At 45.6% G+C, this 121896-nt stretch overlaps 2 protein-coding genes and 1 long non-coding RNA gene across 6 annotated transcripts; 2 read left to right on the top strand and 1 right to left on the bottom strand.

Moving 5' to 3' along the window:
* Positions 1–12406: 12406 nt before the first annotated feature.
* exo1 (exonuclease 1) lies at positions 12407–80534 on the bottom strand. 4 transcript variants are annotated; one of them, XM_033025116.1, is made up of 15 exons: positions 80343–80534; positions 74880–75100; positions 71053–71172; positions 68745–68868; positions 50186–50323; positions 37509–37721; positions 36576–36763; positions 31900–31996; positions 27582–27813; positions 19238–19484; positions 17151–17715; positions 16945–17040; positions 14412–14593; positions 13897–14037; positions 12407–13366 (listed from the first exon to the last, which is right to left on the bottom strand). In XM_033025116.1, exons 2-15 carry the CDS (start codon positions 75038–75040, stop codon positions 13324–13326), a joined length of 2547 nt encoding a protein of 848 aa, XP_032881007.1. In that variant the 5' UTR covers positions 75041–75100; positions 80343–80534; the 3' UTR covers positions 12407–13323. The 4 variants fall into 4 exon arrangements, with proteins under 4 accessions (XP_032881007.1, XP_032881006.1, XP_032881008.1 ...); XM_033025115.1 differs by having other exon boundaries at positions 74880–75098; positions 80324–80534; XM_033025117.1 differs by lacking the exon at positions 80343–80534 and adding an exon at positions 79665–79737 and having other exon boundaries at positions 74880–75098.
* LOC116975851 lies at positions 26912–49783 on the top strand. The gene is made up of 2 exons (XR_004412794.1): positions 26912–26947; positions 49663–49783. It is a non-coding gene; the product is annotated as an uncharacterized LOC116975851 (long non-coding RNA).
* yipf4 (Yip1 domain family member 4) lies at positions 80521–117837 on the top strand. The gene is made up of 6 exons (XM_033025119.1): positions 80521–80743; positions 88218–88371; positions 112450–112621; positions 114788–114865; positions 114958–115071; positions 117063–117837. The coding sequence occupies exons 1-6, from the start codon at positions 80668–80670 to the stop codon at positions 117198–117200; spliced, it is 732 nt and encodes a 243-aa protein (XP_032881010.1). The 5' UTR covers positions 80521–80667; the 3' UTR covers positions 117201–117837.
* The last annotated feature ends 4059 nt before the right edge of the window (positions 117838–121896 follow it).

Genomic DNA, 121896 nt, shown 5'->3' on the forward strand with positions numbered 1-121896 from the left:
CCTTTTCACAATGGCGGGCAGTGACTAGTGGGGTACCGCAAGGCTCAGTGCTGGGACCCCAGCTATTTACAATATATATTAATGATCTGGATGAGGGAATTGAAGGCAATATCTCCAAGTTTGCGGATGACACTAAGCTGGGGGGCAGTGTTAGCTGTGAGGAGGATGCTAGGAGACTGCAAGGTGACTTGGATAGGCTGGGTGAGTGGGCAAATGTTTGGCAGATGCAGTATAATGTGGATAAATGTGAGGTTATCCACTTTGGTGGCAAAAACAGGAAAGCAGACTATTATCTAAATGGTGGCCGATTAGGAAAAGGGGAGATGCAGCGAGACCTGGGTGTCATGGTACACCAGTCATTGAAAGTAGGCATGCAGGTGCAGCAGGCAGTGAAGAAAGCGAATGGTATGTTAGCTTTCATAGCAAAAGGATTTGAGTATAGGAGCAGGGAGGTTCTACTGCAGTTGTACAGGGTCTTGGTGAGACCACACCTGGATGATTGCGTACAGTTTTGGTCTCCAAATCTGAGGAAGGACATTATTGCCATAGAGGGAGTGCAGAGAAGGTTCACCAGACTGATTCCTGGGATGTCAGGACTGTCTTATGAAGAAAGACTGGATAGACTTGGTTTATACTCTCTAGAATTTAGGAGATTGAGAGGGGATCTTATAGAAACTTACAAAATTCTTAAGGGGTTGGACAGGCTAGATGCAGGAAGCTTGTTCCCGATGTTGGGGAAGTCCAGGACCAGGGGTCACAGCTTAAGGATAAGGGGGAAATCCTTTAAAACCGAGATGAGAAAACCTTTTTCACACAGAGAGTGGTGAATCTCTGGAACTCTCTGCCACAGAGGGTAGTTGAGGCCAGTTCATTGGCTATATTTAAGAGGGAGTTAGATGTGGCCCTTGTGGCTAAAGGGATCAGAGGGTATGGAGAGAAGGCAGGTACGGGATACTGAGTTGGATGATCAGCCATGATCATATTGAATGGCGGTGCAGGCTCAAAGGGCCGAATGGCCTACTCCTGCACCTAGTTTCTATGTTTCTATGTCATTGGCACCTGGGCAACCACTAATTTCGAGCCCTGATCTCTGTAGAGAAGGAATGAGTGATGTTTTTTGTCGCTCCAGTTAAAGAATGAAATCCAAATGAACATTTCAGTGCTAAATTGCTGCACTATCAGAGCTGGCATCTTTTGGATAAGACATTGAACCAAAGTTCTATCTATTCTCTGTTTGGGCATGAATGATCTGATGAACAATCTTGAAGTTCACTCTTTCCATTTGTTCTGAAGGATGTTTATTCCTCCACAGATTTTCTTAAAACTATCTGGTTATTGTCTCATTCCCGTTTGTGAGATCATGTTGAATGCAAATTATACTATTGCATTCGGTGAATCATTAAAATGCTTAAGATAGATTAAAAAAAGCTGGAGTAACTGAGCGGATGTTTCAGGTTGAGACCCTCGACCTGAGACGTCACCTATTCCTTTTCTCCAGAGATACTGTCTGACCTGAGCTTTTTGTGTTTATCTTCAATCTAAACCAGCATCTGCAGTTCCTTCCTGCTCATTAAAATGCTTTCTCCTCTTTCCCTGATAATTACAGCCCTGACATTGTATCTCACCCAGATATCCACCTGCCTTGAAAAAAATTAGAACTAAACGACACTTGGACAGGTATATGAACAGGAAAAGATGCAGAGGGATATGGGCCAAACGCAGGCAAATGGGACGAGCGTAGATTGGACATCTTGGTCAGCATGGACGAGTTGGAGACAAGCCTTTCTCCATGTTGTATGACTATGAAGTTAACTATTATAACATATATGAGGGATAAGATTGGGTGAGTGCAGTCTTTTTCCCAGAATAGCAGAATCAATAACCAAATGACATAGGTTTAATGTGAGGGGAGGTGTACAAGATCATGAGAGGTATGGATAAAGTGAACTCTCACAAACTTTTTCGCAGAGGATTTTAAAACTAGAGGGCACAGGCTTAAGGTGAGAGGGGAGAAGTTCAATTGTGCTTTATTTATCACATCTGCAACTGCATGGTGAAATTAATTTTGCATATATTACATATGCAGGCGCCGCCATTTTTGACAAATTCCAATCGGCCTGCGCGCTCGATGTACTGGAGCAGCTCCCGCGAACCAACATCCCTCTCCTCGCCTGGCCATCTTTGTGTCCCGGGGACACCTCCTGCAGCTGACCTCTTAGAGCTGGACGCATTACCCCGGTTCACCCTCCTACTGGTCCTCGTCGGCCTGTCCCACGTAGGCAACCTTTTAGGTGACTGCAGGAGACTATGCAGTTGCCACATGGTCGCCACATGTTCGCGGTTGGTTGCCGGGGAGTCGCCTTCATGGTTGTGAGGAGTTCCCGCATTCTGGGAACTTGTCGTGGCCTGATTATGGTTGTCGCGAATTTTTCAACATGTTGAAAAATTTGCGGCGTCCAGAATGTAGCCACCATAGAGAGTAGCGAGAATTCTAGTGCCGTAGGTGCAGTGGTAGTGGGGTGCCAGGAGGTCAAAGGTTGTAGTATTGACCGGTGAATTTCATTGGCTCATTGGGAGAAAAAAATGTAAACAGTAGTTTTCAGAAACAAGGATAAAGTTAAATGTCCGCCGAGCTTCACAGCCGTGTATCTCTGGCTTCTTAAAAGTTGTCTCCACTCCTTCTCCCCCCCTCTCCTCCCCTTTTAAAGGACATACGTGACCCTTCCTGTACACTGCTTTCACCGTCTTAATTACAGCGCCAACCTTCCTGTTCATCGCGGTGTGTGTCTGTATCACATTGGCTTTGCACCGTGTGAATTTCACTCAGACAGCGCTCCCCCAGCTTGCCCTGTCCCCCGCCTGCATAACGGGCTGGTGAAGGAAGCAATGTGTGTGTGTGTGTGTGTTCCACTCTGACAGTTGCCTGAAAAATCGCCTAAGTGGGACAGGCCATCACTCCTCACGTCCAAGCTCAGGATCAACGTTTTCACACACAGAGTAATCTATATCTGGAATGAGCTGTCAGAGAAAGCTATAGAGACAGATGCAGTTACATTTCAATGACATCTGGACAGATATGTGGATGGGAAGTGTTTAGATGGATATAGCCTAGTATGCCAACTTGATGAGCATATACAAGATGGGCCGATGCATGGCCGTCCGAAGGAGGGTGCGCTGGGTGCGACCGCACACCCCTTTTTTCCCCCAGAGTAAGAAAAAATCACCAGAATTTATTTTTTAAATATCGGAGCACAATCAGCGTTTCCACTTTGTGGGAAATCGCCCGCAATTCTGGCTCCGGCCACTGGGGGAGAAAGAAATGCGCCCATCCGCGCCTGCGCAGTTGGGGAAGCGACGCAAAATGGCGCCGTCTATCCGCGCGAGCGCAGTGAGCCCTGGCGGTATCAGTGCCATTTGTGCTTCAGCCATTGAGCTCGATGCCTCGCGTCTACTCCAGGTAAGTAGTGGGGTGGGGGGTGCGTTGTCTGCCCGCCCGCCCGCCCCGGTCCAACGTTTCCATCCGCGGCGTCGGAGCCTCGCTATCGGTCAGGAGACCTTCCTCCCGTCGCCGGGCGGGAGCGGCTGTAACCTCAACAACAGACGCCGCTGTGGCGGGGCCCAAACCATCTTCCGCCCGCGCCATCCCGCTCATCCCCTCCCCCCCCCCGCTCATCCCCGCCACCCCCCTCCCGCTCATCCCCGCCAACCCCCCCGCTCATACACGCCACCCCCGCTCCAACCACCTCTCTCTCCCTCTCTCCCCCCCCCACCTCCCTCTCTCCCCCCCACCTTCCTCTCTCCCCCCCTCCACCTCTCTCCCCCCCCTCCTCTCTCCCCCCTCTCCTCTCCCCCCCTCCTCTCTCTTCCCCCCCTCCTCACTCCCCCCTCCTCTTTCTCCCCCCCTCCTCTCTCCCCCCTCCTCTCTCTCTCCCCCCTCTCCCCCACCTCTCTCTCTCCCCCCACCCCTCTCTTCCACCTCTCTCTCTCTCCCTCTCTCCTCCCCGTTCCTCCCCCCTTCCTGTCCCCCCCCCTCCATCCCTGTACCTCCCCCTCCTCCCCTTCTCTCTCTGCCCTCACTCTCTACCCCCCCCCCCCCCCTCTAGACACGCCTGTAAGTTGGTGGCTATGCGTCAGTAGATGGGGGCGGTTATGAGGTAATAGGAGCAAATTAATAAGATTAATATATTGACAAGGGGGTAGTTAGCCCGTGTGTGAGGGGGTAGTTAGTGTTTGGGGGTGGTTAATGTGTGTGACGCCGCATGACGCCCCCCCCCCCCGCAACCGCACGAAGGGGGAACAGACCCAATGGATCTGCACTGGGTCTAGCTCTCCTTAATTCTACCACAACCAATGATGAAGCTGCTAAAGCCAACCTCTCAGATGCTCAGAATCTGTACCTCATACAGGATCATTTTAAACTGGGTCCAACATACAAATATTGTGTCTTCTATAAGATTGGATGCTGGCGAAGATTTAACCCTGACCGGTTTCGAGCATACCCCTGGCTTGTATATAGCGACCATATGGATGGCGTATTTTGCCTACCTTGTACATTATCTTGTATATGTGAACAACAGGAAATCACTTGTCGTCAAGTCAAGGTAAGTCAAGTCTATTTGTCACATGCACATGCAAGATGTGCGGTAAAATGAAAGTGGCAATGCCTGCGGATTGTGCAAAACAACGGAACAGGTGCTCCTGAATGTATATTGCCATTTACCACTACTTCTACTAATGCAAGGGCATTCGCTGGCCTTGCCCTGTAAACCAACCCTGGTTCCGCAAATCCTGTCATGCCACCCCCCTTTTTGAAAAGCTTCGTACGGGCCTGATGTATAACCCTGAATATTAAGTTCCCAGGCCCGATCCTCCTGCAGCCACGTCTCAGTAATCCCCACAATGCCATATCTACCAACCTCTAACTGAGCCGCAAGCTCATCCATCTTACTTCTCATACCGTGCATTCATATACAGTACTTTTAATTCCTTATGCATCTCACCTTTCACATCGATCCCTATTACACTTGGCCATATTCTCCTATCCCCTTGTGAGCTTTCTTTCCCGCTAAGTCTAAGGTCATTAACTATCCCTTTACTCTCTTTCCCTTTAAGTCCTTGACTATCCCATTTGTCACCCCACCCCCCCATATTCAGTTTAAAACCACCCGTGTAGCAGTGGCAAACCTGTCTGCCAGAATGCTGGTCCCCCACCTGTTAAAGAGCAATCCGTCCCTTTTGTACAGTTCCCCCTACTCCAAAACAGATCCCAGTGGTCTAAGAATCCAAACCCCTGCCCCCTGCACAATCAACTTGCAAGGCACGACGGGACAGTCCACGCAGGAGGGGCACCCAAGTGCTCAAACCACCTGGGCAGGCCCAGCCTGGAGCTGGAGTGAGGGCCGAGCTCGGGGCTTGAGAAGGGGCCGTGACCAGCGCCGATAAAGAAGCCGCTGGTGGAACCAAGGACAGGCTGGCGTCAGGGACGAGTCCGGAGATGAAGTCGGGGCCTGGACTGGAGACCATGCGGCGGCCGGGTTGACGGCTGGAGTCTACTGCCAGGGCAAGGCCAAGTTCGAGAACCAGGCCGAGTTCGTTCCAGGCCTTGCGCTGCTCTATGACCTGGGTAGATGCTGCGGCAGGGAATGGGAGTGAGGAGAGGAGGTTGAGGGAAATGAGGACGGAGATGGGACGGGGTCTCTACTCCCCCTACCTCTCTGCCCCTTTCCCTGGATTGGGACCTATGGCTGAGTGGTGGAGTATTGCGTTCCAAGACCAGCCCTCACCTGACGCCACGTGCCCCCCCACCCCTCAATCTCTACCCACCTCCCCCTCCCTTCCCTCTCTACCCCCTCACTCTCTCTAGCCACACCTGTGCAGTTGGGGGCTATGGGTGAGTAGATAGGGCGGGGGATGGGGGAAAAGGAGCAAATGAATAATATTAATACTAGACTAAGTGGGGGACAGGAAGCCTGCTCCCCCCAACGAAACCCATACCCCAATGCAATATTCCACCACTCACCTGTTCCCCCCACGTAATCAGTTCCCCCAAAGCAATGTTCCAGCACTCTGGGGAGGTGGTGTGGGCATGGGGGAGGGGGGTGTGTGGTGTAGATGATGTGGGGGGGGGGGGGGGGAGGGATGTTAGGGAAGGGCTAGTGTGGGGAGGGGGTGTTTGGGAGAGGGGGCTGGTGTGAGGGAGGGTGGAGGGGGGTTTTGGGGGAGGGGGGATGTGGGGAGGGGGGTGCTGCAGACGGGCGGTGGGGTTTGGGAGAGGGGGGGCTGTGGGGGAGGGGGGGTGTGGGGGGAGGGGGAGCCTTCAAAACTTTCCTAACTTTTGTACTATTTCACCTATCGGAGCAAAACCTATTTGACTTGCAGCAGAGAATGGTGAGTTAGGTGGCGAAAAATCGTAGCGCTATGGGGGATCGTTTTTACGCAAATTTAATTACAACGCAGGCAGGAAGTGGTCAAGATGAGAGCTTTAGTAATTTATAGATATCAAGGAGGGGGGGATAAGTCTGTGTGTGTGTGGGGGGGGGGGGGGGGTTGGTTAGTGTATGTGCGTGTGTGAGGACAGGACCCAACAGGTCCCACTTGTTCTAGTCTATATTATTAAAAGTCTGATCTTGACTACTTCCTGTTCTGTATATTGATTTTAGAAGAAACGCTGCCACTTACGGCTGTGATTTTTGGTCATCTTACTCAGAGTCCCCCTCCACTGCGCAGGACGACGATTTTTCCCATTGATGAAAAATAAAAGAGTTATTATTGTTTAAAAAATGTTGAGATTCTCTCTCCTGAAGCTCAAGCCCCTTCCGGAGGGACCATAAAACCCGTAAGTGTTGAGTGCCTCAGTCAGTCTCTGCAACTTGGGGGAGCGAGAGGGTCATGTCTCTCAGTCTGAGCTGTGAATAACACTGAACACATGTCTACTAAACTGTGAGTGGTTTTACTGACCTGTCAGTGCCCTTAATGTGGTTTGAAAATATAGTTTGGAAATGCCAAAGGTGTGTTGCCTTTGGTTTGGAAATGCTAAAGCTGTGTTGCCTTTGGTTTGGAAATGTTAAAGCTGTGTTGCCTTTGGTTTGGAAATGCTAAAGTTGCCTTGCATAATTAAAGTTGCCTTGCCTAATTAAAGTTGCCTTGCCTAATTAAAGTTGCCTTGACTTCTATATAATTAAAAGTGTAATCTTGACCATTTCCTGTTTGCGCTTTATATTGATTTTAGAAAATACGTTACCACGTACGGCTGTGATTTTTGGCCATCTTACTCAGAGTCCCCCTCCGCTCATCAGGTGCCGAGGATTTTTCCCATCGATGAAAAAATAAAAGAGTTATTAGTGTTTAAAAAATGTTGAGATTCTCTCAATTCAATTCAACTTTAATGTCATTGCACAAATACTGAGTATCGGTACAACGAAATGCAGTTTTGCGTCAGTCCGTAGTAGTGCAATATAGAAATTTTAAAAAAGAGGATACAGAACAATAAAAAATGCAGAATAATTAAACAATGGGGACGGAGGGACCGGAGGAATCTATCGGCGGGACTCTGAGATTCTCTCTCCTGTGAACACGCCATGAAGGCCATGCCCCTTCCGGTGGGAGGGACTATAAAACCCAGAAGTGTGGGCGTGGCTCAGTCTCTGCAAGATGGAGGGAGAGGTCACGACTCGCTGTCTTTAGTGGCCTTGCACCCTGCTTGAAATGGTATGAAACTGCACTTGAATTTGGTGGCCTTGCACCTTGCTTGAAGTGGTAAGAAACCACTTGAATTTGGTGGCCTTGCACCCTGCTTGAAATGGAATTTCAAGGAATAGCCGTGAGTCAACTGCCAGCCCACCAGCCGTGAGTGAGTGAGCTGCCAGCACAACAGGCTTGAGTGACTGAGCCGCCAGCCCAATAATCCATTCAGCCCACAATGTCCATACTAGCCCTCTGGAAACCAGTCCCTTCAGCCCACAACACCCATACTAGAGCTCCAGAAAGCCCCCCCCCCGGCCACCAATATTGGAATTGGTGGAGAGTTGGAATATTGTATTGGGGGACCAGCCCTCCCGTGTGATGCTGGGACCCAACAGGTCCCACATGGTCTAGTAATATACTAAAACTCTTCCCTTTCTTCTTAATATTTGAAATGTCTGTGTGAGCCAGGGTTGTGTTGGCTTTATTTTAATCTCCTTAATTTGCACCTTCTTCCAAATGCTTGGCCACAGCCTTCCCATTTTCACATTCTACTCACAATTTCCCCCTCGACGTAGGTATGTTGCAAAGCCTACCTGAAGCGTCTTTGAAAATCTGCCGCTGCGGGTGTGCGCGATTTTGGCGCCGTTTAGAGGGGGCGGGTTTAAAACGCGATTTTCTCTAGGCTGTTCAAATCGAAGATGTTCAGCCTAGTTAATTATTAACGAAAAATCGCTGGAAGACCCCGTCGCAAAAGCTATTATTAGTTTTAAAGGCCTCGTATAATAGTTATAGTAGTTTAAAAATCAATCTCTAAACCCGCGACCGTCAGCAACCGCAGGGTCTCATAAAGCAAACCACAGAAGGTATGCTGTATATTTTTACATTAAAAAGGGCTTCTAAAGATCCCTTTATACAAAGTTTAATATTGCGAGTAGCTCATTTTCGGCCCATTATATCCCGCAGTATTTTTCTCGGCATTTGGGGCACAAATCTACCGCAATGTGAACGTTCTAAACCAGCGCGTTCCACAGGGACCCACTGGAAAGCTGATTTAAATGGGCATTTATTTACAGCAATTGAACACTGAATTCCTTCCATTTGGCCTATAAATTAATGTAAATGAGATTTAAAAATCATGTTTTATTGTGAATTATTTGTGAATATTATTTGGACATTTAGGCTATTTAAAAATGTTAATCATTTATTAAGAAATGGATAGATGTTTAGATCTTGTAATTGAAGTCTGAAATTAGCTACAATTAGGTAACTAACTAATTATATGCTTTAATTTCAGGTCATCCAAGTAAGATTATTGTATATTTGTTTCAGAATGCTTCAATCTATGATAACTGAAAATTTCATTCAGTTCTCTTAATTTTTAAGAAAGTTATGGGCTTTTGACTGTTCACGATCACAGCTTTTTTGTTATGTCCATAGAAAATCAATAGGGAACAAGATGCTCATTTCCGAGTATGAAAATGGCCATAACTTTTTAAATACTTGAGATATGAAAGTGAATTAGGTGTCAAATTAAACTTCTTTTTATGCTTTATCTGATGGGATAAATTACAGACTTGATTTTTAAAATCTCAACATTTTGTAACATTGCTACTCGACGGGATAGACATCTTCCCGTCGCATTCCAACCTATATTTCCAAAGTTTTTAAAGTTTTAATCGTTTATTTCAAAAAATGAATGGCTTTTCAGTGGGAGACTCTCGCAGCACTTTCCATTGATGATGTCACAGTGCCATCTCACAGAGGTCCAATCACAATGGATCTCATATGACATCACATTAGGACTGGGGCGGGAGATTGCAACCATCACGTGGTCCACCCTGTTTACACCAATGCACTCAACCTGGCGTGAACAATCAAATACAACATTGTCCTCCCCCTCCCTCTCTACCCCCACTCCCTAACTACTCCCCCTCACCCTCCCTCTCTACCCCTCTACCCCCCCACCCTCCCTCCCTCTCTACCACCCTTCCTCCATCTCTACCCCACTCCCTCCCTCTCTACCACCCCTCCCTACCCTCCCTCTACCCCCCTCCTTCTCTGCCCCCCTCCCCCTCCCTCTCTGCCCCCACTCCCTTTCTGCGCCCCCACCCCCCCTTTCTACCCTCCCTCTCTAGGGAGTGGTGAGTATTGGGACCTATGGGTGAGTGGTAGAATATTGCATTCGGGAACCAGCCCTCCCGTGATGCCGCGCCCCTCTCTGCTCCTCCCTCTCTCCCCCCTCCCTCTCTGCCCCCCTGCCCAGATCTTCAGCCGTGAGGGCACGGATGCGGACGATGTTATGTACATTAACTGGCTGACCATGGTGCGGGCACGAGTCTTGGGCTTGGAGTTCTACACCCCAGAGACCCAGACGTGGAGGCAGGCCCACATGCAGGCACGCTTTGTCATCCTGCGGATGCTGCTGGAAGCGGGCGAGGGTCTGGTGACTGTGCGATAGACCACCGGTGCCGACGGAAAACCCGACGCCATCATCACCCTGGACCGGAGAAGATCGGCACAGTCGGCAAGGCTGCCATCGAGGCCTTCCTCAGGAAGCTGCAGGTGTACAAGAGCATTGCGGACATTGAGTCGGGCAGGGCACTGTACTACAGCTACTCACAGGTGACGGACTGCGAGCCCAAGCTCTACCTCACGCTGCGCCACTCCGTACTGCTGTGCAAGGAGTCCCGCAAGATGTTTGTGCATGGATGGAGCTGGTGATGAAGCTACGGTTGTAGTGCAGCAGCATCTTGTCCACGTTGGGGGTGGAGGTGTGATCCTTGGCCTTCTCCAGATTCTCCATGACCTTCTTCATCAGCAGGGAGTAATCTCCTCAGGACACCTTGAACGTCACACCCTCAAACTCATAAACGCCACACTGGTACACAAAGATATCCAACATCCATTCTGTGATTCACCCCAATCTACCCAGAAACCAGAGACACCAACGGCAACACTCGGCCCGGCCGACCCTGCAATGCTGCCAGGACAACAGACCTTCATGATCAGGTCACGACGTCTGCACTTACAACTGGGACTTGGAAATGGTGTCAAATCGGCGACTCTGTATACTGACGTGTGCGGACGTGGCGCCGATGGACGAGAAGCCGAAGCAAAGAAGTGGAAGCCAAATAACCGAATGGAAAAGAAGCCGAAAGCATACGAAGCCGAAACGCCAACTAACCGAAAGGATGGGACGCCTAAATGCAAACTAAGTGAAAGGGCGGGACGCCTAAAAGCCAACTACCCGAAAGGCTGCGTCGCCTAAAAGCAAACTCGCCGAATGGCCGCTCTGCCGAAACACCACCTACCCGAAAGGCGGCGTCGCCTACACGCCAACGGACCAACTGCCACTCATCAGAAAAGTCAAATAACGGACATGACGTTGCAGGGGGGCGGGACTTGTCAGCGATTGGTCCAGACCCACGCATCCATCACATCACTGTGAAGGCATGAACATTGTCCCAAACCTCCGCTCCGCCCGCCACAGTGATGCCGAACGGGGAGACGAGGCGGAGGGTGCCGTGGGAGCTGTCCCGAGCGAAGCGCACCTTCGGCCGCTTACAACTCGCTGCTTGGGTTCAGATTGCCCAGTCACCTATGGCTTGTGTGGGAAAATGACCCCCACCCTCCCGCCGGTGGAGACCCAATGGTCATCCCTCCACAGTGTTCGTTGGCTTGTAGGCAACGCCGCCTTTCGGGTAGGTGGCGTTTCGGTAGAGCGACCATTCGGTAAGTTTACTTTGAGGCGACGCAGCTTTTCGGTTAGTTGGCTTTTAGGAGTCCCACCCTTTCGGTTATTGGGCGTTTCGGCTTTGTACGCTTTCGGTTATTGGGCGTTTCGGCTTTGTTTCCATTCGGTTATTTGGCTTCCACTTCTTTGCTTCGGCTTCTCATTTGTCGGCGCCACGTCCGGGTACCGTATACTGAAGATAGACACAGAAAGCTGGAGTAACTCAGCGGGACAGGCAGCATCTCTGGAGAGAAGGAATGGGCGACATTTTCGGTCGAGACCCTTCTTCAGACCCGAAACGCCACCCATTCCTTCTCTCCAGAGATGCTGCCTGTCCCGCTCAGTCTCCCTCTCTACCCCTCCCTCTTTACTCCCCTCCCTCTCTACCCCCTCCTCCCTCTCTACCCCCCTCCCTCTCTAGGGAGTGGTGAGTATTGGGACCTATGGGTGAGTGGTGGAATTTTGCGTTCGGGGATCAGCCCTCCCCTGTGACGCTGTGCACCCCCCCTACCCCTCACCCTCCACCCCCTCCCTCTCCCTTTCTACACCCCCCCTCCCTCTCTAGCCACGTCGCGCAATTCGGGGCTATGCATGAGTGGATAGAGTGGGGAAAAGGAGCGAATTAATAATATTAATATAATATCGGGGGGGGGGGGTTAGTGTATGTATAATGTATGGGGGAGGCCGCCACCCCTCCCGCAACCGTGCGTTGAGGGGATGGGACTTGGTCTAGTGATTACTTAAAAAGAAAAAATGTTGGGATAATCCCTGCCTCAACTACCTCCCCTGCCAGCATATACCAGCATCTGCATGCAGTTCCTTTCTACACATGACAAAATTAGATTTTTGTCACATTATCAATACAACATTCTGCAGCTAACACTTCTGTAAAAGTAGTAAATTAGTGACTATGTTTATCTTCAGTATTTACATTCTCATCTACATCCATGTGGATCCGAGATGTATGGAGAGCTGATATAATAGAAAACCTTGGTATTTCCAGGATTTTATTTCCACAATCTTTTACAAGGTGAGAACCAAAATAGATCTAATAGATTGATACCTTTGAACAGAAATACAAAATGAGCTTGCTGAAGATTACAAATAATTTGCAAATAAAATCTTTCTCTGTGCTGTGTGGATTAAAATGTTTTATATAGTCACTTCAACCAAGATCAATTAAACCTGCTTTGTCAGCTGATCATACATTGCCCCCAGAGGCAAAGTCCAACCACATCTGCCTCGGAGCAATTTGAGAACACTGGCAGCAATGGGGAATGTGCAAAATCCATGAATGTGTACCAGTTCAACCTGCCTCATCCTAAGAATTTGCTGCTTGCAGCCATCGGCCACATTCATTATCATAACTTGCTTATTAAGTGCTGGATGTCCTGCTCTGCATTTTTTTTTTTTTTTTTTGCATTGGGAGGGGGTTTTAATTATCATTTCATCTGTATGATGGCACCAAAGACTAGTGTAGTTTATGTTCCTCAGATGCAATTTGAACTCAAATCCTACTGAAAACAAAGTATCATTTAGCCACATCTAACATTACTATAGAACTGAGTTGATATAAATACAAGTTAGAATTACTTCTTTGTGACAAAATATAATCCCTTGTTAACGACGCCACTCCAACAAATCAATTCTCAATAGCTGTTGACTAATTCCAATGACCAAAACAATAAAAGTTGGGCCAGAACCACTACAGGGTGGATGATTAAAGGTAGGACTGGGGGGGAAATTGGGTAGGAAGGGGAAAAATACTAGAGGGTATTTCAAATGTCACAATTATTTCACGCATGAGAATAGAAATGAATGGGTGCAATGTTGAATTCACCTTCCTTGTTAATGCCACAAAACGATCAGCTTGACTTATTGGTGTCCACAATCCATGGCATTATATTTCAAAAGGAAAAGAATCGTCGCATGTCCTGTGAATTTTCGAGCCTGGTACATAAATACTTGGAGAATTTTATGATGAGGTATGTAAATGCAATTGTCAATATTTCTAAAATAATTTTATAAAAATAAGAAAATAAAACACTTGAGATATTGGTTATAACAGCAAGTGGATTTTCCTTTGTGGACAATTTGCAATGTTCAATTTTCTGCTTCACTGGTAAATGTAGCAGTATGACTCTCTTCTGCAGTAGAATTCCTTGATTTGGGAACACATGGGTTTTTTAATATTACTGTGAAGAAGACATTTTAACTGTCTCAACTTGAAGAAATAGCCAGAACTAATTTATGGAATCCACATTTCCTGATGTAAACCAAAGAAAACGAACTACATTTTTGTAACAAAATAAAATGTTGTTCTTGTCAAAATAGTTGCCATTTGAAAAAAAGTTTAATGCTAGTAGCTTGCAAGATGGATTGCATACAATATGTAAATTAATAACACTTTCCGGTGATAATTAATTTTGATCAGACATTAACAGTGACACGGAATAGTTTAAACCTCATGAATTTCTCACCATTGTATGGCTCTCTGTACAGAAATACATTCAGATCTTAATAAAATACTTTGATCAATCTCTGGCGTCAAGGGTTGCAAGTTGTCCTTGATAGGGGTCATTGGCTCAGGTATTTCAAACGATCGAACCAACTTGGATTTTCTGTGGAAAACAAAATCTTATTAATTGTTAAAACTGAAGTGTACATTCGGCCCTCTCATGTGAATTAATCTGCATCTTGAACATGTCTCAGTTTTAGATTGCTAAACAGGATTAGTGTAATTGCAAGATCTCAAAATCTATTGCAGTATAGAAAAAGCACACTGCACACACCAGAAACCCATTTTGAAATTATGTGCCTTTTTAATCCTTTTTTTCGCTCTCCTTCTTCCTTTATGGAGTCTTTCCTTCAAGTTTACAAAAAGGTTTCTAAAAGAAAGTTCAGTCATGAAGGTTTTTGGATCATAATCACGAAAACAGGCAGACCATAACCCTACAATAAGCACCATTGTAACGAGAGCTTTAATTGTACCTACCGCTTAAACTCAAATTTGTTCCACAAGTCATGGATGGTGGCCTGTAGCTCAGGCTTGTTCTCATTGTTTGGTGCAGATTTCAGTGAACTTTGGATTAATCCACTGGCTCTCGCCGATTCTGGAAGCTTCAGTTTTGTGATTTTTTTTGCAGATCCAGAGCCCAGTCTGGGTAATCCAAGAATCTAAACAATAAGGGCCTTAGATAATTCTACCAAATCTATTTATGTGTATAGTTTTACAATTAAAACAGTTAATATTGCTCAGAAGTAAAAATATTACAGTTTTCATTAAACATCAATCATTTCAGAAGAGAACAGCCTCTATACTTTGGACCCATCAAGCATATTTATCCATCCCAATGCAATTAGGTTGACTCTCAATTGCCCTGTGAAATACCTGAGAATAGTGTCAATGGTCACTATCACATTCTCATTAGACAAAAACAATGGGTAATAAATGCAATGGCCAACGCTTATTTTTGCCAAATCTCCTTTTCTAGAGGGGCTGATTTACGCTGCCCCAGAGATGCCAATGGTGACCATTGGAAGCCTGGAACGTCATTTAACTACTTGACTGTGAGAAGGAACATCAGCAGTACTATCAAAGTCAATCCCATTCTCACTAGTGTACATTAGCAGTTACAGTGCATTCAGAAAGTATTCAGACCCCTTCACTTTTTCCACATTTTGTTACATTACAGCCTTATTTTAAAATGGATTAAATTCATTTTTTAAATCCTCAATCTACACACAATACCCCAGAATGAAGGTGAAAACAGGTGTTTAGAAATGTTTGCAAAGTAATTAAAAATAAATGACTGAAATATCATATTTACATAACCATTTAGATTCTTTGCTAAGACACTTAAAATTGAGCTTAGCTTCATCCTGTTTCCATTGATTATCCTTGAGATGTTTCCACAACTTGGAGGCCACCAGTGCTAAATTAAATTGATTGTACATGATTTGGAAAGGCACACACCTGTCTATATAAGCCACGAAGATGAAGGAATTGTCCGTAGACTTCCGAGACAGGATTGTGTCGAGACACAGATCTGGGGAAGGGTATAAAACAAATTCTGAAGCATTACAGGTCCCGAAGAGCACAATGGCCTCCGTCATTCTTAAATGGAAGAACTTTGGAACCACCAGGACTCTTCATAGAGCTGGCCGCCCGGCCAAACTGAGCAATCGGGGGAGACTGGAGCTGCAGAGTTTCTCTGTGGAGATGGGAGAACCTCCAGAAGGACAACTATATCTGCAGCACTCCACCAGTCAGGCCTTTATGGTAGAGGCCAGATGGAAGCCACTCCTCAGTAAAAGGCACATGACAGCCCACTTGGAGTTTACCAAAAGGCATGAGAAACAAGATTCTCTGGTCTGATGAAACCAAGATTGAACTCATTAGCCTGAATGCCAAGCGTCACATCTGGAGGAAACCAGGCACCGCTCATCACCTGGCCAATACCATACCTACGGTGAAGCATGGTGGTGGCAGCATCATGCTGTGGGGATGTTTTTCAGCGGCAGGAACTGGAAGACTAGTCAGGATCAAGGGAAAGATGAACGGAGCAAAGTACAGAGAGATCCTTGATGAAAATCTGCTCCAGAGCGTTCTGGACCTCAGACTGGGGGGGAGGTTCACCTTCCAACATGACAATGAGCCTAAGCACACAGCCAAGACAATGCAGGAGTGGCTTCGTGACAAGTCTGTGAATGTCCTTGAGTGGCCCAGCCAGAGCCTGGACTTGAACCTGATCGAACATCTCTGGAGGGACCTGAAAATAGCTGTGCATTGACGCTCCCCATCCAACCTGACAGAGCTTGAGAGGATCTGCAGAGAAGAATGGGAGAAATGACCCAAATACAGGTGTGCCAAGCTTGTAGCGTCATACCCAAGAAGACTTGAGGCTGTAATCACTGCCAAAGGTGCCTCAACAATGTACTGAGTAAAGGGTCTGAATACTTATGTAAATCTGATATTTCAGTTATTTTAAATTACTTTGCAAAAAATTCTAAACGCCTGTTTTCGCTTTTTTATTATGGGGTATTGTGTGTAGATTGATGATTTAAAAAAAGGAATTTAATCCATTTTAGAATAAGGCTGTAACGTAAAAAAATGTGGAAAAAGTGATGGGGTCTGAATACTTTCTGAATGCACTGTAAGTGTTGTTAAATAAGTACGGTGGCATAGCGTCAGAAACCCGGGTTCGATCCTGACTACGGGTGCTGTCTGTCTGTTCGGTTTCCTCCCATACTCCAAAGATGTAATGGTTTGTAGGTCAATTGCCTTGGTGTATAAAAATGTAAACACGTGTAGGATAGTGTTAATGTGCAGGGATCACTGAATGGCGTGAACTCGGTGGGCCAAAGGGCCTGTTTCCATGCTGTGTCTCTAATCTAAACTAAAGTACCATCAAATTTTAACATTATGAAATGTAGCACTGTAGCTTGAAAGGTTGAATTAATTTGAAATCATGCCTCTACAGAAACTGAATATCTAATCAGGAAAAGCAACAAACATACAAACTCACCCGATGCTTTACAGTTCTATTAGTTGTCTCTGGTAAAGATGGCAAAGTGAGGGCACTGGAACATTGATCATGAGATGCTGCACGATCATTTGGTTCCTTTCATCAAAAATCAAAAGAATAAAGGAGTATGAATAAACAACCTGAAGCTATTTGCCCGTTTAGAAAATAATGTTGAAGCATTTCAACACCAACAGAAATCTACTTACAGCCAACTCAGAGCTTGTAGATGTTGACAAAGAACCAGAGGAGTTGAAACTGCCCAGAGCAGACCTAACACTGAGAAGTGAAGGTGAGGAGTTCAGCAGCTCACAGCTATCATCTTTGGATTCTTCAGATTGTTTTGGAAAGTTTGGTTGATACTGTGTTATATTCTGATCCAATTCTGTTATCGTTTTACCATCAGTACATTTAGATTGAGATGGGTGTGCTACCTTTCTGTGGAACTGCTGCAACACAGATAAACCGGCAGCAGGGCTCGAATTACCCGATTTTTCCCTCAGTCCTCCAGACCAACCGAAAGCACTCAAGTTTCTCCTGGCCTCCAAATGAACCCTTGCAGGAACCATATTTGTATTTGGATCAATGTTCAAACTCTCAAGTGGCTTTTCATCCTGTTCACCTTCATTGCTAAATATGCTCGTCAAAACATCATTCTTCTCGTTCTTACAAGAATGTGTTGGTCTTGGGTCCCTCAGTTCCTCTGTTGCATTAGTTACTAAACTGGATTCAATGTCTGAATCTGGAGCACCAGCTTTGGGCATGCAGAAGAACCTACAGAAGTAGAACAATTTACATCAATGCAGAAGAATAAACGCGTGGAAACGCATTTAACAGCTCAAATTACATTTTGTAAGCAATAAATGTTTTCTTCACAATAAAAACATTTCCTAAATGCTACTTAGGTTCTTAATAACGATTTTCCTCTGGTTTTCAGAGTTACAGTAACATTTAACTTATATCCTGGGAATGCTAATGTCATGTGATGAAAAACAGTTTTCACTTTTGGCATCAATGTCATGTTTGCCTCACGTTATTTGAGCCAAAGCACAAATACCAAGTTTCTACCTACAAAACATTTTACAGTTTTGCAAAGTCCACGCCCTGCCGAGCTTTCCCATAACCAAGTGGGTTGGCACAGAATTAAGCAAAATACTTTGCTAAATGTATTTTAAATACCCTTTTCACAAAATATCTTGAAGCAATTTCAATTCTCCTCATCTATGCTGGAGGCAAACCGCTGGAATTCATCCACATTAAAGTCCCAATACCATCAGCATTTGTTTTCCATTTAAGACTGTTCAAGGTGGACAAGACATGGATTAATGTAACAGATACAGGTAGATAGGGTGGTCAAAGAGGCTTTTGTCACATTGGCCTTCATCAGTGAAAGTATTGAGTATAGAAGTTGGGAGGTCATATTGCAGTTATACAAGACGTTGGTGTAGAGTATTGTGTTCAGTTCTGGGCACCATGTTATAGGAAAGATTTTGTCAAGTTGGAAAGGGTACAGAGAAGATTTATGAGGATATTGCAAGGACTCATGGTCCTGAGCTACAGGGAGAGGTTGAGCAGGCTAGGACTCTATTCATTGAAGCATAGGAGGATGAGGGGTGATCTTATAGAGGTGTACAAAATCATGAGAGGAACAGATCGGGTAGACACACAGAGTCTCTTGCCTAGAGAAGGGGAAACGAGAACCAGAGGACATAGGTTTAAAGTGAGGGGGGGGGAGATTTAATAGGAACCTGACGGGAAACTTTTTCACAGAGTGGTAGGTATATGGAACAAACTGCTGGAGAAGATAGTTGAGGCAGGGACAATCACAACGTTTAAGAAACATTTAGACAGGTACATGGATAGGACATGTTAAGAAGGATATGGGCCAAACGCTGGCAGGTGGACTAGTGTAGGTGGGACGTTCAGTCGAGGGGCCCGTTTCCATGCTGTACGGCAATAACATTATTATCCTTGTCTCTTTTTTACTTCTTGCCTCTGTCACTTTCGTCCATCTGCCAATCAAACCCTGCCCTGTATCCAGCCATCAATTGCCAGCCTCTGTTCCACCACCAACTCCTGTCCACCCACCCCAGTCTGAAGAAGAGCCCTGGCCTGCAACATTCAATGTCTATTCATTCCCTTGCCTAACCCACTGAGTTCCTGCAACCTTTGTGATTTGCATGCGATGTATTATATCTGGCCAGAAGAACATTGTCTTGTAATAGAGCTACTCCAGCATTCTGAATTAGAGTTACTTAGCACCAGTCCTTTAAAAACGTAACCAATTGCACTTTACCGGCTTCTGGTTCCAGGAACAACAACGGTGCCCGAATCTTCATTTCTTTTTGCTAAAAAAGTAGCAAATCGATTCCGCAACTTGCAATGTGGCCTTGGGCTATCCTCTGTGGTTGAACGGTCTGTTGATGATGAGGACACATCCAGTTCGGAGGGAGATTGTGGATGCAGGTCCTCAACGCCTCTTGTTCTTTTATTATTTGGAAATGTGTACTGCTGTATCAAATCTCTGTCTGAAAGACTTTCATCTGGTGGTTCAAAGCAACTCTTTAATCCAGTAGTATATGAATGAAAATGAAACATCATTTACACAATGTTTTAAAATATAAACAGAATGTATAATACATTCAATTAAAACATCAGTGTTTTAGTCATAGAACTAGGTGGTGCAGCGGTAGAGTTGCTGCCTTACAACGCCGCAGACTTGGGTTCGATCCAGACTACGGATGCTGTCTGTAGGGAGTTTGTACATTCTCCCCTTGACCACGTGGGTTTTCTCCGAGACTTTATAGCCCTAGTTCCTCCCACACTCCGAAGACGTACAGGTTTGTAGGTTAATTGGCTTGGGGTATGTGTAAATTGTCCTGTGTGTGTGTGTGTGTGTAAGATAGTGTTCGTGTGCGGGGATCGCTGGTCGGTGTGTACTCGATGGGCTGAAGGGCCTGTTTTTGCACTGTATTTCTGAACTAAACTATACACCATGGAAACTGGACCTTCCACTCAACTCATCCAAGTTGTAAACTGAGCTAGTATCTGGCCCAAAACCTTCCTGATTTTTCCTATTCATATATCTATCCATGTGTCATAATTGTACTTGTCCCTACCACATACACCCACAGTTAATCCCATTCCATATATGCACCACTGCCTGTGTAATACATTTTCCCCCATGGGTCCCTTTGAAATCTTGTTAAGTTTAGGTTTATTATTGTCACGTGTATAGCGGTACAGTGATGTATTGTTTTGTATAAACATAGAAAATAGGTGCAGGAGTAGGCCATTCGGCTCTTCGAGCCTGCACCGCCATTTAATATGATCATGGCTGATCATCCAACTCAGTATCCTGTACCTGCCTTCTCTCCATACCTCCTGATCCCATTAGCCACAAGGGCCACATCTAACTCCCTCTTAAATATAGCCAATGAACTGGCCTCAACTACCTTCTGTGGCAGAGAATTCCAGAGATTCACCACTCTGTGTGAAAAATGTTTTCCTCATCTCGGTCCTAAAAGATTTCCCCCTTATCCTTAAACTGTGACCCCTTGTTCTGGACTTCCCCAACATCGGGAACAATCTTCCTGCATCTAGCCTGTCCAACCTCTTAAGAATTTTGTAAGTTTCTATAAGATCCCCCCTCAATCTTCTAAATTCTAGCGAGTACAAGCCGAGTCTATCCAGTCTTTCTTCATATGAAAGTCCTGACATCCCAGGAATCAGTCTGGTGAACCTTCTCTGTACTCCCTCTATGGCAAGAATGTCTTTCCTCAGATTAGGAGACCAAAACTGTACGCAATACTCCAGGTGTGGTCTCACCAAGCCTGGAGTATTGCCAGGTATTACTGTACAGAAATACACTCAAGCCAACTGATGTACAACTGGTACAGCGAAGGGAAAAATAATATAGTTGTCAGCATAGTAGCACGACAGTTCCAGAGATAAAGCCCAATGTGTGCAATGAGGTAGAGGAGAATCAGATTGTACCCGAGCTTATGGAAGCCTGATAACAAAGAGGATGAATCTGTTTCTGAGTCTGGTGGTGTATTCTTTCAAGCTTCTCTACCTTCTGTCTGCAGGGATAAGGAATGAATGAAGTACAATTGTTTATGTTCCCTGTTTTCCTGACGCATTAGTGCACAAGTCAACAATGGGCCAGCAGGTGGTGGGGAATCTGGTCTGGGCTACATCCTCAACTCTCTGTACTTTCTTGCAGTCTTGGGCAGTGCTGTTCCCAAACCATCACATGATGCAAGAATGTGGATATTCCACAGGGTGGCACAGTGGTAGAGTTGCAGCCTTACAACACCAGAGACCCGGGATCAATCCTGACTACGGGTGCTGTGTGTACGGAGTTTGTACGTTCTCCCCCTGACCTGCGTATGTTTTTTCCAGGCACTCCGGTCTCCGTCAAGGGGAGAATGTACAAACTCCGTACTCCAAAGGTTAGTAGGCTAAATGGCTTGGTAAAAATTGTAGAAATGACCCTCATGCGTGTAGGATAGTGCAAGTGTACCGGGATTGCAGGTCGGTGCGGACTCGGTGGGCCGATGGGCCTATTTCCACATTGTACCTCTAAATAAAACAAAACATTCACCTTATTTATGCTCCTTATGATATTATAAACCCCTGCAAGATCACCCCTCAGCCTCCAACAAGCCAGGAAGAAATGTTCCAGCCTATGTCCCAGCCAGTCCACAGAGATGTAATGCTAAGGCTCTATAAGACGCTGGTCAGGCTGCATTTAGAGTACCGTGAGCAAATTTCAGAGGAAGAAAGAACTGCAGATGCTGGAAAAATCAAAGGTAGACAGAAATGCTGGAGAACCCGAAACGTCACCTATTCCTTCGCTCCATATATGCTGCCTCACCCGCTGGGTTTCACCAGCATTTTAGTCTACCTTGGAGAGGGTCCAGAGGAGGTTTACAAAAATGATTCCAGGAATGAGTGGGTTAGCATATGATGAAGCGGGAGAGAGAAAACAGGGAATGGCATTTCCTAACTTTGTTCTTGAAGGGTCCTAGCCAAGACTGAGGCGGTTGCCCCTTTTCCGGGGATACGTCCGTGCCCGGGTGGGGTTAGAAAGGGAATACGCCCTGTCCACGGGCACCCTGGGGGAGTTCCGGGACCGCTGGGCTCTGCAGGGTGTTGAATGCATCCTTGACAAGTAGTGTAAGATAACTGTATAGTAATTTATTAAGGATATTTGTTTGTATTGTATTATGGTGGTGGGTTCTGGTTTGTTTTATTGTAGTGTAATATTTATTATTTTTAATAATTGAATACATGTTTTGAAAAAAATGAGGCGGGACACTCTGGAGTTTAGAAGGATGAGAGGGTATCTTATTGAAACATATAAGATTGTTAAGGGTTTGGGCACGCTAGAGGCAGGAAACATGTTCCTGATGTTGGGAGAGTACAGAACCAGGGGCCACAGTTTAAGAATAAGGAGTAAGCTATTTAGAACGGAGTCAAGGAAACACTTTTCTCACAGAGAGTGATGAGTCTGTGAAATTCTCTGCCTCAGAGGGCGGTGGAGGCAGGTTCTCTGGATGCTTTCAAGAGAGAGCTAGATAGGGCTCTTAAAGATAGCGGAGTCAGGGGATATGGGGAGAAGGCAGGAACGGGGTACTGATTGGGGATGATCACATTGAATAGCGGTGCTGGCTCAAAGGGCCGAATGGCCTACTCCTGCACCTATTGTCTATTGACGCAAAATTTGTCCAGCCAGTAAATCTTTAATGTTAACTAACGATACACCTCCCTACTACTCAGATTCAAACTTTATTGTCATTGTGCAGTGTACAGTACGGAGACAACGAAATGCAGTTAGCATCTCCCTAGAAGAGCAACATAGAATATGAGCAATAAATAAATATATTTACGTGCATACAGTCATAGTAGTGCAATTATTTGTTTCCTGGTGGAAGGAGTGTCCGGGGGGGGGGGGGGGTGGGAGGGTGATTGGCAATCATCGAGGTACAGTGTTAAGTAATGTAACAGCCGCAGGGAAGAAGCTGTTCCTGGACCTGCTGGTCCGGCAACGGAGAGACCTGTAGCGCCTCCCGGATGATAGGAGGGTAAACAGACTGTGGTTCGGGTGAGAGCAGTCCTTGACGATGCTGAGCGCCCTTCGCAGACAACGCTTGCTTTGGACAGACTCAATGGAGGGGAGTGAGGAACCGGTGATGCGTTGGGCAATTTTCACCACCCTCTGCAGTGCTTTACGGTCGGAGACAGAGCAGTTGCCATACCATACTGTGATACAGTTGGTAAGGATGCTCTCGATGGTGCAGCGGTAGAAGTTCACCAGAATCTGAGGAGACAGATGGACCTTCTTTAGTCTCCTCTGGAACTCCCCCAGACACGGACATTCCCGACCTTAAATAAACCCCAGGGGAGCCCTGTGACCTGCACCTCCCATCACCAAGACACGTGACTCCACCCCTCCAGAGCTGAGGGTTTGCACTGCGCCTAGCTCACCACCAGGGGCCGCCACATGCCCCCACCCCCCAGAACCAGAGGCACCAAAATGGATGGGAAGCCGAACGAGGTGGCCAGAACTCGTATATACGTCCCCATGCACAGGGGACCCGCCTGGTATGGACGAATTTGGGGGAACCCGGGGCGGTGGACGCCCCCGACGGTGAGGCTGAACCACCTGTACTGGTTCGTTAAGGTCCAAATGGGCCAGCTTCAACCGAGCCACAGACACAGTCTCTTAGCCCCTATGTCTAACACTGGAGGGGTGGAGTCGAGGACCCTTGCCGCAGCACCCAAAAGGAACCCTCATATGGGCGCTGGAAGGGCAACCTGCGGGCATCACGGAACGGAGCCGCACCGAGACGCCGGGACACAGGACAGGTCGCCGATCCCCTCCCGCAAACGGACCAACACAGATGACGGCGGATTCCGGGACCCACCAGCGGCTGGAATAAATTCCCCGGGAACGGCGAGCGGGGCTCGGCTGACCAATTCAGCTGATGACGATGCCAAATCTTCCTTCGGGGCTGGTCCGAATCCCCAGCAAGACCCATAGCAACTCGTCCATCCATTCGGGACCCGCGAGGCAAGACTTCAAGACGTCCTTAAGATGGCGGTGGAACCGCTCCACCAACCCATTAGACTGGGGATAATATGCCGTCGAATGGTGGAGCTGTGTCCCCAACAGGCGTGCCATTGCGGTCCACAGTTCAGACGTGAACTGGGCACCCCGGTCGGATGAGATGTCCAGCGGCACCCCGAAACAGGCAATCCAATGGGCCACGAGGGCGCGAGCTCACAACAGAGCAGAAGTGTTCATGAGCAGGATGGCCTCCGGCCACCGTGTAAAACAGTCCACCACCGTCAGCAGGTTCGAGATACCCCGGGACGGAGGCAGCGGACCCACGATATCCACGTGTACATGGTCGAAGCACCGCAAACTCCTGAACTGGCGCCGGGACGTGCCGCTGCACCTTCGATGTTTGGCACGGAATGCACGCACGCTTCCGCAACCCATACCACATGAACCGCGCAGCAACCAACGCCACCGTCGCCCGGATAGACGGGTGGGTCAATCCATGAATAACATTGAAAATTCGACGGCACCAGGCCACCAGAACAATAGGCCGCGGCTGCCCCGTGGACACGTCGCAGAGGATGGTAACGCCGGAGGGGCCAACAGCACATCGTCGAGCACCAAACCCGAGATCACAGAGATACTGGCATCTCCTCGTCCGCCAGCTGCACGCAGCAAAGGCGGAATTGTCTATGCCAGGGGCCATGTCGAGAACGGCTGCAATAACTGGGCGGGACAAGGCGCCTGCGGCCAGGTTACATTTTCCAGCGATGTGGCGGCTGTCGATGTTAAATTCGGAAATGGACATCAGCTGGCAACGAAGGCGGGTGCAATGCTCTTGCCGCGAGCGACTAGCCACGTGGATGTCATCCATGTAGATGAACAGGAAGTCGAACCCCTGTCCACTGCCGCCACCTGGTTCTTGATTGGCGTTGCCCCGTCACGTCAACTAAGAGCGATTGCGCCCGCGGGAAATCTGGCCCAACAACAGCTAGGCCACGTCCGCAATGGTAAACGGCCAGGTGAAGTAGCACGCGCCAAAGATAAAGAGAACGGTACGAATGCCATAAGTTTGTATAGGACTACCGTTCGTGGTAGTCAACGAGGGCCCCCCGCTTACCAGAACGCGTGTCCATCCCGGACGGGGGGGAAAACACTGACTTCTGCCCCCGTGTCCACCAGGAATCTTTGACCTTTGACCCAAACATACAGGCAGTGAATCTGATTACCGGCGGCTGGCTCCAGCGTTTCGCGGAAACGAACAGGGCGGGCGGCATTGGTGGGCCGCCGAACCCCAGCGCTGGTGGTAGAAGCACCACATTCTTTTGCCGGCTTCTCCCGTAGCAAGAGGCTCAATGGAGCCTCCGGTGGACGTGGCCCTAGGCCGCTGTGCCTTCCAGGGCACTGTGGACACCCGATCCAGCGTGTCCACTTCCTGCCACCTGGCCAGCCACACCTCGCTCCACTAGCGCCAGGGAGGTAATCGAAACTCGCCCCTGAGAGGAGCAGGTGGATGTTGTCCGGCAACTGCTGCAGGAACGCGTACTTGAACAGCAAGCTGGGCCGGTGGCCGCATATGAGCGTGAGCATTTCGCTCATGAGGGCCGATGGCTTCCGGTCGCCGACCCCGCCCATGTTTAGGATCAGCTCTGCTCGCTCCAGGTGGCTGAGACCAAAGGTGCGGAGAAGCAGCGCCTTGAGGCCTTGGTATTTATTGGCCGCCTGCAGATCGTGCAGATAAGGCACCACACGACGGCCGTTTCCTGGTCGAGTGCGCTGACGATGTAGCAAAAACGGGTTTCGTCGACTGTGATCCCGCAGATATGAAATTGCGCCTCGGCCTGCTGGAACCATATCTGCGGCTGAGAGGTCCAGAAAGTCGGTAGCTTCAGGGCAACCGCGTTCAGTTGGGCCTGGTTGGGAGCAACGGCGGGTTGAGCCCTGGCGGCGTGCACGCTGTGCTCCAAAATGTCTATTTTGGGACGTCGGGGTCACCAATGAGGCGGGACTCGAAGCTATCCAGCCAAGAATGAGGCGGGACACAAAGTTTGTCCAGCCAGTAAATCTTTGTTAACTAACAATACAGTTCCCTACTACTCCCCCAGGCACAGGCGTTCCCGGCCTTAAATAATCCCCAGGGAGCCCCATTTTGGTGGCAAAAACAGGAAAGCAGACTATTATCTAAATGGTGGCCGACTAGGAAAAGGGGAGATGCAGCAAGACCTGGGTGTCATGGTACACCAGTCATTGAAAGTGGGCATGCAGGTGCAGCAGGCAGTGAAGAAAGCGAATGGTATGTTAGCTTTCATAGCAAAAGGATTTGAGTATAGGAGCAGGGAGGTTCTACTGCAGTTGTACAGGGTCTTGGTGAGACCACACCTGGAGTATTGCGTACAGTTTTGGTCTCCAAATCTGAGGAAGGACATTATTGCCATAGAGGGAGTGCAGAGAAGGTTCACCAGACTGATTCCTGGGATGTCAGGACTGTCTTATGAAGAAAGACTGGATAGACTTGGTTTATACTCTCTAGAATTTAGGAGATTGAGAGGGGATCTTATAGAAACTTACAAAATTCTTAAGGGGTTGGACAGGCTAGATGCAGGAAGATTGCTCCCGATGTTGGGGAAGTCCAGGACAAGGGGTCACAGCTTAAGGATAAGGGGGAAATCCTTTAAAACCGAGATGAGAAGAACTTTTTTCACACAGAGAGTGGTGAATCTCTGGAACTCCCTGCCACAGAGGGTAGTCGAGGCCAGTTCATTGGCTATATTTAAGAGGGAGTTGGATGTGGCCCTTGTGGCTAAGGGGATCAGAGGGTATGGAGAGAAGGCAGGTACGGGATACTGAGTTGGATGATCAGCCATGATCATATTGAATGGCGGTGCAGGCTCGAAGGGCCGAATGGCCTACTCCTGCACCTAATTTCTATGTTTCTATGTGACCATTACAAAGACACGTGACTCCTCCCTCCAGAGCCGAGGGTTCGCACTGCACGAGGCTCACCACCAGGGGCCGCCATAGTATATAACATAAATTTCAACAACTGTGTTGCACATTTGAAATCTATTTGCCAGTCTTGGTGGTCACTTGCTTAAACTTTATAATTAATTACTTAAATCAGCAAACTTTGATAAATGGCTTTCTATTGTATAATAAAAACCATTAATAGCAGTGAACTGTCATGGCCCCAGCAATAGATCACCAGTCACTAGGTCAGCTTAATGCCCGTCATTCCTCCCTATCCCCATCTGCTACCATATTAGTCAATTTCTCCAAAGAGGTCAATAATTTTCCTTTAGTTCCACAAGGAATAATCAGTGATGGTGTAGCCGTTTCCACAAAATATACAAAAAAAAGTGTTGGAGTAACAGTGGGTCAGGCAGCATTCAGAGACGTCCTCCAGAGATGCTGCCTGATCTGCTGAGTAACTCCAGCACTTGGTGCTTTTTATGTAAACCAGCATCTGCAATTCCTTGTGCCTCCATAAAAGGTATACTTTCCAGAAAGTTTGAATTGGTTCAGTTTCTTTACTTTCAATAATTTTTTTAACGGATTTTCTTTAAAAATTTACCTTCTCTTGCTCTTTTCGCCAATATCACTCTTTTGGGAAGTTTAAAATGTTGAATGCTGATCACTTTCTCCATACCCTTGGTGCAGGGTTTCTCTGGTGATTGTTCTGGCTTTGGGACCGAGAGATGATTTCCATATGGTCTATAGTCTTTGCTCCATATACTGAGCATATGCAGAGCTCTCTGCTTATTTGCCTCATTGTTCTTCCATCCACTTGACCTTTTTGGCGGAATCTGATAAAAAAGGAAATGAATATCCAAATTTCTCCATTATAGAAAAATAACAGAATGTAGATCATAATTTCCCATTTCAAAACGCTATGACCTCGCTGACTATTGTTTTCACAGTTGTGACAAATGGTATTTGACAGCCTTTGACAGCACTGGGCCTGCACTCGCTGGAGTTTAGAAGGTTAAGGGGGGACCTCATTGAAACATACAGAATAATGAAAGGCATAGATAGTGGATGTGGAAAGGATATTTCCACTGGTGGGAGAGTCTAGGACCAGAGGACATAGCCTCAGAATTAAAGGGAGCTCTTTTAGAAATGAGGTGAGGAGGAACTTATTTTGGAAGTGGGTTGTTAATCTGTGGAACTCATTGCCAGAGGGCTGTGGAGGCCAAGTCAGTGGATATTTTTAAGGTATAATTATAGACAAATTCTTGATTAGAACGAGTGTCAAGGGTTATGGGGAAAAGGCAAGAAAATGGGATTATGAGGCAGAGATCAGCCATAATTGAATGGCGGAGTAGACTCGATGGGCCGAATGGCCTAATTCTACTCCTACCTTGTGAACTACTAACAAGTACATTAAGGGAATGAGGGTAATCAGAGAGAGAATACGGCCCCTCTGAAACCAGAGTGGCCATCTCCGTGTGGAGCAGGTGATGGGCAAGATCCTCAATGAGTATTCTTCCTCTGATTTTAACGTGGAGAAAGATATGGGTAACAGGAATGTTAATGGAAATGTCTTGAGGACAATCCATTTTACAGCCGAGGAGATGCTGAACGTATGAAGGTAGGTAAAACTTCCAGGCTTGATCATATATCTTGCTATAGGAAAGATGTTGTTAAATTGCAGAGAAGAGTTACGAAGTTTTTCCCAGGACTTCAGGGCATGAGCTATAGGAAGTAATCAGGCAGTTGAGGACTTTATTCCCTGGAGGGCATGAGGATGAGGGGGTGATCTTATAGAGATGTATACAATCATGAGGGGAATAGATAGGGTTCATGCACAGAGACCTTTACCCAGAGTAGGGGAATCAAGAACCAGAGATCATAGCTGGGAAACAGGCCCTTCAGCCCAACTTGCCCTTGCCGACCAAGATGCCACTACTACTCTATTCCCAACAGCCTATGTTTATCCCATCTCCTTCTCAACCTTTCTATCCATGTACCTGTCCAAATGTCTTTTAAATGTTGTGATAGTACCTGCCTCAACTACCTCCTCTGGCAGCTTGTTCCATACACCGACAACCATTTGTGTGAAAACGTTACCCCTCAGGTTCCAAGTAAATCTTTCCTTTCTCATAGTAAACCTTTATCCTCTGGTCCAGGGTAGGGGATAAAGAACATTCCCCTACCCTGGGTAAAAGGCTTATTAATTTCCTTCATGATCACCCCTCATCCTCCTGTGCAAAAGTACTAGACTGCTCAACCTCTCCCTACAGCTAAGGCCCTCGAGTCCTGGCAACATCCTCGTCAATCCTTTTCTATAACAGTGACCTAAACTGAACACAATACCCCAAATGTGCCAATGTCTTGTACATGTAACATAACATTCCAAGCTCTATACTCAATACTCTGACTGATGACAGCCAATGTGTCAAAAGCCTTCTAAACCACCCTGTCTAACTGTGACGCCACTTTCAAGGAACTGTGTACCTGCACCCCCAGATCCCTTTGCCCTCCAACACTCTCCAGAGCCCCGCCATTCAATGTGAATGTTCTGCCCTGGTATGACTTACCAAAATGAAGCACTTCCCCTTTTCCTCATGTGACATCATTCCGATAATAATCTGTCTTCTTGTCCTTGCCACCAAAGTGGATAACCTCACATTTATCCACATTATACTGCATCTGCCCACTCACCCAACCTATCCAAGTCAGCCTTCAGCCTCATAGCATCCTCCTCACAGCTCACACTGCCACCCAGCTTTGTGTCATCCGCAAACTTGGAGATGTTACATTTAATTCCCTCATCTGAATCACTAATATATATTGTAAATAACAGCGGTCCCAGCACCGAGCTTTGCGGTACCCCACTAGTCACTGCCTGCCATTCTGAAAAGAACCTGTTAATTCCTACTCTTTGCTCCCTGTCTGCCAACCAGTTCTCTATCCATGTCAATACCCTACCCCCAATACCACATGCTCTAATTTTGCACGTTAATCTCTTGTGTGGGACCTTGTCAAAGGCTTTTCGAAAGTCCAGATACATCACATCCACTGGCTCTCATTAATCTACTTGTTACATCCTCAAAAAAATCTAGAAGATTAGTCAAACATGATTTCCCCTTCATAAATCCATGCTGACTTTGACCGATCCTGTCACTACTTTCCAAAAGCGCTGCTATTACATCTTTAATAATTAACTCACGCATCTTCCCCACTACTGATGTAAGGCTAACTGGTCTATAATTCCCAGTTTTCTCTCTCCCCAATAGATAGATAGGGATACATAGATAGAAAACTTTAGAAGGAAATGGGCCAAATCAGCTAAAATGGGACCAGTTGATACAGATATGGGCAAGTTGGCGTGGGCAAGTTGCCTGAAGGTCCTGCCTCTGTGCTGTGTAATTCTAACTCTCTATGACTCTACATTTTCATCTGTGTTCACTATTTTAGAGTAAAAATATTTATAACCTGCAATATTGCATGCCATTCTGATTGTTCCATTACACAAAATATGTGGAGGCGTTGGAGAGGATACAGATAAATGCTGCTTCAAATAAAGGATTCAATTCAATTAAAGGGAGACGTTGGATAGACTTGGATTGTTTTCTCTAGAACTTCGGAGGTTGAGGGGAGACCAGATAGAAGTGTACAAAATGATGAAAGGCATAGACATGGTGCACAGCGAGAATCTTTTACCCCAGGGTGGAAATGTCCAACACGAGAGCGCATTACTATGAGGTGTGAGGGGGGAATTAAATGAAGTTTTGCAGGGCAAGTTTGTTTAATTTACACATAGAGTAGTGGGGGGCTGGAACACATTGCCAGGGGTGGCGGTGGAAGCGGATATGATTGTGGTATTTAAGAGGCTTTTAGATAGGTACATGGAAGTGCAGGGAACAGAGGGATGTGGATCATGTAGAGGCAGATGAGATCATAGAAACATAGTAAATAGGTGCATGAGTAGGCCATTCGGCCCTTCGAGCCTGCACCGCCATTCAATATGATCATGGCTGATCATCCAACTCAGTATCCTGTACCTGCCTTCTCTCCATACCCCCTGATCCCTTTAGCCACAAGGGCCACATCTAACTCCCTCTTAAAAATAGCCAATGAACTGGCCTCAACTACCTTCTGTGGCAGAGAGTTCCAGAGATTCACCACCATCTGTGTGAAAAATGTTTTTCTCATCTCGGTCCTAAAGGATTTCCGCTCTATCCTCAGACTGTGACCCCTTGTCCTGGACTTCCCCAACATCGGGAACAATCTTCTTGCATCTAGCCTGTCCAACCCCTTAAGAATTTTGTAAGTTTCTATAAGATCCCCCCTCAATCTCCTAAATTCTTGCGAGTACAAGCTGAGTCTATCCAGTCTTTCTTCATATGAAAGTCCTGACATCTCAGGAATCAGTCTGGTGAACCTTCTCTGCACTCCCTCTATGGCAAGTTTAACGTGGCATCATGTTTGGCACAAACATTGTGGGCCAAAGGGCTTGTTCCTGTGCTGTATGTTCTATGGCCATTTTATAGGCATTTCAGAATAACGACATATCAACTCAAAAAATTACAATTTTGAGAAAAGGACAAGCCGAAAGCAATACTTGTTCGGCCACTAAGTACTTGACTGTATTTTTCCCTCATAAGATCAATGCCTGTTTTGGGCTCGATGTTACAGGAATGTTACACATCAGCTCCAGGATAGAAGCAAACATTGAAGATATCAAGAATGGGTATCAGATAAAAACAGTTTATTTATTAAACTAAACACAATAGACACATTACCAGCTTTTACCATTATCATGGAGGAAAAGAACCAAATATAACTAACTTTAAGAAAAACTTCAGTTCTCTTAATAGTAAAAAGTGTAATGCAAAATTATAACATTTTGCACTTATAACTTAGAATGATTAGATAATATATAATACCTGCAAAGTGCATGGGTTGAAGTTGTCTATGAATTCCAAAGTCTTAATATCTATATTTCCAAGTGCTATATGTAAAGCTTTCTCATCACCAAAGTGGCTATAGAGGCAAAGTTAAGTGTCAAAACATAAACGGTAAACATTATTGGACAAAATAGAATAAAATGGATCACTGGTTATCCATACCTAGATACAGTGAGGTCCAAAAGAAAAAGTACATGAGCTTCCAAAGTATCAAGCATAGCAAATTTATTACATAGGTCGTTTTGGTAGGGGTTTCAGTGATAGTCAAAAATTGAGCAATCCAATATAATCTCAATGCACTTCATCTATGGCATTGCAGAGAAGCTCATCTGGCACCCATCCAAGGTCTCGTTAAATGTCACAAGGATATCCGTCTCAATTATGAATTCAGGCAGCAAATTCCAGACCGCTAATCCCTTTGATCTGAAAAAAAAGTTTCATCTCGTCTCCATCATCCCCTCTCCTCAGGGGCAAAAGGTGAGTTTCAGCCTTTGCATTCAATTCATTATCAATCCACAACACCCACCAGGGCCCTATCATTTGCTGTGAAGGCCTTAGCCTGGATTTTAACTTCACAAAATGCTCCATTCACATGTCTGCATTAAACTCCATTAGCTATTCCTCAGCCCAGTTGATCAAGAGCTGCTGCAATTTTTGGTAATCACTTTCACTATCTACGATACCAACTACAATAGTGTCATCTGAAAACTTACTAATCATGCAATCATACCATCTAAACCTTTGTTATAAACCGCAAACAGCACAGGTCCAGCACCGATCCCCAAGGGACACCACCAGCAATTCTCTATCCAGTCGGATAGTTCTCTATAGATTCCATGCAAGTAACTGTGATAAATGAAACAGGCCATTGTTAGCTGTGGGCTAGGTGAGAACGAGTTACAGACAATGAGACTCAACAAGACAACTTTGACGTTAGTACAACGACTTGGGTGGGGGAGGGACAGAGAGAGAGGATGGAAGTTAGAGAAATCAAATAGATAGACACAAAATGCTGGAGTAACTCAGAAAGACAGGCAGTATCTCTGGAGAGAAGGAATGGGTGATGTTTCGGGTCAAGACCCTCTTCAGACTGCTATGTTCAGCTAATGTTGTTCATTTATTTAACTAGAGAGAATCCAGGGAATTATCGGACGAGCAATACTGCAAGCCTGGAATCAAAATTGTTAACTTTGTTGAACTGATTGTATACATAAATTGAGCTCAGTTGATGAGTTCATGAGGGACGATGTTACAATATCAAATATGATTGGTTAATTCACCCACAAGCAGCTGCAGCACATTCCAAATGCCATTCTAGAAATAAGCCATTTCAAGACTGGTCTAAACATCAGTGCAATCTAGGCCAAGATACTGCACTCCAAAGAAACTGGTCCAAATGTTTCTCCACCCACATTTTACTCCTTCAGCTTCCAACACCATTTGTTAAATCAAATTTCAGGTTTGATCACATAGCACTGACAGTCAAATTGTCCCAAAAAATTCTGACTTGACAAATATCAAGTGTTTGAAGAAAACATCTGAAGCGAGGATCGTGAATCTACATTTTATCACCGGCCATTTTATCTTGCAATCTATTGAATTTTACTCAACTTTTACAAATGTTTGTCTCTTTCTGAGGGATAAGATATACATTTTCATTTCCGAGGCATGACGTAAATGCATTTGGATAGACAGGGACTGATTAAGGACAGGCAGCGTGGTTTTGTACATGGGAGACAGTGCTTCCACACCTCCATTTGTTTTTTCCTGAAATAATTTTCAAAAATGCTTCCTGCGTGCTATTTTTTGTTTTGTTTTTTGCGGGCACACGTTAACACAAAGAACAAGGCAAAACAGATCTATGTAACTACACTGCATCTGCCTGCTTCTGTTACTCACTTGTACAGTGTGCAAGGCAGCTTTTGTTGCCTCCAACAGCTTTCGATGTCTTTGTTTTTTCAACCTACTCTCACGTGTCTGTCTCTGCTCTCTCCCTCCCTCTCTCTCTCCCTCCTCCCTTTCCCTCCCTCCCTCTCCATCCTTCTCTCTCTCTCCCCCTCTTTCTCTCCCTCCCTCCCCTCTCCCACTTTATTTTTTCTCTCCCTCCCTCCCTCTTATTCCCTCCCTCCCTCCTCTCTTCCCCTCTCTCCACCCCTCCCTCTCTGCCCCTTGAGCCCACCCACCGTTCTGTGGCATCAAGGCCAATCCCAATGTAACTGCAATCCCACTGCCCACTGGTAACTTTTCATCACTAGGCTTATCCAGAATTCTACCACTGCTTGAAAATTAATCAAAGGCTCAACTTCCACTGAGAAAGAGAATTCCAAAGTCTCATTGTTATACGAGAATTTTGCCGAACAGTCTGTGACCCATAGCCAATGTCCCCTCTAATTTTTAGTAGTTCGTGTGCACAGAAATCTTGTATTGTGCAATTGATATGCTGTTACAAGTGTGTGTGCGCACTGAATTCTTGTGCAAATATATAACCTCATGAGCTTTTGGTACAGCAGTTTTTACTATTTCGTCGAGCCATTCAACTTTAAACCAGCTTGCAGTTCTTTCGCACTTCACACCTTTTGCATCCTTTGAATTTGACATTGTGAATCAACATTTCTTTCAATAAAAACTCAATAAGCCATCTACAGAATTTGAAATGGATCTTCGTAAACTGTACAATAAAGTCAATATGATTATGACATTTTTACAAATAAGCATAAATTATATACTATAATACTGTATAATTATTGATTACTGCATTCTAGGTAACATTGTAGTGTCTATGACATATAGACTATTGAATCCTTTCGTTTTTCAAATGAAACAGTTCTTTATTTTAACACTGTAACAAGCTCTCCCCCTCTCTCCTCTGCCCCCCCGCCCCCCCCCCCCATAGTGACCATAGCGCTATGTTTAAAGCTGCAGTCGGTAGCGCTATATTTAGAACCCATAGCGCTGCAGCCGACAGCTCTTTATTTAAATTCCCACGCGTTAAACTGACAGCGCTCTGTTTAAACCTTTGCGCGCCAAACTGGCAGTGCTGTGTATATCACCTTTACACCCCATCGCAAGCCGGATGTGGAAACTTCCAGAAATTATTAAATTTCCCTAACATTACCCAAAGACAACAAAAATTTCCCGAATTTCAGATAATTTCCTTCAAAGTGGAAACACTGATGGGAGATCGTGTCTTACAAAGGTGATTGAGTTTTTGAAGAGGTAACCAAAAACAAGGGCAACAGAGACATTCTCAATATGCAATTCAACAAAGCCTTTGATCAGCTTTCACATGTAAAGGGGCTGTCCCACTGCGGCGACCTAATCTGCGAGTTTAGAAGAGTTTGCCCTCGACTCAAACTCGCAGCATGGTCGACACGTGGTCCTAGGAGGTCACTGGAACTTTCCTTCATGCTCGAGGGAAGTTCCCGCATACTCACGGCCTCAGCTAGGTCGCGGAAAAAAATTTCAGCATGTTGAAATTGGTCGGCATGGTTCTTTTGAACCCGTAGTGCAGTGGAGTGGGGTCGCTATGTAGTTACAGGCAGTCGAGGGCAGCCGTAGGCAATCTCCTTCGCTGACCGGGCATTTTGATTGGCTCATTGGAGTTTTCAGGACCAAGGAAAACCGACCGGTAGGTTAAATGCCCGCTAAACTTTATTATACTTCTTAAAAGTGTCTTCACTCCTTCTCCCCCCTTCTCTCTAAACCCCCCCGCACTCCGCGCTCTCTAAAGGGCTTACCGATACTGTGCAGTGTTTTTTATCTTCCTCTTTATCGCGGGTGTGAATTTCAGACAGCGCTCCCCCGCTTTCCCTGGCCCCCGCCTTTGCGATATGTTTGTGTGTGTGTGCGTGTGTGGTGGATCCAGCTCGTGGTTTCATCGCTTACGGTCGATCCAGCTCGAGGTTTTCCAGGCGAATGCCCTCGAGCTTGAAGGTCAAAGACACACTTCTGAACTCGCGGATTAGGTTGCCGCAGTGGGACAGCCCCTTTAGGCTGTTCTCAAAGGTTAGAACACATGTGATCCAGGCAGAGCTAGTTAACTGGATACAGAATTGGCTTCATGCGAGAAAGCAGAAGGTGGTGGGGGAAGGGTGCTTTCCGGACTGGAGGCCTGTGACGAGTGGTGTGCATCAGGGATCATTGCTGGGCTCATTGTTGTTTGTGGTTTAAATTAACGATTTGGATGAGAATGTACAGGTACGATTAGTAAACTTGCAGAGGATACTAACGTGGGTGGTATCGTAGATAGTGAAGATGGTTATCAAAAATTACAACAGGCTCTTGATCAGCCTGGCAAGTTGGCAGAGGAATGACTAATGGAGTTTAATGCAGAGAAGTACGAGGTGTCGTATTTTTGGAAAGTCAAACTAGGACGGGAGATTGAGAGGGATATGGATCAAATGCAAATGGGACAAGCATATATTAGGCATCTTGGTTGGCATAATCAAGTTGGCCAAATGGCCTGTTTCCGTGTTGTATGGCCAAAACTGTTCTCTTCCTCTATATTCCTACACCTGTTCCTTGTAAGCACTTCAAAAATTAGCAATCTGCAGGCAATCATTTTCATTGCATGCACAGATTTGCACTTAAAAAAAACAATAATCTGGTTAAACTAATCAGTACAATATACAAAGAAAAACATTGATGAAGGATACTGCCCAGCGTACTCAATAGATTTAGGATCAACATCATTTGAATAATCATTTAAAGGAACAAGCTTCCGCTTCAATGGATCAAACACCAATTGATATAGAAATGTGTTATTTGCCCGAATGAACCCATCTGTGTATTCTTCTGGCACAATCACATTTGTCTTCAAGTATTGTCCCATTTTTTTAATCACCTGTAAAAAATAATAAAAAGAAATGTTAGGTGGAAAAACAAGTTAAGCCAAATGATTCCCAAATATCAAGGGATACTCTTTAAAATGATGTATAGTGAAACGCTGATTCAATTTAAAGGAACAAGCTTCCTTATTTGAGAGCTTTAAATATTAATAATAATGGAAGTGTCCAATAACATCAGCATAGCGTTAAGATGCAAGTGTATAGAGTGAATCAGCCGTAGTTAAATGTTAACACTTTCATTTTGAGAATAATTTATGCGGAGGAATTAAATAATTATGACCTCGGGAGAATTAGTATTAAGCAAATGAAGGGGCTAACGGCTGATGACACCATTTCCAAGCTCTTGGAGTAATTTTGATTTTATTCTCCCGGAAGTAACAGAAAAATCAATTCACTATTTTACATTGCAAATTTAAAGTGAATTATTAAAATAGTACAAAGTCCTAAATTGGAATAAAGGTATTTTAAGATTGATGGGTTCTTAATTAGTAAGGGCGTCAAAGGTTACGGGGAGCATGCAGGATTGAGGGAGAGGAATAGATCATCCCTGACTGAATGGTGGAGCAAACTTGATGGGCAGAATAGCCTCATTCTGCTCCTATGTCATGGATATTCTAAGTTGATAATTAAATTTTAATGTAATGTATTGAAATATTTTGCATGTCATGAATGGGCATGGCCCTGTAAATTATTGTTACTGATATATCAATGGACCAAGATCTCAGAGTAAAAGAAACCTACTATTATGATATCTGGATTGCTAGCAATTCGCAGCAGCTTGCATGCTTTGCCCAAACCAATTCCATGAATGGATGGCAAATAATCACATCCTGATAAAATACACATATATCTGAACTTCTCTTCAGTGAACACATCTCCCAGTTGCTTGCATTTGCCAAAACGAGCCTTGTCAATTTCAATGCCATTTCCATACTTGTCCACTTTAAGTACAACCTAAAATTACAGGAGAAAACAAAACAACCAAATTATTCATACAATTTGATATCACAAATATTCTTGGAGACACAAGGCATTTGTTGATGCTGTAATATGGAGGAGCACACAATCTGCTGGAGGAGCTCAGCAGATTGAGCAGCATCTCGGCGCTGGGGTGGCATAGTGTTAGAGCCACTGCCTTATAGCGCCAGAGACCCAGGTTCAATCCTGACTACGGGTGCTTTTACGGAGTATTGTACGTTCTCCCCATGAGCTGCGTGGGTTTTCTCTGAGGTCTTTGATTTCCTCCCACACTCCAAAGACGTACAGGTTTGTAGGTTAATTGGCTTGGTATAAATGTAAAATGTGTGTGTAGGGCGGTTTTAATGTTCAGGAATCGCTGGTCAGTGTGGACTCGGTGGGTTGAAGGGTCTATTACCGCGCTGTATCTCTAAACTAAAAAACTAAACTAAATGTGTGGGGGTGGAGAATTTTTGATGTTTCAGTTTCAGGACTGATGCAAAGTTTCAACCCAAATGTCAACAGTTCCGGACAAAGCTGGAGTACCGAGGCAACAACACGAACACCTGTAGATTGTGGCAAGGCTTGAATGCTACAACAGGTTACAAAGCAAAGGCTGGCAGTTTCAATGGCATCAATGTGTCCTTCCCTATTGAGATCAATGCATTCTACGGCAGCTTTGAACAGATGGTAACTGGAGAAATGTCAACCACCCTGGCAGTCATGGGTGTGGCTGCACCAAGTTACTGTCGCAGACGCAAGATCGATCGGCCGTCCCGAGAGTGAATCAGTGGAAAACAACTGGAGCTGTGCAGACCAGCTGGTAGAGATATTCACAAATATCTTTAAACTCTCACTCCTTTATTCTGACCTACTATACCTATATCTATACCTATACCTACTTTAAGAAGACCACTATCAAACCAGGCTGTAAATCTGGCTAAATTTTGCTTCAGAGGCGTTTTCTTTTTATAAGTAAAAACCCACTTGAGAACTATGGGCGATTTTAAAATTTTACAGCCAAATTTATCACTTCTGAAACTTTTTAGATGCCAAAGGAATCAAGAAAAAACACAAATAATGCCTTAGTGTTGATGAAATGCAGTGAGTAAACGGCCAATGTTCGCCAAGCACTTTGGCTGTTGTTGTCCCTTCAGTTCTCGCTTCTATCTGCCGTCATTTCTCCTCACTTTTGGAATTCTGAAGTAGGGTAAATGTCTCTCACGCTTATCCCGATTTCCATAATTATTTACATGCAAAAATTGACAATTTCGGCAGGTTTTAATGGGCCCGCTACTCTGGAAACAATGGTAAGTGCTTACCTGCAGTTCATCGCGTGTACTCCACTTGGCGTAGCGTAGCAACAGCACGGGTCATGGGTCGTGACCCGGCTGCCATGCAACTTCCCTATGCTGCATGGTCTTTGCACTGTTAAAATGTGATTGGTCAAGGAGAGGAGCCTTGCCCAAATTGTTTATGTTACCTGGTAAAATGTTTCCTTACTTAGGAGAACTGTCTTCCATTAGGAACTTTCTGTAGAAACAATGTAATGGGATATTTTGTGTTTGGGTTAGGGAACTGGCAATTAATTATGATCTTTATTTATGATTGGTTTGTAGGGGTTGCCCCCCTCCCATGTATTTTGCGCCACGAGTCTGATATGGTATATAAGAGGAGAGCACATGAGTCAGTGTCAATCTTCTGGGACCTGCTGGAGGTGTCTATTCGCACAAGACTGAAAGGCTTGGACGAGTAGAGACAAGGATCGGACCCGCGGTGTTGGTTAGGTATCGTATAGGGTAGTGTGTTTGTGATTGAGAAATAAAGTTAGTTGATCCAGTGCTTGACTCAGTGTTTTTACTAACCAGACTAACAGGTGAGAATAGGAGCAGAATTACACTTTAATGACTACCATCCAGTAGTTCTTACATCCACCATCATGAAGTGCTTTGAGTAGGTATGTTACAAAACGCTGCAGTTCTGCCACTGGCCGTGTGCGTGCATTTGGCGCATTTGAGAGGGGGGCGGGATTAAAATGCCGTTTTCTCCTGCCTGTTGGAGTCGATCTTTGTCAGGCTGTTTAGCTGCTGCAGAGAAATCGCTCCGACATCCGTTCTATCAAGTTTTTAAAAAACATCGCTGGATAATTTAATTGCTGGAGTAAATTAAAATTCGACTTCTAATGCCGTCAACGCCGACAACGGGACGGATCTCACGTATGGGACAAAGCAAGGTAAGCTGTTTATTTTACATATAAACGTGCTTCTTAGGATTACTTTAATCCAAATTTTATGTTGTGAAAAGGTGATTTAGGCCCCATACGAACCGGCAGTGTTTTTCCTGCCGATATGGGGTTTAAATTCACCGCAAACCGCAACGTTCCAAACGATCGCGTTCTACAAAGTCCCACTCGCAAGATGATTTAAATGCCATTAATTTACGGGAATTAAACACTAAATTCCTTCCATTTGGCCTATAAATTCATGACAATGAGATTTAAAAATCATGTTATATTGTGAATTCTTGTGTGAATGTCATTTGGACACTTAGGCTATTTAAAAATGTTAACCTTTTCTTCAGAAATGGATAGATGTTTAGATCTAGTAATTGAATTTTGTAATTAGCTACAATTAGGTAACTAACTAATTATATGCTTTAATTTCAGGTAATCCAAGTAAGATTGTTTCACATTTGTTTCAGAATGCTTCAATCTATAATAACTGAAAAATTCATTCAGTTCTCTTAATTTTTAAGAAAGTTATGGGCTTTTGACTGTCCTTGATCACAGCTTTTGAGTTAAGTCAATGGAAAAGCAATAGGGAACAAGATGCTAATTTCAGAGTATGAAAATGGCCATAACTTTTTTAAATACTGAAGATATGAAAGTGAATTAGGTGTCAAATTAAACTTATTTTTATGCTTTATCTGATGGGATAAATTGCAGACTTGATTTTAAAAACCTCAAAATGTTGTAACATTGCTACTTTGGGAGAATGGCGATAGTGCACATAACTGCAGGCTCCAGAAGCTTTGATCCATTGCAGTCTGATGACCACAATAGGTGTACAGCAGACCTGGCCCGAAACCCAGCCACAAGAATTCTCAACACAGGTGCCCCACAAGGACGCCTTCTCTGTCCACTATTATACTCCGTGTATACTTATGACTGAGCAGCGGAATTCAGTTCTAACTCTAACTACAAGTGTGAAGATGACATTACTGGGGTGAGTTGGAACATGAACATCAACAATATGGAGTACGGGAAAGAGTTAGAGAACTTGGCATTAGTACAACAACCTCTCCCTCAACGTCAGCAAGACAATGGAGCTAGTTATCGACTTCAGTAAGCACAATGCAGTACATGCCCCAATCAACATCAACGGTGCCAATGTAGAAATGGTTGTGAACTTCAGCATCAATAGACAATAGGTGCAGTAGGCCATTCGGCCCTTCGAACCAGCACCGCCATTCAATGTGACCATGGCTGATCATCCCCAATCAGTACCCCGTTCCTGCCTTCTCCCCATATCCCCTGACTCCACTATTTTTAAGAGCCCTATCTAGCTCTCTCTTGAAAGCATCCAGAGAACCTGCCTCCACCGCCCTCTGAGGCAGAGAATTCCACAGACATCCTTGGTGTAAATATTACCAGAGATCTGTTGTGGACCAAACACACTGAAATGACAGCCAATGCAGCACACCAATGCCTCTACTTTCTCAGGAACCTGAGGAAATTCTCAACATGTTGCCAATGATTTGCATAAACCTCTGCAGATGCATCATAGAAATCATACTGTCAGGATGCATCACAGCTTGGTTTGGGAAGAGCTCTGACCAAGACCACAAGAAGTTCAGTTCAGTGTAGTTTATTGTCTCATATACTATGGACAGTGAAAATCTTTTGTTGCGTGCTAACTAGTCACAAGAAAGACAATACATGATTACAATCGAGCCATTCACAGTGGATAGATACATGATAAGGGAAAGTGCAGGGATTTGTGGATGTATCTCAGGCTATCACACATACCAGAATCCCCACAAATGACTCCATCTACAGTTCACACGGCCTCGGTGAAGCAGCCAACATGATCAAATACTTTTCCTATTCTGGTCATACCTTCTTTCCCCACTGCCACCGAACTGAAGATACAGAAACTTGAAAGCATGTTCCCCCGGATTCTGAAACAGCTTCCCCCCCACCCCCCTGTGATCAGTCTTCCGAACTGTCATTCCGTTAAACTGAGATACAGTCCAATTCTCCTCTACATCATGGTAGACACAAAAAGCTGGAGTAACTCAGCGGGTGAGGCAGCATCTCTGGAGAGAAGGAATGGGCAACGTTTCTGGTCAAGACCCTTATTCAGACTGAAGAAGGGTATCGACCCAAAACGTTGCCCATTCCTTCTCTCCGGAGATGCTGCCTCACCCACTGAGTTACTCCAGCATTTTGTTTTAACCTTTGATTTAAACCAGCATCTGCAGTTCTTTCTTACACATCTCCTCTACCTCATTGTGGATATTGGACTTTGTCTCTGGAACTGTTGTGCTACAATACTGAGAACCATCTTCTGCACTCTGTATCTTTCCCTTCGCTCTATCTAGTTTATCCAGATTGTACAGTATGATCTAACTTGATTGAATAGCATGCAAAACAAAGCTTCTCACACTACCTCAGTGACAATAATACACCTAAACCTAAACTCCTTTCTCCCTCCACAGATGCTACTCAACTCGTTGATTTCCTCCAGTGGATTGTTTCTTGCCACAAAAATCTTGTACCAATGCCCTTATTCAAATTGTTCCCAGACAGATTTAAAAAGCCTCTTCTTCCCCTTGCCAAATTAATCAAACATGCAGAGATCAATCCAATACAGGTAAAATTGAAACAATATAAACACCCTTAAGATTTGGCACCTATCAAATCCTCCTCAACACAAACTATTCCCAGTTGGAAATGTACAGCTCTTTCTCCCCCTTGCTAATAAATCTAGTTTTGTTTATTATTGTCTCGTGTATCAAGGTCCAGTGAAAAACTTTTGTTTGCATGCTATCCAGTCAAAAAGACTATGCATGAATGCAATCAAGCTTTCCACAGCGCACAGATAAAGGGTACAACATTTAGTGCAAGATATATCATTGATGTCTGATAGTTCAAAGGTTTCCAATTAGGTAAATGATAGGTCAGGACCACTCTATAGCTAATGAGAGGACCGTTCAGTTGCCTGATAACAGACGTGACAAAACTGTTCCCAAATCTGGAGGTATGCATTTTCAAACTTCTGTATCTTTTGTCTGACGGGAAAGGCGAGAAGAGGGAGCGACTGGGATGAGAATGATCCTTGCCTTGCCGAAGCAGCGTGAAGTGTGCATGGAGTCAATGAAAGTTTGTTGAAAATGTTTTCTATGGTGCACCTGTAGAAGTTGATGTGGGTTGTTGGGGACATGCCAAACTTCCTAAGCCTTCCAAGGAAGTCGAGGCATTGGTTTGCTTTCTACCATAGTTTCGATGTGACTGGTCCAGGACAAATTGCTAGTGATATTCATTCCTAAGAACTTGAAGCTTTCAACACCATCAATGTATACTTCGACACCATCAATGTATACTGGGGTGTGTGCTGCTTTTTTTCTTGAAGTCAATCACAGTCTCTATAGTAGAAACAAAGAACTGCAGATGTTGGTTTATTACCAAAGATAGACACCAAGTGCTGGAATAACTCAGCGGGTCAGGCAGCATCTCTGGAGAAAAAGAATGGGTAACGTTTCGGGGCAGGACCCTTCTCCAGACTGTAAGTAGGGGATGCAGGGGAGGGTGAAGAGCTGGAGGCAAAGAGCCCAGGACCAATCAAACCTGGCCACAAATGACCTTGGGCAGGGCATTGGTCAGCCCATTGTTGTCTAGGGAAGGTGTGATCTCAAGAGGAAAACAATGTGGAGAACTGTGGAACTGGTAAAACAACTGGGGTGGAGGAAGGGGGTATGCGGGGAGGAGGGGGTATGCGGGGAAGAGGTTACTTAAAATTAGATCATTCAATGTTCAAACCACTGGGTTATAAACTCCCCAAATGAAATACGTAGTGCTGTTCCTCCAATTTGTGTGTGACCTCACTCTGACGATGGAGGCAGCCCAGGACAGAAAGGTCGGCATGGAAATTGGAAGGGGAGTTGAACTGGAGATCCCGGAGGCCATGGCGGATGGAATGCAAGTGTTCAGTGAAACGGTCGCCCAGTCTGCGTTTGGTCTCACCGATGTAGAGGGGCCCACATCGGGAACACCGGATGCAGTAGATGAGGTGGTACATGTGAACCTGCAAACAGGATAGGACAGGTTTGGAGGGATATGGACCAAATGCTGGCAGGTGGGACTAGTGTAGCTGGGACATGTTGGGCCGAAGTCCACACTGTATCACTCTATGACTGTCTTACCTGAAAGGACTGTCGTGGTCCCCAGATGTAGTCAAGGGGGGAGGTATAAGGATCGGAGTTGCATCTCCGGCGGCTGCAGAGGAAAGTACCTGGAAGGCGGTGGTTTGGGTGGGAAGGGATGAGTGAAGCAAGAAGGGTCCTGACCAGAAACATCACCCATCTTTTTTTCTCCAGAAATGCTGCTGAGCCGTTGAGTTACTTTGTCACTTTGTGCCCATCTGTGGTATAAACCAGCATCTGTAGTTCTTTGTTACTACAATTTGGCTTACTCCACTGCAAAATCTCCTCAGGTATATGTAGGAAGGAACTGCAAATGCTGCTTTCAACCAAAGATAGACACAAAATGCTGGATAGAAGGAATGGGTGACGTTTTGGGTCGAGACCTTTCTTCGGACCTCAGATTCCTCACGTATGCCTACTTTGAAGAAGTTCAATGATTTTGAAGTATCAATGATTTGGATGAGAACATACATGGCAAGATTAGAAGTTTGCAAATGATACAAAAGTGGGTAGTTTTGCAGATAGTGAAGATGGTTGTGAAAAATTTGCAGCAGGATCTAGATCGATTGGCCAGGTGGGCTGAGGAATGGTTGATGGAATTTAATAGATAAATGTGAGGTGCTGCATTTTCAGAAGTCTAACATGGGCAAGACCTACACAGTGAATGGTAGGGCTCTGGGAGCAGAGGGATCTAGGAGTGGAAGTGCATGGTTCCTTGAAGGTCGAGTCGCAGGTAGGTAAGGTGGTCAAAAAGGCTTTAGGCACATTGGCCTTCATCAGTCAGAGTATTGAGTATAGAAGTTGGGAGGTCATGTTGCACTTGTGTAAGATGTTGGTGAGGCTGCATTTAGAGTATTGGGTTCAGTTCTGGGCACCATGTTATAGGAAAGATGTTGTCAAGCTGGAAAAGGGTACAGTGAAGATTTACGAGGATGTTGCCACAACTAGAGGGTGTGAGCTATAGGGAGAGGTTCAGTAGGCTGGGACTCTATTCCTTGGAGTGCAGGAGGATGAGGTGTGATCTTATTGAGGTGTATAAAATCATGAGAGAAATAGATCGAGTCTCTTGCCCAGAGAACATAGGTTTAAGGTAACGGGGAAATGATTTAATAGGAATGAAGCGTAACTATTTCACACAAAGGGTGGTGGGTGTATGGGACAAGCTGCTAGAGGAGGTCGTTGAGGCAGGGACCATCTCAACATTTAAGAAACAGTTAGACAGGTATATGGATAGGACAGGTTTGGAGTGATATGGGGCAAATGCAGACAGGTGGGGCTAGTGTAGCTGAGACAGGTTAGCCAGTGTGGGCAAGTTGGGCTGAAGGGCCTGTTTGCACACTGTAGCACTCTACGACTAAGTTCTCTTCCTCTCTCCGATGGGAGTTCTGCAACATCCTGTTTCACTGCTCCCCCTATGTGATTCCTACTGCTCTCCGGCTCACCTACCATGTTTTCACCCGGATTCACTGCCACAGCCACCCGTGTTTCCTCAGCACTTGCCTCCATCTTATACCTCATGGCTACGAACTCCGGTTCCAAACCTCCCACTTCAGACCTAACCCAGATTTCAATTACCAACAATCAATCCACTGCTTCTCACAGCAGTTCTCCTTCCGTGCCCTGCGCTCTGCACTGGCCACAAAGTGCCAACACCAGCAGGCCCTCACTCTGACTCTCCCATAGCTCTGAGCCTCATTCACCCAGACCTGCAAGGGCCCAACTTTACCAGATCCACACCTTCAATAAACGCTTCCTTACCTCCCAGGACTCTACTAAGGATCACATGCTTGCAGGTCTTCAGCCAGGCCCTCCACTAATACTCCTCAACTCCACAACCCGCAGGTCTGGGGCTTCACCGCTGGACCGTGCCACCCGCCTACCTATCACGAGACCGAGGCCCGGGACGCCATCTCCACCACAAAGAGCAGCACTAACGTCCACCGCCTCTCCCACCTACACCACCTCCCTGGCCAATCCCTGGCTGGGCCCACCGACCTCACCACCATCCCTTACCTGCCCATCATGGACCTTGACCTTGGATTCTCGCCTCTTTCCCGCACACAAGCGGGCCAGAGCCATCAACTCAGCCCAGTTCCAGGCTTAACTCCAGCCCAAGAAACTTCACACCATCCATTCCAACATGTGGTCTAAATCTCCTGCTGACTCTCCTGAGTCCTACTGCTCCACCCCACCAACACGTAATTTCAGTAATGATACCATTGCTTCTTGCTGGCTTTCTCCAGAGCTGCCAAGTTTTGACGGAGCATTTCAGTATTCTAGTACCTGAAAATCAGTATTTTGCTGAGGAAATCAGTATTTTTACGCCGTTCCATTTTGCTGAAAAAAATGTTGTTTTCTATGTGCAGTCATACCACGTAAGTGTACAAGAATGCATAACTTTGCTACCAATTGACATGTCTTCTACGCACCTTACTTGACAGTGCATTCATTGCCATTTCTTTATATACTGCTGTTTGAACGGCTGCTTCCTGCTTTAAGCATCAGATGATGATGTAGAAGCCATTTTGGAAGCCTCCCTCCCTCCCTCCTCTCTATCCCTCCCTCCATCCCTTTCTCCATTCCTCTCGCCCTCCCTTTCTCTCCCTCCCTCCCGCTTTCCCTCCCACCTCCTTCTCTCCTCCCATTTTTTCTCCCTCCCTCTTATTCCCTTCCTCCCTCTCTCCCTCCCTCTCCCTCTCCATCCTCTCCCTCTCTCCCTTGAGCCCACCCACCGTATTGCAAAATCAAGGCCAATCCCAATGTAACTGCAATCCCACTGGTAACCTTTCACCACTAGGCTTATCCAGAATTCTACCACTGCCTGAAAAATAATCAAAGGCTCAACTACCACTAAGAAAGAGAATTCCAAAGCCTCATTGTTATACGAGAACAGTCTGTGACCCATAGCCCTGTGGCCATAGTGCTATGTGTAAACCCCATAGTGCTATGTTTAAAGCCCATAGCGCTCCAGCTGGTAGCGCTATTTTTAGAACCCATAGTGCTGTAGCCGACAGCTCTTCCTTTAAATTCCCACGCGTTACACTGACAGCGCTCTGTTTAAACCTGGAGCGGGACAGGCAGCCTGGAGAGAAGGAATGGGTGATGTTTCTGGTTGAGACCCCTCTTCAGACTGAACTGAACGTATTTAAAATCCGTATTTAACAACACAAAACCGTACATCCATATTCTAATCGCATTTCCGTACAAAATACGGAAAACCCGAACTACTTGGCAGCCGTTTCTCCCTATTTCAACCACGTTACCCCTACTGCACTTGTGCCACTGCTCACACCCCACTCCTTTCTGAACCCCCATCATTCCCCCATGGTACCGCCCAAACCTCCGTCCACCCCTCTGCTCCCAGCCCTCATCCCTGTCGTGTTTTCACCATCCCCTGACCTCCCCTTTTGCGATACAGAAAGGTCTGACCCCAACAGTGGCCTTACCCATGTACCCCTCCGCCCCCACCTCAATGAGCTCCGTGTTCCCTAAGATGAAGGGCTTTTCTTCCATTGCCTCTGCACCTTCTTCTATGGGAAATAGTCCTCACGCCCAGTGATGACCCCTTCTCCCATCTCCAACAATCCTCCTCCTCTTGGACTATCCCGGACAGCCAACTACTCTCTCTGGACATTTCTATCCCTAACTGCCAGTGAAATCTTAACCGGCTTGCAGAGCTGCCAAGTTTTGTCAGAGCATTTCAGTTTTCTAGTACCTGAACATCAGTATTTTGCCCCCCTCTCCCTCCCCCGCTCTCTCCCTCTTTCCCTCTCTTTCCCTCCCTCTCCCTCCCTCCCTCGCTCTCCCTTTCCCTCCCTCTCTTCCTCCCTTTTTTTCTCCCTCTCTCTCCCTCTGTCCTCCTCCCCTCCCCGAACAGTCTGTGACCCATGGTGCAATGTGTAAAGCCCATAGCGCTATGTGTAAAGGCAATAGCGCTCCAGCTGGTAGCGCTTTTTTTAGGACCCATAGCGCTTTTGGTTAAATTCCCACACGCTAAACTGCGCTCAGTTTAAACCTGGAGCGGACAGGCAGAACAAAGCTTACAAAAATAACCATCCAGATCTTGAAATTTAAAATACTAATAGATTTAATCTGCTATAATTTTTTAGTTACAGTATGACTTTTTATATCCTTGCATTTAAGCAGCAAGATGAAACAGGAAGTCGAGCCAATTTTTAAAAAATCCGTATTTTACAAAGCAAATCTGTACATCCGTATTCTTATTGCATATCCGTACAAAATACGGAAAATCTGTACAACTTGGCAGCTCTGGTCTTGACTTTTCCACTCTCCTTACCTACTCCAATCTCACCCCCTCCGAACACCAAGCTCTCTGCTCACTTTGCAACAATCCCAACATTATCACCAACCTGCTGACAGGGGAGCTGCTGTTGTAGTCTGGCAAGCTGACCTCTACCGCGGTGAGGCCAGACGCCAGCTCTCGGACGCCTCCTATTACCTACAGGTCGACCATGACCCCACAGATGAGCACCAGGCCATTATCTCCAGCACTATCTCTGATTTCATCACCTCTGGCGATCTGCCCTCCACAGTCGGCAACCTCATCGTTCCCCAGCCTCACACAGCCCACTTCTACTCCCTGTAGAAAATCCACAAGCAGAATGGCCCCGGCAGACCCATTGTTTTAACCTGCTCCTGTCCCACTGAGCTCATCTCCACATACCTCGATTCTATCCTATCCCCTCTTGTCCAATCCTTTCCTACCTACGTCCAGGACACCTCAGGCCCATCAACTCTTCAACAATTTTTGGTTTCCAGGCCTCCATTCCCTCATCTTCACCATGCATGTCTCAATCCCTCCACACGTCTACTAGGAGGCCTTAAGGCCCTTCACTTCTTCCTATTCCACTTACTGCCCTCCCCTCTTGCCCCCTTCTCCCACCCTAGTTGTTTTACCAGTTCCACAGCTCCCCACATAATTTTCCTCGAGATCACACCTTCCATAGCCAACATTGGGCATACCAGGCACCACATGCTGGAGGTCATTTGTGGCCGGCCTTGATTGGTCCTGTTCTTTTCTCGCCTCCAGCTCTTTACATCCCCCCACCCCTTACATTGAGTCTGAAAAGGAGTCCTGGCCTGAAACGTCACCCATTCTTTTTTCTCCACAGATGCTGCCTGACCCACTGAGCTACTCCAGCACAATCTCTCTAGTCTTGGTGACATTGAAGAACAGGTTATTGTCTTGGCACCACATTACAAGGCTCTCAATCTCCTTTCTGCATTCTATATCTTGGATATCCATATCCAACATTATGAAGGATCTGAGTGTATCAAGGAGTTAGCTCATCATCAAAACTAATGAATCCACAATGAGTCTACAACCAGGCCTTGGCTCAGAATAAAAGGATGTACTTTTAGAAAGGGGATGAGAAGGAATTTCTTTTCTCAGAGGATGGTGAATCTGTGGAATTTATTGCCACCGGCGGCTGTGGAGGCCAAGTCGATGGATATTTTAAAGGCAAAGATTGGCAAATTCTTGATCTGGGGTCAGGTTATGTGGAGAAGGCAGGAGAATGGGGTTAAGAGGGAAAAATAGATCAGCCATAATTGAATGGCGGAGTAGACTTGATGGGCTGAATGCCCAAATTCTGCTCCGACAACTTTTGAACTTGCTGAAATCCACGTAGACATCACCAATTCCTTTGCTCCATAGATGCTGCCTCACCCACTGAGTTTCTCCAGCATTTTTGTCTGCCTCCAATCCACATCTTAAAGTGATTTCTACAAAAAATCCTCTATATATATGCAAACATCTCAGCTTTGAAGGAGGAATGTCTAAATAACAATATGCTCCATTCTAATTGGAAATATAAAATAATAATTATTTTATATACCACTGCTGTTAGCTATCTTTTCTGTTTCTAAGTTGATCACATTGAATGGCGGTGCTGGCTCGAAGGGCCAAATTACCTATTGTCTATAAGCTTCTGGATTTGATATTGTGCAATAAATACATAGCACAAACCAGTTACTTGTCTTTCTATTATAAAATTGTTTTAAGGTTTTCTCCTTACCTTGTTACATCCAAATGCCAATAGGTCCGAATCTTCTGTGATTACTGCTTGAGCAATGCCGATCTTATTTAAATAGGCCAATTGTGCATCAGCCTCATAAGGTGCTACAATACAGTCCATCCCTCTTGCTCTTGCAATCTGCATCAAAACAAAATTGTTTTTCACACAAATCGTTAGGTGTGAAACGTTCTCCTGGCTAATGTTATCCCACTTTTCAAGAAAGGAGCAAGAGAGAAAACGGCGAATTACAGACCAGTTAGCCTGACTTCGGTTGTGGGAAAGATGCTGGAGTCAATTATTAAAGATGTAATAATGGGGCATGTGGATAGCAGTAAAAGGATTAGTCCAAGTCAACATGGATTTATGAAAGGAAAATCATGCTTGACTAATCTGGAATTTTTTGAGGGTGTGACAAGTAAAATGGATGAAGGGGTGCCAGTGGATTTAGTGTTTCTAGACTTTCAGAAAGCCTTTGATAAGGTCCCGCACGGGAGACTGGTGACTAAAATTAGAGCACATGGTATTGGGGGTAGGGTGTTGACGTGGATAGAAAATTGGTTGGCAGACAGGAAGCAAAGAGTAGGAGTGAACGGGTCCTTTTCAGAATGGCAGGCAGTGGCGAGTGGAGTGCCGCAAGGCTCGGAGTTGGGGCCGCAACTGTTATATTACGATATATATTAATGATTTGGAAGAGGGAATTAGGAGCAACACGAGCAAGCTTGCGGATGACACAAAGCAGGGTGGCAATGTGAACTGTGAAGAGGATGTTAGGAGGTTGCAGGGTGACCTGGACAGGTTGAGTGAGTGGGCAGATGCAGTATAATATAATAAATGTGAGGTTATCCACTTTGGTGGCAAAAACAAGGGGGCAGATTATTATCTCAATGGTTAGGGGGAGATGCAGCGAGACCTGGGTGTCCTTGTACACCGGTCACTGAAAGTTGGTGTGCAGGTACAGCAGGCAGTGAAGAAAGCTAATGGAATGTTGGCCTTCATAACAAGAGAATTTCAGTATAGGAGTAAAGAGGTTCTTCTGCAGTTGTATAGGGCTCTGGTAAGACCACATCTGGAGTATTGTGTACAGTTTTGGTCTCCTAATTTGAGGAAGGACATCCTTGTGATTGAGGCGGTGCAGTGTAGGTTCACATGATTGATCCCTGGGATGGCGGGATTGTCATGAGGAAAGATTGAAAAGACTAGGCTTGTATTCACTGGAGTTTAGAAGGATGAGGGGGAATCTTATAGAAACATATAAAATTATAAAAGAACTGGACAAGCTAGATGCAGGAAAAATATTCCCAATGTTGGGCGAGTCCAGAACCAGGGGCCACAGTCTTAGAATAAAGGAGAGGCCATTTAAGACTGAGGTGAGAAAAAACATTTTCGCCCAGAGAGTTGTGAATTTATGGAATTCCCTGCCACAGAGGGCAGTGGAGGCCAAGTCACTGGATGGATTTAAGAGAGAGTTAGATAGAGCTCTAGGGACTAATGGAATCAAGGGATATGGGGAGAAGGCAGGCACGGGTTATTGATTGGGGACGATCAGCCATGATCACAATGAGTGGCGGTGCTGGCTCGAAGGGTCGAATGGCCTCCTCCTGCACCTATTTTCTATGTTTCTATGTTTCAAATTTGCCTTTCTTCGGTTTCTTTATATTGGCTGCTAACCATGAAGGACGACAATGATAAATAGTACCGTGAAGCCACAAAGAGAAGACTTACACACACATTAACACCAATCATATTCACAGTAAGATCATGCAAACATCTTCAATAAGCATCACCGTAGCCAAATCCAACCATTGGTTATTTACCACAGATAGACATCAATAGGTGCGGTGTGATTAAGAAAACCCACTGAGAAAGTAAAAATACAGGCTAAATATATAAACTCTAAAAATGTCAAGTAAAGGGGTGCAACGGTCATGAGATTGTAATTTAAATATATGTTGACATTTGCAGACTTTATAAGTACAATAAAAGAAAAAACAATAATTAGAGAGGGAATAGGGATCCTCTGAAACCAAAGCAGTCATCTCTGTGTGGAGTCGCAGGAGATGGGAAAGGTCCTCAATGAGTATTTTTCCTTAGTTTCGACTATGGAGAGGGACATGAAGACTGGGGAATTTGGGAACCAGTTAATGGAAGTGTCTTGAAGACAGTTATTCTGACGGTTGAGGAGGTGCCGAAGGTACGCTAAGGCGTATGAAGGTAGGTACATCTCCCAGGTCTGATCAGATATATCCGAGGACACTCTGGGAAGCTAGAAAAGAAACTGCAGGCCCCCTGGTTGAAATATATGAATCATTGGATACAGGCGAGGTGCTGTAAGACTGGAGAATGACTAATGTTGTGCCTCTATTTAAGAATGGCTGCAGGGAAAAGCCGTGGAACTATAGACCAGTAAGCCGAACATCAGCACGTTACTGGAGAGCATTCTGAGGAATAAGGTATCCATGCATGTGGATAGGCAGCATGTCTAACGAAGGGACTCGATCTGAAACTTCACCCATTCCTTCTATCCAGAGATGCTGCCTGTTCCGCATTTTGTGTCTATCTTTGGTGTAAACTAGCATCTGCAGTTTCTTCCTAGGCATTTGGATAGACTGGTGCTGATTAGTGATAATCAGCATGGTTTTGTACATCGGAGATCATGTCGCACCAATCTGACTGAGTTTTCTTTTGAAGGAGGAACCAAAAATGTTGAGGAGGGCAAAGCCATAGAGGTCATCTACCTGGACTTCAGCAAGTTCATAAGTTCCAGTGGAAGAATTTGGGCATTCAGCCCACCAAGTCTACTCTGCCATTCAATCATGGCTGATCTATTTTTCTAACCCCATTCTCATGCCTTCTCCCCATAACCTGACCGCAGATCAAGAATCTGTCAATCTCCGCCTTAAAAATATCCATCGACTTGGCCTCCACAGCCACCTGTGGCAATGAATTCCACAGATTCACCACCTTCTGACAAAATAAATTCCTTCTCATCTCCTTTCTAAAAGTTCATCCTTTTATTCTGAGCCAAGGCCTCTGTTTCTAGACTCTCCCACTGATGGAAACATCCTCTCCATATCCACTATATCCAGGCCTTTCACTATTCGGTAAATTTCAATTAAGTGTTCCCCTCATCCTTCTAAATTTCAGCGAGTACAGGCTCAGTGCCTTCAAACGCTCATCATATATTAACCCAATCATTCCTGGGATCAATTTTGTAAACCTCCTCAGGACCCTCTCCAATGCCAGCAGATATGGGGCCCAGAATTGCTAACAATACTCCAAATGCAGTCTGACCAGTGCCTTATAAAGCACCAGCATTACATACCTGTTTTTGTATTTTAACCCTCTCGATATAAATGCTAGAATTGCATTCAACTTCCTTACTACCTATTCAACTTGTAAATTAACTTTATGGGAATCCTGCATCACCATTCCCAAGTCCCTTTGCACCCCCGATTTCTGAATTCTCTCTCTAATTAGAAAATAGTCTACGCCTTTATTCCTACTACCAAATTGCATGACTCCACACTTTGCTACGTTGTGTTTCATCTGCCACTTCTCTGCTCACTCCCCTAACCCGTCCAAGTTCTTCCGCAGATCTCCTGCCTGCCCCCCCCACCTATCTTCATAATATCTGTAAACTTGGCCACAAGGCCTTCAATTACCTCATCCAAATCATTAATATACAACGTGAAGAATAGCGACCCCAGCATCGAGAAAAGTGAGCTAATGGCCACCGTAACAGTAAACAATAAAGTGATAGAGATGAAAATTGACACTGGAGCGAAATGCAATGTTCTGTCTCAGGAACAGTTCAATCGTCTGAGGAAGGCGGAGCTATTAAATCCCACCAATGTTACTCTCCTCGCATTTGGGGGAAGCGAGGTCAATACGGTCAGTATTGTGAAGCTGCAGTGCCACTTATGGGATCAAACATATAGGTTTCGATTCTATGTCGTCGACCGCAATACTATTCCAATTTTAGCCTATGCCTGCAAAGATATGGAACTGGTTACCTCCAGCAAGGCTGTGCATCAACTAACTCCAGTTCTGGAATCTACACAGCGTATTTTCATGGATTACCACAATCTTTTCACTGAAGAGCTGGGCAAGCTACCAATAACTTACTCTATGGAGGTGCACCCTGTGGTTCGTCCTGCTCAGCATGCACCCATTGCCATGAGAGACAAGGTCAAAGCCGAACTGGACAGGATGGTGGCATTGGGAGTTATCAAGCCTGTGTCAGAACCCATGGACTGGGTGTCCTCAATGGAGGCTGCTACAACGAAGAATAAACAGGAGATTCGTATATGTATTCATCCGAGGGACCTGAACACCGCACTCAAACGGCCCCATCACCCCATGCGTACCGTGGAGGAGGTAGCTGCCCACATGGGTAAGCCATCGGTATTCTCTGTATTAGACACCAAGATCTCCTTCTGGCAGATTCCCCTGAATCATGCATTATCTATGCCTACCACCTTCAGCACTGCTCTCAGCCGCTACAGATTTTGCGCATGCCGTTTGGCATCAGTTCTCCCAGTGAGGTATTTCAGCACTCCACGGAGCAACTGTTTGACGGATACCCTTGTGCCATCATCGTGAACTATATCATTGGTAGTGGCAAAGACATGGAACAACATGATGCCAACTTGAGAAGGTACTCGAGCGTGCCAGGGAAGTGAACTTAAAACAAAATCCACAAAAATCTTGGTTCCGTGTTAACCAGAGGAGCTACAAGGGGCATATTTTCACGGCTGATGGTCTCAAGGACCTTCTAAGACTGTGGCTGTTGGCGAAATGTCCACACCCACTGATGTTGCAGGCCTGCAGAGATCTGGTCAGAGTTAATTATCTCGGAAAATTTGATCCCAACTTCAGCGAGATCTCGGCTCCCTTGCGGCAGTTTACTCACAAAGACACTGCTTGGACAAGGCACGAACAGCAGCAACATGCTTTTGACACTCTAAAATGTCAGATGTCATGCCCACCTACCCTGGCTTATTGCGATGTCAATACATCTGTTACTTTGACCTGTGACGCATCCCAGTACGGCCTCGGTGCAGCATGTCTGCAGGATGAGCAGCCTGTTGCTTTAGTCTCCAGGATGATGACGGACAAGGAGACGAGGTATGGTCAGATCGAGAAGGAATTACTGGCAGTGGTCTTTGTAGGTATGTTACAAAACTTACCTTCAGCGGCGCTGTAATTCTTCCCTGTGCGCGATTTTGAGGGGGGGGGGGGGGGGGCGGGGTTAAAACGGGTTTTTTCCCCGACCTGGTCCAGAATTATATTTGTTGGAGTGCAAGATTTTGCTAAAGAATCGTTTCTACGGCCGTTCTGTGTGTTTTGTTTAAAAATTCACCCGACAAGTTAATTGCTGGAGTCATTTTAAAAGCAGCTTCTGAAGCCGTCAATGCCGACAACAGGGACGGATTTTATGCAGGACCAGGTAAAAGAAAGTAGTTTATTTTTATGTATAAAAGTGTTGCTTAAGATGTATTTAATTCACATTTTACGTTGCGAAACGGTGATTTCCCCCCCAGAAGAACCGGCAGTGTATTTGCTGCAGATATGGGGGTATAAATTCACCGCATCTGAACGTTCTAAATGGTCCCGTTCCAGTAAAACCCACTCGCAAGCTGATTTAAATGGCCATTAATTTACAGGTATTAAACATTAAATTCCTTCCATTTGGCCTATAAACCCATGACAATGAGATTTAAAAATTATGTTATATTCTGAATTATTGTGTGAATGTTATTTGGACACTTAGGCTATTTAAAAATGTTAATCTATTCTTAAAAAATGGATAGATGTTTAGATCTAGTAATTGAATTTTGTAATTAGCTACAATTAGGTAACTAACTAATTATATGCTTTAATTTCAAGTCATCTAAGTAAGATTGTTTCATATTCGTTTCAGAATGCTTCAATCTATAATAACTGAAAATTTCTTTCAGTTCTCTTAAATTTTAAGAAAGTTATCGGCCTTTAAATGTTCTCGATCACAGCTTTTGTGTTAAGTCGATGAAAAAGCAATAGGGATACTGCAATAGCAATACTGAAGATATGAAAGTGAATTAGGTGTCAAATTAAACTTATTTTTATGCTTTATCTGATGGGATAAATTGCAGACTTGATTTTTAAAATCTCAAAATTTTGTAACATTGCTAGTCTTTGCATGAGTCAAATTCAACAATTATATTTTTGGCAAGGCTGTTACCGTAGAGACCGACCACAACCTTTGGTTACCATTTTAAACAAGCCTATACATGCTGCTCCAGCGCGGCTGCAGAGAATGATGCTGCAGCTCCAGAAGTACGATATCTCTCTCACTTACAAGCAGGATAAGCACATGTATCTGGCTGACACATTATCCCATGCTCCCAGGATGTCGAGCGCCCAGCACACATCAGAAATAGACACGTTTGACACCATGGCAATTGATTTCACTCATCCTTCACAGCTGGATACTTTGGTGGTTCGCACGACAGAAGATGTCACCCTGCAGATGCTCACCGCATTCATCAATCACTGATGGCCTGGCAATCAGCATTCACTCCCGCTTGCTGTTCAGCCTTACTTTTCTGTCAGAGATGAACTGGCCACTGAAGGTGGGGTTATCAAAAAGGGCCATAAGGCAGTGATCCCGGCTTCACTCGCAACAGAAGTACTTTGATGCCGTACACGGAGGACATCCTGGTTCTGAAGATTCGGTGCAACGAGCAAAGAGCATGTTTTTCTGGCCTGCCATGTCAGATTATATACGCCAGAGGGTGCAGTCCCGCACTGCATGCAACAGTATGGCTCCACATCAACAGAAAGAGCCCCTTTTGCAGCACCCGGTTCCTGACTTTCCGTGGTCTATGGTGGCTACTGACATTTTCGGCCGTTGCTGCTTGGGTTGCTCAGCCGCTGCTCGGGGGGCCCGGATGATTATGAGGGGAAAAATCCGCCTGTGGGCCGGATGATTTCGGGTTACAGGCCGCAATAGGTTGCCGACCTCTGCTGTACTTGATAGTTAATTTTTACAGCTTTATATACATATTACTCCAGCATACTTTATGTTTGCCCTTTGGGCAAAAGCTCAGGAAGGGTGATGTAGATCAAACAGTATTGCTGATTAGATTAGTGTGTGGTTTTGCTTCTGATGACCTGATCCATAAATCCATGTCAGGTTTTCCACACCACCACCTTGTGGCATGCGGGCAGCCATGAGTCCCTTTAGTTTTACCCAGGCATGAGACAGGATGCCCCCTGGTAGGATTCCAATGGAGTCGCATGCTCGTGGGACAGGCCCTTTACTCACACTCACAGACACTCCCCCTCTGCTCACCAGGGCTCACACATACTCCCTCTACTTGCTTTTAAATCCTTATTGACACTGGCAAGGCCCCGGGCCTGCAGCCGCGCCCCGGCCATTCCCAACCCCGGGGCCACCGCTACCTGCGCTAACTGTGCTCCAGGCCCCGGCGCCTCGCTCCAACAGGCCTCGCCTGGTCCCGCCCCAGACACCTCCTTCCTCCATCACCACTCTCTATCCTCCAATTATCGCGCTAAATCATCATGTCCCGCTCCCCACTGATTGCTGACCAACATCCCTCGCGTCCAATCAGCCCTCGATCATCAGACCCTCCCCCACTGTCTCGCAGAAAGCCATTTATAGATTTATAGAGATTTCAATTTTTTTTATAACGAATCCACGGTGAAATCTCATGCCTGTTTACCTTACGATTGTGAGCCTACACTACTCATGTCAATGGGCTCTGTATGTATTCAAATTAAAGTACTTGTTATGATATACAATGACTCTGTATCATAAGTACTTTGCACAGTGACTAGTGGGGTACCGCAAGGCTCGGTGCTGGGACCGCAGCTATTTACAATATACATTAATGATTTAGATGAAGGAATTAAAAGCAACATTAGCAAATTTGCAGATGACACACAGCTGGGTGGCAGTGTGAACTGTGAGGAGGATGCTATGAGAATGCAGGGTGACTTGGACAGGTTGGGTGAGTGGGCAGATGCAGTTTAATGTGGATAAATGTGAGGTTATCCACTTTGGTGGAAAAAACAGGAAGGCAGATTATTATATGAATGGTATCAAATTGGGAAAAGGGGAAGTACAATGAGATCGGGGGGGGGGGGGGGGTCCTTGTTCATCAGTCACTGAAAGTAAGCATGCAGGTTCAGCAGGCAGTGAAGAAAGCAAATGGCATGTCGGCCTTCATAACAAGAGGAGTCGAGTATAGGAGCTAAGAGGTCCTTCTGCAGTTGTACAGGGCCCTAGTGAGACCACACCTGGAGTATTGTGTGCAGTTTTGGTCTCCAAATTTGAAGAAGGACATTCTTGCTATTGAGGGAGTGCAGCAGCGTAGGTTCACGAGGTTAATTCCTGAGATGGCGGGACTGTCATATGTTGATAGAATGGAGCGGCTGGGCTTGTACTCTCTGGAATTTAGAAGGCTGAGAGGGGATCTTATTGAAACATATAAGATTATTACGGCTTTGGACACGCCAGAGGCAGGAAACGTTTTCCCGATGCTGGGGGAGTCCAGAACCAGGGGCCACAGTTTAAGAATAAGGGGTAAGCCATTTAAAACGGAGATGAGGAAAATCCTTTTCACACAGAGGGTTGTGAATCTGTGGAATTCTCTGCCTCCGAAGGCAGTGGAAGCCAATTCTCTGGATGCTTTCAAGAGTGAGTTAGATAGAGCTCTTTAAGATAGCGGAGTCAGGGGATATGGGGAGAAGACAGGAATGGGGTACTGATTGTGGATGATCAGCCATGATCACAGTGAATGGAGGTGCTGGCTCGAAGAGCCGAATGGCCTACTCCTGCACCTATTGTCTGTTGCCGTATCCCTAGTAGGCTCAACTACAAGAAACCATCTCGGAGGCACTGTACAAATTCGCTCTCTTGGGGTCCAGTACCAATCTAATTTTCCCCGTCTCCCCATGACCACTGCCTCCCCATGACATTGCCTTTCTTACATGCCGATCGTATCTCCTGATATAACTTGCACCCTACCTCCTGGCTACTGTTTGTTGGCCTGTAGCTAAGGACAAACTGCACCCCCTCCACACACACACACCTGGATCTCCTGCCATCAGGCAAGAGATACCGTAGCATCAAAGCCCGGACTACCAGACTGCTAAGCAGCTTCCTGCCACAGGCTGTGAGGCTGCTAAACAGTCACTCTGTACTCAGTCACCTGATTCTGCGGCTTTGCACTGACATTTTAATAACTCAAATCAGCTGCCCTGGACATTTTAATGATTGTTTTTACTGTATTTTAATGTTGCAGTTTTACCTGCTTTTAACTATTTATACTGTTTCATCAGGGACTGGATTGTTTTTACTGTTATTATGTGTGAAATGTTTTAAGTTTCATGTGCGATGCTCCGGTATTCCCTGGGAAACGTCTTCTCATTTTGCACTGTACAACTGTTGCTTTGCAAGATGACAATAAAGGTTGATTGATTGATTGATTGATTGAAATAACTTCCATCATGGTTTTTTTCACTCTTACAGTTTCTCAGCTCCAGCCACAATGGCTCTACATCTTCTGATCCTATATCACCCCACGTTAAGGAATGGATTTCATTCCTTACCAGAAGAGCTACCCCACCCCTTTTGCCCACCTGTCTGCCTTTTCAACAGGACGTGTAACCTTGGATATTCAGCTCCCAGCTGAGATCCTCCTCCAGCCACGTCTCCGTAATATCCACAACATCATACCTACCAATTCCTTGTTTCTTGGTCCTCCCAAATATTCCAAATGGAATTTAAACTGGAGGTGGTGAAGGGAGGGTTTAAGCCAGAAAGGGTTATTGGGAAGAAAGAGCTACTTTAAATTTAGTTGCATCTGGTTGGGTAACTATAGTTGGGTGGAGATTGTTCCATGGTTTAATTGTGCGGGGGAAGAACGAATTGCTGTATACATCTTTCCTAACTCCGCTATAAACGCATCCACTTTGTTACGGATTCTACGTGCAATCAAATAAAACACATTTAATTTGGTATTCACCACCACTCTTCTCACATCAGACCCTGACTTTACCTTAGTCTCTTATGCTATCCTATTACTTAATACCTATTACATAAACATTCTATCCTATTACTTCTGGAGACTTTTGCAACTTCTGTTGCACTCTCCTTCCATTTCACGTCATCCATACATTTCCCATTTGACGACCCCACCACCCACTATTTAGTTTAAAGCCCTATCTACGGCACTGATTATACGGTTTTCCAGGACCCTGGACCCAGCCAAGTTCAAGTGGAGTCCATCCTGTCGGAACAGTTCCCTCCTTCCCCAACACTGGTGCTAATGTCCCACAAATTCAAACCCACTTCTTCCCCACCAATATTTGAGCCACACGTTCAACTCTCTGTTCTTCTCAACCCTATGCCAATTTGCACGAAGCTCAGGTAGCAATCCAGAGGTTGCCACCTTTTAGGTTCTGCTTTCCAATTTAGTATCTAGCTGTTCAAATTCCTTTGGTAGAACCTCTTTCCTCGTTCTACCTACGTCATTGGTACCCACATGGACCACGATGACTGGATCTTTCCCCTCCCACTCAAGTTCCTCTGCAGTTCAGACGAGATGTCCTGAACCCAGGCACCAGGCAGACAACACAGCCTTTGGGACCTTCGATCCTCATGACAGAGAATAGTGTCTGATCTACTAACTATACTATCCCCAATGACAATAACATTTATCTTCCCTCTCCTCTCTCGAATAGCCCCTGTACCATAATGGCCTGGTCAGGTTGTCATCCTTCCTACAGCCCCCACACTCATCTGCACAGGGAGCAAGAATCTCAGACTGCTTGAGAACCTCAAGGTCTGCGGCTCCTGTAACACTGCCCTTGCCTCTGTTCCCCTGCCTGCCTCACTTGCAGTCACACTGTCCTCCTGACCACAGTCAAGTTGCAAGCAGTTACTCTAACAGGTGTGACTACCTCCAGAAACAGTGCATCCAGGTAATTCTCCCCATCCCGGATGAGCCGCAGCATTTGAATCTCAGACACCAGGTCGTCAACTTTGAGTCTGAGTTTGATAAGGTTCCACATGCAAGGCTCCTCCCGTACAATGTTAGATCCCGCACGATCCAGCGAATGCTAGCCAACTGGATAGACTATTTGTTTCCAAGCAGAGGAAGGTTGTCTTTTTGGATTGGAGGCCTGTGACTAGCGGTGTGCATCAGGGATCAGTGAAGGGGCCATTGCTGTTTGTGGTTTATATCAACTATTGGGATAAGAATGTACAAGGCATGATTAGGAAGTTTGCAGATGACACCAAAGTGGGTATCATAGATAGCAAAGATGGTTAACACAAATTGTAGCAGGATCTTGATCTGTTGGCAAGTGGGCTGAGTAATAGAGTTTAATGCAGATAATTGTTGTATTTTGGGAAGTCAAACCAGGACAGGACTTTCAAAAGGAATGGCCGGAGCATTGTAAAGCAGGTACATGGATCCATGAGTGCAGGATCTAGGAATGCAGGTACATAGTGTGCTCAAGAAGACTTTTGACGCATTGGCCTTCATCAGTTATAGTATTGAATATAGTGGTTGGGAGGTCATGTTCCAGTAATGCAAGCAGTAAATTGGTGTGGCCACATTTAGAGTATTGTGTTCAGTTTGGGGCACCATATTATAGGAACAATGTTGTAATACTGGAAAGGGTACGGAGAAGATTTACGAGGATGCTGCCAGGACTCAAGTTCCTGAGCTGTTGGGAGAGGCTGGGCAGGCTAAGATTTTATTCCTTGGAGCACAGGAGGATGAGGGGTGATCTTATAGAGTTGTACATGATCATGTGGGGGATAGATATAATAGATGTACTTTTATCCAGAGTACGGGAATCAATTTGATGTCGCATTTCCTGTTTCTTGGCATTTAAAATTAAAACATAGCAACTTTATGTTCAATGTACATTTCTGATCTGCAAATTAAATACAAATTTACAAAGCACTTGAGGCAGTGCAAAGAAAAAACAACAGACGAGAAAAGGGCTGCAGAATGTTATTCACAGTGTGAAAACAGACCCTTCAGTCCCACTTGCCCACACCAAACAACATGTCCCATCCACTGGGATATGGGGAGAAGGCAGGAACGGGGTACTAAATGGGGATGATCAGCCATGATCACATTGAATGGCGGTGCTGGCTCAAAGGGCCTCATGGCCTATTCCTACACCTATTGTCTATTGTCACTAAAGTCCCAAAATGCCGGAGTAACTCAGCTGGACAGGCAGCATCTCTGGAGAGAAAGAATGGGTGACGTTTCAGGTCGAGACCCTTCTTCAGACTGGTTACCCCACCATTTTGTGTCTACCTTCGATTTAAACCAGCATCTGCAGTTACTTCCAACACACTATAGTCCCACTTGCCTGTGTTTGGCTCATATCCCTCTAAACCTGTCCTATTTGTCCAATTGCTTCTTTAACATTGGGATAGTCTCTGCCTCAACTACCTCCTCTGGCAGCTCATTCCATACATCCACCCCCTTTGTGTGAGAGTTACCCCACAGATTCCTTTAAAATCTTTCCTGCTTCACCTTAAACCTATATCCTCTGGTTCTGGATTTCCTGACTCTGTGCAAAAGACATAGTGTGTCTACCCGATTTATTCCTCTCATGATTTTATAACCATATAACAATTACAGCACGGAAACAGGCCATCTCGGCCCTTCTAGTCCGTGCCAAAACACTTACTCTCACCTAGTCCCATCTACCTGCACTCAGACCATAACCCTCCATTCCTTTCCCGTCCATATACCTATCCAATTTATTTTTAAATTATAAAAACGAACCTGCCTCCACCACTTCCACTGGAAGCTCATTCCACACAGCTACCACTCTCTGAGTAAAGACGTTCCCCCTCATGTTGTCCCTAAACTTTTGTCCCTTAATTCTCAAATCATGTCCTCTTGTTTGAATCTTCCCTACTATCAATGGAAAAAGCTTATCCACGTCAACTCTGTCTATCCCTCTCATAATTTTAAAGGCCTCTATCAAGTTCACCCTTAACCTTCTGCGCTCCAAAGAATAAAGACCTAACTTGTTCAACCTTTCTCTGTAACTTAGGTGCTGAAACCCAGGCAACATTCTTGTAAATCTCCTATGTACTCTCTCTATTTTGTTGACATCTTTCCTATAATTTGACGACCAGAAATGTACACCATATTCCAGAATTGGCCTCACCAATGCCTTGTACAATTTTAACATTACATCCCAACTTCTATACTCAATGCTCTGATTTATAAAGGCCAGCACACCAAAAGCTTTCTTTACCACCCTATCTACATGAGATTCCACCTTCAGGGAACTATGCACAGTTATTCCTAGATCCCTCTGTTCAAATGCATTCCTCAATTCGCTACCATTTCAAAGTCAAAGTCAAAGTAGCCTTTATTGTCTTTCAGACCTTGCGATCTGAACGAAATTTTGTTGCCTTGCAGTCCTACATATTGTAAAAATGACAAAAACACAAATTAACATCCACTACAGTGAGTTCACCAGGCACCTCCTCACTGTGATGGAAGGCAAAAGTCTTAAGTCTTTGTCTCTTCCTTTCTTATTCTCCCTCTGCGCCGAGGCAATCCAGGCTTCAGATGTTGTTGTGACCCCGCCGGGCGATGGTAAGTAATGTCAGTCCCGCGGCTGAATCCGAGCTCCGCGAACGTGCCGGTTCAACTCCGCGGCACAGGGTGGTCGAAGCTGCCGAAGCTGAGGCCCTCCAGCCCAGCAGACGCAGCTGGACATTTACCATGTACGTCCTATTTTGATTTGTCCTTCACTACTTCATTATCCACAACACCATCTATCTTAGTATCATCTGCATACTTACTAATCCAATTTACCACACCATCATCCAGAGCATTGATGTATATGACAAACAACAGTGGACCCAACACAGATCCCTGAGGCACCCCACTAGTCACCGGCCTCCAACCTGACAAACAGTTATCCACCATTACTCTCTGGTATCTCCCATTCAGCCACTGTTGATTTCATCGTGCTATACTATTAATACCCAACAATTGAACCTTCTTAACCAACCTTCCATGTGGAACCTTGTCAAAGGCCTTACTGAAGTCCATATAGACAACATCCACTGCTTTACCCTCATCAATATCCCTAGTAACCTTTTCACAAAATTCAAGAAGATTAGTCAAACATGACCTTCCAGGCACAAATCCATGTTGACTGTTCCTAATCAGACCATGTTTATCCAGATGATTATATATATTATATATATATTATCTCCATAAGATACATCTCTATAAGATCACCCCTCATCCTCCTGTGCTCCAGAGAATAGAATCCCAGCCTACTCAACCACACCCCATAGCGCAGACCCTCGAGTCTTGGCAAAATCCTTGTAAATCTTCTCTGCACCCTTTCCAACTTAACAACATCTTCCGTCGAACATAAGATAGACACAAAAAGCTGGAGTAACTCAGCGGGACAGGCAGCATCTCTAGAAGGAATGGGTGATGTTTCAGGCTGAGACCCTTCTTCAGACCTGAAACCTCACCCATTCCTTCTCTCCAGAGATGCTGCGTGTCCCACCGAGTTACTCCAGCTTTTTGTGTCTATCTTCGGTTGAAACCAACATCTAGTTCCTTCCTACACGTTCCGTATAAAATGGTGCCCAGAACTGAACACAATACTCTAAATGCAGCCTCACCAACGTTTTATATAACTGCAAGATGATCACCCAAACTCTATACTCAATATTCTGATGAAGGCCAATGTGCCAAAAGCCCTTTTGACCACCCTATCTACATGTGATGCCACCTTAAAGGAACTATGTACCTGCACTCCTAGATCCCTCTGCTCTACAACACTTCCCAGAGTCCTACCATCATTGTGTAGGTACTTTCCAAAATGCAACACCTCACATTTCTCTGTAATAAATTCCATCAACCATTCCTCAGCGCACCTGCACAATCGATCAAGATCCTGCTGCAATTTTTCACAACCATCTTCACTATCTGCAAAACCATCCACTTTTGTATCGTCGATTACAGTAACGGGCCCAGCACCGAACCCTGAGGCACACCACCAGTCACAGGCCTCCAGTCCGAGAAGCAACCTTCCACCATCGCCCTCTGCTTCCTTCCATGAAGCCAATTTCCTATCCATTCAGCTATCTCTCCTTGGATCCCATGCAATCTAACCTTCCAGAGTAGCCTACCATGTGGAACCTTGTTGAATGTTTTGCTGAAATCCACATATAGAACATTGACTGCTGCCCTCGTCAACTTTTTTGGTCATACAAGTTCATGTTCATAAAAGTTAGGAGCAGAATTAGGCTATCCAGACATAAATTTTACTCCGCCATTCAATCATGGTTGATCTATCTCTCCCTCCAAACCCCATTCTCCTGCCTTCTCCCCATAACCCCTGACACCCATACTAACCAAGGATCTATCCATCTCTGCCTTAAAAATATCCATTGACTTGGCCTTCAGTCTTCTGTAGCAAAGAATTCCAGATTCACCGCCCTCTGACTAAAGAAATTCCTCCTCAACTGCTTCTGAAAGGAACGTCCTTTAATTCTGAGGCTATGACCTCTGGTCCTAGACTCTCCCACTTGTGGAAACATCCTCTCCATATCCACTCTATCCAGGTCTTTCACTATTCGATAAGTTTCAATGAGGTCCCACCTCATCCTTCTAAACTCCAGCGCGTAGAGACCCAGTGCAGTCAAATGTTCATATGTTAACCCACTCATCCCTTGGATCATTCTCGTAAACCTCCTCTGGACCCCCTCCTGCGCCAGCACATCCTTCCTGGTACGAGGCCCAAATTTGTTCACAATACTTCAAATGTGGTCTGACCAGCTCCTTATAGAGCCTCAGCTTCATTCAGATTTCTGAGACACAACATCCCACATACAAAACCATGCTGAATATCCCTAATCAGCCCTTGTCCATCTAAATGCCTGAATATCCTATCCCTCAGAATACTCTCCAGTAACTTTCCGACTACAGATGTTGAGCTCACTGGCCAAGAGTTCTCAGCCCTTTCCCTGCATCTTCTTGAATAGAGGCACAACTTTTGCCACCCTCCAGTCTTCTGGCACCTCTTCTTTATTTAATAACGAATTTCGTAATGTAAATTTCAGCAAGGGTTTCTGCAATTTCTTCTCTAGTTTCCCAATGTCCTTGGATATATCTGATCAGGCTACTCAGAGATTCGTCTACTTTCATATGTGTCAGGACCTTCAACATCTCTTCGACTGTAACACTTCCATTAACTGCCCCAAATTCCTCAGTCCACAGTAAAAACAGAGGAGAAATACTCATTGAAGACCTTGCATATCTCCTGTGGCTCCACACAGAGTTGACTACTATGATTCCTGAGGTCCCACTCACTCTCCGATTACCCTTTTCCCCCTATATGTACATAAAATCTCTTGTGATTATCCTTAATGTTATCTGCCGGAGCCATCTCCTGTCCCCGTTTTGCCCTTCTGATTTCCGTTTTCAGTTTGTTTTTAGTCCTGAAACTCCTCCAAGGATACACTTGATCTCAGCTGCCCATACCTGTCGCATGCCTCCTTCTTACTCTTGACCAAAGCCTCAATTTCCCTCGTCATCCAAGCTTCCTTACATTTGTCTGCCTTGCCTTTTACTCTAACATGGACATGCATATCCTGAGCACTTGTCAGCAGTTTTAAAAACATCCCACTTTCCTAACGTTCCTTTTCCTTCAAACAGCCTACTCCAATCAATTGAGCGAGTTCCTCTCTCATACCGTCAAAGTTGGCTGTACCACAATTTAGCATTTTAACTCGTGGGTCCTCTCAGTCCCTATCCATAACCATCTTAAACCTAATCGAACAGTGGTGACTGGTCCCAAAAGGCTCATCCACAAACACTTCATCCATTTGCACCTCCCAATTTCCCAAGATTAGATCAGGCAATGCCCTCTCCCATGTGAGGCCCTCAACATATTGCCGGAGAAAACTCTGTCACTTTTGACAATAGTACCCGATCTAAACCTTTCATACTATGATATTCCAAGAATATTGGGAAAGTTAAAATCCCCCTACTACAGAGCTGCCAAGTTTTGTCAGAGCATTTCAGTATTCTAGTACCTGAAAATCAGTATTTTGCTGAGGAAATTAGTATTTTTACGCAGTGCCATTTGGCCGATTTATTTTTTATTTTTTAATGTGCGGTCATACCCATGTAAGAGTACAAGAATGCATAACTTGTTTATTGTAATTTGTAATTGTGTATTATATGTCATAGCTTTCTTGCATCTCTCTCTCTCTTTCTCTGTTGGTTGCAGCCATCGTCTGCTTCAGTATGGGAAGCTGGTCGGTGATTGGTCGCGACTCTCCTCGGAGACTGTGTCTGATTGGCCGCCGAGTAACCAGCGCATTATGTGATTGGACGGGAGGAGACCGATTTGTTGATTGGTCGGGAATTTTAAGGGAAGCTGGTCGGTGATTGGACGCAACCCCCTTAGAGACAGCGGTTGATTGGCCGCCAAATAATCAGGCAACAAAAAATTGACAAATAGGAAAATAAAACAAAAAATCGGAAATCGGAATTCAGTTGCAGGTACAGCTGAAGGGATTTATCGCTCGGTACAATAATCGCATTAGAAGATCTGAGCATCCTGAAATCATATCTCATGAGCTCAAGTCAAGTAGTGAAAGATAGCCGGGCGACGCTATGAATTTATCTGAATTTTAGAAATCCGATAATAATTGTTCAAAACCATTGTTTCTCCAGCATTTTTGTCTCACCCGCTGAGTTTCTCCAGCATTTTTGTTGATGCTGCCTCACCCGCTGAGTTTCTCCAGCATTTTTGACTACCTTCGATTGTTCCAGCATCTGCAGTTCCTTCTTAAAAATAACGTGACTGCACCTGCACACCAGGATGAAGCCCGTGCTCGCGGTCCGGAGCCCTTGATGACAGTGAGTTTTAAGAAATTCTCCCGTGAATTGTATTCAAAGGAACGCGGTGTCATTAATACATAGAAACGTAGAAAATAGGTGCAGGAGGAGGCCATTCGGCCCTTCGAGCCAGCGCCGCCATTCATTGTGATCATGGCTAATCGTCCCCAATCAATACCCCGTGCCTGCCTTCTCCCCATATCCCTTGACTCCACTAGCTGCTAGAGCTCGATCTAACTCTCTCTTAAATCCATCCATTGACTTGGCCTCCACTGCCCTCTGTGGCAGGGAATTCCACAAATTCACAATTCTCTGGGTGAAAATGTTTTTTTCTCACCTCAGTCCTAAACGGCCTCCCCTTTATTCTAAGACTGTGGCCCCTGGTTCTGGACTCGCCCAACATTGGGAACATTTTTCCTGCATCTAGTTTGTCCAGTCCTTTTATAATTTTATATGCTTCTATAAGATCCCCCCCTCATCCTTCTAAACTCCAGTGAATACAAGCCTAGTCTTTTCAATCTTTCCTCATATGACAGTCCCGCCATCCCAGGGATCAATCTCGTGAACCTGTTTTCACACTGTATCTCTAAACTAAACTAAAATAACATAACACTCAAATCACTTGCCTTTATCACCTCATGTGCCATTGCAGGTGTTATGTTGACACATCGTGTAAAACACTCCCGGGCTTCTGCTGTTTTGCCTTCACGAAGAAGCTGCTTCCCTTTCTGCAAGTTTGTTTGCCTATACCTGTAATGCAGAAAGCCAACAGGCATAATTTTTCAAAACCACGTGCAGTTAAACCACAAAAAAGGATGAAAACACAGAAAATGATGACCATGAGCAAAACAGAAACCTACATTACAGTGCCCTCCATAATGTTTGGGACAAAGACCTGTCATTTATTCATTTGCCTCTATACTACACAATTTGAGATTTGTAATAGAAAAAAAAAAGTGCATTGTCAGTTTTTAATAAAGGCCATTTTTATACATATTGGTTTCACCATGTAGAAATTACAGCAGTGTTTATACACAGTCCCCCCATTTCAGGGCACCATAATGTTTGGGACACAGCAATGTCATGTAAATGAAAGTAGTCCCGTTTTGTATTTTGTTGCATATCCTTTGCATGCAATGACTGCTTGAAGTCTGTGATTCATGGACATCACCAGTTGCTGGGTGTCTACTCTGGTGATGCTCTGCCAGGCCTGTATTGCAGCCATCTTTAGCTTATGCTTGTTTTGGGGGCTAGTCCCCTTCAGTTTTCTCTTCAGCATATAAAGGCATGCTCTATTGTGTTCAAATTGGGTAATTGACTTGGCCACACGCAAATTGACCATTTTTTTAGCTTTGAAAAACTCCTTTGTTGCTATAGCAGTATGTTTGGCATCATTGTCTTGCTGTAGAATGAACCACTGGCCAATGAGTTTTGAGGCATTTGTTTGAACGCGAGCAGATAGGATGCGTCTATACACTTCAGAATGAATTATGCTACTACCATCAGCAGTTGTATCATCAATGAAGATAAGTGAGCCAGTACCTTCAGCAGCTATACATGCCCAGGCCATAACACCCCCACCACCGTGTTTCACAGATGAGGTGGTATGCTTTGGATCTTGGGCAGTTCCTTCTCTCCTCCATAATTTGCTCTTACCATCACTCTCATACAAGTTCATCTTCGTCTCATCTGTCCACAAGACCTTTTTCCAGAACTGTGGTTACTCTTTTAAGTGCTTCTTGGCAAACTGTAACCTGAATATCTACTGCAGACAGTGGTCATTGACAAATCCACACCTGACTCCTGAAGAGTGTTACTGATCTGTCAGACAGGTGTTTGGGGATTTTTCTTTATTATAAAGAACTCTTCTGTCATCAGCTGTGGAGGTCTTCCTTGGCCTGCCAGTCCATTTGCGATTAGTAAGCTCACCAGTGCTCTCTTTCTTTTTAATGATGTTCCAAACAGTTGGTTTTGGTAAGCCTAAGGTTTGGCTGATGTCTCTAACAGTTTTATTCTTGTTTCACAGTCTCATAATGGATTATTTGACATTCATTGGCACAACCTTGGTCTTCAAGACTGGAGAAAAAACTAGGTGCTGAGAGCTCTCTTATACATCATTAAATAGGCATTTAAACACACCTGAGCAATTACAAACACCTGTGAAACCATGTGTCCCAAACATTATGGTGTCCTGAAATGGGGGGGACTATGTATAAACACCGCTATAATAGCCACATGGTGAAACCAAAATGTATAAAAATACCCTTTAATAAAATCTGACAGTGCACTTTAACCACTTGTATTTTTTTTCTACTACAAATCTCAAATTGTGGAGTACAGAGGCAAATAAATAAATGATGGGTCTTTGTCCCAAACATTATGGAGGGCACTGTATATTTCATGGCTGGAAACACAATCTGTAAACGAAAATTAAATCAAGGTGTCTAATACTCCAGAAACTATTTCAACAAAGAATATCAATTTATCCACAGTGCCTACAAGCATTTCAATGAAACATAATATTTGTACTAAAAGATGGAAAATAGCAGGTAGACCCAAAATGCTGCAGTAACTCAGCGGGACAGGCAGCATCTCTGGAGAGAAGGAATGGGTGACGTTTCGGGTCGAGACCCTTCATCAGACTGAAAAAGGGTCTCGACCCGAAACGTCACCCATTCCTTCTCTTCAGAGATGCTGCCTGTCCCGCTGAGTTACTCCAACATTTTGGGTCCACCTTCAATTGAAACCAGCATCTGCAGTTCTTTCCCACACATGAAAAATAGCATCCAGGTTTACATTTGAAGAACAGTTTGTGGACTAATAAACTACTACTTTCTTTAGTGCTTCAAGCTATCTCTACTGAAATGCTTAAAAAACAAAAATCTCTGGTTCTGTGGGTCTTATGATTCAGATTGGATTAGATAAATTACTTACAATCTTCGAGCCTTTTCCACCGCTGTTTTGGAAGGCAAAGTGCACCCATCAAAAACCAGGACTGGTTTAACTCCAAAAGATTCCAACATTTCAACAAATTTTAAACAATAACTAACATACCTGCAACAAAAACAAATTTATATTTGGAAAAAAGGTTCAACAACTAGAAGTTAAAATGGGCTCTCCAGAATGCAGTTATATGTTATTTATTTCTGTTGAATCGTCGTGAGGGAATATTATACAAATAGAATTGCTTGGATAGTAACTTTCGTGTGAGGAACCTTTGTTAAGTGGTAAGAAAAGCTTAAGGATTCAGAAATACATGTCCCCACAAAGTAATAAAGTACAAAAAACACACACACACACGAGAACAAATGGCTTATCATAACACGGAAATGTTGATCTGAATAGGCATAGCTTTGTTTGTTTTGAAGCAGCTATAACGCTGTCAGAAGTTGTATTTGGTTTAGTTTGGTGTTTAGACTATAGGTTGTTAATGGGGTCTCTTCCCAGGACATAGTTAACCAAATCCAGGTTAGCCGGGAAGTGGTGTTAGGTAAATTGAATGGATTATAGGCCATAAATCCCCAGGGCCGGATAGGCTGCATCCCAGAGTACTTAAGGAAGTAGCCCCTGGAATAGTGGATGCATTAGTGATAATTTTTCAAAACTCTTTAGATTCTGGAGTAGTTCCTGAGGATTGGAGGGTAGCTAATGTAACCCCACTTTTTAAAAAGGGAGGGAGAGAGAAAACGGGGAATTACAGACCAGTTAGTCTAACATCGGTAGTGGGGAAACTGCTAGAGTCAGTTATTAAAGATGAGAGGTACACAAAAAAGCTGGAGAAACTCGGCGGGTGCAGCAGCATCTATGGAGCGAAGGAAATGGGCAACGTTTCGGGCTGAAACCCTTCTTCAGACTTATCATTAAAGATGGGATAGCAGCACATTTGGAAAGTGGTGAAATCATTGGACAAAGTCAGCATGGATTTACGAAAGGTAAATAATGTCTGACGAATCTTATAGAATTTTTCGAGGATATAACTAGTAGAGTGGATAAGGGAGAACCAGTGGATGTGTTATATCTGGACTTTCAGAAGGCTTTCGACAAGGTCCCACATAAGAGATTAGTATACAAACTTAAAGCACATGGTATTGGGGGTTCAGTATTGATGTGGATAGAGAACTGGCTGGCAACAGGAAGCAAAGAGTAGGAGTAAACGGGTCCTTTTCAGAATGGCAGGCAGTGACTAGTGGGGTACCGCAAGGCTCAGTGCTGGGACCCCAGCTATTTACAATATATATTAATGATTTGGATGAGGGAATTGAATGCAACATCTCCAAGTTTGCGGATGACACGAAGCTGGGGGGCAGTGTTAGCTGTGAGGAGGATGCTAGGAGGCTGCAAGGTGACTTGGATAGACTGGGTGAGTGGGCAAATGCATGGCAGATGCAGTATAATGTGGATAAATGTGAGGTTATCCACTTTGGTGGCAAGAACAGGAAAGTAAACTACTATCTAAATGGTGGCCGATTAGGAAAAGGGGAGATGCAACGAGACCTGGGTGTCATGGTACACCAGTCATTGAAAGTAGGCATGCAGGTGCAGCAGGCAGTGAAGAAAGCGAATGGCATGTTAGCATTCATAGCAAAAGGATTTGAGTATAGGAGCAGGGAGGTTCTACTGCAGTTGTACAGGGTATTGGTGAGACCACACCTGGAGTATTGTGTACAGTTTTGGTCTCCAAATCTGAGGAAAGACATTCTTGCCATAGAGGGAGTACAGAGAAGGTTCACCAGACTGATTCCTGGGATGGCAGGACTTTCATATGAAGAAAGACTGGATAGACTCGGCTTGTACTCGCTAGAATTTAGAAGATTGAGGGGGGATCTTATAGAAACTTACAAAATTCTTAAGGGGTTGGACAGGCTAGATGCAGGAAGATTGTTCCCGATGTTGGGGAAGTCCAGGACAAGGGGTCACAGTTTAAGGATAAAGGGGAAATCCTTTAGGACCGAGATGAGAAAAACATTTTTCACACAGAGAATGGTGAATCTCTGGAACTCTCTGCCACAGAAGGTAGTTGAGGCCAGTTCATTAGCTATATTTAAGAGGGAGTTAGATGTGGCCCTTGTGGCTAAAGGGATCAGGAGGTATGGAGAGAAGGCAGGTACAGGATACGGAGTTGGATGATCAGCCATGATCATATTGAATGGCGGTGCAGGCTCGAAGGGCTGAATGGCCTACTCCTGCACCTATTTTCTATGTTTCTATAGGCACCATTTGTTCTTTCTTTGTGACACATCTCTAAGCTCAAGTGTGTCACAAAGAGTGTTTATGGTTGTTTGTGTTGGGTCTTAAACAGCAAGGCTAGATAATAGTCTGATTTGGTTTGTGCTGTTTAAATGTATTTATGTTGAGATAAGTGAAAAGGCATAGGTGATGGTTGTATGACCTTTGTATAAGGGTGATTCTTACGTTTATAGAAAACTGAGAAAGTAACTCTGCTTTGATCTAAGCCAAACTTGGGGTCTGCATATAGTAATCTTCCACTTGCTGTGTGGAATGCTATTAGTGGGAAGTCATAAAAGAGACCTTACATTCCTTTCCTCCAGGGATGAGCAAGGGGGAGGTTGTGATTCAGAATGAAACTAGACCCGAGCTTGGTAAGAAGCAATTATAATTTATAGTGTGACAAGTATATGGCCTTTGTGTGCTTGGAGTTGGGAATTGTGTGATTAGAAATAACTTAAGTCCTTACCACTTTGTAAGAATGGGGCAAAACTCATATTTAATCTTTGTAATCCATAAGTAACTGTATTTTAACTATGTAGTTGTATGGAAATTATTTGTGAAGTGTATTGTGTTTTAATTAGGATTGTAAGTATTAGACTTTGTTTAAATCTGAAGTTTTAGAAATAACTTTCTTTTCCAAAAGTGAAAATATATGTTTTGTGTGTATGCATTGTGTGATTGCTGTATGATGTGTATCTTATATTCTGAGAGGTGGTCTCTGAGAATTGATTTTATATTTCTGTGTTTTTACTTCATTGAAATAAAATGATTTTGAACAAAGAGGGTAAAGAAAATCACCGAGGGAGCAAGGGTTGTAAAGAGGCCAGAAAAGGGAAAGTCGTGACTACACGTGTTGTCAATCACTGGAAAGGATTTAGTTGATTGGTTAATGCAATTAAGCTAATGTGTGGTAAAACATAATGATTGGTTAATAGTTTGCCACACCTTCTGTATCATAATTGTCTAATACCTATATAATGCGTTAAGTTTGTACCTAAGTTACTAGCTCTTTGGACCTGCCCTGGAGCTGCCAGCTCTGTGTTGAAAGGTTAAAGAATTATCCAGCGCTGTCAGAATAAAGAATCGATTTCAACAGCAGCAATGGTTTGAATCAAGTTTTCCTGAATTAGACTGGCAAAAGAACTCAGTTTAACAGTTGGGTGAAAGTATCAATTACTACTGTGATGCAAACTCACTGGTAACTGGAATCAAACCTCCTATTTATTGCACTACGAACTCATTATTTCACAATAATAATTAGCGTGAACAAAGTGAAGTATTTTAAAGACACAGTCATACAACATGTGAAAAGGGTCTTTCGGCTGACTGCATACACACTATCAACCACCCATTTACACCAATCCGACCCACTAGACTTGTGGCAATTTATATTAGTCTATTAACCTTGAAAGAAATGTACCTCTCGCATGGGGGGTGGGGAGGGGGGAGGACAAGTGTACCCAGACAAAAATACAAAGCTAATGTGCAAACGCCACACAGCACAAAAGTCAAGCTAGGCAAAAGGGACTTACTGGTCAGTCGGCTCTCCTTTTGCCAATTTATCAGCACATGCAAATGCACCTTTGTGAAGCCAGCAATACATATCCAATGCCACAGTCTGTCCTTTGTACTTCTTGACATGAATTGGTTCTGATGCTTCCTTAACAAACTGTAGCAATCCTTGAATCCCCATTATTTGGTTTTACTCTTCTCAAAGGTTACCATGAATGTTCCAGGTTAAAATGGATAAGCTATGTAATAGAAGGCAACAAAAGGTAAATGATCATTGATATTTTTTTAATCAAAAAGATATAAAAGTACAATTGCAACAAGTGAAATCATTGAGGAATTTATACAAGACTTGAAGGTGAGTGCAGCACAAATAAGCAATAAGCCTTCGTCTCTGATTGATAATGAAGGGGACAAAAAAATCAAATAATTTATTGGTAACACAATGTAGACAAGAGTCAAGAAGTGTCAACAGTGTTTTATTGCCATACATACCAAAACGGAAAAATGAAATTCTTAATGGCCTGTCCCACTTTCACAACCTAATTCACGACCTTTTTTACTTGTGGACATTTTTCATCAGGCTAGAAACAACGCCCTGACCTACTTGATGCCACGAGTACCTACGACTCTCATCACGACCTACTACAACCTACCTCCGACCTCGTGACGACCATGTTGCGAGTATGAGTCAAGGACAAATCCGGCTGAGGTCATGAATTAGGTTGTGAAAGTGTGACAGGCCCTTTACTTGCAGCAGCACAATAGATTTCTAAACTCATGAGATAATACAATAAATAAACAAAAAAAAGTTTAATAATTAAAAAACATGACATAGTGCAAAAACAAAACAAAGCCCGGAGTCCCTAGTGTGACCACGGCAGTTTGTAGTTCGGTGTTTAATTGGAGTTAGTTATGTTCAGGGGTTGTTGTTCAAGTGATCCACTGCAGAGTGGAGAGCTAACGAGATTGCACCCCCTGTTGATCTATTGTGGTAGGAAAATTGGAGTGGTAGCAGGTTCTTGCTGAGATCGGAGTTGTTATGATATGATATAATCAACCTTTCAAAGCACCTCACCACCATTGATGTTAATGCCAGTCATTGAGGTAGTCAGTGAATTTGTGGGGCACATGACTCATGGTAAACAGTCTCAGTAACTTTTTACTCAGTGAACACTATGCAAAAGAGTAAACAAACTACAATAACATCTCCAGGTAAGAGCAGGATAACCTCCAGGATAACTTCTCCAGAAAAAAAAACTATTAATGGAGGATAGCTACATGTCAGTAATGTCTATACAATCAATCTCAATTATTTACTGACCTAGCTAGATCTGAAGATGGGTCTCGACCTGAGAACGTCACCCATTCCTTATCTCCAGAGATACTGCCTGTTGCACTGAGTTGCTCCAGCATTTTGAGTATCTTTGATCAAACTTGATTGACACAATAACAGCCCAACCATCTCCACACTATCCGACTTAACAGTAAAACTCATTTAGTAGCAACATCTCCTCCTCACTGACCAACAGCACATGGACACCTCAGGGCTGTGTGTCAGTCTTTTGGTCCACTCTCTCTATATCTACATTAGTGTAGCCTGACACAGTTCTAACGCCATCTTTAAATTTGCAGATGATACTAGTCATTAGACAAAAGACAGCAAGTGACAAGTAAGAGTACAGGAGAAAGATTTGCAATCTGTCTGTGTAGGAACGAACTGCAGATACTGGTTTAAACTGAAGATAGGCAACAAAAAAAAGCTGGAATAACTCAGCTGGTCAGACAGCGTCTCTGGAGAAAAGGAATAGGTTCAGACAGCATCTCTGGAGAAAAGGAATTTCTGCAAATTCTTGTCTCCAGAGATGCTGTCTGACCCGCTGAGTTCATCCAGCCTTTTGTGTCTATCTTTAGCAATCTGGTTGACGGGTTCCAGACAACAATCTGTGTCTCAACATTAGCAAGACCAAGGAATAGATTGATGAATTCAGGAAGGGAATACCAAGGGACAATGCACCTGTTAGCAGGACAGGAGTACAGGGAGTCAACAGCTTCAAGTTCTTAGATATACTGTACACTTTGTTGCTGATCTATCCTGATCCCAGCACAATGTTGTAAATAAAGCTCATTAATGCCTCTACTTCTTCAGATGTTTAAGATTTATTGAACTTCTAAAAATGTACAGAGGAGAGCATACTGATTGGTTGCCCCCAACCTGGTTAAAAAGTGTTGCTAGATTGTACTAAATTACTTGGCTTCAAATAATAGATACAGACACAAAATGCTGGAGTAACTAATCGGGTCAGGCAGCACCTCTGGTAAAAAGAATAGGTGACGTTTCGGGCCGAGAACCTTCTTCAGACTGAGAGTCAGGGGAGAGGGAAACTAGAGGCATGAAAAGGTACAGCACAAATCATAATCCCGGTAAAATACGAGGTGTTGTTCCTCTAATTGGCATGTGGCCTCAGTGGAAACATAGTCTCACCGATATATAGGACTCCACAACAAGAACGACATAGTAACATAGAAAATAGGTGCAGGAGTAGGCCATTCGGCCCTTCGAGCCTGCACCGCCATTCAATATGATCATGGCTGATCATCCAACTCAGTATCCTGTACCTGCCTTCTCTCCGTACCCCCTGATCCCTTTAGCCACATGGGCCACATGTAACTCCCTCTTAAATATAGCCAATGAACTGGCCTCAACTACCTTCTGTGGCAGAGTTCCAGAGATTCACCACTCTCTGTGTGAAAAGAGAGGATACAGGAGATCAGGTGCAAATGATCGGCATCGATGAAAGCTGCAGGAAGTGATGGATATTGCCTGGCCCATCATACTGTAATGATTGACCATACCTTCCCCACTATCGAAAGGGTCGACAAAAAACATTAGCTCGTGAGTGCAATAAATCACCCCACAATCAACCCCATACACTCACCTCATTGAATCAATCCGATACTCCAACAAGTTCTCTAATCTCTCACGCACAGAAATAGACTTTCATTATCTCATCTCTTTCCCCCCCACCTCCCCACCCTTTACCCCTCCCCCCCCCATCCACCTGCCGATGATTATCTTACTCTTAAGATTTACACAAAATGCTGGAGTAACTCAGCAGGACAGGCAGCATTTCTGGAGAGAAGGAATGATATGTTATCACATGTGACATGCCACGACTTTGACTGCCGGCTCGACCTCCTCCGGATCCACTCCTGACGCTGACCACAAGTCTGGCCATGGGGATCTGCTGCCCCGCTTCTCCGATGCTTCCTGGGAGGCGTCAGATAGTCATAAGGTCATAAGTGATAGGAATAGAATTAGGCCATTCGGCCCATCAAGTCTACTCCGCCATTCAATCATGGCTGATCTATCTCTCCCTCCCATTCCCCTGCCTTCTCCCCATAATCTCGGGCACCTGTACTGATCAAAATTATATCTATCTCTACCTTAAAAATATCAACTAACTTGGCCTCTACAGCCTTCTGTGGCAAAGCAACCTACAGATTCACCATCCTCTCACTAAATAATTTTCTCCTCGTCTCCTTTAAAAAAAAAACATCCTTTAATTCCAAGGCTATGATCTCTAGTCCTAGACTTTCCCACTTGTGGAAACATCATCTCCACATCCACTCAATCCAATCCTTTCACTATTATGTATGTTTCAATGAGGTCCCCCCATCATTCTTCTAAATTCCAGCGAGTACAGGCCCCGTGCCGACAAACACTCATCATAGGTTAACCATTCCTGGGATCATTCTTGTAAACCTCCTCTGGACCTTCTCCAGAGCCAGCACATTCTTCCTCAGATATGGTGCACAAAATTGATCACATTATTCCAAATGCAGCCTTACCAACTCCTTATAGAACCTCAGCATTACATCTCTGGTGTTGTATACAAGCCCTCCTGAAATAAATGCGAGCATTGAGTTTGCTTTCTTTACTACCGATTCAACTTGCAGATTAACCTCTTCGGAATCCTGCAAACTGCACTCCAGTCCCTTTTCACCTCCAATTTCTGGATTCTCTCCCCATTTAGTAAATAGTCTGCACCTTTATTCCTACTACCAAAACACATGACTCCCTATATTGCTGCACTATATTCCATCTGCCATTTCTCTCCCAAATCTCCCAACCCGTCCAAGTCCTTCTGCAGTGTCCCTGCTTTCTCTACATTGCCCTTGCTTCTCCACCCTTCCATTTGTTTTTGTATTATCCTCAAACTTGGCCACAAAGCCTTCAATCCCCTCCTCCAAATCATTAATATACAAAGTGAAGAGTCACTGTCAACCAGAAAAGGTCCCGGTTATTGCCACTCTTTGCCTTCTGCCATCCAGCCAACCTGCTATCCATGCTAGTATCTGCCTTTTGACACCATGGGCTCTCATCGTCCTTAGCAGCCTCATGTGTGGCACCTTTGTCAAAGGCTTTCTGAAAATCCAAGCAAACCACATCTACTGAGTCCTTTATCTGTCCTGCTATTTACTTCTTCAAATACTGTTATTGAAGCAGATTCATCAGACAAGATCTCCCCTTCACAAAGCCACGTTGACCGGCAAGAATTCCAGATAATCTGAAGAAGGGTCTCGACCAGCTAGCCAAATGTTCAACCAGTCTGAAGATGTGTCTCGACCCGAAACATCACCCATTAATTGCTTCTCTCCAGAAATGCTGCCTGCCCTGCTGAGTTACTCCAGCATTTTGCGTCTATCTTCGGTGTAAGGCAGCATCTGCAGTTCCTTCCTTCACATTACTCTGCTCTTGTCGAGATGCCAAGGCGGAAAGGAGACGACGCAGACGTCTGAACTACCTATGGACGTTTTTAACCTAGCCTTATTTTTGAGCCCAGCCTCCGATTCCATCCACATTTATTCCATGATCCCGCTTCCAACAGCGAAAAAAAAAAGTGTAGGAAGGAAGAGCAAATGCTAGTTTATACCGAAGATAGACACAAAAAGCTGGAGTAACTCAGCGGTCACTTGAGTCTGAAGATACAATACAATACAATTTATTTGTCATTTGAACCTCATTGAGGTTCAAACGAAATGTTGTTTCTGCAGTCATACACACAAGAAAGATCCAAGACACAACACAATTTACACAAACATCCATCACAGTGAATCTCCTCCTCACTGTGATGGAAGGCAAAGACTTATCTCTCCCCTGCACTCCCCATTCCCCTCCCAATGTCAGAGTCAAAGTCAAAGCCCCCGGCGGGCGATGGTAATGTGGGTGGTACACACAAAATTGCTGGGGAAACTCAGCGGGTGCAGCAGCATCTATGGAGCGAAGGAAATAGGCGACGTTTCGGGCCGAAACCCTTCTTCAGACTGTATATGGTAATGTGGGTCTCGACCCGAAACATCACCTATTCCTTCTCTCCAGAGGTGCCGTTTGACCCGCTGAGTTACTCCAGATGTTTGTGTTTAGCTTCAGCGGGCAGGGGAGTAGTTTTTCACATTAACTCACCTCAGAACCAAAGATCCTTTGCTCAGAACCGTGCAGACGCGCGTTTAAACCCCACATCGACATTTGGCGCCACTTTTCGGTGTGACTATTGAGCAAGGCAGACTCAGATTGGTTCAGATACACACAAAATGCCTTCCTCCACACTGGAGATTGGTCAAGGCGCACCAAATGGGGTGGTGTGTTGGTGTCTGTGATGCCGGCTGTGGTTGGGAGGGGTTTGTTTCCTCCGCCTACCCGGGGTTTGCTTGTGATGGTTGCTCGGGCCTCGGCGCTGTAACATCTGCAGGAGTCGCAGTGCTTGCGGCCGGGCAATACCGCGGCTAGAGGCGAGACAAGGCGCAGGAATGAGCGGCCTGCAGCGGCAGCACTTCGCCGCCAACAGCGGGGACTTCACCTTCGTCTCGTCGCTCGACGGTGAAGGTAGGCCGCAAAGTTATTGTTGTCCTGCGGCTGCGGCTGCTTCAGGGGTTGGGGTGATGACAACCGCCGGGGTGTCCGGTGCCAATCGGCGCTGACAGGGTGATTAGATATTTGTATAAGCTGTTGTTTAGTTTAGAGATACAGCGCGCAAACACCGACCAGCGATCCCCGCACATTCACACTATCCTAAACTAGTACTATTTACATTTATACCTACAAACCCGTACGTCTTTTGGGTGTGGGAAGAAACCGGAGCAAAGCCCATGCATGTCACGGGGAGAAGGTACAAACCCCGCACAGACAGCACCCATGGCCAGGATCGAACCTGGGTCTCTGGTGCTGTGAGGCAGCAGCTCTACCCGCTGCCACCCAATGCTTCTGCATTATGAAAGTATAGACGCAAACAATGGTGGTAATACCTTATAGGTCTGGCAACATTTGTAGAGAGAGAAAATCAATACATGGGCGATGGTCCCTCAGTTAAGCCCTTTCCCCCTTGAAGTGGGACGTCCATAACATCTGTACCTGCCCAGATATGCTTAGCTGTTTAACTTGTCTGCTCGAGAAACAAACCAAGCTAATTTGAGGCTCAATCTGTACTCTTACGGCAGTATAATCTGTGGCATGTCTCCTTGGCATAATAGTCTGGCAATAATTTGAAAATAACAAAGGTGTTTGATTAAAGTGTTAATACATTTGTAATTAATGTTAATACATTTGTAATTAAGATTGGAGTCTCTGAATTCATAGTTGTAACAACATTGACAGAAAATGAACTAAATAAAAGCATTTGGGGGGTTGGCAAAAAGTATTTTTTAGACTGGGTGAAGAGCAAATGAAAGTTCTTTGGTGATCAAAATAAGGACGACTAATTTTTGTGATAGATACTAATGATTTGATCTTAGAGGTTCAGGTCACAATTTCCGAATGTGTAGGTGAAACGTGTAAAAGGGTCTTAGTTGAAATGCCATCTCTTTATTTCCCTCTATGAATGTGTAAATTGTTTTATGGTTAAGTTTAAAGCATCTGCAGTCTCTTGTGTCTCATTTAAAGTAAAGCACATGGGTTCCTGGACTCTATAAATAGAAATATATAGTGCAACAGCAAGGATTGTGACTGGTTTGGCCCCAGTTGGAGTATTTACTTCAGGAAAGATACAACTGCAGCAGTGAGCTACCAAAATGATTCCATGGATAGACTGGAGAAGCTGAGGTTGTTCTCCGTGTCACCAAGGGGGCCCAAAGAAGATCTAATACATTTTAAATTGTGAAGAGTCTGGACAAAATAGGTAATAGGAAACTGTTCTTGATGGTGGTGGAACCAAAACTAGGGTATTAAATGTGAAAGTAATTAAAGAAACCAATGTGAAAAATATACATCTTCTAGAGGCGCTGGGATGCATCTTCAGTGGTGACCTGGGGTAATCGGGTGTTTCGGGTCTCACAACATTAGACACCCTCGCCCAAGCGACCCAGCCGGGGTTGATCTGGCCCCAACCTGCGTCCCAGTAGCAACCGCCCACGGATCATCCATCTTTATAACTACTCTGCAGGGGTTGGGAGACTCCAGTGCATGGAGGGACAAGGCTCTGTGGGGTGAGTCCTGGCCGGGCTCCTCCTGCATCTCACCAGGTTCAAGGCCTATGCACTGCACCTCTTTCTCCTTCTCCGAGCATTTCATTCTCACCTGATGGATTTTTAGGCCACGGTGGTTCATTAGGCCTTTCCATAGGTTTGTTGGGTGTCTTTCTCACGAAAGACATAGACTGGGGTGCTAACGCAGCCTGTCCCGGGTGCCGTCTTTCCGTGCTGTCAACTGTCTCTCTAGTAGTCACCAGTCTATTCCTAGGTGTCATTGGCTGAGCCAGACTTCCAGGTGAAAAATATACATCTTCTAGATGCGCTGGGAAAGCATCTTCAGTGATGTGAGGAAATATAATTTTATCGATTGAGGCGTTAAAGTCTACTGTACAGTATTAATGAATGAAGATGCAATTGTTGTATTCGAAAGAGAACTGGAAAAGTATCTGAATAGAAAGTAATTGCATAGCTATGGGAAGAATAGAGTAGTGTCACAGGGCAGCACGGTGGAGTTGCTCCCTTACGGCTCCAAAGACCCGGGTTCGATCCTGACCATGGGTGCTTTCTGCATGGAGTTTGTACATCCTCTTTGTGACTGCATGAGTTTCCAGGTGCTCTGGTTTCCTCCCACATTCCATACTGGTTTGTAGGTTGACTAGCTTCTGTAAATTGTCGCTAATGTGTCGGATAGAGCCAGTGTATGGGTGATTGCTGGTCGGCGCGGACTCAGTGGGCTGAAGGGCCAGATTCCACGGTGTATCTATAACCATCCCAAATCACTCGTGCAGAAGCAGTAACTGCCACTGGCAATTCTATCTCTTGCATTTGCACACAAAGCTGGGTGGCAGTGTGAAATGTGAAAAGGATGTTAGGAGGTTGCAGAGTGACCTGGACAGGTTGAGTGAGTGGGCAGATGCGTGGCAGATGCAGTATAATATAGATAAATGTGGGAGGAGCCATCTTGGGGAACGGATGCTAACCAGCAGCCGTCCGTTTAATTCACTTTTTTTGGCAGTTTTAGTTAGTCCTGTGCCCTGTTTGTGGGAGAGATAGTCTTTTTAATGTGGGGGGTAGGGGGTAATAATATTTCTAGGTCCCTACCTGGTCGGTGAGGCAGCTTTTTCTCCGGGCTGCCCCGTCGACCCGTCCTCGTGGCCTACCAGCGGGCGTGGAGCGCCATTTCCTGGAGGGGACCGCCCAGCACCTCGGCTTCGGTGGCGGCACAGCGCTGGAGCGCTATCGCGGAGCGGAGCGGGCGATGCCTTGCCTGGGTCGACGCGCTGGATCGACGCGCTGGAGCTCCTGCGGAGTGGAGCGGGCAACGCCGACTTTAACATCGGGAGCCTGGGAGCTCCAAACCGGCGCGGCCTTGTCGGCTTCGGAAGCCACGGTCCCCAGTTAGGAAGCGGCCGTCCAGGTGGCCCAGCCGCTGAAAGGACGCTCCGGACGCTGGGGCAACAGCACCCGGCCAGAACGGCCAGGAACATCGGGCCTCCGTAGAGGCAATAGCGGAGGCCTCAATAGGCCTGACTTTGGGAGAACTGGGGATGGGGACTGGACATTGTGCCTTCCCCCACAGTGGTATCCATTGTGGGGGGATGATTTTTTTGTGTGTAATGTGAATATGTTAGTTTGTGTCCAAGATGGCTGTCGGAAGGGAGAGTGGACGCTGGCGCGCTTTAGCTGCCGCTGCTCTCCCTTCACATTGTGTTTTTGATTATTTGTCTTTGGAGTGAATTCTGTCTTTAATTTGTGTATTGGTGATGTCCTTATTATTTATTTTACTCCGACTATGTTTTTTCTCTCTTGTTAATTTTCTGTAAGGTGTCCTTGAGACTTTGAAAGGCGCCCGCAAATAAAATTTATTATTATTATTATTATAAATGTGAGATTATACGGCAAAAACAAGGGGGCAGATTATTATCTCAATGGGGTTAGGTTAGGTATGGGGGAGGTACAGCGAGATCTGGGCATCCTTCTACACCGGTCACTGAAAGTTGGCGTGCAGGTACAGCAGGCAGTGAAGAAAGCTAATGGAATGTTGGCCTTCATAACAAGAGGATTTCAGTACAGGAGTAAAGAGGTTCTTCTGCAGTTGTATAGGGCTATGGTAAGAGTATTGTGTACAGTTTTGGTCTCCTAATTTGAGGAAGAACATCCTTGTGATTGAGGCAGTGCAGCGTAGGTTCACGAGATTGATCCCTGGGACTGTCATATGAGGAAAGATTGAAAAGACTAGGCTTGTATTCACTGGAGTTTAGAAGGATGAGGGGGTTTCTTATAGAAACTTATAAAAGGACTGGACAAGCTAGATGCAGGGAAAAATGTTCCCAATGTTGGGCGAGTCCAGAACCAGGGGCCACAGTCTTAGAATAAAGGGGAGGCCATTTAAGACTGAGGTGAGAAAAAACTTTTTCACCCAGAGAGTTGTGAATTTGTGGAATTCCCTGCCACAGAGGGCAGTGGAGGCCAAATCACTGGATGGATTTAAGAGAGAGTTAGATAGAGCTCTAGGGGCTAGTGGAATCAAGGGATATGGGGAGAAGGCAGGCACGGGTTATTGATAGGGGACAATCAGCCATGATCACAATGAATGGCGGTGCTGGCTCGAAGGGCCGAATGGCCTCCTCCTGCACCGATTTATGTTTCTATTGTTGTAGTGCTACCATTGTACAATAGGCACCTCATTGAAAAATAAGGTTCTAATAAGATGTTAATTTTGAGTTTTAAAGGGCGTAGGTAAGATGGGTGAGTCAAATGCAAAGATTTGTATTAAAAGTTCAAGTTATAGCACCCAGATTGTTGAACATTTGTGCAGGAAGGAATTACAGGTTTATACTGAAGATGGACACAAAATGCTGGAGTAACTTAGCGGGATGGGCAACATCTTTGGAGAAAAGGAATGAGTGATGTTTTGGATCAAGACCCTGCTTCAGCCTGGTTGAACATTTGGTTGGTTGTGATCGGGCAAAGAATAATCATATAACCATATAACAATTACAGCATGGAAACAGGCCATCTCAGCCCTTCTAGTCCTTGCCGAACACTTACTCTCACCATGTACCTGTCTAAATGTTTCTTAAACGATGGGATAGTCCCAGCCTCAACTCCCTCCTCTGGCAGCTTGTTCCATACGCCCACTGTGTGGAAAACGTTACCCCTCGGATTCCTATTAAATCTTTTCCCCTTCACCTTGAACCTGTGGTCCTCGATTCCCCAACTGGGCAAAAGACTCTACCCAATCTATTCCTCTCATGATTTTGTATATCTCTATAAGATGTCCCCTCATCCTCCTGCGCTCCATGGAATAGAGACCCAGCCTACTCAACCTCTCCAGGATAGACTTTCTTCCTTCATTGCTGTGATCTGCAGAAAAAGATGAAAAATGTCTAAAATTGATTCTCCACCCTCTCCCCCTTTTCTCTCACAGTCTCTCACCTGTTTTGGGCAGAATTTCTGGCAGTTTCTGAGCTGCCAGCCCACCAGGCCAGAGTGACTGAGCTGCCAAGAATTCATTTGGCCCACAATGTCCATACTAGCCCTCTGGAAACCAGTCCCTTCGGCCCACAACACTCATACTAGCGCGAGAAAGCCCCTCCCACTGGCCAGCAATATTGGAATTGGTAGAGGTGGAATATTACGTTGGGGGACCAGCCCTCCCGTGTGAACATGGGACCCAACTGGGTCCCACTTAGTCTAGTGTATTTATAAAATCTTTTGGGATTGTCCTTATTGCTACCCGCCAGAGCTATCTCCTGGCCTCTTTTTGCTCTTCTGATTTCCTTTTTTAGTTTCCTCCTTAGCTCCCAAAACTCCTCCAGGAATGCACTTGATCCCAGCTGTGCCATGCATCCTTCATGTTTTTGACTAATGCCTCAATTTCCCTCGTCAGCCAAGCTTCCTTACGTTTACCTGCTGTGCCTTTCACTCTAACGGGGACGTACACATCCTGAGCTTTCCTCAGTACACTTTTAAAAACATCCCACTTGGCCGATGTTCCTTTCCCAATTCTAACAGATGAGTATGGTTGAATAGCATTTGTGATCTTTCCATCAAGGGCATTGAAGCTAGTGAGTCATGGAGAATATCAACACTGAAGTAAATGTTGGAGATAAGTATTTGGGTGGATAAATCCCTGGGGCTTGATCAGGTATATTCTCAGATGTTGTGATCAGTGAAGGAAAAAATAGCTGGGGATCTGGCAGCGATTTTTGTAAGTTTGTTGGCCGCAGGTAAGGGGATTGCAGAAAAACTGGACTGTAGCTGGGGTTGAACCTTTATTTGAAATGGGCAGCAGGGATAAACCAGATAAATAGGCTGGTGAGCCTTGCATCAATGGTGGTAAAATTATTGGAAAGAATTGAGGCATGGTGACGCAGCGGTAGAGTTGCTGCCTTGCATACTTACAGCGTCGGAGAACCGGGTTCGATTCCAACTACGGGTGCTGTCTGTACGGAGTTTGTATGTTCTCCCTGTGACCGTGTGGGTTTTCTTTAAGATCTTCGGTTTTGAATTGAATTGAATTGAATCCTTTATTTGTCATTCAGACCTTTCGGTCTGAACGAAATGTTGTTGCCTGCAGCCATACATGTAATAATAACAACACACAATAAACACAAATTAACATCCACCACAGTGAGTTCACCAAGCACCTCCTCACTGTGATGGAGGCAAAAGTCTTAGAGTTACTGTCTCTTCCCTCCTCTTCTCCCTCTGCGCTGAGGCGATACCCCACCGGGCGATGGTAAGTCAGTCCCGCGGTTCAAGCTCCGCGGCCCAGGGGTGGTCGAAGCTGCCGCCCTCCAGTCCAGCGGACGCAGCTGTTGCCACGGGAGTTCCGGAAAACAGGCACCAGCCTGTGACCCGCAAGCTCCCGACGATGTCGTCCACTGGCCCGCGTACGGCCCCGGATTCAGGTCGCCGCCGCCAGAACGCCGCCTCAGTCACCGGAGCACCGTCTCCGCCCCATACCGGGCCGCCCACACGGGAGCGTCTCAGCCCCGCACCGGGCCGCCCACACGGGAGCGCATTCCAGCCGGGACCCAGGCCGCCCACACGGGAGCTCCTTCAAGCCAGTAGCCGGGCCGCCCACACAGGAGTGTCTCAGCCCCGCGCCGTCCGCCCTCACCGGAGCACCGAGTCGTGCCGCTGCCCGAACGTTGCCGCAGCTCGAAGACGGCCAGCCTCGCGTTGGTAAGTCCTGGCTGGCTCTACCTCCGGAGCCTCGAGGTCGGTCGCAGGTTGGAGGCCGCCAGCTCCGCCATTAGGCCTCAGCTCAGGCGGGGGAAGAGAAGGGGGATACGACAAAAAAGTCGCATTCCCCCGAAGGGAGAGACAGAAAGCCCTGTTTCAGCCCACCCCCCACACATAACACCACCTAATAACCAAAAGTTTAACTGAACTAGACAAAAAAAACAACACAAAAAAAGTAAAAACAGACAGACTGCAGGCGAGCCGCAGCCGTTTCACAGCGCCGCCACTTCTCACACTCGAAAGACGTACAGGATTGTAGGTTAATTGGCTTGGTTAAGTGTAAATTGTGCCTAGTGTGTGTGTGGGATGGTGTCCATGTGTGGGCATCGCTGGTTGGTGCGGACTCTGTGGGCCGAAGGGCCTGTTGTATCTCTAAACTAAACATTGGATTTATTTGCTTTGGAAAGGCCTGATTAGACATGGTCCGCATACACCTAGGGAATGACATCCTTTGAATTTGATTGAGATTTTGAAGGGGTGTCCAAGATGCTCTGCCCTATCAACTTTCCTCATCACTTCAAAAAAAAAACTTGCATCATTTGTGCAGTCAGTAAATAAAGTGTGTGACATTTATATCAATGCCATCACTTTTTTAAAGAATTATAACTGTCTTGACATCTTAAGTTTTAATCTTTTTGCAGAGCTCACTGGTTCAATAGACTCTCCAGATGTTATACTTAATGTGGAAAATGCCCCAACGAAAGATTCATCAGCAACTGCATTTCTCAGGAAAAGGGGATATGGATGGCTTCTGGAAGTGGAGGAAGAAGATTCCGAGGACTCAAAACCTCTCTTGTATGTCTATCCTTAGATTTTAGTTTGTGCATGTTTGACATAATTAGTATTTTAGGAAGTGAATATTTAAGTAGATGTTGAGATGGCTGCCTTAATAAGAAACTTCACTAAATTGCATGAATTGTATTAAGATTTTCTCAAACCTGTTGGGAGCAGAATAATACAGACGATGAACTTCTCAAATAAAACACAATGCAACAAATGGACTTCTCGCAATACTCCAAATGCGGCCTAACCAAAGTCTTATAGAGCTAACTGGTTTTTTTTTGGAACTGTCTAGTTACTTAGACTCGTACTGAATGACTCGACCAAATGATGGTGAACATAATATATGCCTAAAAAAGACACACTGCTAGAGTTGGTTGGGCAGCATCTCTGGAGAACATGGGCAGGTGATGATTCAGGTGGGGAACCTTCTGTCTGTGTGCGAGTTGCAGGGGGAACGGCAAAGAAAGCTGCGAGAGGAGCCACATGACAACATGGCCAGTAATAGGTGAACACAAGCGTGGGGGGATTTTTGATGGGCAACATGTTTGACAACAGCCAGAGCTGAAAAGACATGTGTTCCTAATAAGGCCTCAACCAAGGGGAAACCCAAGCATAGACTGGCCGACTGTTTTGGCAGACAAGTGCTCAGTCTGCCAAGACGCACTGGATCTTGCATTTGCTGCCGTTCCCATTCCTGTCCTGGGCTGCCTCCATTGCCAGTGAGGCTACACACAGACTTGAGGAACAGCTCCTCATATCCCACTTCTGTACCTTTCAACCCAACGGCATGAGCATTCAATTCTCCAGTTGTAGGTGACTAACCCATAAACAGCCCACGGAACCCTTCCATCCTCCCCTTCCATCCCGGCAAGGATTCTACACCTTCTGATCCGATGTTATCCCTTGCTGAGGACTGAATTTCATTTCTTAGCAGCAGAGCTACCCCACCCCCACTGCTCACCTGTCTGTCTTTTCGAAAGGATGTATAACCTTGGATATTCTGCACCTAGATCCCATCCTCTTTCAGCCACGTCTCCGTGATGCCCACAATATCAACCCCACCTTTCTGCCCATCCACTTTGTTCCATATTCTGCGTGCATTCAAATATAATTTGAGGCATGGTGGCGCAGTGGTAGAGTTGCTGCCTTACATACTTGCAGCGGGTTCAAGTGGAGTCCATCCCGTCCGAACAACTCCCTCCTTCCCGATACTGATGCTATTGTCTCACAAATTCAAACCCACTTCCCCAACACCAATCTTTGAGCCACGCGTCAACTCTAATCTTCTCGACCCAATGCCAATTTGCTCCTAGCTCGTTACCTTCTTGGTTCTGCGTTTTCAGTTTAGTTCCTAGCTGCTCAAATTCCCTCAGCAGAACCTCTTTCCTTGTTTTGCCTACGTCTTTGGTACCCACATGAGCCATGATGACTGGATCATCCCCTCCTACTCCGTTCCTCTGTCCTGAACCCGGGCACCAGGCAGACACACAGCCTTCGGGACTCTCGATCATCGTGACAGTGTCTGTTCCCCTGACTATACTATCCCCAATGACAACTACGTGCCTCTTCTCTCTCTGCTCTTGAATAGCCCCCTGAACCATGGTCTCCATGTAAGGTTGCTCATCCTTCCTGCAGCCTCCACACACGTCTGCACAGGAAGCAAGAGTCTCAGACCTGCCTGACAAGCTCAAGGGCCGTGACTCCTGTAACACTGCTTTTCCCTCTATTCCCCTACCTGTCTCACTAGCAGTCACCCCCTCCTCCTGACCACAGCCAAGTAGCAAGCAGTTACATTAATAGGTTGTGATTGCCTCCAGAAACAGTGTCCAGGTAATCCTCCCCGTCCCTGATGTGCCACAGTGTTTGAAGTTTACACTCCAGGTCGTTAACTTTAAGTTATTTGATCAATCAGATTGCTGCAGGTGTGGCCACCAGTAGGTCCACAAGTTCCCACATTGTGCAGCTACAGTACATCACATGATCCTGTATGCCTGCTTCATGTGTATCCAGCAGCTCTCATTTACATCTCCTGCTGGCTGCTGCCCAGCTCTTGACAGGTCAGCATTCTCGGCCGCAAGCTAAAAAAGGAAATCAGAAGGGCAAAAAACAGGCAGCTCTGGCAGTTACTAGCAATGCTAATCCCAATTAGATAAAGGGGAAAAGGGTAACCAGAGAGAGAATGGGACCCCTCAGGAATCTTAGTGGTCAACTCTGTGTGGAGCTACAGGAGATGGGTAAGGTCCTCCAATGAGTATTAATCCTCTGTTTTTACTGTGGACAGAGGAACTTGGGGCAGTCAATGGAAGTGTCTTGAGAGTAGTCAATGTGACATCGAAGAGGTGCTGTAGGTCCCGATGCGTATAAAGGCAGACAAATCTCCCAGGCCTGATCAAATATTTCCGAGGTCGCTGGAAAACTAGAGAGGAAATTGTTGGTGCCCTGCTGAGACTTGGGAGAAATCATTAAATTGCAGGTGAGGTGCTGGAAGGTGATTTAATGTTGAAACACAAAGTAGTTGTGCTATGATGCCAGGGTTTGCACTCAACCAAGAAAACCAAGCCCAATTCCAAAGGGGGGGGGGGGGGGGGGGGGGGGGGGGGGGGGGAGGGGGGGGAGGGGGGGGGAGAGAGGACATAGTTTGTTGAATGTGGCATCACAGGTAGTTAAGTTAGGGTGGTCAAAAATACATTTGGCACATTGGCCATCAGTCAGAGCATTGAGTATAGAAGTTGGGAGGACATGTTGCAGATGTACAAGATGAAGCACAATTCCTGGTGGCGGCGCGACTCGTTGCAGCGGCTCCTACAGCCTGTCTGTCTTTTTTTATTTTTTGTCTAGTTAAATGTAGTGTTTGGTGTTTTTTAATACTGGTTTTTAAATGTGTATATGTGGGGGGCGGGGGAACTGTTTGAAATCTCTTCCCTGTTCGGGAGACCCGACCTTTTCCCTGTCGGGTCTCCGTTGTCGTTGGGGCCTAGCACCGTGGAGCGGCCTCCAACCTGAACGACCCGGGGGCTCGGAAGACTGCGGAGGTGCGGACTACACACCATCGTGGGGCTGGCCGGCCTCGGAACGTGGGGAGCGGTGGTGACTCGCTGCTGCGACTCGACTACTGGGGCTCGGAGGCTCCAGCACCGCAGCCGCAGGTCCGGTGGACTGGGACATCGGGAGCTCGCGGGTCCGGGGGGAGAGAGAGACCGCTTCCCGGAGCTCCCGCAACGCGACTTCTCCAGCCCGTGTCGCGGGGTTTGGAACGACCCGGAGCGGGGAAGTACATCACCCGGCACGGCTTCATGGCCGTGGGATATTACAGCGCCCGCCGGGGGCTCCAACTTCGAGACTTTTAGACCGGGAGCGGGGCCGTAAATTGCCCGTCATGGCCTAAAATGGCCGTGGGACTTATCATCACCCGCCTGGGGCTTGGACATCGGGAGAGAAATGGAGAGCGGGGAGAGAAAAGACTTTGCCTTCCATCACAGTGGGTTCACTGTGATGGATGTTTGTGTGAACTTAATTGTGTGTATGTCTGTAGGACATTGTTTTTGTTTGTATGGCTGTGGAAACAAAATTTCGTTTGATTCTCACTGGGGCTCAAATGACAATAAAAAAAAATTTGTATTGTATTGGTGGGGCCACAATTTGGGCATCATGTTTTTGGAAAGATGTTGTCAAGCTGGAAAAGGCGTAGATAAATGTTATTAGAATGTTGCCAGGACTCTGGGGCCCTGAGCTATAGGGAGAGGTTGAGCAGGCTAGAACTCTGTTCCTTGAAGCACAGGAGGATGGGGGATGATCTTGTAGATGTGTACAAAATCATGAGAGAAATAGATCGGGTAGACGCACTGTCCAAAGTAGTTGCCCAAAGTAGGGGAATTGAGAACCAGAGGATGTAGATTAAGGTGAGGGGGGAAAGATTTAATAGGAACCTGAGGGGTAACCTTTTCACACAGTGTGGTGGGTGTCTGGAACGAGCTGCCGGTGGTGTTAGTTGTGGCAGGTACTATCGCAATGTTTAAGAAACATTTAGACAAGGACATGGATAGGATAAGTTTAGAGGGATATGTGCCAAACGCAGGCAGGTGGGACCAGTGTAGAATGGACATGTTGGCCAGTGTGGGCAAGTTGGGGCACAGTGCATGTTTCCATGCCGTAAGACCCTATGACTATGAACACATTATACATTTCCTTTCTGTCCCCAGCTGACAGTTTCTTCACCAAATCCACTTACTGCCTTGCTCTGCTGCCTCTGGCATCCTTTAGGGCTTGATGCAAACTCTGTCCACAAATTCCTTGCTCTCCAAATAGTGACATGGTCGAAAGTGTTACGAAACCTCCACTACTCACTTTCACCGAACGCACTTTTGCTTTCCATTCTCGCTGCTCAACCTCTGATGTCAAATCTTCAAAATGTTCCCATTTTCCATTCATAAGTCTCATCCATTGAGTTCTCCAAAGGCAACGTCAGTTCTATAACAACAAACTTTCCATCCAAATCTACCTGCATCTCCGAATCATTGGCTTCCCTTAGCTGGCCTAACTCATACCTGTCTGAAAACTTTCCTCCTCTACCTTTTGCTCCCAACAAACAAAATGAATTGCTACACTCTCAGACCTATTGCATATAGAATTCACCTGTGCTCTCCTCCTTTCGGTTGTTGCAGCTATACGCTTCAAGACCTGGTTATGCCGCCAGTATACTCACCCTGAGAAAGACTGGTCTGGTTATGCAGCCAAGTATACTGACCCTGAGAAAGACTAGTCTTGCATCCTGACAAAATATGCCTCAACATTGCCACCTCTGAACACAAGGGACACGCTGGATCCCCACCGACCAATTGTTTTGAGGTTCTGCGGTGATGGTAGCACATCATAAGTAGCCCCCATAAGGAAACTGACATGACCCACCTCCATGAACCACAGTCCCTCCTGCTAAACCTCTCATAGAGTCATAGAGTGAGACAGTGTGGAAACAGGCCCTTCGGCCCAACTCGCCCATGTACCAGCTACACTAGTCCCATTTGCCTGCACTTGGTCCATATCCCTCCAAACCTGTCCTATTCATGTTCCTGTTTCTTAAACGATGGGATAGTCCCAGCCTCAGCTACCTCCTCTGGCAGCTTGTTCCATACACCCACCTGCGTGGAAAAGTTACCCCTCTGATTAAATCTTTTCCCCTTCGCCTTGAACCTATGTCCTCTGGTCCTCGATTCCCCTACTCTGGGCAAAAGCCTCTGTGCATCTACCCGATCTAATCCTCTTCTTCTTGCGTATGACGTACACAGCCTAAAGTTGTTGGACAACTTGTTCTATTTGATCTTATTTAAATGTGCACACCAGGTTGATTGCATTTGTCGAAACAGGGCGGACAACATGAAGGTTGCAATCTCCCACCCCATCTATTCCTCATGATTTTACATTCTTCTATAAGATCTCCCCTCATCCTCATGTGCTCCAAGGAATAGAGACCCAGCCTACTCAACCTACCCCTATAGCTCACACCTAGTTCTGGCAACATCCTTGTAAATCTTTTCTGAACCCTTTCAAGCTTGACAATATCTTTCCTATAACATGGTGCCCAGAACTGAGTTCAGAAGAAGGGTCTCGACCCGAAACGTCGCCAGTCTGAAGAAGGGTCTCGACCCGAAATGTCGCCCATTCCTTCTCTCCAGAGATGCTGTCTGTCCCGCTGAGTTACTCTAGCATTTTGTGTCTACTTTCAATTTAAACCAGCATTTGCAGTTATTTCTTACACAATATTCTAAGGGCGGTCTCACAAACGTCTTATACAACTGCAACATGACCTCCCAACTTACTCTATACTCAATACTCTGACTGATGAAGGCCAATGTGCCAAAAGCCTTTTTGACTACCTTATCTACCTGCGACTCAACCTTCAAGGAACCATGTACTTGTACTACTAGATCCCTCTGCTCTATAACATAACGCAGCGGCCTATCATTTACTGTGTAGGTCCTGCCCTTGTTCAACATCCCAAAATGCAACACCTCACACTTTTCTGTATTAAATTCCATCAACTATTCCTCCGCCCACCTGGCCAATCGATCTAGATCCGGCTGCAATCTTTCACAACCATCTTCACTATCTGTAAAACCACATTTATTTTGTATCATCAGCAAACTTGCTAATCTTGCCCTGTATGTTCTCATCCAAGTCATTGATGCAGATGACAAACAGTAACGGGCCCAGCAACAAACCCTGAGGCACACCACTAGTTGAACGCTTTACTGAAGTCCATGAACACAACATCTACGGCTCTGATTTCATCAGCCTTTTTGGCCACGTCTTCAAAAAATATCAATCCGATTTGTGAGACACTACCTTCCACGTACAAAACCATGCTGACTGTCCCTAATCAGCCCTTGCCCATCCAAATGTCTGTATTTCCTATCCCTCAGAATACTCTCCAGTAACTTTCCCAACTACAGATGTTAAGCTCACCGGCCTGTAGTTCCCAGCATTTTCCCTGCAGCCCTTCTTGGAAAGAGGCACAACATTTGCTACCCTCCAGTCTTCCGCCACCTCTCCTGTGTTTAAGACTCAAAAATCTTAACCAAGGTTCCTGCAATTTCCACTCTAGTTTCCCACAATGTCCTTGGATATATCAGATCAGCCCCTGGAGATTTGTCTACCTTCAAACATGACAGTACATTCAATACTTCTTCGACGGTGACCCCGACTGCTCTCAAGACACTTCCAGTGACTGCTCCAATTTCCTCCATCCTACTGTCTTTCTCCTCGGTAAATACAGAGCAGAAATGCTCATTTAGCACCTTGCTCATCTCCTGTAGCTCCACACAGAGGTGACCGACCGCTTTGATTTCTGAGAGATCCCACTCTCTCTCTCTCTCTCGTTACCCTTTTCCCCTATTTGCTTCACTCCATAGATGCTGCTGCACCCGCTGAGTTTCTCCAGCACTTTTGTCTACCTTCAATTTTCCAGCATCTGCAGTTCCGTCTTAAACCCTTTTCCCCCTTATGTACTTATACAATGTTTAGGGATTGGCCTTAATGCTATCCACCTGAGCTATCTCCTGGCCCCTTTTTGCCCTTCTGATTTCCTTTTTTAGTTTACTCCTTAGTTCCTGAAACTCCTCCAGGGATGCACTTGATCCCAACTGCCTATACCTGTCCCATGCATCCTTCTTGTTTTTGACTAATGTCTCCATTTCCCTTAACAGCCAGCTCCTTATGTTTGCCTGCTTTGCCTTTCACTCTAATGGGGACGTACACATCCTGAGCTTTCTTCAGTACACTTTTAAAACATCCCACTTGGCCAATGTTGCTTTTGCCTCAAATAACCTGCTCTGGTCAACTTGAGCGAGACCTTCTCTCACACCCTCAAAGTTGGCCTTACTCCAGTTGAGCATTTTAACACGTGGACCCTCTCCGTCCCGATCCATAACTATCTTAAACCTAATTAAACTGTGGTCACTTGTCCCAAAAGGCTCCTCCACACACACTTCATTAACTTGCCCTTCCCAATGCTAGATCCAGCGTATAGATCCTCTCACGAATGGGGGGCCTCCACATACTGCTTAAGAAATCCCTCCTGAACACTTTTGAGGAATTGCACCCCATCTAAACCATTCGCGCTATGATTTTCCCAGTCTATATTGGAAAAGTTAAAATCCCCAACAACAACCTTATTTGACCTGCAGTTGTTTGCAATCTCCCGGCACTTGTTCTTCTAATTCCCGTTGACTATTCAGGGGTCTGTAGTACACCCCCCAGCAAGGTGATCATCCCTTTCTTGTTCCTCAGCTCCACTCTCTTTAATACAACCATTTTCACCTCGGTTATTGATACCTCATATCCTGTTAAAGGCCACATCAAGCTAGGGAATATCCAAAACTGCAAACATCTCAACTTCAACTTGACTGGAAGCCCTGACTTCTCTATCCTATCCAGCCCGTCAACATATTTTCTAAGTTGCAGAACCTGTTCAGTGTCATCCAACTTCCTGTTATATGACCTACCCAAGCTTTTAACTGGCTCCTCCATTATAGATGGGATTTCTTCCTCTTCTATTTAAAACCTTTTATCCCCCACCTTCCCTCTAGCCAAATAAATACACTTGATTTACTATGCTTAATGTCAATCTAGCCCATTTGAGATTATCAGTTAACACTCTAATGCCCTTGTTATATAAACTACCATTGGTGTCACCAAATGATTGTTATCTTCCATTTAGGCCCTGATTGGAGGGACGTGCAGTCTGACCTGCCGTCTCTCCCCACCGTGATGCTCTAATCACTAGTTCCAGCGCCATTGTAAAAGCTAGCAGGGAAATAGTACACCCTGCCAGAATGCCTATTTCTAGTCTCTGCCATGCTGTTGTGAAGTCCACTGTACACATTTGGAGATCTTAGTAATATGCTATCACAATCCTGAAATTCTTTAGGAAAAAAGCAATCCAAATAAGACTATGTGGAACAGAGCAAAACACATTTCTTGTTTTTCTCTCAAAGGAACCTTTCTGTCAAAGGTTTATCTCAATAACCCCAACCCTTCCATGACATTTGCTAGGTGTAAAAACACTACACGCTGATCACTTCTCTCGAGCTTGGCTATGTGAATCTGATGCCATATTACACCAATGTGTTTAAGCCCAGGATTCCTGCTTTCTGCACTGTGGTATCTATTAACCTGCTCCTTTCTAAATAACTTGCCTCTGTGCCACTATACTAAAGAAAATCTTGCCTTCTACATTTACGAGACATATAGGCCTAAACAGACTTAACTCTGTAGACTCTTTCTCCTTGGGAATGAAAATTCCCTCTGCTCTACGACAAACCCTTGGTATGACCCTGTTTCTCCCAAACTCTTCGCAAGAGCCTCCACAAGAACCTAAGTACACCAGGCACACTTTTATATACCCGGTAGCAGACTCCATTTGGCCCTGGGCTGAAAAAGCCTTTGCACGCTTTATTATAGATTCTACTTTGGTGGCCTAACATCTATCTTCTACTCTATCTCTCCTTGGGGTGATATATCTGGAGGGGAACCCATTTTTGAATCTTTTTTTATATCTGAATATGTCCTGTAATTATTCCTCTAACTTCCTTTGAAGCTTTGAGCTTTCTGCTCTTTTCCTGACTAACCATTCTTCTAACAAATTTAAATGGATCCCTATAAAGTGCTGACCAGATGCTGATTCTTCCTTCTCTTCTTCCAAGGTGCTGTCCTCCTTAGTATTCCAAACTGACTTCTTAACTCTAATTACGAAATATGACTTCCCCCTCTCTCCTCAACTCTAGCCTTTCTCCACTGCTTTCTTAACTGTCTCCTCTCCTAAACATCATCTTAAAGTTTGCTGACGACACGACCATCCTGGGCCTCATCACAGACAAAAATGAGACGGCCTATAGAGAAGAGGTAAGGGCACTAAACAGCTGGTGCCAGGAAAATAACCTCTCTCTCAATGTTTGCAAAACTAAAGAGATGATCGTGGACTACAGGAGACAGCAGGGGAGTGGACACCTCCCCATTCACATCGGTGATGCTGAGGTTGAAAGGGTCAGCAGCTTCAGGTTTCTCGGTGTGCACATCACTGAGGACCTCTCCTGGACACTGCACACGGACACAATAACTAAGAAAGCCCACCAGCGGCTCTTTCCTGAGAAGACTGAGGAGGTTTGGCATGAATTCCAGCATCCTCACAAATTTCTACAGTTGCACCATCGAGAGCCTGCTGACGGGCTGCATCACAGTCTGGTACAGGAACTGTTCTGCCCACAGCCGCAAATCACTACAGAGAGTGGTGAAGGCGGCACAGCACATCACTGGCAACTGTCTCCCGGCCATTCGGGACATTTTCCACCGGCGGTGCCTGCGGAAGGCACACAGCATCATCAAGGACCACAGCCACCCGTCAGGCAGACGATACAGGAGCATAGCTGCACGTACCAAGAACAGTTTTTACCATCGGGCTTCGGAACTCATAAACATATTTCACATTATATATCTGCTCACTAGCTTTTTGTTAGCACGTGTGTTTTTTTGCTGTTGTGTTGATTATCTTATTATTGTCTTTTTACATTAACAATGTCATATTTATCTTATTTTATCCTTGTTATATTATTGCTCGGGTGACCAGTACATCTCATTGTACTGTGACCCTGTGTTAACCTACATATGACAATTAAAACGGAAACTTAAACTTGAAACTTAAACTTCACTGATCTATCTATATCTCTGTCGTCTAGATCTAACCAATTGCAGAACCTGCACCTTCTTTCGCTCAATAACTCCAAACCTGTCAGCACCGTACTGATAAATAATCTCTCCCCTTCTCTAACTTGTTTTCCACTGTCCCTTTCACCCTGTCTAACACCTTTATCAATCTATATTAACTGTTTCCCAATCCTTCCTTTCACTTGCCCCAGGCCTCTAGGTTCCAGCCCACCGATCTTCTCCCCTACTGGCAGATTGACCTCACCTCTACAGCGCTTGTTCCCTTCTCATCAGTGACAGGGGAACTGCAAACTGTGGTTTTCTACCTGTTGCTGGACTTCACACGACTGACTTGACCGAAGTACTAATCAATGCGATGTCCCTGCACTCCATCTAATAGGTACCCCTGGAGAGAAGGAATGGGCGACGTTTTGGGTCGAGCCCCTTTTTCAGGCTCTCACTGCTCCTCCTCTGTGATTTTCTCCATCCCCTTCCCAGTTCTCCCACCAGTCTTACTGTCTCCGACTACATTCTATCTTTGTCCCGCCCCCCTCCCCTGTCATCAGTCTAAAGAAGGGTCTCGACCCGAACCGTCGTCCATTCCTTCTCTCCAGAGATGCTGCCTCATCCGTAGAGTTACTCCAGCACTTTGTGTCTACCTTAGAAATGTAGGTGCGTGTTCCTTGAAGGTGGAGTCCCAGGAAGATAGGGTGGTCAAAAAGGCTTTTGGCACATTGGCCTTCATCAGCCAGAGTATTGAGTATAGAAGTTTGGAGGTCAAGCTGCAGTTGTATAAGGCGTTGGTGAGGTCGCATTTAGAGTATTGTGTTCAATTCTGGGCACCATGTTATAGGAAAGCTGGAAAGGGTTCAGAGAAGGATGTTGCCAGGTCCAGAGGGTCGGAGCTAAAGGCAGAGGTTGAGTAGGCTGGGACTATTCCTTGGAGCACAGGGGGATGAGGGGTGATCTTATAGAGATGTATAAGATCATGAGAGGAATAGATCGTGTGGATGCCCAGAGTATGCGAATCGAGGACCAGAGGACATAGGTTTAAGGTGAAGAGGAAAAGATTTAATAGGAAACTGAGGGGTAACTTTTTCACACAAAGGATGGTGGGTGTATGGAACAAGCTGTCAGAGGAGGTAGTTGAGGCAGGGAGTATCCCAACATTTAAGAAACTGCTAGACAGATAAATGGATAGGACCAGGTTTGGAGGGATATGGACCAAATGCAGGCAGGTGGGACTAGTGTAGCTGGGATATGTTGGCTGGTGTGGGCAAGTTGGACCGAAGGGCCTGTTTCCACATTGTATCACTCTATGACTCTAAACACAATCCCAAATGCCACATTGAGGCCAGGCGCCAACTCTCTTCCTACTTATCCTTGGGACAAGGGAGGTGCCGTGGTAGTCTGGCGCGCTGATTGTTACTGGTCTGAGACCAGCCGCCAAGTCTCAGACACCTCCTCCTACTCATCCTTGTACCATGACCCCACAGACAAACACCAGGCCATTATCTCAAACACTATCACTGGCTTCATCACTTCCAGCTCCCTGCCCTCCCAAGCCTCCAACATCATCGTTCCCCAGCCCCACACGGCCCGATTTTACCTTCTCCCCAAAATCCACAAACCTGACTGTCCTGGCAGCCCATTGTTTCTGCTTGTTTCCACATACCTCAACTCCATCCTATCTCCCCCCCCCCCCCCCCCCCCCCCCCCCCGATCAAATCCCTCCCTACCTATGTCACACCTCACACGCTCTTCGTCTCCTCCATGACTTCCAGTTTTCCAGGCTCCCACTCCCGCATCTTCACCATGGATGTCCAGTCACTCTACACCTCCATCCCCCACCAGGACGGTCTTAAAGCCCATTGTTTCTTCCTCGACTGCAGAACCAACTAATCCCCGTCTCCCGAAACTCTCCTCCGCTGGTCCTTACCCTCAACAACTTTTCGTTTGACTCCTCCCATTTCCTACCAAATCCAAGGCGTAGCTATGGGCACGCGCATGGGCCCCAGCTATGCCTGCCTCTTTGTAGGGTACGTCGAACAATCCTTGTTCGAGGCATACCGTGGCCCTATCCCCGACCTCTACCTCCGCTACATTGACGACTGCATTGGTGCTACCTCCTGCACCCATGCAGAACTCACTGACTTCATCCATTTCACCACTAACTTCCATCCGACACTCAAGTTCACCTGGACCATTTCCGACATCTCCCTACTGTTTCTACACCTCACTATCTCCATCGAAGGTAACAGACTACTGACCGACATCTACTACAAACCCACTGACTCCCATGGATATCTGGACTACACTTCTTCCCACCCTGCTTCCTGTAAGGACTCGATCCCCTACTCCCAATTCCTCCGTCTACGCCGCATCTGCACCCAGGATGAGGTGTTCCAAAACAGGGCATCGGAGATGTTCTCTTTCTTTAGGGAACAGGGGTTCCCCTCTTCGACTATAGATGAGGCTTTCACCAGGGTCTCTTCTATATCCCATAGCTCCCTCTCACTCCCCATCCCCCCCCAGTCGTAGCAAGGACAGTCCCCCTTGTCCTCACCATCCACCCTACCAGCCGTCACATACAACAGATAATCCTCCGACATTTTCGCCACCTCCAACGGGATCCCACCACTGGCCACATCTTCCCATCTCCTCCCCTTTCGGCTTTCCGCAGAGATCGCTCCCTCCGTAACTCCCTGGTCAATTTGTCCCTTCCCACCCAAACCACCCCCTCCCCTGGCACTTTCCCTAGCAACCGCAGGAAATGCTACACTTGTCGCTTTACCTACCCCCTTGACCCCATCCAAGGACCTAAGCAGTCTTTGCAGGTGGCAGAGGTTCACCTGCACTTCCTCCAACCTCATCTATTCCAACCGCTGCTCTAGGTGTCAGCTGCTCTACATCGGTGAGACCAAGCGTAGGCTTGGCGATCGCTTCGCCCAACACCTCCGCTCAGTTCGCAATAACCAACCTGATCTCCCAGTGGCTCAGCACTTCAACTCCCCCTCCCATTCCGAATCCGACCTTTCTGTCCTTGGCCTCCTCCATGGGCAGAGTGAGTCCCACCACAAATTGGAGGAGCAGCACCTCATATTTCGCTTGGGTAGTTTACACCCCAGTGGTATGAACATTGACCTCCAATTTCAGGTAGTCCTTGCTTTCTTCCTCTTTCCCCTCCCCTTCCCAGCTCTCCCACAACCCACTGTCTCCGCCTCTTCCTTTCTTCTTCCCGTCCCCCCCACCCCACCCCCACATCAGCCTGAAGAAGGGTCTCGACCTGAAACGTCGCTTATTTCCTTCGCTCCATAGATGCTGCCTCACCCGCTGAGTTTCTCCAGCATTTTTGTCTACATGGGAATCTAAAATGCCTTTACATAGTTAAACTAGGGGACAACCAGGGGTGCAGTGCTGCCACTCCAACTTGGGCACCACTGTAAAAAAAGACAAAAAAACGGGGGATTTTAACTAGTGAGTGAGTGTGGTCAGTGTAAGCGGATTAAAAGAGGGGGAATGGGAAGACCTATCACTACTGATGAGTCTTCCCTGTAGGAGGTGGGGGGGGAGCACTAGGACCCAGCAGAGCCAGACCACGTGCCGTCTGCATGGTGAAGGTTGTGGGCCTGGTGCTGAGCCTGGATCTCTGGTGAGGTGATGGCTCTGGCCCGCTGGTGGCCGGTGGAGAGGCGAGGGTCGGTGGAGTTGTTGGTGGAGGCCCCTGTGTAGAGATACGGGTCGGCAAGAGCAGCAGCGGTGTCTGTGGAGACAGCGAAGGTGACAAGAGATAACGACGGTGGCCCAGCCCCGGGGAGGTGATGAGAGATGGCAGTTTCGGTGGTCCGGGTCTGGGTTTGGCCGAGAAGGTGGCGAGGGTCGGAGAGGCAGTGGATGTTCTTGCTGCTCCTCATGTTGGCCATCTCGGCCTCGTGGTGGTCGGGCAGGCAGCGCTGCGGTCCAGCGATGGAGCTCCGGGCCTGCGGGCGGGTGGTCAAGTCAAGGAGTGTCGGTGGAGTGTGTGAGTGTGGGTGAGTGGGACCGGGTGTGCGTGAATGAGTGGGTGTGAGTGAGTGTGTGGGGGTGTGTGTGTGTGTGTGTCTGATTGTGTGTGTGTGTGAGGGCCCAGAGCTGTGGGAGAGTCAGGGCAAGTTGGTGACGGGCCGCCACCTCTGTAAAAAGACATGATTACTATCTTTGTCTTAACTTGTTTGATATTTATATTTCATCATAATTAGTGAGTGCAACCATGCAGTATTTTGTCATATTATTAAATTCAGTATTATATGTTTTATGGTACTAGCTATTCACTGGGATGTAGTGATAGGCTATAATCTTGTTTGACCCTCTTGGGAGACTAGCTTCCCCCCCCCCCCCCCCCCCCCCCCCCCCCCCCCAAGCAAAACCTGAAGTGACGCCCCTGTTTGACAGCCCCGACACCTAAACATTTAGCACTGCAACACTGGGGACAACAAAAACTACGATGTGTAGGTAGCAGCATATAATCGGGGTTATCAAGTGGGCACCACCCTTCACTGGTGTTTCTTTAAGTCAGGCCCACGACACCTCAGGAATGCTCAACAGTTAATTCTGGGGTTCCCGAACCACACCCTTCAATAGCTGCTCTCACCATCGACACTACCGGTATGTAGCTAAGCAGCTAATTCTGTAAATATCTACTAAGTAAAATAAACTACAGGCGATTGATTCAACACTCAAACAAATGCTAAATACCCATGCCTGTCTCATGCTTATCCTGACCCTCCATCAAACAATGGTGGAGCACCAGGAATATCAAAACAGGAAGGAATACACTTACCATACGTTATACATTTCCTTTCTGCCCCTAACTGACACTGTTTCTTCTCCACCAAATCCATCCACTGAAAATGTTGTGCATCTTTTTAAGATGGGCTGAAGGGAAAAGCCTGGGAACGAGAGGCCAGTGAGCCTTATATCTGTGATTGGAAAATTACTAGAGAGCATTCTGAGGGATAAGATATCCATGCACTTAGAAGCACGTGCTGATTAGGGATTTAGAATATTGTGTTCAGTTTTGGCCACCATCTTATAGGAAAGATGTTGTCAAGTTGGAAAGGTGCAGAGAAGATTGACGAGGATGTTGCCAGGGTCGGGTAAATGCACTGCCTTTTGCCCCAATCAAAAACCAGAGGATCTAGGTTTAAGGTGAGGGGTGAAAGATTTAATAGGAACCTGAGGGATACCTTTTTTTACACACAAAGAGTTGTAGGTGTATGGAACAAGCTGCTGGATGAGGTAGAGTAAGCAGGTACTATCACAACGTTTAAAAAACATGTATACAGATGCATGGAGAGGATAAGGATATGGGCCAAATGCAGGCAGGTGGGACTAGTGTAGATAGGGCATGTTGGTCAGTATGGACAAGTTGGGCTGAAGAACTTGTTTGCATGCTTCTCCCAACAGGCTGTACCTTGCCATCTCTTTATTTGCTACTCTGCCTCTTGCTCAGCCAATTGCAGGGCCGGATTTAGATGAAGAGAGGCCCTAAGCTGTTCCACTTGTGAGGCCCCCTCCGCGTTGGTTTTCAGCACTGGCGGCAAGGCAGCGACCGGACAGCCATGGCGGCCAAATCTCCCACAATTCAAAGCGAGGGAGAAAGTGCCCAGCGCCGACTAGTTGCAGTGCGCATGCGCAGGGCGGCCGATGATGCGCTGGTCGTGGTTGTGCGCATGTGCAGGGGGAGGACGTGCAGGCTGCAGCAATGCGCATGTGCAAGGCGGCCTGCCGTGCCGGCGGATGAGGTGCGAGCAGAGCCCGGCGGCCCAGATACGGATAGCGGGGGGAGATGGAGAGAGAGAGAGATAGAGATGGGGGCCCGCCCAGAGTTGAACGGTAGGTGTCCTGCCTTGGCCGGAGGACCCCTAGATTTTGAGGCCCTAGGCTTCAGCCTATGAAGCCTAGTGGTAAATCCGGCTCTGCGAGGCCCCCCTAGACCTCGAGGCCCTATGCTTAAGCTTGTCTAGCTTATAGGTAAATCTGGCCCTGGCCAATTGGATACTTGCTTCAATCTATTTATTGCCTCCTCACTCAGAAACTCTGAACCAGCAATAAAACAACACTCTTCTACTTTTTAAAAAAGTTGATTTTTCTCCCCTGCAAGATGTCTGCTCTCCCACTCCATGTCGAACTTCTGAAGGTAGAAAAATATCTCTCACTGATTCAGTACTTGGCTTCCCTTTTATTTGCTACTCTGCCAATCGGCCTGCCTCAATCAGCAACATACTTTACGAGCAACAAAACTCTTCTATTTCTCCCAGGCACTGTTTTGTTCATCCTTGACTGTTTTTTGGGCCTGTTTGCTAGCTTTTGTCATTCGTACACCAGAATACCCAAATTTCCCCAACTTAATTTACTTGCAGTTTTGCTCCATTTTGCCCTTTTTGATTTCACGTTAACTTTTCGATCCATTCTAATCATTGCAGAATCTATAATCACACATTGGCCAGAGGGATTAGAATGGGTTGAATGGCCAACTTTTTGCCTTGAAGGACTTAAAGTCAGTTGGATTTTTAGAATCCCATTAGAATTTAGAATATCTTACAATCCATCTTTCTTATTTGAACTTAGAACATATAGCACAAGAACAGGCCCTTCAGCCAACAGTGTCAATGCTTAACATGATACCGATCATCTCTTATCTACCTGCATATAATCCATATCCCTCCATTCCCTGCATATCAATATGTCTATCCGAAAGCCTCCTATTGCCCCTGTTCCACTTAGGCGATTTTTTAGGCGACTACAGGTGACTAGGCTGTCGCCACATGGTCGCCGGGATGTCGCCTGTATGGTCGTGAGTCGCCCAAAGAATCGTAGCGTTTTTCTGATCGCCGCTGGATTTTGAAATGTTCAAAACTTTTCAGCGACAGTTGGCTTGACGCCAATGAGTATAGCTTGACTTCTCCTGACGTAGGTGCTGTCGTTGGTTGTCGCCAGGATAATGTAGCTTGTCGCCATGATGACGTAGGTTGTTGCTGGTGCTGACTTCGGTGAATTCCATTGGCAACTACCTACGTCAACCATTGACAGGTACCAGCGACTGAATTATTGTACCTTGTTGTAGTTTGTCGCAGGTGGACGTAGGTTGTCGTAGGTGTGGTCGTAGGTGGACGTCGTAATGGATCGCCAGTTGTCGGTAGCTTTCCGTAGCTTGACATCGACTAGGTGGTAGGTTGTTGTAGACATTGATGCAGGGGGTCCAATCGCTGGTTTTTCAGCAACCTGCTACGACTATGACAGTCACCGGCAATCGCCGAAAAAATCGCCTAAGAGGTACAGGCCCATTAATGCACCTGCCATAACTGCCTCAACCACCAACTCCGGCACTGCGATCCACGAACTTGCCACCTTCTGTGTAAATATAAATACTTGCCCTGCACATTTCTTTTAAACTTTGCCCCTCTTGTCTTAAATGTATGATCTTAAAACTATTTTTATGCTCTACCCATATCGCCTTAGTGAACAAACTCTCCAGTATGTCCTCTCCAAATGCCACCGTGACCTCTCTATCTCAACGGAAACCTGGAACGCTGCCAATCGTGTCCTCGCAATCACATTTGCTCAATGGCCACAACATCTTTGTCCGAAGCACCAATCCAGGCTCCACGTTCATTTGTTTTCCCACGATACCCACATGGAAGCTTGATGAGGCCAGTGCTGTAGAAGTATATCTGGATTTCATCACGGCATTCCACAAGGTCCCGCATAGTACGCTGGCCTAAAAGGTTAGAGTGCATGGGATCTGAGGAGAGATAGCTGAATTATTAGCAATTTGGGTTCATGGTCTCGGGGTTCGGTGTTGGGGCCCATGGCTGTTTGTCATCTATATCAATGATTTGGATGAGAACATACGTGGCGTGATTAGCAAGTATGCAGATGACACAAACGTGGGTGGTATAGTAGATCGTGAAGAAGGGCGTCAAAAATTGCAGCAGGATCGTGATTGGCTGGCGAGGTGGACTGAAGAATGGTTGATGGAATTTAATACAGAGAAATATTATACAGTGATGTGTTTTGGGAAGACTGAATGGGCAAGACCCACACAGTGAATGGTAGGTTTCTGGGGAGTGTTGTAGAGCAGAGGGATCTAGGTGTGCCGGGGCATAATTCCTTAAAGGTGGAGTCGCCGGGAGATGGTCAAACGTGGCCAAAAAGGCTTTCAGCACATTGGCCTTCATCAACCAGAGCATTGAGTATAGAAGTTTGAAGGTCATGTCGCAGTATATAGGATGTTGGTTAGATGTAGAGTAGTTTGTTCAGTTTTAGGTACCCTATTATAGGAAATATGTTGTCACGCTAGAAAGGGTGTAGAGAAGATTTACAAGGATGTTGCCAGGAGTCGAGGGCCTGAGCTACAGGGAGAGCTTGAGCAGGCTAGGACTTTATTTCTTGGGGATGAGGGGTGTACAAAATCATGAGAGGAATAAATCAGGTAAGCGCATCGAGTCTCTTGCCCAGACTTGGGGAATCTAGAACCAGAGGACATAGGTTTAAGGTGAGGGAAGAAAGATTTAATAGGAGCCTGAGGGGTAACCTTTTTACACAAAGGGTGGTAGGTGTCTGGAACGAGTTGCTGGAGGAGGTACTTGAGGCAGGTAATATCACAACATTTAGTAAATACTAGACTAAGTGGGACCCGTTGGGTCCCAGCATCATACGGGAGGGCTGGTCACCAACGCAATATTCCACCTCTCCACCAATTCCAATATTGCTTGCCAGTGGGGGGGCTGTCTGTTGCGCTAGTATGGGTGTTGTGGGCCGAAGGTACTGGTTTCCAGAGGGTTAGTATAGACATTGTGGGCCGAATGGATTCTTGGGCTGGCATCAAACTGTTGCAACGATTTTAAAGCCAAGCCAAGGCAAACAATTGGGCTGCAGCCACCTGACAACCAAAATTCATTTTGTGAACACAAACCTTTTTTAAAAAGGCGAGGCAAACAATTGGGCTGCAGCCACCTGACAACCAAAATTCATTTTGTGACCACAAACTTTTTAAAAAGGCGTGGCAAACAATTGGGCTGCAGCCACCTGACAACCAAAATTCATTTTGTGAACACAAATTTGTTAAAAAGGCGAGGCAAACAATTGGGCAGCAGCCCTGGAATGGACGTGCGTTCAGTGTTATTCGCAGCTCAGAGAGCCGTGATACTCTCGCTTCCTGGGTCTGGCAGAGACTGAGTGAGGGACTACACTTCCAGGTTTTATAGTCCCTCCCCCCTGCCGCCAGCGGGGGCAGCAGAGAGAATGGCAATTTTTAAAAAAACATTAATATATCTCTGATTTTTCATCGATGGGAAAAATCCTCCGGTCCCGGAAGGCGGAGGGGTGGCTCTGAGTGAGGTGGCCAGAAATGATGGCCGTAGCTGGCGGTGATCTCTCGGAAATCGCAGCACAGTGGGCCAAAAGCGGTCAAGATCAGACTTTTAGTAATATAGATTTAGACAGGTACATGGATGGGTTTAGAAGGGTATGGGCCAAACCCAGGCAGGTGGAGCTAGTGGAGATGGGACATGTTGGTCGGTGTGGGAAAGTTGGGCCAAAGTGTCTATTTCCACTCTCTTTGACTCTGACTCTTCAGCCCATCAGTATCACCATATTCTTTCACCCTCCCTGCTTCTCCTTCTTAGAGACTCACTGGTACTATCCGCCTCGTTTCCACCACTCGTTCCAGTTTCTGACTTATTTTTCTGGTTCACATATCCCCGCCTCTCTAGTTTAAACCTTCCCTGGTAGTACTAGTGAACCTCCCTGCAAGGATATTGGTCTCCTTCCATTTCAGATGCAACACGTCCCTCTCCTACAGGTCACCTCTGCTCCAGAAGAGATCCCAATTATCCAATAATCTGAAACTGCCCACTGCACCAACTTCAGAGCTATGCATTCATCTATCCTATTCGTACTGCCCTCAAACACAGAAACATAGAAAAATATTGGTGCAGGAGTAGGCCCTTCGAGCCAGCACTGCCATTCAATATGACCATGGCTGTTCATCTAAAATCAGTACCCTGTTTCTGCTTTCCCCCCATATCTCTTGATTCCTTTAGCCCTAAGAGCTAAATCTAACTCTCTTTCCATCCAGTGAATTGGCCTCCACTGCCTTCTGTGGTAGAGAATTCCACAGATTCACAATTCTGGGTGAATAACTTTTTTCTCATCTCAGTCCCAACCCCTTATTCTTAAACTGTGACTCCTGGTTCTGGACTCCCCCAGCATCGGATACATTTATCTTGCTTCTAGCCTGTCCAGTCCCTTAATAATTTTATGTCTCTAAAGGATCCCCTCTCATCCTTCTCTTCACCTTCTTCTTGCGTATGGTGTGCACAGCCTAAAGTTGTAGGACAACTTGTTCTATTTGATCTTATTTGATTGTGCACGCCAGATTGATTGCATTAGTTGAAACAGGGCGGACCACGTGAAGGTTGCAATCACCCTCCCGCTCATCTTTCTAAATTCCAGCGAATACAAGTCGACGCATTCTTTCATCATATGTCAGTCCCGCCATCCTGGGAATTAACCTGTTGAACCTACGCTGCACTCCCTCAATAGCAATAATGTCCTTCCTCAAATTAGGAGACCAAAATTGCACACAATACTCCAGGTTGCGGTCTCACCAGGGCCCTGGACAACTGCAGTAGGACCTCCTTGCTCCTAAACTCAAATCCTTTCGCAATGAAGGCCAACATACCATTAGCTTACTTCACTGCCTGCTGTACCTGCATGCTTACTTTCAGTGACTGATGTACAAGCACACCCAGGTCTCGTTGCACCTCCCCTTCCCTAATCTGACACCATTCCGATAATAATCTGTGTTCCTGTTCTTGCCACCAAAGTGGATAACCTCATATTTACCTCCATTATACTGCATCTGCCATGCATCTGCCCACTCACACAACCTATCCAAGTCATCCTGCAGCCTCATTGCATCCTCATCACAGCTCGCACTGCCACCCAGCTTTGTGTCATCTGCAAACATGGAGATGTCACATTTAATTCCCTTGTCTAAAGCATTAATATACGCTGTAAATAACTGGGGTCCCAGCACAGAGCCTTGCGGCACTCCACTAGGCACTGCCTGCCATTCTGAAAAGGACCCGTTAATTCCTACTCTTTGCTTCCTATCTGCCAACCAGTTCTCTATCCATGTCAATATCCTACCCCTAATACCATGTGCTCTAATTTTGCACACTAATCTCTTGTGTGGGACCTTGTCAAAGGCTTTTTGAAAGTCCAGATACACCACATCCACTGGCTCTCCCTTATTCATTCTAGTTGTCACATCCTCAAAAAATTCCAAAAGCTTAGTCAAGCATGAATTCCCCTTCATAAATCCATCCTGTCACTGCTTTCCAAATGCACTGCTATAACATCTTTAACAATCGACTCTAGAAACTTCCCCACTACTGATGTAAGACTAACTGGTCTATAATTCCCTGTTTTCTCTCTTTCCCCCCTTCTTAAAAAGTGGGGTTACACTGGCTGCCCTCCAGTCCACAAGAACTGATCCAAAGTCGAGCGAACATTGGAAAATTATCACCAATGCATCCATGATTTCTAGAGCCATCTCCTTGAGTACTCTGGGATGCAGACCATCAGGCCCTGGGGATTTATCTGCCTTCAGTCCCAACATTTGACCTAACACCATTTGCTGACTAATGTGGATTCCCTTCAGTTTCTCCCTCCCACTAGATCCTCAGTCCCCCAGTATTTCTGGAAGATTGTTTGTGTCTTCCTTAGTGAAGACAGAACCAAAGTACTCGTTTAACTGTTCTGCCATATCTTTGTTTCCCATTATAAATTCACCTGTCTCTGATAGTGACCTATATTTGTCTTCACTAATCTTTTCCTTTTTACATATCCAAAGAAGCTTTTAGTTTTTATATTCCCTGCAAGCTTTCTTTCATGCTTTTTTCCCCCCTCTTTATTAACCCCTTTGAGTTCTAAATTTCTCCCAGTCCTCTGATTTGCTGCTTCCTCTGGCCAATTTATATGCCTCTTCCTTGAATTTAACACTATCCTTGATTTCCCTTGTCAGCCGTGGTTGAGCCGCCTTCCCCGTTTTATTTTTTCGCCAGACAGGGATGAACAATTTATGGAGTTCATCCATGCGGTCTTTAAATCTTTGCAATTGCATCTCCATTGTCAACTAAGTATAGCTAGACTGAGTGGGACCCGTTGGGTCCCTGTCACACGGGAGGCCTAGTCCCCCAACGCAACCCGTTCCCCAATGCAATATTCCACCACTCACCCGTTCCCCCAATGCAACCCGTCCCCCCAACGCAATATTGCACCACTCACGCATAGCCCCCAACTGCGCAGGTGCGGCTCATTTCCCCTCATCCCCCAGCAGTCCCTCACCCTCCATCTTCTTTCCCCTCTCCTCCTGCCCTCCCTCAATCTCTCCATCACCCCTCCCTCTCCTTTCTCCTTTCTCCTACCCTCTTCCCAGTCACTCCCTCCCTCCCTCCATAACTCCTCTCCCCTCCCTACCTCCCTCCTATCCCTCTATCCCCCCCCACTCCTCGCCTCCCCCTATCCCCCCCCCACTATCCCTCCTGACTCTCCCACTGCCCTCCTCTCCCCCTATTCCCCACTTCCTGCCTCCCCCACTCCCCCATCCTCTTCCTCTATTCCCCCTCATCCCCCACTCTCCTCACCTCCCCCACTTTCCCCCTCACCCTCCCTACCCCTTCCTCTCCCTTAATCCCCTCACTCTCCCTCCTCACCCCCCCCAGGATCTTTTCCCTCTCCTCCTCCCCTCCCCCAATCCTTCCCTGACCTCTCCTTTCCCCTACCCTCAGTCACTCCCTCCCTCCCTCCATCCATAAAAAGCAGCATCTGCGCATTCAATTCATCCACCCTATTTTGAATACTCCTCGCATTAATGCACATAGCTTTCAGGTTTTCAAAAAGTCGTAACCACTGCCCAGTCCGTCATCGGTTCTGACCTCCCCACCATCGAGGGGATCTATCGCAGTCGCTGCCTCAAAAAGGCTGCCAGCATCATCAAGGACCCACACCATCCTGGCCACACACTCATCTCTCCGCTGCCATCGGGTAGAAGGTACAGGAGCCTGAAATCTGCAACATCCAGGTTCAGGAACAGCTACTTCCCCACAGCCATCAGACTATTAAACACTTCAAACAAACTCTGAACTATAACAACCTATTGCACTTTATCTGTTTACTGATGTGTGAGTGTGTGTGTATATATATATTCTATGGTATATGGACACACTGATCTGATCTGTGTGACTACAATATCCTGTTGTCTGCAGCAATGCAAGAATTTCATTATCCTGTCTGGGACACATGACAATAAACTCTCTTGACTTGACTCTTGACTTAATCATCCCCCTCCCCAGACAGTATTCAAAGAAGCATACCTGTTATCGAGGGGTATGGCCCTGGGGGATTCCTGCACTATCTGTCTATCCACCCATCTACTTTCTGTCTGTATCTGGCAGTCTTTTGGTAATCTTTGCCAATTAAAATGTTTTTGTTTACATTTCAGATGATTAACTTAACTTTAAACTCCACAGCTGTCACGCTTGCATTGCAATGTGATCTCTACATTATTAGCCTGGCATTTTATAAATGTGTCACCACTGTATTGTTCATTCAGTTGTGGCTCTCTTTATAAACTGGGGATTGAAAAAAACCTCATTGTTCTTGTGGTTTCTCCAGGATGTTGTATGGTTAGGAGATCCTTGTTCTTTGTGCCATTGGAATCTTTTACGGGGTATTTCAGCCATTGATTTTAAATTGTTTTTTAAAGATGTATTTAGCATATTTCATACTTGAACTATCGATAATTAAAGTATTATGTAAGAATACTCATTTCTCTCATTTTTTCAGGGAGGAATTGGACATTGATCTGAAGGATATTTACTATAAAATCCGATGTGTGTTGATGCCAATGCCCTCACTTGGATTTAATAGACAGGTCGTGAGAGACAACCCTGACTTTTGGGGCCCACTAGCTGTGGTCCTTTTCTTTTCAATGATCTCACTATACGGTCAATTTCGAGTAAGTATATTGGAGATGAATCAGTGGATAAGATTGATGCAAATTTTACTTAAAAGATGCAATGTGGATTCACAAATAATGCCGTCCATAGTATACGGATACAGGATAAAGGGTATATCGTTTAGTGCAAGATAAAGTCCAGTAACGCAGTGATATTTGGGAGGGTTTAAACTAGATGAGCAGAGGGACAGAATCAATGTACTAGTGAGGCAAATGGGAAGCTAGAAGTATAGGGAGCGAGGAAAGATGTGTTGGATAAATTGCATTTATATCAATGTAAGAGAGCTGACGGGGAAGGTGCATGACCACGGAGCATAGTTATGTACTCACAACTGGGACATTTTAGCTATTAGTGATGCAGTGGGGTGGGCAGTCAAAAAGGGTGAGACATGGTTCTGGCAGATGAGATTAAGGAGAATCGAAAGAAATGTTATAACTCGATAGTAAGTGTTTTGTAGCTTGGTAGTAAGAATGATACAGGAATGGATTCTGAGAGATAAGATATATGTGCATTTGGAAAGTGGGGGGTTGATGAGGGATGGTCCACATGGTTTTGTGTGGGTGATGGTGTCTCATGGATTTGATTGAATATTTTGAAGAAGTAACCACAATGGGAGAGGGCAGTGCTGTAGACATAGTCTATGTGGATCTCAGCAAGGCCTTCGGTGAGCATCCCATGGTTAATTGCTGTGGAAGGTTCGATTGCATGGAGTCCACAGAGAGCACAAACCTTAACTGAATTCAGTTTGTCTCATGTGGGGAATCAGGGTGCTGGGCCCATTGCTGTTTGTCATCTATATTGTTGATTTGTACGAGAATGTACAAAGCAGGATGAGTAAATTTGCTGGTGGCACTAAAATAAGTGGTCCATACTGAATGAAGATGGTTTGTTCAGAACAATAGTGGGATATTGATCAACTCGACAAGTGTGCCAAGAAATGGCAAATTAAGTTTAATTCGGAGAAGTGTGAGGTGGTGCGTTTTGGGAAGTCAAACCTCGGGGGGTTGGGGGTGGGGGGGGGGGGGGGGGTAGAACTCTCACAGTGAACGATAGGTCCCTGGGGAGTGTTGTCGTGTAGAATGACCCAGGAGTACAAGTACATAGTTCATGTTGCATCACATGTAGATGGGGTGGTGGGAAAGGCTTTTACATGCTGGTCTTCCTCAGTCAGGAAATTGAGTATAGAAGTTAGGTGTTATGTTACAGTGAGTCTGCACTTATTTTCAGCTTTGGTCACACTGGAATATGTTTTGAGCTGGAAAGAGTGCAGAGAAGATTTACTAGGATGTTGCCAGCACTAGAGGGACTGAACTCTCGGGAGAGGTGGGGCAGGCTAGAACTTTATTCCTTGGAACGCAGATGACTGAGGGGTTATATTATCAAGCTGTATAAGATCATGAATGGAATTGTTGGGATGAATGCAGTCTTTTCCCCAGGGTAAGGGAATCGAGAACTGGAAGGTTTATGGTGCAAGGATGAAGATTTAATAGAAACTGAACGGGCAACATTTTTACACAGAGGGTGATCAGTATGTGGAAATGATCTGCCACAGGAAATAGGTGATGCAGGTACAATAACATGATTTTAAAGATATTTGGACAGATACATGTATCTGGAAGATTCAGAGATTGGAGCCAAGGATGGGGAAAGAGGATTAGCTGTGACTGGGTGTCTTGGTCGGCATCTACGGTTTGGGCAATAGGGCCTGTTTCCATTCTCTTAATCTAAGCTCCCCAAGTGGAATCCTTAGAACTTGCCATTCCTATATCATTGCCTGTCCAAACCTCAGATGAAGGACCCTTGCAGCAGTATCTTCATCCCACAAACTGCAGTGGTTTTAGATGAAGGCCAGTGTCATCTTTCTAAGCAAGAAGAGCTCGGCAATAAATATCATTCTTGCAGTGATGCTCATATTTCCCAGAATTAATGAAAAGAAGGACCTGCATTTTTCATTACACCCGAGCTGCACTTTGGTGTTAACTAGAATCTTGATACTACCTATTAAAAAAAATATTACTTTTCAGTTGTATGGATCATTTTGAGCTAAATTGTGTCATTGTGACATGGAACAAAATTGTTTCTTTGCATTCATGGTCCAAGAAAGTTAAATTACTTGTAGAATTTAAAAAATTGTCTTGGACTAAACATTAATGTATTATTTGCAGGTTGTTTCATGGATTATAACAATTTGGATATTTGGATCGCTAACCATCTTCTTACTAGCTCGGGTTCTTGGTGGTGAGGTAGGAATGCTGACTTTGTTAAGTCTAGAAAATAGTTGTACTGGTCCGGTGTTGTCAGTGCATCATGTGAAGCTGGCTATCTTATTTTACAGGTTGCATACGGTCAGGTTCTTGGAGTCATTGGATATTCGCTACTCCCACTGATTGCGATTGTTCCAGTCCTTTTGGTTGTTCGATCTTTTGAGCTTTTAGCTACAGTTATAAAGGTGTGTATCTTCCATGAAAATGTTGGCCATGATGCAGAAAATAACAGATTGTTGTGCAAAATCTTAACCCAAAATCTGAGATCTTCAGTGAACTGGCCATGTGTGGCATTGTACAAAGTTAGTACCTGCCCGTGGCAGAGCTGTACAGCACAGAAACTGTTACTTCAGCCCACCTTCTTCTTGCGTTTGAGGCAGCAGAAATCTGCAGCTGGGTGAAGCCATCCGGTTTGACATCCGTAGGTCCCCCCCTAAAAAGGGCACATGGCTCCAAGCGGCAGTGCTGCTGCTGTCTCTGTTTGTTGTCGTTCGCCTGACTGAGGTCAGTTGACAGACCATGGGGATGTTGACCAAGTTAGCATATTGGACTAGGCCCATTTGCCTGCATTTGACCCTTCCAATCTATATGTGGGGCGGGGGGGGGGGGGGGGGGGGGGGGCACGGATTCCCTCGATAACAAAAACACACATGCTGATAAAACACTTTCTTTTATACCCATTGCATCCCCAAGTGAACATAAATATGAACTATATTGTTGTAAAGCCATTAATATGCATTAATAAAGACATCATAATGTTTATATACTGAAAAAGACAGGATATTAGTTAACAAATGACTTCCATTAACTGTACTAAGCAGAAAGTCATAAACAGTCATAGACTGCAGCTGTGTAAATATATATTTATATATTAAAGCAGCATACAGAAAGAAGTCACTTGGTTCGGGTGTCTGAATCTGATGGGTACATTTATACAAACAGGATTAGTTCCCCAGAATGATGCTTTGGATAATATTTGAAATGGAACCCGAGGCTGATCTTAAATAAAACAATGCGGATAGAAAAATCAGTAGATACTGAGGACTGGGTGGTGTTATTTGTGGATCAGAACTGCTGCGATTCACACAATGTGAGTGAGGCCCTGGTGTGATTTAATGGGACTGTGGATAGTAAAGAGGCACAAGATGAGCCCTGCCTATAAAATGTGAATATTAAATATTTGACAGTCAACTATATCACTTTTATCCATCTGTGCAACACATTTAAAAATATTTAAGGTTTTGTCAAGGGGGACAAATAATAGCCTGACAAATAATAAAGCTATTCAAATTTTAAAAAATCTGAATTGACTCATTTGACGAAGCAGTTCTTCTCCATTGAAATCAGAGACAGTTGTGCGTAATGTAGCAGTTGAGAATCTGCACAAACATTTGTCCACAGTCCAGCTTAGACAATGATGTACATGCAGAATATCAACAGTGAGGAGGAATTACCATAACATTCAGTTCCACGGGAAGTCCAGTACATTCAGAGCAGCAGCAAATTGTTTGCCGTTCTAGAGCATTTACAACTTGTGTGATAGAAAGAATTTGAAACGACCAGACTACTTTAAAATCTATCCTGTTCAAGACCTAGAGGGAAGGACATTTGCCACCCTTACTTGGTGTGACCTGTATGTGACTCCGAACCAACAGGTGAAGAACTAGAATGTGAATCACTTTCCATACAACATCCAGCCTGGGCAAAATATGTCCATATCATCCTGTGGTTAGGTAATGTTCCTCTTTGATTCTGTAATTATCATTCTTCATGTTGGTTGCGACTCCTACATATTTTCCTTAATCCCCATTGACTTCAATTTTCTAATGAAGTTTTGATGTTGCGCTCAATAAAATAGTCTAAATGACAGACACCTGCACCATTTTAGCCATGCTTGGACTAAGGCTGCAATGAATATACCCACCAATGATTTGGGAGAAAACTAGTGGGCAGAAGTTGAGACTTGTCTTGCTTTTTGTAGACAAAAGTACTGAAGCACTCTCTACAGCATTAATGACTTGTATGGGAGTAGTACTTAAGGGAATTATTTTCTTCAGAACATTCTCAGAAAGTGCACTTGGTGCTGTTTGTGGAAACTTCTGTTAGAATATTGCATATTCCCTTGCTTGGATATTGTGTTGAAGGTTAATGCTCCTTGACCAATCTTGTTTTACAGCTGTTTGGTGTATTCTGGGCTGCTTACAGTGCTGCATCCCTGCTGGTTGGAGAAGAATTTAAAACAAAGAAACCTCTTCTTATCTATCCAATCTTTCTCCTGTACATCTATTTTTTGTCCTTGTATACCGGTGTCTGATATTCAAGAGATTTGACTTTCGGTAAGGACTGTTGCAAGGACATTGCGAGGAAAAAGTGCTATGCACTCTACATGATGAAGAAAATTAATTTCATCCTCTTCAGCAAATGTTATTTTGGGGTCCAAAAGCATAGTTCTAAGGTTTAAACACTTCCTAGTGTTCAGCATACATTTATATTTAATTAATGTTTTAAAACTTTTGGTTTGTGTGGAAATGACTTGTAAAGGTGAAGGCTGCGACCAGTTTTACATGGAATGGAGAACGGACAGTGCTAAATACCTGTGCTGAAACGTCAAGAATGAAATAGCCAAGGAAAAGCATTTCTGCCAAATTTGATTCGGAAACATCCTGAAGAAAAATTTAAAGTTAAGGCATTGTTATTTTGAAATCAATGTACTTTTTAAAATGTGCAGTTTTATGAGATTATAATAAGTGAAATTGATTCTGTAGATACCTTTATGTAATGCAATCTTGTAAACAGATTTATTCTGAGCATTTAAAAACTTTGTGTAGATGAGTTCAAATTTTCTTTAAGTTGGGTGCATTTGCTTGGATTATTTTTAGCTGCTCTGTTGTATACAAAACCTATAACATAAGCATTTGTAAAATAAACTGCCAATAATGGTTCAATGGATATTTATTGTCATATATGCAATTAAACATTACAGAGTGAAATTGATTTTGCATAGAATGCTGGTGCCACCTGTTTGATGCCATTTCGTCAAATTCAGCGTCTGCCCAGCGTACCCATGGTGTTCTCTGCCGCTGCTCCATCTCTGTGGGTCGCGTCCGGTCTATGCACTGTGGAGGTACTGCACTCCCTTCTGCAGCTGGTCCACATACCGGTCCTCCGTCCGACACCTTCCACTCTGGGTGGTCGGGCCAGGTCTCTAGGTGGGTTTCCAGTCTGCGACAATCAATCCCGTCCTCCATCCGCGGCAGTCAAGTGTCCGGTCTGCGGCGTGCGAGGCGTGCCTACCAGCTGGGCCCTCAATCCATGGCGGGTGGGTTGGGCCTACTGGGTGGGTCCTCCAGGTGAGGCAGAGGTTCACTTGTACCTCCTCCAACCTCATCTACTGTATCTGCTGTTCCAGGTGTCAACTTCTCTACATCGGCGAGACCAAGCGCAGGCTCGGCGATCGTTTCGCTGAACACCTCTGCTCAGTCCTTCTTAACCTACCTGATCTTCCAGTTGCTCAGTGCTTTAACTCCCCCTCCCATTCCCAATCTGACCTTTCTGTCCTGGGCCTCCTCCATTGTCACAGTGAAGCCCAGTGCAAATTGGACGAACAGCATCTTATATTTCGCTTGGGTAGTTTACACCCCAGCGGTGTGAACTTTGACTTCCCTAACTTCAGATAGCCCTTGCTTTCTCTCTCTCTCTCTTTCCCCTTCCCAGTTCTCCTACAGTCTCGCCTACTTTCTATCTTTGCCCCGCCCCCTCCGCCGACATCAGTCTGAGGAAGGGTCTCGACCCGAAATGTCGCCCATTCCTTCTCCCCATAGATGCTGCCTCACTCAATGGAAGGGAGGTTAGTTTGTGTGATGGTCTGGGCTGCATCCACAATTCTCTGCAAACCTTGCGGTCTTGGATGGAGCTGTTCCCAAACCATGCTATGATGCATCCTGATAAAATGCTTTCCACGGTGCATCTGTAGAAGTTGGTGAGAGTTGTTGGAGACATGCCAAACATCCTAAGCCTTCAAAGTAAGTAGAGGTGGGAGTGTGCTTTATTGCCATTGCTTCAACATGCGTGGTTCAGAAGTTGGTGATATTTACTCCGAGGAATTTAAAGTGTTTAGCAACCGGTGATATCCGGTTTGATTTGATATCTAGCCCACAATAGTAGTGTTGCATGCAAATTTATAAATTGAATTACATTTCTACATGGCTGCACGGACTTGGGCTGCAAGGAGTAAAGAAGGGGTCTGACAACGCATCCTTGTGTGTTGAGGATTATCGTAGAGGATGATTTGTACCCTACCCTCACTGATTGGGGTCTGTTGGTCAGGAAGTCGAGCATCCAGATGGACTGCTGACACCAAATCCTGCGAGTTAGGTGATAAACTTGCATCATAAGTGATAGGAGTAGAATTAGGCCATTCGGCCCATCAAGCCTACTCCGTCATTCAATTATGGCTGATCTAGCTCTCCCTCCTAACCCCATTCTGCTGCCTTTTCCCTATAACCTCTGACACCTGTACTAATCAAGAATCTATCTCTGCATTCAAAATATCCACTGACTTGGCCTCCACAGCCGCCTGTGGCAAAGAATTCCACAGATTCACCACCCTCCGACTAAAGAAAGTGCTCCTCATCTCCTTCCTAAAAGAGCGTCTTTTAATTCTGAGGCTATGACCTCTGGTCCTAGACTCTGCACTAGTGGAAACATCCTATCCACATCCACTCTATCCAATCCTTTCACTATTCTGCATGTTTCAATGAGGTCCCCCCTCATTCTTCTAAACTCCAGCGAGTACAGGCCCAGTGCCGACAAACGCTCATCAAGTGTCCCTGCTTTCTCTACACTACCTGCCCTTCCACCTATTTTCATATCATCTGCAAACAGCCACAAAACCTTCAATCCCCTCGTCCACATCATAAATATACAACGTGAAGAGTAGCGGCCCCAGCACCGACCCCTGCGGAACTTGATGGTATAATGGTGTTAAAGGCAGAGCTGTAGTCCATGCGTCTGATGTAGGTGTCTCTCTTATCCAGGTGTTTTAGGGATGAGTGTAGGGCCAGGGCGATGGCATCATCTGTGGGCCTATTGTGGCGGTAGGTGAACTACAGTGGGGCATAGCCACTGGGTAGACTGGATTAAATACGCTCCATAACTAGACTCTCAAAACATTTCATGAAGGTGGATGTCAAGGCCACTGGACGGTAGTCGTTTAGGCACGAGGTCTTGCTTTTCTTCGGCACTGGGATAATGGTTGGGGTTTTTTTCGTACAAAAATAAATTTAATTAATTATTGCAAGAATAATATGTACAATACAAAACAATACCAAACAAACCCACCACCATAATACAAAATCACCCAATTATCTAAACAAGTTGCAAATATATTCGTAAACAACTATATTACAATCCTTGTCAAGGATGCATCCCACCGCCCGCAGTGCCCAGTGGTCCCGGAAACCCCCCAGGGCACCCGTGGACAGTGTGATGGTGTTCTTCACTGCCATATAAATAGGATAGGACAGGTTTGGAGGGATATGGACCAAACGTGAGCAGGTGGGACTAGTGTAGCTGGGACGTGTTGGCCGTTGTGGGCAAGTTGGGCCGAGAGGCCTGTTTCCACATTGTATCACTCTGTGACTATAAACAATTTCAACACTTAAGTAAAGACACGTGTGGTACAACAAACTGTTTTAGTTCAGCCATGACCAGCAACGTTTACGCCACCTCCAACGGGATCCCACCACTGGCCACATCTTCCCATCTCCTCCCCTTTCAGCTTTCCGCAAAGACCGCTCCCTCCGTAATTCCCTGGTGAATTTGTCCCATCTCACCCAAACCACTCCCTCCCCGGGCACTTTCCCTTGCAACCGCAGGAAATGCTACATTTGTCGCTTTACCTCCCCCCTCGACTCCATCAAACGACCCAACAGTCTTTCCAGGTGCTACAGAGGTTCACCTGCGCTTCCTCCAACCTCATCTATTGCATCCACTGCTCTAGGTGTCAACTGCTCTACATTGATGAGACCAAGCGTAGTTTTGTCGATCGTTTCACCCAACACCTCCACTCAGTTCGCAATAACCAACCTGATCTCCCGGTGGCTCAGCACTTCAACTCCCACTCCCATTCCGAATCCGACCTTTCTGTCCTGGGCCTCCTCCATGGCCAGAGTGAGTCCCACCGCAAATTGGAGAAGCAGCACCTCATATTTCGCTTGGGTAGTTTACATCCCAGTGGTGTGAACATTGACTTCTCCAATTTCAGGTAGTCCTTGCTTTCTCCCTCCTTCCCCTCCTCTTCCCAGCTCTCCCACAACCCACTGTCTCTGCCTCTTCCTTTCTTCTTCCCGCCCCCACATCAGTCTAAAGAAGGGTCTCGACCTGAAACGTCACCGATTCCTTCACTCCATAGATGCTGCCTCACCCGCTGAGTTTCTCCAGCATTTTTCTCCACCCCTTGTGATCTTATACACCTCAAGAAGATCACCAACCTCTCCATAAAGCTCAGGCCCTCAAGTCCAGGTAACATTGTCATATATCTTCTCTGCACTATTTCCACCTTCATGACATTCTACCTACTGCAGAGTAACCTAAAGTTATAGTCGTAGGTCTTATAGTGCAGAAACTGGCCCTTTGGCTCAAGCTGCTCACGCCGGCCATCATGTCCTATCTAAACTACTACCACCTGCCTGTATTTGGCTCTATCTACCTATCATCTATCTATCTATCTATCATCTATCTATCGATCATCTATCTATCGATCATCTATCTATCCTCTATCTCTGTCTCTGTCTCTGTCTCTCTCTCTGTCTCTTCTCTCTCTCGCTCTGTCTCTTCTCTGGCTCTGTCTGTCTCTCTGTCTCTCTTTCTGTCTGTCTGTCTGTCTGTCTCTCTGTCTGTCTGTCTGTCTCTCTCTATGAATCTATCTAGATCTACCCTCCCCCCGCCCCCACACCCCTTCCCCCTGCCCACACACACCCCCTCCCTCAATCCTCTCTCCCTGCCCGCAC

The sequence above is a fragment of the Amblyraja radiata genome, chromosome 8 (assembly GCF_010909765.2).
Source record: "Amblyraja radiata isolate CabotCenter1 chromosome 8, sAmbRad1.1.pri, whole genome shotgun sequence".
In the NCBI taxonomy this organism is placed as follows: domain Eukaryota; kingdom Metazoa; phylum Chordata; class Chondrichthyes; order Rajiformes; family Rajidae; genus Amblyraja; species Amblyraja radiata.

Bases quoted from the DNA above. Each gene is read 5' to 3' on its own strand.
- exo1 (XM_033025116.1), bottom strand. From the start codon at position 75,040: ATGGGGATTCAAGGATTGCTACAGTTTGTTAAGGAAGCATCAGAACCA. The intron at 50,324-68,744 runs GCAAGTGATTTG...GTTTTGATGCAG, and splicing joins TGGCACATGAGGTGATAAAG to ATTGCAAGAGCAAGAGGGAT. The intron at 31,997-36,575 runs GTATCCTTCATC...TTGCCTCTATAG, and splicing joins TCTATTGAGTACGCTGGGCA to CCACTTTGGTGATGAGAAAG.
- yipf4 (XM_033025119.1), top strand. From the start codon at position 80,668: ATGAGCGGCCTGCAGCGGCAGCACTTCGCCGCCAACAGCGGGGACTTC. The intron at 114,866-114,957 runs GTAGGAATGCTG...CTTATTTTACAG, and splicing joins CTCGGGTTCTTGGTGGTGAG to GTTGCATACGGTCAGGTTCT. The intron at 115,072-117,062 runs GTGTGTATCTTC...CTTGTTTTACAG, and splicing joins TTTTAGCTACAGTTATAAAG to CTGTTTGGTGTATTCTGGGC.